This window comes from Camelus bactrianus, chromosome 6 (genome assembly GCF_048773025.1).
Source record: "Camelus bactrianus isolate YW-2024 breed Bactrian camel chromosome 6, ASM4877302v1, whole genome shotgun sequence".
NCBI classification, from domain to species: domain Eukaryota; kingdom Metazoa; phylum Chordata; class Mammalia; order Artiodactyla; family Camelidae; genus Camelus; species Camelus bactrianus.
The window spans coordinates 27,968,646-28,076,837 of NC_133544.1; the positions used below are offsets into that span (position 1 = coordinate 27,968,646).

The 108,192-nt window shown below is 37.3% G+C and overlaps 3 protein-coding genes and 1 pseudogene across 4 annotated transcripts; 3 read left to right on the forward strand and 1 right to left on the reverse strand.

The window, feature by feature from the left end:
* Nucleotides 1-22,814: 22,814 nt before the first annotated feature.
* On the forward strand, nt 22,815-26,713 carry ADAM20 (ADAM metallopeptidase domain 20). The gene has a single exon (XM_074365319.1). The coding sequence runs from the start codon at nt 23,232-23,234 to the stop codon at nt 25,488-25,490; it is 2,259 nt and encodes a 752-aa protein (XP_074221420.1). The 5' UTR covers nt 22,815-23,231; the 3' UTR covers nt 25,491-26,713.
* A 15,877-nt stretch (nt 26,714-42,590) lies between these two features.
* Nucleotides 42,591-46,301, reverse strand: LOC105074753 (disintegrin and metalloproteinase domain-containing protein 21-like). The gene has a single exon (XM_010962381.3). It carries the CDS (start codon nt 45,279-45,281, stop codon nt 43,125-43,127), a length of 2,157 nt encoding a protein of 718 aa, XP_010960683.1. The 5' UTR covers nt 45,282-46,301; the 3' UTR covers nt 42,591-43,124.
* On the forward strand, nt 45,373-97,137 carry LOC105074752 (disintegrin and metalloproteinase domain-containing protein 21-like; annotated as a pseudogene).
* A 169-nt stretch (nt 97,138-97,306) lies between these two features.
* LOC105074719 (disintegrin and metalloproteinase domain-containing protein 20-like) lies at nt 97,307-100,116 on the forward strand. Of its 2 annotated transcripts, none has more exons than XM_010962330.3 (2): nt 97,307-97,449; nt 97,730-100,116. In XM_010962330.3, the coding sequence occupies exon 2, from the start codon at nt 97,741-97,743 to the stop codon at nt 99,964-99,966; it is 2,226 nt and encodes a 741-aa protein (XP_010960632.2). In that variant the 5' UTR covers nt 97,307-97,449; nt 97,730-97,740; the 3' UTR covers nt 99,967-100,116. The 2 variants fall into 2 exon arrangements, with proteins under 2 accessions (XP_010960632.2, XP_010960631.2); XM_010962329.3 differs by having other exon boundaries at nt 97,317-97,449; nt 97,649-100,116.
* Nucleotides 100,117-108,192: the final 8,076 nt, after the last annotated feature.

The following is a 108,192-nucleotide window of genomic DNA, read 5'->3' on the forward strand; positions in this document are numbered from 1 at the left end:
TTCAGTGCTTAGTGTAGAGTCCCAGCAGCAGAATCGCTAGGCTCTGTGTTGGTTTTTTTTTTTTTTTTTTTTTTTTGCTCTTAGTCCATGTTGCCAAGTTGTTTTTCTCAAAAGTTTTGGGCCTGTTACTATTCTGGGAGCAAAATATGAAAATACCAAGTTCCCTAGAATCTCGCTAACACTGAGTATTGTCATTTACATTTGTAGTGCTAATTAAGTAGCAGAAAGATGGTGCTTCATTATTATTATTATTATTATATTATTTAATTATTTTTCATTTTGTGGGGGGAGGTAATTAGGTTTATTTATTTTTAGAGGAGGCACTGGGGATTGAACCCTGGACCTCATGCATGCTATGCATGTGCTCTATCACTTGAGCTATGCCCTCCTGCCCGGTGCCTCATTATGTTAAGTGGTTGAATAATTTCTCATCTTTGATTTTTGCTTTTATGAAATGTCTGATTTCCTGTATTATATAAGATTTTTAGTTTTTTATTTTGGCATAATTTCAGGCTTACAGAGAAGTCAGAATAGTACAAAGAATTCCTCCATATAAACCTTTTGTGCAAATTCCCCATGTGGTAACATTTTCCATATTTTGTTCTTTAATCTCTGTCTCTCTCCTTCTTGCTGTCAGTTGCTGTCCCTGCCCCCATGTGTGTATATATATAATACACACATCTTTTATTTTGAATTGAGAGTCAGTTGCAGTCATGATGCCCATTTCCCCTAAGAACTTTAGTGTGCATTTCCTTAAATCAAGGACATTCTCTTACATAGCCTTGGTACAATTATCAAAATTAAACTGATATGATACCATTAGCTAATCTGTAGGTCTTACTCAGATCTTGCTCACGGTTCCAAGAATGTCATTTACAGCAAAATAATATCCTGAATTATACATTGGATTTAGTTGTCCTGTCTCTTTAGTCTGCTTTAATCTGGAACAGTTCTTTAATCTTCCTTTTTATCGTGAATTGATATTTAAAGAGTTTAGGCCAGTTATTTTGCTGAATGTCTCTTAGTTTAGGTTTGATATACTTTCATGATTAAATTCACCTCATGCACTTTGATCAGGAATACTGCAGGAAAGATGCTTCTGGAGGCACGTGCCGTCAGTTTGCCCCATTTTGGGTTATGTAACTTTGATCACCTGGTTAAGATAGTGTTTGTCAGGTTATTCCACTGTAAAGTTAGTATTTTTCTTTTTGTAATTTATAGGTACCTTGGTCAGGGGGTAGTCTGAGGCTCTATGAATATCCTGTTATCCCTCAAAACTTTTACCCTCTGATAGCATCCACTGATAATTCTTGGCTGAATCATTTATTACTGTTATGATTGCCAAGTAGTGATTTTCTAATTCCATCATTCTTTCGTTTCTTCTATATTTATTAGTTGGCTTTCTGCTATAAAGAAGAGCTTTCCTTTTCCCCCTACTTATTTATTTTTATCATTATGGACTCCTATTCTTATTTTATTAAACAAGTTATATTTCTTACTGTGATTATTTATATTGATGCTCAAATTGTCCTAATTGGGCCACGGGAGCCATTTCAGTGTCCTTTTGACATGACTCTGTCGTTCATTGAGGATTTTCTTTATGTTTTGGCACAGAAAGATATCCCAGGTTCATCCCAGCCCTGGAGTCCACCATTCTGTAAGGATCTCTAGCTCCTTTTGGTGGAGAATGTGTTTGGAGATCAAGATCTGTGTGCTAGGTGTGCTCATTTGCTACTGGGGTGTCATGCCTTCTGGACTCTTTAATCTGATAGAGTTAAGAAATAGATATATATGGAATGGGAGAGGGTATAGCTCAGTGGTAGAGCACATGCTTAGCATGGACAAGGTCCTGGGTTCAATCCCAGTACCTCCATTTAAAAAATACATAAGTAAGCAAGTAAATAAACCTAATTACGTCTTACCCCTAAAAACAAAGATATATACATATATGTCTGTGTGAGTGAATACACATATGTCCACACACATAGCTATCTGTTTATTCTGTATATACTAAAAGCCTTTAATTCACACTGATAACACCAATTCCAGTTTATCATCACAGGGTTCACTCTGTTCTCTTCCACATTTGTAACTTTTCCACGTTGATGAGAATTCTGATTCTTGTTATCTACAATGTTTGTCTTTATTTGCTTAATCTTAGAATAACAAAAAGTCGTGTCAGAATTCCTAACCAATACCTCTGCAAAAAAGAAACCTAATTAGAATTCAGTATTTACTTAGAGTTCTTTTTGTCTTTAGCTTGAGGATATATAGTTCAGATACTGTGTTTAAAGATTACTTGGGTTAATTTTTTTTTTAACTTTTCAGTGTGGTTTCATAACTCATTTATACTCTGGTTTACTTGGTTCTGTTTTGAATTTGACTTTAGTTTTTCCCTTCATTAAAGTATTGATTTCCTTTAGTTTTGTTATTGTTGTATTGTTTTGGAGAGTGAGAGATGTTAACATGGTTCTAAGTGTCAGACTGTCCAAAAGAGATTCTAAGTATCACAACCCTTCCTCACTTCTTCTGTCTGTTCTACCTTATTCCTACCTACCCCTCTAAAAGTAACCAACCTAATTAGTCTCTAGTTTACCTTGACTGTGTTTCTGTTGCAGAAATGAATAGATACTTTCTTTTTTCCCTTTCTTACACAAAAGGCAACATACCATATAAAGTTTTGCATTTTGCTTATTTTCCACTTATTTAAGCATGAACTATGACATAAAGATATTATATTCAACTGTTTTTTGTTCCATCAAAGCTTCTTTTTCTTTCAACTATCTTTTTGTAAAATATCACTTACAGAAAAGTACACAAAATAATAGTACAATTCATTGTAATTGCGTAACTTACCACGCAGGTAAAGAAATTGAACATTGCCAATACCCAAGAAGCTCCTTTATGTCCCCTCCTAGTTACAGTACTTGTCCTGATTAGAGGTCATACTCATCCTCAATTTTATGGTAATCACTTGTTTTCTTCACATTTTTACCATGTAACCATGCATCCTTAAATAAATGTTTAGTTTTGCTTGCCTGTTTTTTATTTTTAATGTGAATAGATTCAGTATGTGTATTTCAGGTATGACTTCTTTTGTTTAGTATTATGTTTGTGACATCAAAGTTGTTTCATGTTATTATAATTTTTAAATTTTCATTTCCATATAGTATTTAATTACATACATATATTACAACTTAAAAAATCCATTCTAATGGTGGTGGACGTTTGGATTGTTTGTAGTTTTGGGCTGTTGTGAAAAATTGCTTTTATGAATATTCTTTTTGGTATATATTATAAGCTGAATTGTGTCATCACACCCACCCCACCCCCCAACAAGATATGTTGAAGTCTTGACTTCCAGTACCTCAGAATTTGATGTTATTTGGAAATAAGATCACTGCAGATGTAATTAGTTAAGATGAGTTCATGCCAGAGTAGGCTGAGACCTTAATCCAATGTGACTGGTGTCATTATAAAAAGAATGCCACGTGAAGAGACAAAGGGAGGCGCCTCTGAAGATAGAGGATTGGAGTGTTGCATCAGCAAGCCCAGAAACACCAAAGATTGCCACCAAAGCAGGTTTTAGGGGAAGCATGGACTGAGTTTGGACTTCTAGCCTTCAGAACTTTGAGACAATAAATTTGTTGTTTTATTTACCAAAGTGGTTGTATCAGTTTATACTCCCAAAAGGATGTGAGTTCCTATGGTCCACACCTTTGTTGACCCTTGATACTGTCAATTAAAGAAAATTTTAGTCATTCTGATGGGTGTACAGTGCTATCTTATTGAGGCTGAAATTTGTATTTCCTGGTGGTTTGATGATGTTAAGCGTCCTTTCCTATGATTGTTGGTTATTTGAATATCCATTTTTATGAAGTGTGTCTTTTGTACATTTTTCTATTTTTTCCATCTATGTTTATCTTACAGAGTCAGAAGAATTCGTATGTTTGGATAGGAGTCCTTTGTAGGTTACATGTATTGTTTAAATGTATTTTCTCCACTCTGGCTTGCCTTTTTTACCCTTTTATGGTGACCTGAAAATGATTAGCACTTCTTAATTGTAATGTAGTTCAGTTTGTCAGTCTTTTTTATTGTTAATGCTTTTTTGTGTCTTCTTTGAGGTTTTTCTCTATATTGAGGTTACAAAGATGTTCTCCTGTGTCATTACCTACAAGCTTCATTTTACATTTCACATTCAGCAGTATAGTCCATTTGTCTGGGATTGACCTATAATCGATTTGGCAAGAACTGACAGTTTAGGAATATTGAGTATTCAGAACCACAAACATGTTATATTTCTCCATTTATTTAGATTTTCTTTAATTTCTGAGTAGAGTTATGATTTTTCAGAGTATAGGTCTTGTACATGTTTTGTTAAATTTATCCTTAAGCATAACATGTTTTTTTTTGACGCTACTGTAAAAGGTTTTTTTAAAATTTTAATTTCCTTTTTTTTGTCTCGAGCATATAGACATATAGTTGCTTTTTGAGTATTTGGCCTTGTATTCTGTTCTTTACTGAATTCAGTAATTAGTTCTGGTAGCTTTTTTGAATGTTGCTTAGGATTTCCTACATACATGATCATGTCATCTGGAAATTAAAAGTTTCATTTTCCATCTGTATACCTTTAAACAAACTGTGGTAAAATATAAATAACATAATATTTACCATTTTAAGCATTTAAAAATATACATTCAGTGGCATTAACTACATTCACATTGTTGTGCATCTATTACTACTATCCGCCTTCTGAAACTCTACTCATTAAACACTAACTCCCTTTTTCCCCTTCCCCCTGCCCCTGGCAATCACCTTTCTACTTTATGTCACAATGAATTTGGCTGCTCTAGGCATCTCATACAAATGGAATTAGACAATATTTGTGTGTGTGTGTGTGTGTGTGAGACTTATTTCGCTTATCATAAAGTCTTCAGGATTTATCTGTATTCTAGCATGTGTCAGAATTTCTTTTTTAAGGTTAAATATTCTGTTGTATATATATACGTATACATACAACAGAATGTTTTGTTTATTCATTAGTCAGTGGACACTTGAGTTGCTTCCACATTTTGGCTCCATTGATTCCAAATAATGCTGCTGTGAACATTGATGTACAAATATCTGGCAGGACATGTGGGCAGGGATGCAGAGCCTCCCTTCCTTTTTTGGGTGCACCACTCTCTTTGAATCTCCACATGTTCACCAACCCAGAAGGTCTCAGAGCCCTGTGCTTTTGGGGTTTTTATGGAGGCTTCATTACACAGGCACAATTGATTAAACTATTGGCTATTGGTGATTGAATTCAATCTTCAGCCCCTTTCACTCCCAAGAGGTGGTGGGGGTGGGATGGGGTTGAAAGTTCCAACCCTCTAATCACAAGGTTGGTGTGACCAGCTCCCATCTTTAGGTGATCTAGGAGCTTTCCAAAATCACCTCATTAACATCACAAAAGACACATTTATGGTTCTCTCTTAGAAAATTCCAAGCATTTTAGGAGTTCTGTGCCAGGAAGAAGACCAATTATATATTATTATAAATCACATCATACCTAACAATTAGTGATGCTGACCATTGTTTCATGTATTTATTAGCCATTTATATATCTTTTTTTTAACAAAATATTTTAGTAAAAGTCATAAAATTAATGCATAAACTTTGTGTATAGTCTTTGGAGAAATATCTATTCAAGTTGTTGGCAAAGTTTTAATTTTTTTAATTAAGGTATAGTCAATTTACAATATTATATAAGTTTCAGATGTACAACACAGTGATGCACAATTTTTTAAGATTATACTCCATTTATAATTTTTATAAAATACTAGCTATATCCCCTTTGCTGTATGATATATCCTTGTAACTTATTTATTTTGTACATAGCAGTTAGTACCTTTTAATAGCCTTCTCCAATCTTGTTCCTCCTCTCTTTCTCCCCACTGGTGATCACTAGTTTGTTCTCTATATCTTTTTTGTTACATTCACTTCTGATTTTTTTGTTTTAGATTTCACATAAAAGTGCTAACGTACAGTGTTTGTCTTTCTCTGTCTTATTTCACTGAGTACCCTCCAGGTCCATCCATGTTGTTGCAAATGGCAACATTTCATTCTTATGGTTGAATAGTATTCCACTGTGTATATATAACACATTGTCTTTATCCATTCATCTACTGGTGGACACTTAGATTGCTTCCATATCTTGGCAATTGTAAATAATGCTGTGAACATTGACATATATTTATCTTTTTGAATTGGGGTTTTTGTTTTCTTTGGATGTATACTGGGGAGTGGAATTGCTGGATCATGTGGTAGTTCTATTTTTAGTTTTTAGAGGAAACTCCATAATGTTTTCCACAGTGGTTGCACCAATTTACATTCCCACCAAGGGTGTATGAGGGTTCCCTTTTTTCCACATCCTCACTAGCATTTGTTATTTGTGATCTTTTTGATGATAACCATTCTGATAGGTTTGAGGTAATATCTCATTGTGGTCTTGACTTGCATTAGTATGATGATTAGCGATATTGAGCATCTTTTCATGTGCCTGTAGGCCATCTGTATGTCTTCTCTGAAAAAAAAAGTCCATTTAGGTCTCTGCCCATTTTTTAATTGGGTTCTTTGTTTTGTTGATGACTGAGTTGTATGAGCTGTTTATATATGTTGGATATTAACGCCTTGTCAGTCAAATCATTTGCAAATATTTCTCCCATTCAATAGAATGTCTTTTTGTTTTGTTGATGGTTTCATTTGCTGTGCAGAAGCCTTTAAGTTTAATTAGGTCCCATTTGTTTATTTTTGCTTTTAATTGTTTTGCCTAAGAAGACAGATCCAGCAATCTGATTTATGTCAAAGAGTGTTCTGCATATTTTTTTCTAAGAGTTTTATTGTTTCTGGTCTTACATTTAGGCCTTTAATCCATTTTGAGTTTATTTTTGTATATGGTGTGAGAAAATGTTCTAATTTCATTCTTTCACATGTAGCTCTACAGTTTTCCCAGCACCACTTATTGAAGAGACTGTCTTTTCTCTCTTGTATATTCTTCCTTTCTTTGTCATTGATTAATTGACTATAAGAGCATGGGTTTATTTCTCTATTCTGTTCAATTGATTTACCTCTGTCTGTTCCAGTATCATACTCTTTTGGGGGTTTTCGACACAGTTGTACTTGATTTGTTTAACATCTAAGTCCTGTATTAGACTTTAACTTCCAGGAGCAGTGTCAGACTTGATCACTGCTATATCCTTAGCATATTTCATAGTGCCCAACATCAGTAAGTATTTGTTGAATGAAAGGATGAATGCATGAATACTCATGTCCATGTGTGCTATGACTAGCACATTTTAGGATGACTTAGAAAACTCCACCCTAAAAATCTTGGCCTGATTCATACTTTGGAACCTGAGCAACACCAAAGCAAAAGTCTGGGTTCTTGCCCTTGGCTTTTGCCTATGGGGAACAGCAAAGGGTGTGGAGGGCAACCTCACCATTCTTAATATGTCTTTACATATGCTGTCTTTAATGTCTGCATCAGCCTTGTAAATTACTGATAGTGGTGCTGCAATCAAGGAAGTAAAAATCTGTAGAGGTTAAAAGTGTGGAGGTATTATTGCTACTAAGTGGCAGAACTTGCATTCTCCAATTTTAAAGTCTGTTTACTGTCTTCTATGCCATGCAGATTTTTAACTCTTACTCTTAGTTTAATGATTAAGAACGCAGCCCAAGTTCAAATACTAATTCATTTTTGCCAGTTATGTCCTTGAGTATGTTATCCAATTCTTCTGTGCCTGGTTTCTCCAACTATAAAATGGGGATAATAGCAATACCTACATGTTGGGATTGTTTTGAAAGTTAAATGAGTTAATTCATACTATTTTAGATTAGAACCTATTACTTGTTCAGTAAGGGTTGGCTGCTTTGATAATTACTTTTCCTTCTGAGGTGAATCAGCTTAGCTGTCACCTCTTGGGAAACAGTCCTGATTGCCTCCCCTCCCCTCCAATAATTGTGCTTGCAAGAACCTGGTGCACACCATCTTAAAGCACTTTCCTACTCTACTGTAATTCTGTAAATTCTCACATCTGTTTACTCTAGTTAGACACTGAGCAGCTTTAGAGGACAGGAGCCTCCACAGCTCTGTACAGTGTACTTGGCGTGCGTGTGCACACATGTGCGTGCGTGCGCGCGCACACACAAACAAAATATTTGAAAGGTAGGTAATTCATCAACACCACTGCCCAGAGACATCTAATTGGCTGCTAAAGCCAACTAGAGTCTCCAGGGTTCCTTTTCAGTAGCCAGGGTAGTGACTATAAGGTTTGGCACCTATTTATCATTTTTATTTCAGGCTGGACTTCTCTTTGCCAGATTCCTTTGTGAAACTAGTTCACTGGCTATCTTTTCAAGCCATTACCTGCTTTTATGAAAACCATAAAAACAAAGCAGATTTTCCTGTGCTTTCTTTTGACTCCATGAATTTTGCCTTTTTATATTTCTTTATAATTTTCTTATTTCTTTTCTGGCTATTTTGTTTATTAGCCTTATTCTTTCTTCTGATTTCCTCTATCATTTCTACTTAAGATGTTACAAAGGGAGCCTATACCTTTTAATGCTCTGTCTCAGTTATTATGCCACACACTTTCCCTTGTACCTGGGTAAAGGGTGTAGACACAGCTAGTATAATGAAAGCAGTGGAACACTTTTCCAGGCTTTCCTGCTGAGACCAATTTTATCTTAAATAGAACTAAATACTAAGGAAAAGCATAAGCACAAGACATTTAATTTTGGAAGTTAAGTGCCTGCTTATCTTTCAGTTAAATGCACAGAACCAAGAATATTTACCTTTAATCAGACTTTCTAAAATAATGAACTGTGGGTCATTGGACAATGATGATGCAATGTCCTCTCTTTCCAAATACATTTTCTTTAAATCAGTGAATATTTTGTAATCCTCTATTTCCTGTTTTATGTTCTAAGGATATTTTCTTGAGTAGGGACTCTGTTCAAAACAGCAATACTCTGATTAAAAAAAAAAAAAAAAAGACAAGACATTGAGGCAAGGAAAAAGGGTGGGACTAGAATTACCATGTAAAGAATTGTTAATGTGAGGGAAGGACTCTGCCACTTGGAGCAGGGCCACTGAGCTTTCTCCATAGCTCGTAAACTCAGCAGAGAAGAGCACACTCATGTTGACAGTGGCAATGTTTTTCTTCTTACGACATTTCCCTAATTTGCAGTCACAGTTGAGGGTCGAATAATTGACACAGCTCCTCATACATATCTTGCCTAGACCACACAAAGTGCTGTTTTTTTACTTTTCCAGTAACAACTATATCCCTCCCAAAGTAGTAGTCAGCTGCCCCATACTTGGTGCCCTTAATAGTGTTATCTGAATTATGGCATTGTGTTATTTTAGATTGGGAATTATTTCTATATATTCACACTGCACTCTTTCACACAAAATATTTGAAGGAAGACATCTTTTGTATATTGAATTTCCACACCACGTTGGCCACAACCATCTCCTTGCATGTTATTTGTTTTGTAGCATCTCGGGGGAAACTCCTTGCTGTTTAGCCAAAAATATATTAACACCATTTATTGTGACTGTTGCACGTTTGTGGTAACAGTAGGCAGTATCACCACAAGGCATCCCCTCCTGCACATGGAAACCTTCAGGGCTTCACCTTGAACTTCCATTGTACCAGTCAGGAAGGTCACATTCACTGATATGTGCCCTACGGAGCATTCCAGGAGAAGCAAACTTAATTTTCATAAAGCAAGGTCCAAAAGCACAGTGTGCCCAAGGTTTCAATTTACATTTAGAGCCGCAGCAAGGGCCCTTTCTGCAATGACATTCTGACCCACAGTCACACTCTTCTTTACCTTCTGCTACCTTGTTACCACATTGTTCCAACAAGATATTTTGAGAAGTTGGTGTATTCCTCAGGCAGACTCCCTTGTGGTTAAATGAGGTTAAAATGCCTTCCATAATGGCAGTTACTGAAAGCACTGCTATTTGTATGATAGGCACTCATGATGCAATGTTTTTTCCTACATAAACAGATTATGACATCTCAAGATTATGACCCAGTGCAAAATGAAAGAAATTAATTTCTCTTTGTGGAATTTATAAACTGCTGGCCCAAAATGAGGGTAGCATATTCCTGAGATCCAAGCCAGCCTAAATATATTAGAAAAATCCTTGTCCACAAACATGTTCAGAATCACATGGCAAGTAGGGATAAATATGAACACTTTTCATTCATTGAAATTGTCAAGAAGTTGACTTACGTCTTGTTGAACATTGGTAAAATTCCCCTGGTTCCAAATCTCGGTTCCAATTAAAGAAACATGAAGGCCTAGCTGTAGACAGATGGAATCTGTTACATCGATCACATTTAACATATTTTCTGTTGCCTTTGAGACATTCTCATTTGAGCAGTTGAAACCATTATTATCCACCATCACAAGCACACTCCACAAAGGGCCAATGGGTCTACCAGCCATGGGAATTTTGTGGCAGTTTTTAATTCTCTGCCTTTAACTCCAGCTTCTGACATTTATTTCCTCTTCTGTTAATCTGCCTGTCATGGGGATTGACCCTTGTTACTGTCTGTCTTATACAGTTGGGGTTCAAATAGGGTAGAGTCCTTAAGGGCTCAATTTCATAAGTGAGGCTATTTATCTGTGGCACCCTGGGAAAGGCCCCCAAATGCTGGACAACCAGGGGTTTAGGCGCCCTTCCACATAACCATGATAGTAGCAGTCATCCTGAAGGAAGGGCTGATTCTCATGGAAGGTGCCCTGCTCCATGTAGGTGTCTGGAAACCAAGAGCTTCCTAGGCTGTAGATGAATGACCTGGGTGGCTACAGGCCAGGCTCCGCGTCAGGGGTCTTTCAGGGAATCATCTTTTGGGCAGGCCCAAATATCAGTTGGGCTGGGTTTGTGAGGAGCCAGCAGAGGCCAGGAGCACGTGGAGCCTGAGCTGCAGGAGAGGGCCTGGCAGCGGGCACCTGGCCCATACCACTTCCACGATGCCGTCTTTTGGAGAGCCCTGGTGCAGCTATGTATCAGTGGTGCTAGGAAGGTGGGTGATGGAGACGAGTCTGAAAATCCTCTTCCGAGCTAAATCCTCTTCCGAGGTGGAAGCCCAGCCTCCTGGGTTCAGCGGCCCGCCGTCCTGGCCCAGAGAAAGGGGGCGGTTCCTCAGTCTCCGTGGGTTGTAAGGACCTGGGGTTGGGGTTTCAGGGTCTGGAAGCTGGCCAGAGAGACTTAAGGGAAAAAGTAGAGTGAGAACAAGAGTGAACTGAGCAGGCATCTAAGCAGTTTGTAAGGGAGGAGTAAGAGGGTTTACAGTAGAGTAGAGACAGCAGCATAAAAGTTCTACTGGGGTGATGGGAATTAAATTCAGAAGCAAGAAATTTAGGGAAACTTAGCAATCTGGAAGAGGCTACGGAAATTGAGAGCCAAAGGCTGGTTCACTTCTTGGTGTTTATCCCCAAACAAAAAGGTGAAACTAAACTTTCGGTAACTTATTTCCACTGCGGGCTGATAAAAGTTTGCTAAAGCCAGCTGCTGGCTGTCCTTAAAAGGGGTATAATGCAAGTGGGTTTCCATGAGGAAGACTAAGAGGGTGTTGTTGCATTTTTGCTTAACTCCTGCATAAATAGGAAATAGGGTGTGTGTGTGTGTGTGTGTGTGTGTGTGTGTGTGTGTATGTGTGTGTGTGAGAGAGCAAGCTAGTGCTAATACTCTAATACAATTTTTTAAACTTTAAAGTTTTACTTTAATAAAACAGCTTTATTACAATTTATATCATCTATAATAAATTGCATGTATTTAAAGTGTGTAGTTAGCAAAGTTTTGACATATGTGTACACCCCTGACACCGTCACCACAATCTGCTTATCCATTTTCCTGTTGATGGACATTTGGTTTGTTTATAGTTTGAGGCTATTAAAAATGAAGCCGCTATGAGCCTTCATGTATAAATCTTTGTATGGACCTGAGCTTTCTTTTCTCTTGGGTAAAAACTTAGGAGTAGAATGGCTGGATATATAGTAGTTGAATGTTTAACTTTTTAAGAACTTGCAGGACTATTTTCCAAAGTGGTTGTACCATTTTGCATTTCCATTGGTAGTGTATAAGAATTCTAATCCGTTTGTATACTAACCATCTGTTAGTATGGTCAGCCTTTTAAATTTTAGCCGTTCTAATGAGTGTGTAGTGATATCACATTGTGGCTTTAATTTTGCATCTTCCTTCGACTAGTGAGGGTGAGCGCCTTTCCTGTGCTTATTAGCCTTCAGTGTACCTTCTTTGGTAAAGCATGTGTTCAGATCGTTTTCCTGTTTCTTGAGGGGTTGTTTCTTTTCTTACTGAGTTTTGAATTTTTTATATATTCTGAGTAGTCCTTTAGCAAACATAGGTTTTGAAAATATTTTATCCCAATCTATGGCTGGTCTCCTCATTCTCTTAATAAAATATTTTAAAGAGAAGTTTGTAACTTTGATGAAGTCCAACTTAATCAATTTGTTCTTTTATGGACTTTGCATTCTCTGCTATATCTCAGAAGTCATTGCTTAAATGTTAAAAAGCTTTCTCCTATGTTTGCTTTCAGAAGTTTTATAGTTTTCAGTTTTACATGTTGGTCTGTGGTCTATTTTGGTCTAATTTTTTTTTAATGTGGTGCAAGATATGAAATTAAGTCCTTTTGTTTTGTTTTGCATTCAGTTGTTCCAGCACTGTATGTAAAAAGACTATCCTTTCTCCAGTGATTTAACTTTGCACATTTGTCAAAATCTGCCGTCCATATTCGTGAGGATCTAGTTCTAGTCTCTTTCTTCTGTTGATCTTTCTGTGTATCATTATACAAATACCCCACTGTTTTGTGTACAATAACTTTATATGTCTTGAAATCAGATAGTGGTAGTCTTCCAACTTTTTCTTCTTTTTCAAAGTGGGTTTGGTTATTCTAGATCCTTTGCATTTCTATGTGAATTTTAGAATCAGTTTGCCAAATTCTACCAGAAAAACCTTGGATTGAACTGATCACTTTGGGAAAAATTGACATCTCAATGATATTAATTATTCAGATCAATGGATAAGATCACTCCACTTATTTAGGTTGATGTCAATTTCTGTCAGTGATGTTTACAGTTTTTAAGTTACGAGTCTCACAACTTTTGTCAGAATTATTAGTAAGTATTTAATTTTTTTGTGCTGGGTAATAGTATTCTTTAAAAAGTTTAATGTCTAATTGTTCATTGCTAGTATATAAAAATAGGATTGATTATTGCATATTCATCTTGAATCCTTTGTACTTGCTAAATTTATTAGTTCTAGTAGCTTTTTTTTTTTGTAGATTCCATCAGGTTTCTACATAGACATCTATAATGCTATCTCTAAATAAAGATAATTTAAAATATTCCTTTCTAATCTTGAATCCTTTTATTTCTTTTTCTTGCCTGATTGCACTGGCCAGAACATCTGGTACAATGTTGAATAGAGGTAGTGTCTACCTTGTCTGGTTTCTGATCTTAGGGGAAGATATTTGGACTTTTACCACTGGCTGTAGATTTTTACATAAATGCCCTTTATCATGTTGAAAGGTTACCTTCTATTGCCAGTTTTCTGAGAGTTATTGTTAGGAATGGATGTCGGATTTTGTCAAATGATTTTTTTGATCTGTTGATGTGATCATACATTACCAGGCTTTCTCCAGATTCTTGGAATACCATAGACATGAATACCATAGACATGAATATTGCTCCTACAAGATTCTTAGTCACGTAGTACTTTTTATTCTCTCCCTTGTGCGCAAGGGAGAGAGCGAAAGAGTGTTAACTCCCTAAGGACTTTTAGGGAAAGGCTTTTAAAGGCAGATTGAGGGAGGGGGCCACAGGGCACCTGATCAGCTTGTGCTCAATTCTCAGATTGGTTGGTATCAAAGTAAAGTTCTGAGCATCATCAGGCTTCTAGTTTCAGTTGGTCTGGGGTCTACCTGCTTGCAGTCTGCAGTTTTCCTCTGATGGGGGTCTGTTTCCTGCAAAAACAATTTAGGAATGTGTGTCAGGCCTTTATCCATATCTTTCAGGGAGCTAGAAGTTCTGTGATTCTGCTCTGTGGTTGATTTATAGCCCAGATTTTGTCCTCTGGAAACTATGTACATACTTCAGTGGAACAGAGAAAGAGTTAAGCTTTTACTCCTGTGAGTCTCTAGTTATTGTGTCAAAGACCCAAGCCTTCAGGCACTTTGTTTTACTGGGCTTCTTAGGCCTGTGTGCTCCAGGCCGTTCCCTCCATCCTTTTCTAAAATGGCTCTACTCCTGTCTTCCTGTCTCAATATGATTATTCATTTTTAGTTTGCTAATATGGTAACATACATTGATAGCTTTTCAGACCAGCCCAGTATCCGTAGGATAAACATCATTTGCTCATGATGTATTAGCCATTTTATATATTGTTGAGTTCATTTGCAAACATTTTGTTTAGGATTTTGCCATCTATGTTCATGAGGGACATTGGTCTGAATTTTTGTATCAATGTAATGTTTATATCTGACTTTCACATCAGGGCTGCAAAGAACTAATTGGGACGTATTTCCTCCTCTTCAGTTTTTTTGGAATGTTTGTATAAAATTGTTTTAATTACTATAGTTTTTGTAGTATGGTCTGAAGTCTGGGAGGGTTATGCCTCCAGCCTTGTTCTTTTTCTTCAGTGTTGCTTTGGCAGTTCTGGGTCTTTTGTGATTTTATGTAAATTTTAGGATTATCTGTTCTATTTCTGTGAAAAATGTCCTGGATAATTTGATAGGGATCGCATTAAATCTGTAGATTGCTTTGGGTAGTATGGCCATTTTTATAGTTCTCTACATGTAAGTCTTTTACCTCCTTGGTCAGGTTTATTCCGAAGTATTTTATTTTACTTTTGATAAGATTTTAAAAGCGATTATGTTTTTACTTTCCTTTTCTGATGTCTCATTGTCAGTGTAAGGAAATGCAACAGGTTTCTGTATGTTAATTGTGTCCTGCTACCTTGCTGGATTTATCAGTTCTAATCGTTTTTTGTGTGGAGTGTTTAGTTTTCTAGATGTAGTACCATGTCATCTACATACAGTGACAGTTGTACCTCTTCCCTTCCAATTGGATTCCTTTTATTATGTTGATACATGTTCCCTCTATACCCACTTAGGTAAGTTTTTATCATGAATGGATGTTGAAGTTTATCAAATGCTTTTTTTCTTCATCTATTGAGATGATCATGTGGTTTTTGTCCTTTCTTTTGCTCATGTGGTGTATCACATTGATTGATTTGCATTTTTCTTTTTCTTTCTTTCTTTCTTTCTTTTTTTTTTTTTTTTTTCTGGAAGATTTTCATCTATTTTTTTTTAACACCTTTATTGTTCCTGTACAGCAAACTACACATATTTAAGATGTACAATTGGATGAATTTTGATAGATGTATACATTCATGAAACAACCACCACAATCAAAATAGCTAACATTTCCATTACTCCCCAAGAGGTGTAATTTTCAAATTTCCAATTTATCCCTTCCTACCTCCTTTCCCTTCTGGTAACCATAAGTTTGTTCCCTATGGCCGTGAGTCTGTTTCTGTTTTGTAGATAAGTTTATTTGTGTTTTGTTTTTGATTTTGTTTTGTTTTTTTAGATTTGACATATAAGCAATATCATACGGAATTTTTCTTTCTCTTTCTCGTTTACTTCACTTAGAATGACAATCTCCAGGCCTGTGCATGTTACTGCAAATGGCATTATGTTATTTTTTTATGGCTGAGTAGTATTCCATTGTATAAATGTACCACAACTTCTTTATCCAGTCATCTGTTGATGGATATTTAGGTTGTTTCCACGTCTTGGCTATTGTAAATAGTGCTATTGTAAACACTGGGGTGCATGTGTCTTTTTGAATTATATTTTTCCTGGATATATGCCAGGAATGGGATTGCTGGATCATACACTTATTCTATTTTTAATTTTTTAAGGGATTTCCATATTGCCCTCCATTGTGGCTGCACCAAATTACATTCCTACCAACACTGTAGGAGGGTTTCATTTTCTCCACACCCTCTCCAGCAATTATTGTTTGTAGACTTTTGAATGATGGACATTCTGCCTGGTGTGAGGTGATATCTCATTGTAGTTTTGATTTGTATTTCTCTGATAAATAGTGATATTGAACATTTTTTCATGTGCCTATTGGCCATTTGTATATCTTCACTGGAGAATTGCTTATTTAGGTCTTAGGTCTTCCACCCATTTTTGGATTGGGTTGTTTGTTGTTGTTATTAAGTTGTATGAGCTGTTTATATATTCTGGAAATGAAACCTTTGTCAGGCACATCATTTGCAAATATATTCTCCCATTCTGTAGGTTGTCTTTTTGTTTTGCTTATGGATTCCTTTGCTGTGCAAAAGCTTTTAAGTTTAATTAGGTCCCATTGTTTATTTTTACTTTTATTTCTATTGCCTGGGTAGACTGCCCTAGGAGAATATTGCTAAGATTTATGTCTGAGAAAGTTTTGCCTATATTTTCTTCCAAGAGGTTTATAGTGTCTTATCCTATATTTAAATCTTTAAACCATTTTAAGTTTATTTTTGTGTATGGTTTGTGGGAGTGTTCTAAGTTCATTGATTTACATGCTGCTGTCCAGTTTTCCCAACACCGCTTGCTGAAGAGACTGTCTTTATATTGTATATTCTTGCCTTCAAGTTGAATAAGGCTCTGGTGAAGTCTTTTCCTTTGCTGGTTAACCTTTGTTTTGAGGACACTCTGCGTGTATTTCAAAATGGTTACTGTTACTCTTGCCATATATCAAAAAAATCACTTTTCTCTTCTTGGTCAAACACATGGTGAATTTTTTCCTGGTGTTTACTATGAGAATTTGGTAGGTTTCCAGGCAGTCAAACTTACAGCAATGTAGGGGCTCCCTTTAGAGTGGGCCCCCAAGTTTTTAACTCTGATGCTAATCTACACTTAAGCTCCAAAAATTTGTTAAAGTCATCGTTTAAGTGTCACTGGCTCCAGCCACTTCTGTTTCAGGTGAGCTTATTTGTATTCTTTGTGTTAGCCTGTCTCTCAAGTTTGCCCTGTGGCCTCATTTCTCTGATGGACCTAAGGACAGTCAGTGATTTTCAGTCTGTTTAGCTTTTTGCTTTTTGTGAGGGTGGGAAAACAAGCTCTTTACACGTCAGAGTGGAAACTGGAAGGGCAATTTGTGCAATTTGTATTCTTTTTGTTTAGGAACAAACAAAAAGAATCTTTAAAAAAAAATCCCCAAAGCAGCATTTATTTACCCATTGAATTCCAAAATATTTAACTTAGAAGTCTGACATTTCATAATCACCCATCTTAATTGACTTGGGCCGACGCACTTGGCGCTGTCAGGATACACAAGGACAATAGCCAGAGTTACAAAAAATAAATCCGTGATTCTTAAACAAATCACAACCAAGAAACATAAGTTACAGGTATCAAAACTTTAGATGCATTGCATTGAAAAGAAAGTTTGTGCACGTCATAATTTAAAGAGGCAAAACAAAGCGCGCCTGAAACCTCACATTAAACAGTTTATTATTAAGCTGGTAGACAAAAGCCAGTGGTCTCTTTGTCTCAGCTTAGCTTAACAGTTTTCCATTAGCTGAAGAAAGAGGTAGGAGGGGGTGAATTTGTTTTCACATGCACAAGATGTACTGCTTAATAAGACACTATCAGCTTGTTTAAATGGACCTTCTGAGGACTGATGGATATGGCTACAGATTTCATCAATTTTGGTAAATGCCCTACATACATTTGAAAATAATGTGTATTCTGTGATTTTTGAGTGTAGTGTTTTATATGTATCAATTAGGTCAGTTTGATTAATGTTTAATTTATTCTCTGTCTTTACTTATTTTTGGCTGCTTGTTTTGAGTAAACATCTTCAAATATCCTAGATTTTTCATTTCTTCTTTTTAATGTCTCAACTCGTGCTTCATATATTTTGAAGCTACGCTATTAGGTGCATACGAAACACTGTGGAATAGCCCTTTTTAACCTATTAAATATGCTTCCCATTACCTTGATTTATACCTCTTTATTTCTGTCAGTACCTTGTCATCTTTTAATATGGTTTGTTTTTGTAATGTTCGCATTGTTTACTTCTTATATCTTAGGGTTCACATGGTTTATCTTTTGCTTTTGACCCTTCATAACTAACTTCATAACAGATTTGGTTATGTTGGGTTGTTTAGTAAAGAAATCAAAACTGAAATAGCCAGTATAATTACAATCACCCTTGCCTAGTTTAGGAAAATCAGTGGTAACTCTTGAAGATCAACCCACTTGTAGATGTGAAACAGGTGAGTTAAATATAGGTGTAACTGATACCATTCCTGTATCATCAAAGGTTTAATCATGGCACAAATGTTTGTAATTCCCCAAAACTCAATCAGCTGCTCTTAGATTACTATTGTTGAAACAATTAAAGCTTTATTAGTCAAGCTTGATAAGGATGTATCTCTGATTTATCATTATTCAGTCATTTTTTATTACCTCAAAAACACTTTGAAGAATCCACTGTACTAGAGGTTTTGTGAAAAGATATATTATTTTTAATTTATAGTTTTACTATAGATCCAATTTCTAATAGATAACCATTTAGTTTTCTTATTAACTTTTGTAAATTTTGTTAGTTTGGTTTTTCAAGGGATTTTCCCATATTGCTAAAATTTTCAAATTTATTGACATAAAGTTGTTTTATGCTCTTTTAAAAATGTCTTTATGAATAGATACTATGTTTTCTCAATTTAGTTCTTGATCAATATTGCTAGGTGTTTGTCAGTTCTTTACAAGGAACCAATTTTTGGCTTTGATTACCTTTTTAATATTTGTTTTTTATGTCATTGTTTTATACTCTCTATTTCTTAATTCTGCTGTTAAATATATTAATTAGTTTTTATATTCCTAGCTTTGTGACCTTATATCTTATGTAAAATACTTTGTCTTTCTCCTTTTCTAATGTATACCCCAAATCCAAAAATTTCCATGTAAGCATTACTTTAACTACATTCTGTAAGTTTAATATATTATATTTTCATTCAGAGCAAAATATTTTCAATTACATATTTTAATCATATCTGGAGCGTGGCTTATTTAGAAGACTGGCTGTTCTTTAACTTTGAAGCAAATGACTATTGTCTAGTTCTTTTTCTTTTATACAATTTTATTTTTTAATTCCACAGGTCAGGAACATACATTATGCAAATTTAATTACCATTTGTTAAGACTTCCCTTATGACCACGGGTATCATCTATTTTGGTAAATATCGTGTGCATTTGAACCTAACGAGTATTCTCCATTTTTGCCTGTAGAGTTTTATATGTGTCAGTGAGGTTAATTTGATTAACTTTGCTTAAATCTTCTACTTCTTCATTTTTTTTTTTGGATCTGATCTATCCATTGCTGAAAGGAGTGTGTTAATACCTACAAGTAGATTCTGAATTTTTCTCTTTCTCGTTTTTGTTCTGTCAACATTTGCTTTCTGTATCTCAAAGCTATTTGTTAAGTAGGTACAAATTCCTGTTGAGTTTTACCATATTAAACATATCTTTATATGTAAGTACTTCATCTTTTCTATAATTAATATAATTTGTTTCCTTTCTTTTGCCAATATAAATTAGTAAACTATTGTCATTGTTTTAGAGTAGAAGTCCTTTCCTCTCCATTCAGATGTTGAACCTGTTCCTCTGGGGCATGTTGAATTAGATTCTGATTTACACTTAGAGCCGATAAAGGGCAGTAGGAGTATGTCTCGAAGACACTAGTCATACACTAGCAGGATAATTTCCTGAGCTAATTACAATCTCTCCAGCTGGAGGTGGCTAGACTTCTCATATAGGAGAGGTCAAGGCTCCCTCCCTGGTAAGGGAGACTCAGAGATGCTTGGGAGGATTTGGATACTCAGAACCAACCCAGTCCACCTGGAATTCCTGTTTTCAAATGTCAAGGTTTTTCCTTTCTCAATCAAATTTCCTACTTCAGTTTTCAACTTATGCTGTGATTCTGTAACTCCACAGTTAAATTTTGATTTCCTTTGAAATTGGCCCTGTGGCTAAAATAAATGAGAGATTGTTTTAGGTCCACCGTTATCAGCGATCTGAGCTGAGAATTTAGAACCTTGAGCCTCATTGTCTCATTGTGCAAAATCTACATTAGAATGCAGTATGGCAATTCCACCTCTCAGTCCTTGAGATGCTTACAGGCATCATCACAGCCCTCCCTTGGTCCCCCACACACTTGGTTCAATAGAGCACTTCACAGTCAACATTAAGTGGTAATTAAATTAATTGTGATACTACTACATGCTTATTCCCCATTCAGCAGGAGTTCAGCAGTGTGTTAAGGCCATGGGCATGTCCAGGTCAATCTGAGAGTCCCATTCTGTCTGTCCCTCTTGACAGCATCTTGGTACCAGGTCCTGTATCTGTCAAGATCTAATCCAGAAAAGAGAAACCCACCAAGAATAATTAATATAGGGAATTCTTGAAATGGTATTAGAGGACTGAAAAGGTAAAAGGGGAACAACGGAGGTACACAGAAGTATGAGTTGCCAGAAGGAGTTCCACCCCTAAGATTGGGGGAACAAAGGGAAGAGGTTGGGGTTGTCATAACCTAGAAGCTCTCATAATGAGCCTCATAGATCTGGACCTGGACTGTAGAAGATAGGGCATTACCAGTCTAGGTGATGCTGGTAATTTAGGAACTGAAAAAAGGGGTAGTGTGGAGTTGATAGCTGTACCTCTTGTAAGGTAATGCTGAGCTTGTGCTGGTTCCTTAGGGACTTGGAAGAAGGTCCTCCAAAACTCGGACTCAGATCTCTGAGAGGTGCTACCTGCATGGGGCTTGTGTCAAGGAACTTTGTGGTATAACCTGGAACATCTGAGGAAGAGGCAGTGGCTAACTGGTGTGGGTTGCCCAGGGTACTATGGGAGGCTCTGTCCGTCTGGTTCTGAGACTTCTGATGAGGGAGCATTGTCCACTGGGTACCTTTGATAGGGCTTGATGGAGCTGGGTCTGGGAATGTAGTACCCAACTCCTGCCACAAGAGCAAGGTGCAGGAGGGTCACTGCAAGTAGCTGCAGGCAAACAGGTAGAGTTCCTTGTCGTCTCCTTTTGTCATTTATTCTCTCTTGTGCCCTTCTTGACAAACTCTTCAGGAAGCCAGCTAGAAATGGGGCAATGTATGGATTCTCATCTCCAGCTGCATAGACAAAGTACATTTTAGTTTTGGGGTTCGGAAAAGAGTTCATAATCAGCATAAGAGGTGTCATCAGAATGCTGCTGTAGCTTCCGTGACGACAGGTACTGTCAGGTGACAGTGATCTGTGCAAAGCTCTCTGGTATTTCTTGTTCTTTCATTTTATTGTGGCTCACTAAATTGCTTTCATGACCCTGTATGGTTTGTGACCTAAGTTTGAGAAACCCTAAATTAGCTGTGACTAAGAGTGAATGGAGACACGGTAAAGTAGAGATTTTGAGGAGTTTGAAATAGCTGCTGGAAATTGAAGAAACAGTTAATTACTGACACAGGAAGATTCTCAGGCTGCTTGAAGTGCTGGTAATGTTAGAAAGGAAGGGCTTTGGAGTGACTCTGGTTTACAAAATCAGTGGTAATGTGGTGTTCCTTCAGGACTTGTCTTTGGAGTAATGCAATAGTGACAAAGACTGGTATGCCTCAAACATTCTCTACCTTGAGCTTTTGTATTATTACCATGTCATATTTCTGATGAAGCTTAATATATTTTCCTCTTTATGATACTTTAATAATCCTCTTCAAACTCACACATTTCCATCTTAATATCCCCAAATCTGTAGGAGATACTAAGAATATCACGAAGAGACTTGGAAAGGAAATCTGGTCATTAGGCTTTTACCTGTGTCAGAGATGCTTTCCCTAAGAGGTTTCGTCTAGTATTCCTGGCTTCTGGTAGTCATCCGTTAGTTCTGGAAAAATATGCAAATGTATACAGGTGTTTTTGACATCATAATGCTGAGGATATTTCTCATGCTCTATACTGCTGATCCCATTTGTGTCCCTATTTAGAATACTGAGGCCACCAGTACATTTTCAAGTGTGTCTCCAAATTTATTTTAACTTTTGTTTTCAGATATTAAGCATTTATTGATACTGAAAGTCAGCAAATGAGCAGAATTAGCTTTTACCTGAGCTAAAATGTATGTTTTCAACAGGAATGAAGTAAGTCCATTTGAATTGTGATCTTTGAACATTTTAATGAAATGACTCTTGTTTTAAATTCCTCAATCTAGCTTTCTCACCAGCCATGTAAAATATAAAATTGAATCTATATTTACACAGCCAAAACAAGTCTTTTATGATTGAGGACATGATGCAGCTGGGCTGACTGGAGAGATGCTTCTGTAATTCGGCTGTTGCCTTGTCCCCAAAAATAGCAGCCTCATTCTCTATTACTCCATCAGAATGGCTGCCTTCCTTTGAATGCCCAGGGGTTTTCTGCAGATAAGAATGCATTATAAAATAAAAATCTGTCTTGATTGGAGGGGCTCTCCCAAAACTAATGAGTCCCTTAAGTGAGGTTTACTTTGACTGCTAACTTCAAATAGGATGGGGACTAGATATCTATGGAAGAAAAGGGGAGATGGAGCAAAATGTCTGAATAAAGGGACAAAAAATGGTGAGTTTTTTTTGTTTTGTTTTGTTTTGTTTTGTTTTTGTGGTGTTCACAAGCTTGCTGAAGATAGCAGGGTACCAGGAAATTTTTGGGTGGAGGAGAAATTGAGAGTCAGATGTCAATCTTTTTTAATATGGAAAATGTCATGTCAGCTTTCATGTTTAGAGAAGAGTATGTAACGAATCCTCATCAAGTAGAGTAATTACCCACTTATGATCAATTTCCTTCATCTTTTTCCCTGGAAACCTGCTCTTCCCTCACTCCTTGCCCTTACATATATATGAGACAGTCTTAGGCATTTTATTGATTCAAGCTTTGTTCCAGTTGAGATCACCTTCTTTTCTCTCTCTCCCATCCTCCCTACCCCAACCACCCCATTCTAGCTTTTTTTTTTTTTTTTTTTTCTATTTTCACTTTCAGCACTGCAGCTCTGATGGTCCAACTCTTCCAGGACACAGATCCATAAAGGTCAGCCCTGCATCCTGAACAGCTCAGAGGGAGGAGCCGGACCAGTAGTGCCTGATGCCCTGTCCTCTTCTGCCCTGGGCAGATGGCTCCATAATGGCAGTGGGTGAGGCCCTGATGCACATCAGAGTCACCCTTCTGCTGCTCTGGCTTGGGGTGTCTCTGTCCATTTCTGGCCACTCTTGGGCCAAGCCTTCCCAGCACTTCTACCAAGAATTGGTGATCCCCTTGAAGGCGCCTGGCAGGGACAGAAATGCAAAGGCTCCAGGCTGGCTCTCCTACAGCATGCGGTTTGGGGGCCAAAGACATATTGTCCACATGAGGGTCAAGAAGTTCTTGGTTTCCAGACACCTCCCAGTGTTCACCTACACAGACCAGCGTGCCCTCCGCCAGGATCAGCCTTATGTTTCTGATGACTGCTACTATCATGGCTATGTGGAAGGGGTTCCTGAGTCCCTGGTTGCTCTCAGTACCTGTTCTGGAGGTTTTCGGGGAATACTACAGATAAATGATCTTGCTTATGAAATTGAGCCAGTTAGGTTTTCTGCTACATTTGAACACCTGGTGTATAAGATAGACAGTGATGATACACAATTCCCACCTATGAGATGTGGGTTAACAGAAGACGAAATAGCACGCCAATTGGAGTCACAAAAGTTGCATAATTTCACTCTGATGCAAAGTTCTTACTTGGGCTGGTGGACCCACTTGCGGTTTCTTGAGTTCGTAGTGGTCGTGGACAATCTTCGATTCGTTCACTCACAAAGTAATGAGTCAGTGGTACAGCGTGAAATAGTCGATGCTGTCAATATAATAGATACCTTGTATGACACTCTTGACATTGATGTAACTTTAACTGGGATTGAAATCTGGACTGAAGGAAACCTAATTGCCATCGATGACATAGATACGATGCTTGAGGATTTTGCTCTTTGGAAGTTTTATGGCCTTGATGACCGACTGCCACATGATGCTGCCCATCTTCTCATAAAAAAATCATTTGGTGTAAAACTTGGAGTTGCCTACGTTGGCGGAATATGTCAGCGTCCTTTTAATAGTGGAGTTGATGTTTTTGAAGATGAGAGTCTGTATAGTTTTGCACTGGTTGTGACCCATGAACTTGGCCATAATTTAGGTATGCAGCATGATGATCAGTGGTGTGTGTGTGGACTTCAGGGGTGCATAATGTTTCCTACCAGACAGGTGACAAACAAATTCAGCAACTGCAGTTATGCCCAGTATTTGGACAATGTTATCAGTAATGGATTATGTCTTTACTCTCCTCCATATCCAGGGAATATCTTTAGGCTGCAGTATTGTGGGAACCTTGTGGTCGAAGAAGGAGAGGAATGTGACTGTGGAACCACAGAGCAGTGCACAAATGATCCCTGCTGTCTATTGAACTGCACTCTGAAGCCTGGGGCCACTTGTGCTTTTGGGCTTTGTTGCAAAGACTGCAAGTTCATGCCATCAGGGGAACTCTGTAGACGTCAGGTCAGTGAATGTGACCTTCCAGAGTGGTGCAGTGGGACATCTCATCAGTGCCCAGAAGATGTATATAGGCAGGATGGGATTCCCTGTAGTGATGACAGTGCCTACTGCTATCAGAAGAGATGTAATAACCGTGATGAACAGTGCAAGAAGATTTTTGGCAAAGATGCAAAGAGTGCATCTCAGAGTTGCTACAAAGAAGTCAACACCCAAGGAAATCGATTTGGTCACTGTGGTATCAAAAACACAGTATATGTAAAATGTAAGGTCCCTGATATCCTATGTGGGAGAGTTCAGTGTGAAAATGTGGGAGTAATTCCTAATCTGGTAGAACATTCCACAGTGCATCAGTTTCACTTGAATAACACCACTTGCTGGGGCACCGATTATCATTTAGGGATGTCCATACCTGATATCGGTCGAGTGAAAGATGGCACAGTGTGTGGTCCAGAAAAGATATGCATCCACAACAAGTGTGTCAGTATGGTTCGTACGTCACAAGCCTGTCAGCCTGAGACCTGCCACATGAAGGGGATCTGCGATAATAAACAGCAGTGCCACTGCAACCCTGGATGGGCACCTCCCGACTGCAAGCACCAAAGCAATGCAAGTAGTAATGACAGCAACCTGCCTTCTAATCCCCAAGCAGAAGAAGCAGAAGGGAAGAGGGGGACCCAGTCATTATTGTGGCTTATTTCTTTGATTTCTTTATTTTTATCTTGCTTCTTTGTGCTTTATAAGAAACTTAAAAAGGAAAAGGAGGAGGAGAAGATGGAAGAAAAAGAAATGGAAGAAGAAGAGATGGAGGAGGAAGAAGATGACTAAGGCTCCTGCTTCATTAAAAAAAAAAGTCTGTAGTTTTTCTTTTAATAGAGAAGCATTAGGGCAAGTCTGGCTGTTTAACAAGAAAAAATTTAAGGATTCCTCATGTCAGGATCATAAGCATTAATATTACACTGAAGGATTCCTAGCATGTTCTTACTTACTCTTCAGTGTTTTAAGCTATATTAAAAGTTCATTTTTTTGCCTGGAAATCATCTCTTTGTGTTTCCTGAGCAAAGTCACATTTTTAAGCTAACATCTATTCGTTGTAAACCTCCTCCCACCTTTGTACTCTTAAAATGTAATACCCAGGGTATGCTGCTACATACCTCACTTCTGTTTTGCTAGCTCTTTTCCAGGTTGCTGTGCCAAAAGGGAGAGCAGTAGTAGCCTGGAATGCTGAATGAAGGGGGAAGGGAATTTACTTTCTTGTGTGCTAAAAGTTACTCTGTCATTTTGCCAGGGACCCTCACTCTGGTAGCCGTGTTTGGTTTTAGATTCCAGTTTTGTTGACTGTTAGAACCGTCCTCGTTCTTCATTAGAATTACCAGCACCAGTTGGCCACTGACACTTTCAGAGAGCTGAACTGCAGCTCTGGGGTTAGCAGGGTGGTCCTTCTCTGAATCAACAGCAGCAGCTGGTCACTTGACCTCCTCAGAGCTCTTGTCCCTTCTCCTTTAATCATCAGTCCTTGAAAGAACCCAGCTTCTTTCCTTTGTTCTCTTGGCCCTACGGCTGCTAGGTGCTTTCAGTAGTTACTTTGTTGTGATAGTTCAAGTTCTCCAGCAGCAGACACTGAATTAGAGTTTAGAGAGAAAGGGTGAGGAAGTCAGTTGTGCAGATGAGAAACAGTACTACATCATAGCCTTGGCCAACCTGGGAGCAAGCTCTGGGATGAATATTGCCTGACAGACTAGTCTTGAATTGGGCCAAAAAGGTCTGGTCTTCATATCCTTCCCCTGCTCATTCACTGGATGTGGAGTGCCCTGGGAAGGGTGAGAGCTTGGTCATGCACCTCCCTGCAACTGAGGCTGACCCCAGAGAGCTAACATCTGGGGGCTCTCTGCTGATCAGAATCCCAGCAGCTGGTCAGCAAGACTTTCCTGGAAGGGAGGATGAAGGTGGCTCATGTGGAAATTCCTCCAGTCTGATTTTTGCATTGCTCTAATCAGCTTTTCCTGGTAAGTTCTGGAAGCTGCTCCTCCAGGATTCTGGCAGGCATCTCTGCCTGTAGGGAACCACAGAAGAGGGGCATTAGTGGGGTGAAGCACAGACCCTACTACTGCATTTGGTACTGGGGCTGAAATTGATACTTATTGTCTCTCTCCTCCACTATCCATTCTAGTTTCCCTCTTCTCTAGATGGCATTCTGATGACTTTGGTTGGATGTTAACCTGAATGTTACCCAGGCCCTTATCTTTAAAGCACCTGTTCCCATGCCTTGCTCAGGCTGGGATTGTGGAATCTATTCATTTATAGTCACAATAGAGCTAGGGAATACAAAGACGTACCTAAGGAGATCACCTGGGTTTCACACATATGTCCTGTGCCCCCATCATATAACAGTAGCCCTACCTCCTCTCAATGACTGGGCTCAGTTATGCCTATCAAGACTTTAACACCTCTGCTTGCTACTACAGGGACACAAGGAACCCAAAACACCCAGGTGGCACCTTATACTTCCACTGGGACTCTACTTTTGTCCTCTGGTGAAAATATGACCCATTTGGCAACCCTGCGGAGCCCAGAGTTGTAGGGGACAGGAAGCATAAAACACCCCAGTGAATCAAAGGGAGTGATGGTAAGTGGTGCCACTCCTACTGCCAGCCCCTGGTTCCCAGACCCACATAAAGATCTCCGGTTTAGTGTGTACAGTCCATCCTGGAATGGTACCTGTATTAGTGTTCCCCAGAGAAACAACCAATAGGATATGGGGATTTATATATTCACCCTTTCCCCAGAAGAGGAAGTAAAGCCCTTGAAAGATGTTTATTCTTCTTGATGTCCTGCTTGGATTGGGCTAGTGTAGTTTTCCATTGACCTTAATCACAGGGTATGGTAACACTAAGAGATACCCTAAGGTATTTCCTGTATTCCAGACATACTCTTCCTTGTCTCTACCAGTTTCCTCCTTGGTAATCAGGATCAGTCACCACAGCCATCACCGTAGCTCCATTCATTGCCTATTGATTCAGAGGTGTGAGGAACCCAGATTGGCCAGGTGGCTGTCCAATTAATGGAATCATTGTTGTGTCTCCTAGTGGAAGCATTCCTCCCTCTAGGAGTAAGTCCTCTAGGCCACCAAAGCATAAAGTCACAGGAACAGGAAGCAAACATTTTGCTAGTGGGAAATGCAGGTTAATAATGAGTGGTGTCACTTCCATTTCCACCTCTTGATTTCTGGATTCATGAATCCTGGGCATGGGAGAAACAGCACCATATATTGGACACTGATTCAGAGCATATACAGCCTTCTGGAGAACCTTGCCTCCACTCTGAAAGGTATTGGCACCTAGCTGGCACTGTAACAGAGTCTTCAAAAGGCCATTCCACCATTCTGTCAAGACAGCTGCTTCAGGGTGGTGGGAAACATGGTAAGACCAGTGAATTCTATGAGCATGGACCCATTGCTGTATTTCTTTTTCTGTGAAGTGATCAGAAACAATGCTGTGTGGAAAACCACGATGGTTGTTAAGGTATTTTTTAAGTCCATGGATAGTATCTTTGGCAGAAGTACTGGGTGCAGGAAAGGCAAATTTTATCCAGACTGTCTATTCCAGTAAGAATAAAATGCTTCCCCTTCTATACTGGAAGCAGTCCAGTGTAATGAACCACCTTCTGACATGCACCTACTGGCTGGCTGATCAGCTGGCTGATCATCCTAGGAAATGTTGCCATATTGAGAGCTCAGCGTTGGTCTATGCCAGTTCAGATCGGGCAGTTAGTAGTGGCTGTTGCCTGGCCATCCTTGGTGAGTGGAAGTCCATGTTGCTGAGCCCATGTATAGCTGCCAACCATTATGGTCACTTTGTTTATGAGCCCATTGGGTAATGATGGGTGGCTGGGAAAAGAGGCTGGCTGGTATCCATAGAATGGGTCATCCTATCCACTTGGTTATTAAAATCTTCTGTTGAGGTGACCCTTTTGTGAACACCCACAAGGGGCACAAATATCTTCATTTTTTTTTGCCCATACAGAGAGATCTATCCACATACCTCTTTCCCATATTTCTTCATCACCAATTTTCAAATCATGTTCCAGCCATGTCCCTGACCATGCAGCCAAACCATTGGCCACAGCCCATTAACTGGTATATAATCACAGATCTGGCCATTTCTCCGTGCAAGCAATGTGCACAACTAGGTGCACTACCCGAAATTCTGTCCATTGGGAGAACTTCCCTTCATCGCTGGCCTTCGGGGACGTCCCAGAGAAGGGCCATAGTGTTGTAGCTGTCCACATTCAGGTGGTGCACGCGTATCACAGAGAACCGTCTGTGAATCAGGCCTGGGTCTTCTCTTCCCCTGTCAGCTGATCACAGGGAACTCTCCATGAGGCTGTACGTGCAGGCCCTTCAAGGCCCTTCAAGGCCCTGCTCGGGCCTGACCTTGTGTGTATCCCTTCGATTTGATGATGCAGTGTTGCTGTGCAGGCCCACTTTATAGCATGGTGGGTCAGATGATACCCACGGTGATGGGCAGCTCAGGTTGTGTGCTAACTTGGTGGCCCGTCATCAGGCATTCAGTATCTGGTATGGTCCAGTAACAGGCCAAGAGCTGCTTCTCAACAGGAGAGCGGTTATTCAAAGCCTCTGATGGCAGAGGCTTGCTCCAAAATCTTAAAGGCCTGCACTGTGACTCCCCTATAGGGGCCTGACAAAGCAGCATCCCTACCAGCCACTGATACCTCAGGCCCCATTGGATCTGAATGGATTGAATCATATGGCCCAAGGAGCAGAGCAGCGTACATAGCAGCCTAAACCTGTGGCAGAGCTTTCTCTTCTTCTGGGTCCCACTCAAAACTAGCAGTTTTTCAGGTCAGGCAAACGTACTGGAGTAACACACCCAAATGAGGAATATGTTGCCCCCCAAAGCCAAACAGGCCCACTAGGTATTGTGCCTCTTTCTTGGTTGTAGGAGAGCCAGACAGAACTTACTCTTTATCTTAGAAGGGATATCTTGTCATGCTCCACACCATAGGGCCCCTAAAAATTCCACTGATGTAGAAGTAAGTTTTAATCAGACTTATTTCCCACCCTCTGACATGCAAATGTCTTACCAAAGAGCCTGGAGTAGTTACTTCTTCTTACTCACTAGGTCTAATCAGCAATAATGCCATCAATACAATGGGCCAGTATGATACCTTTTGGAAGGAAAAGGTGACTGAGATTCTTGCACACTGAATTATGACATAGAACTGGAGGGTTGATATGCCTCTGAGGGAGAACAGTGTGTGTATTGCTGGCCTTGCCAGTTGAGAGCAAACTGCTTCCAGTGGGCATAATGGACAGGTATGGAGAAAAGGCATTTGCCACGTCAATAGCTGCATACAAGGTACCAGGGGATGTGTTAATTTGCTCAGGCAATGAAACCGCATCTGCTACGGCAGCTGCAATTGGAATCACCACCTGGTTAAGCATACAATAAAATAATCCACTGTCATTCTCCAAGATCCATCTGTCTTCTGCATGGGTCAGACTGAGTTGAATGAGGATGTGGTATGAATCACTACTGCATCCTTCAAGTCCTGGATGGTGGCACTGATCTCTGGGATCCCTCCAGGGATGTGGTATTACTTTTGGTTTACTATTTTCCTGAGTAGAGACAGTACTAATGGCTTCCACTTGGCCTTTTCTACCATAGTAGCCCTCACTACACAAATAGGGAACCAATGTAAGGATTTTTCCAGCTGCTAAATATGTCTATTCCAATTATGCATTCTGCAACTGGGGAAATAACCACAGGGTGGATTCAGAGAGCCAGTGGACCTACTGTGAGATGAGCCTGAGCTAAAATTCCACCGATCACCTGACCTCCATAAGTGTCTACTCTGACTGGAGGGCAACAGTGATGTTTTGGGTCTTCTGGAATCAGAGTCAGTTCAGAGGCAGTGTCTGGCAGTCTCTGAAAAGTATGATTATTTCCTTTTCCCCAGTGTACAGTTACCCTGGTAAAAGGCCACAGGCCCCTCTCAGGAAGGCTGGGAGAAAAGTTAACTGTATAAATTTTCATTAGTGTAGTAGAGTCCTTCCTCAGGAGGACCTGTCCTCTCATTCATTCATGTAAACTGGCTCAACTCTGGGAATTGATTAAGTGGCTGTGACTGTTTTTGTGATTTGTGTTAGACTTTTGTGCACTTGACTCAGAGGCTTTCTGCATATGTAGATAAAGAATTTCTATTTCATTTCTAGGAACATCATGAGTAACTAGCAAACACCATAGGTTTGCATGAGCCAGACTATTCTAATGGCTGCTTTGGCTCTGCTGTTCATTACAGTAACCATGCCTACCTTGTCTTTGGTGGTTGAGTGCTGCCGCTTGGGCCCTGCCACCCTAAGATCCATATATTCCCATTGCATCTAGGTTTCCCAGTTGAACAGCTGTGGTTCCCACTCTAAGATCTGTCCTCCAGAGAAGGGCCATCATGGAACCCTTCAGAGATGTTGGACTCCCCTCACAAATTTATTTCTCAAAATATTAGTGAAAGGTATGTCCTCTGGACCCTCCTAGTGTAGGTAAGTGGGCCCTAAATGACAAGTTCACTCTAACATTTCAATCTCCCTAAGCTTCTGGGTCCCTTCCTCTACATTAAACCAAGGGAGGTTGGGCATTTCCAGTTGGCCTTCTTTTGGTCATGTTTCAGTTAAATAACCAACAAATTGTTAGAGCCCTTTCTAACTCCCTGAGCTACAACATTAAATGCAGGATCTTAGCTTAGTGAGCCCATATCAATAAATTCGGCCTGACCTAACTTTACGTCCCTTCACCATTATGTCCTACACCCTTAGAATCCACTCCCACACATGTTCTCTGGATGTCTGCTTGTATAAATTTGAAAACTCAAATAGTTCTTTTGGAATATAGTGCACCTCCTCATGGGTCACACTTTAGGGGTCTGTTGGCCCTTGACTCTTCAGGTCTGGAAGTGGAGAGGGGTGGTGGAGTGGGCCCTGAGGAGAACCAGCATTGTCTTGCATGGCAGCTATCTCAGGAGAGGGCATTACTGTTTTCTTAGGCAATGCAAGGTTAATTCCTCAGATGGAGATAGAAAAGCTGCTGTCACTGTGAGTGGGGAGGCTGTTGCTTCTGGGAGTGGGGAGGCCAATTCTACTGGGAGTGGGGGAGCCCTTCCCCTGGTCAAGAAGACTCATTAGAGAAGGCTGAATGTCTTCAGTTTCATCAGGGTTTTCCTATACATCCCTATCCCAATTTATAGGATCTTGTTCTTTCCTAATCAGTCCCTTCACTCTAACAGTAGACACCCTGTGAGGCTAGGAGTTCAATTTCTGTTGTAATTTAGCTAGTGGCAAAATGAGGTTCTGTATTTGATTTTCACCAATTTCAGCCCTGTGGCTCCAAGAGCTAAGGCTCTCAGGGCATGCATAGGAGCTCTTAGGTCATTTATGGAGCACTTGAGCTGGGAATTGGGATCCCTTGGTTCTTTCACCACTTTGTCCAGCAACATTAGGCAACCAATCAACGTCATTTATCCTTTAGTTTTCAAAAAATGTCCAAAAGTATCATATAAAGAGTCACTTTTCTCTCTGCTTCATATAGTAGTTCATTAGGAGTTTCCAATGCTGATACATTGCATATCTTTAATCGACAGCTCATCATGGACTATCAGTGCTCTCTTTACTACTAGAAAGAGCCATTAGAGTCTTTAATCAGATTAGAGAGCCAATTTTAGAAACCCCAGAACCAAGTCAGAAAACTCATCCTTTAAATTTAGTTCCTCTAAAACCACTCCTGGTATTAAAATCTGTGTTAGTCCAGATTCTTCAGAGAACTATAACTGATAGAGTATGTGCTCGTGTGATTATAGAGGCTGAGAATTTCTGGTCTGCCATCTGCAAGATGGAGAACCAGGAGAGCTGGTGGTGTAATTCTTTCTGAGTCTGGAGACCTAAGAATCAGAGGAGTTGATAGTGTAAGACCCAGTTCAAATTCAAAGCCTCGAGAACCAGGGGCACTGATATCCAAGGGCAGAGAAAATGATGTCTCAGCTCAAGCAGTGAAAGCAAATTTGCCCTTCCTCTGCCTTTTTGTACAATTTAGGCCCTCAGTGATTTGATGATGCACACATGCACTGGTGAGGGTAACCTTTTTTAGTCAGTCTACTGATTCAAATGCTAATCTCTTCCAGAAACACCCTCACAGACATACCCAGAAATCATGTTTTAGCAGCTATCTGGGCATCCATTAGCCCAGTCAAACTGATACACAAAATTAATCATTACAAGGGATGGAGTGTTAAAGAAGTTGCAGCCCTCTTTAATCTATCAAATGTATCACACTCTCTTAGCGAGATTATGGTGAATATAAATTCGTATACAATGCAGGTGGTAATGAGAACTGGTAGAACCTCAATGGAGTGGAATTTGCTGATGTTCAGTGAAAATACGTATGTACTTAACCTTGAACCCAGCAATCTTTCTGGAACTCTATACTAAAGATATACTTCTTAACTTTAAATTACTTTGGTATAAGCTTATTTGTGGCATATATCAGCAAAAGATTGGGAGCCACACCAATGCCTACCCATAGAGGACTACTTGAATAAAATATAGTACTTCCTCACAATGGATACTTGGCAACATTTAAAATGGATAGGCAAGATTTACTTACAGTGATATGACATGATCTCCAGGACTAGTTCTTAAGGGACACAAACTTATCTACATGAGCTTTCCTGGAGGCTGACATCTTGATTGGATCATTAGCTCCAAGAACTAGCCCCACCCAACAGCCTGTACGGAAGCCTCAGGCTAAACAACATCAGTAGACTTTCTAAGCCACAAACAACTCTAGACATGGCCCTACTCACCAGAGGTCCAGGACCAAACTTCACCCAGCAGTGGGCAGGCACTGGCTCCTCCTGCCAGGAAACCTGCATAAGCCTCTAGTCTAGCCTCATCCACTAGGGGCAGATACCAGAAATAAGAAAACAGCAATCCCAAAGGCTGTGGAAGGAATCCACAAACAGGCCAGATTGTACACTGGGACCTGCTGCACCCTGGCCTTTGGGTGACAAGAGAGGAATGTACTGCTGGGACGCATAGGATGTCTCCCACAGAGGGCCACCTCTCCAAGATCAAGAAACATAACTAACCTACCTAAAAATACAAATAGAAAGATAGACAATATAAGGCAGCAGAGGAATATCTCCCAGGCCAAGGCACAAGATAAAATTCCAGAAGAAGAAATAAGGGATGAGGAGATAGGCAATTTATCTGAGAAAGAGTTTAAAGTAATGATGGCCAAGATGTTCAGAGAACTCAAGAGGAATATAGATGCACAGAGTGAAGTTTTTAGCAAAGTTTGAAAATATAAAGAATACCCAAACAGAGTTGAAGAATAAAATCACAGAAATGAATAACACACTAGAAAGAACCAAGAAAAGACTAAATGAGGCAGAAGAACTGATCAATAAGCTAGAAGACAGATTAGTAGAAATCACTACTGCAGAACAGAAAAAAGAAAAAAGAATGAAAAGAAATGAGGATAGTTTAAAAGAACTCTGGGACAACATGAAGTGCACTAATATTTGCATTATAGGGGTCCCAGAAAGAAAAGAGAGAGAGAAAGGACCTGAGAAAACTTTTGGAGAGATAATAACCGAAAACTTCCCCAACTTGGGAAGGGAAACAGTCACCCAAGTCCAGGAAGCTCAGAGAGTTCCACACAGAATCAACCCACAGAGGAACACACCAAGGCACATAGTAATCAAATTGACAACAATTAAGGATAAGGAGAAAATATTAAAACTAGCAGGAGAAAAGCAATGAATAACATACAAGGGAAGTCCCATAAGGTTATCAGCTGATTTTTCAGCAGAAACTCTACAGGCGAGAAGGGAGTGGCATGATATATTTAAAGTGATGCAAGGGGGAAACTTACAACCAAGAATACTCTATCCAGCAAGGCTGTCATTCAGATTTGGTGGAGAAATCAAAAGCTTCACAGATAAACAAAAGATAAAAGATTTCAGGACCACCAAACCAGCTTTACAACAAATGTTAAAGGAACTTCTCTAGTCATCAAACTATAAGAAAAGAGAACAGATAGAAGAAAGAGAGGGAAAAAGAGAGAGAGAGAGACCTACAAAAGATTGTTTTGGCTATTCGGGATCTTTTTATTTTTCCTTATAAATTTTGGGATTGTTTGTTCTTGTTCTGTGAGGAATGTCGCAAGTATTTTGATGGGGGTTGCGTTGGATCTATGGATTGCTTTGGGTAGTGTGGTCATTTTGATAGTGTTGATTCTTCCAGTCCAAGAGCAGAAGATATCTTTCCATTTCTTTATGTCATTTTAGTTTTCAGAGTATGGGTAACCTCCTTGGTTAAGTTTATTTCTAGATATTTTGTTGTTTTTAATGTAACGGAAATGTCTCTGCCGGTTATAAAATTCTGGTTTTTGAAGTTAAAAAAAAAAAAGTGAATGAAGGGCAGCAAATGGCAAAATAGCCTTCTTTTCTATGGGTCAGTTGTTTCATTACATACATACTGCATCTCCATTATCTATTCAACTATTGATGTGCACTTAGGATGCTTTCATATCTTGGCAATTATAAATAATGTTGCTGTTAATAGCAGGGTATATGTATCTCATCTTTTCGAGTTAATTCTTATTTTGTGCTTGGCTCTATTCCTTTGATAATTATGTGAGTTTAAAAAGCTAAAGCTCTAAACATTCTTAGAAACAATGAACAGTACATATGTGTAAATTTAAAAATATATGTGCAGTAAAACAAAAAGATCTATCAAGTCATGAAAGACATGGAAGAAACTTTAAAGACATATTACTAAATGAAAGAAGCCAGTCTGAAAAGGCTATTATAAACTGTACGATTCCAACCAAATGACATTCTGGAAAAGGCACAGCTACAGAAACAATAAGATCATGGTTTCCAGGGGTTTAGGGAGAGGGAGGGAGGGAGGGAGGAATTAATAGATGGAGCACAGGGGATTTTTAGGGCAATGAAATTATTCTGTATGATACTATAGTGCTGGCTACATGTCATTATGCATTTGTGAAAACCCACAGAATGTATATCATCAAGAGTGAACCCTAAAAAAAAAAGTGAACCCTAATGTAAACTATGGACTTTTGGTTGATAATGTGCCCATGTTGGTTCATCGATTGTAACACATATGCCACATGGATGCGGGATGTTGAGGGTAGGGGAGTATATATGTGTGAGTGGGGAGGGCTATGTGTGAACTCTGTATTTTCTGCTTAATTCTGTTGTAAGCCTGAAACTGCTCTAAAAGAATAAAGTATATTTTTTAAAAAAAAGCTTCACATATAAACAAAAGCTAAAAGAATTCAGCACCACCAAATCAGCTTTACAACAAATGCTAAGGGAACATCTCTAGGTGGAAAAGAAAAGGCCACAACCTGAAACAAGAAAACTATGAAATGCAAAAGCTCACGGTTAAAGGCAAACATACAGGACAGAAATAGACTCACAGACAGAGAATACAGACTTGTGGTTACCAGGGGGGTGGAGGGTGGGAAGGGATAGACTGGGATTTCAAAATTGTAGAATAGATAAACAAGATTACACTGTATAGCACAGGGAAATATACACAAAATGTTATGATAACTCACAGAGAAAAAAAATGTGACAATGAGTGTGTATATGTCCATGAATGACTGAACAATTGTGCTGAACCCTCGAATTTGACACAACATTGTAAAATGATTATAAATCAATAAAAAATGTTAAAAAAAATTAAGGCAAACATATAATAAAGGTAGGAAATCATTCACACACAAACTAGGAGGAAAGTTAAAAAACAAAAGTAATAAAATCTGTATCCACAATAAGCAGTTTGGGGAGACACAAAACAATGAAATGTGAAATATGATATCAATAACAGTAATCATGAGGGGATGAGAGTACAAATGCAGGGTATTTAAAATGCATTTGAAAGTAAGAGATCAGCAACTTAAAGCAAACACACACACACACACACACACACACACACACACACACAGACACACACACACACACTGCTATACCAAAACCTCATGGTAATTGTAAACCAAAAATCTATAATAGATATACACACTAAAAGAAAAAAGAATCAAAATATAACACTAAAGACAGCACCAAATCACAAGAAAAGACAACAAAAAAGGGGGGGGGAGGATCTACAAAAACAAATTCAAAATAATTAACAAAATGGCAAAAAGAACATACATAACAATTACCTTAAATGTAAACTGACTAAATGCTCCAACCAAAAGATACAGACTGGATGAATGGATATAAAATCAAGATCCGTATATTTTCTGTCTACAAGAGGCTCATTCACCTCAGGTCTACAGATACAGATACAGAAAGTGATGGGATGGGAAAAAGGTATTCTAAGCAAATGGAAATCAAAAGAAAGCTGGAGTATCAACACTTATATTAGACAAAATGGAGTTTAAAATAAAGACTGTTACAAGAGACAAAGATGAATTACATAATGATCAAGGGATCAATCAAAGAAGATGTAACAATTGTAAATATATATGCACTCAACATAGGAGCACCTCAATATATAAGGAAAATGTTAACATACATAAAGGGAGAAACTGACAGTAACACAATTATAGTGGGGGATTTTAACACCCCACTTGCATTAGTGGACAGATCATCCAGACAGAAAATCAGTAAGGAAACACAGGCCTTAAATGATGCATTAGACCACTGGGCTTATTTGATATTTATAGAGCATTCCATCTGAAAGCAGAATACACATTCTTTACAAGTGCACCTGGAACATTCTCCAGGATAGACCACATTCTGGGTGACAGAATAAGTGTTGGTAAATTTAATGAAATTGAAATCATATCAAGCATATTTTCAGACCACAATGCTATGAGATTAGACATTAACTATGAGAAAAGAACTGTAAAAAAAAAATGCAAACATGTGGAAGCTAAATAATATGCTACTAAACAACCAATGGATCATGGAAGAAATCAAAGCAGAAATGTTAAAATACCTAGAGATAAATCAAATGGCACAAGGTTATGGGTTTGATCCCCAGTACATCAGTTAAATAAAAAATAACAATAAATAAATAAATAAATAAACCTAATTACTCCCCCCCAAAACCAAACAAACAAAAAACCAAAATGAAACATGCAATCCAAAGCCTATGGGACACAGCAAAAGCAGTTCTAAGAGGAAAGTATAGGAATACAAGCTTAATGCTGGAAACAAGAAAAATCTCAAACAACCTAAACTTACACCTAAAATAACTGTAGAAAGAAGAAACAAAACCCAAAGTTAGTATAAGAAAAGAAATCATACAGATGAGAGCAGAAATAAATGCAACAGACTAAAAAAGAGAGAAGATCAATGACACTAAAAGCTGGTTCTTTGAAAAGATAAACAAAATTAAACCTTTAGCCAGATTCATCAAGATAAAAGAAAAAGGGAGAGGGCCCAAATCAATAAAATCAGAAATGAAAAGGAGAAGTTACAAATGACAACACAGAAATACAAAACAAAAAAAAATTGTAAGAGGCTACTAAGAGCAACTGTACACCAATAAAATGGACAACCTAAAGAAGTGGACAAATTCTTAGAAAGGCACAATCTCCCAAGAAATGAATCAGGAAGAAAGAGAAAATATGAACAGACCAATTACCATTACCGAGATTGAAGCAGTAACTAAAAAATTCTCAACAAACAAAAGTCCAGGATTAGATAGCTTAACAGGTAAATTCTATCAACATTTAAAGAAGAGTTAACATCTATTCTTCTGTAACTATTCCAAAAAATTGCAGAGGAAGGAACCCTTCTGAACTAATTCTATGAGGCCACCATCATCCTGATACCAAACCAGACAAAGATATCGCAAAAAAAAAAAAAAAAAAAAAAGAAAGAAAATTACAGGCCAATATCACTGATAAACATAGAGGCAAAATTCCTCAACAAAATATTAGCAAATCAACTCCAACAATACATTAATAGGATCATACACCATGATCAAGTGGGATTCAGCCCAGGGATACAAGGATTTTTCAAAATCTGCAAATCAATCAGTGTGATATACCACATTAACAAATTGAAGAATAAAAACATATGATCATCTCAATAGATGCAGGAAAAGCTTTTGATAAAATTCAACATCTATTTATGATGAAAACTCTCCAGAAAGTGGGCATAGATGGAACACACCTCAACATAATAAAGGCCATACATGACAAACTCACAGCAAACATCATACTCAATGGTGAAAAGCTGAAAGCATTTCCACTAAGATCAGGAACAAGACAAGGAAGCCCACTCTCGCCACTTTTATTCAACATAACTTTGGAAGTCCTAGCCACATCAATCAGAGAAGAAAAGAAATAAAAGGAATCCAAATTGGAAAAGAAGAAGTAAAACTGTCACTGTTTGCAGATGACATGATAATATACACAAAAAATCCTAAAGAAGCTACCAGAAAATTACTAGAGCTCATCAATAAATTTGGTAAAGGTGCAGGAAACAAAGTTAATATACTGAAATCTGTTGCTTTTCTATAGACTAGAAATGAAACATCAGGAAAAGAAATCAAGGAAACGATCCCATTTACCATTGTATCAAAAAGAATAAAATAAGTAGGAATAAACCTATCTATGGAGGCAAAAGACCTATACTCTGAAAAGAATATAGTGTCTACTGATGAAAAAAATTGAAGATGACACATGTGGAAAGATACACCATGTTCTTTGATTGGAAGAATCAATATTGTTACAATGGCTATACTACCAAAGGCAATATACAGATTCAGTGCAATCCTTACCAAATTACCAATGGAATTTTTCACAGAACTGACACGAAAAATTTAAAACATTTTATGGAAACACAAAGACCCCAAATAGCCAAAACAATCTTGAGAAAGAAAAACAGAGCTGGAGGAATCAGGCTCCCTGACTTCAGACTATACTAAAAAGGTACAGTAATCAAAATGGTACTGACACATAAACAGACATATCATCATTGGAACAGGATAGAAAGCCCAGAAATAAACCCACACACTTATGGTCAATTAATCTATGACAAAGGAGGCAAGAGTATACAAAGGAAAAAGACAGTCTCTTCACTAAGTGGTGCTGGGAAAACTGGACAGCTATATGTGAAAGAATGAAATTAGAATATTCTCTAACACCATATACAAAAATAAACTCAAAATAGATTAAAAACCTAAATGTAATACATATACTCTAAAACTCTTAGAGGAAAACATAGACAGAACATACTTTGACATAAATCACAGCAGTATTTTTTTGGATCTGTATCCTACGGTAACAGAAATAACAACAAAAATTAGCAAATGGGACCTAATCCAACTTAAAAGCCTTTGCACAGCAAAGGAAACCATAAATTAAACAAAAAGACAACCAATAGAATGAAAGAAAATATTTGCAAACAATGCAACCAACAAGTTAATTTCCAAAATATACAAACAGCTGATACAGCTCAATATAAAAAAAGCAAACAACCCATTCAAAAAATGTGCAGAGGATCTAAACAGGCTATACTACAAAGAAGACATATAGATGGGCAATAGGCATATGAAAAGATGCTCCATATCACTAATTATTAGAGAAATACAAATTAAAACTACAATGAGGTGTCACCTCACACAGGTCAGAATGGCCATTATCAAAAAGTCTACAAATAATAAATGTAGGAGAGGGTGTAGAGAATTGGGAACCCTCGTACACTGTCGGTGTGAATGTAAATTGGTACAGCCACTATGGAAAACAGAATTGAAGTTCCTTAAAAAACTGAAAATAGAGTTACCATATGATGCAGCAATCCCATTCCTGGGCATATATCTGGAGAAAACTCTAATTTGAAAAGATACATACACCCCAATGTTCATAGCAGCACTATTTACAATAGCCAAGACATAGAAGCAACCTAAATGCCCATCAACAGATGAATGGATAAAGAAGATGTGCAATATATACACACTGGAATATTACTCTGCCATAAAAAGGAATGAAATAATGTCATTGGCAGCAACATGGATGGACCTAGAGATCATGCTGAGTGAAGTAAATCAGACAGAGAAGGACAGATATCATATGATATCACTTATATGTGGAATCCAAAAAAAATGACACAAATGAACTTATTAACAAAACAGCAACAGTCTCAAAAACATAGAAAACAAACTTAAGACTACCAAAGGGAAAGAGGTGGAGGAGGGTTGAATTAGGAGTTTGGGATTAATATATATAAGACAGATAAGCAACAAGGGCACAGGGAACTATATTCAATATATTATAATAACCTATAATGGAACTATATTCAATATCTGGTAATAACCTATAATGGAAAAGAATCTGAAAAGGAATGTATATATACACACACACATATATACACACACATACGTATAGGAATATATATATACACACAATATATATGTGTATATATGTACAAAGGGATATATATATATACACACACAATATATATACATGTATATATATGTGAGTGTGTGTGTATATATATATATATGAATCACTTTGCTGTACACCTAAAACATTGTCAATCAACTATACTTCAATTAAAAAACACATGAATCATTCTCTGATTTACGTTCTAAAATTAATCACACTGTCTTCTTGGTCCATGCTTCCTTATTTCTAAGGTTCCACTAGACACCCTTTTCTTTCTGTCTCTAGGTGATGCATTGTTACCATCTATTCTTAGAGTGCATCAAAGGGATGACCACAGAACGACAGGAGCACACAAGTAGAACACCTAGCATTTTACAAGGAAATGCTTTCCCAAAGATGTGATGTTTAATCTCTTTTGAGAGAAAAAAAGGAGTTTTCCAAGGCAAGAGGGTTAGGGAGGTGGTAAACAGAATTTTGGGAATGGGAATTGATATGCAGAGGCATGATGCAGCCAAGTATATTTAAAACAGAAAATAGCTAGAGGATGCAAAGTATGCAAAGCATAGTGGAAAACTACAGCAAAAAGATTGTTTGATTCAGTTGACAAAGAGTGGCATTTAGAAGTTATCTGGACCATACACCGAGGGCATATGATTAGACATGTTTTCAAGAGACAAGACTTTCTGAAATACTGAGAATAGACTGAGGAGATGGTAAATTGGGGAGAAAAAGCTGGCAATGGACATGTATAAAAGTAGCATTACAAATACATATTCTATTGATTTTTTTTTTCAATTTTTTAAAACAATGGAGGTACTGAGGACTGAACCCAAGACCTCATGTATGCTAAGCATTCACTCTACCACTGAGCTATACCTCACCCCCCTAAATACACATTTTAAATATTCAAAGTTCAATTTTGAACAAGAGCTGAAGTTGTTTTTAAAAGGAGGACTGAAGTATTCTTTTTACATTTCCTAATTAATTTCATGCAATTAATAATCCATTCAAATATTTATTGTATATCAGGCAGGTATTGGGACACAACAGTGAGCAAAATAGTTAAAACAACCCTGCCCTTGTGAAGATTATATTCTGGTGTTAAAGAAAATACTCCCAAGAGGATACCCAAACTGCCAAATTAAGGCAAAGAGAGCAGATAAGCCTGCCTAGGAAGCAAAGGGAACAGGGTCAGGAGTCTTTGTTAAATAACAATTTGTTTATACTTCAACAAGAGGTCATTATGTTCTCTCTTATGGTTACCAAATAAACCCAACATGTTGGGTGGGACAAGCATTATTACTATCCTTTTCAGATTTTAGAGCACAGTGTTACAATATGTAAGTAATTTTGCCAACTTTACTATGTCTGTTGATAGCAGTAAGCACTGTCACTATAGGTAATCCTGTCCTACACATAATCACCTTCTGGACACTGATGAAATGTCCCATTGCACCACTCTGGAAGGTCACATTTATTGACCTAATGTCTACAGAGTTCCCCTGATGGCATGAACTGCATTGCAGTCTTTGCTTGTTCTATGCATTTCATTGGGAAAACATTTCCATGATTCCAAATCCCAGTCTCAGTCAAAATCACATAAATACCCAAATGCTGATAAATGAAATCCACTATGTTGACAACAACAGATATATCCTCTGCACTTTTGAGAAGTTACCTTGGGAATAAATGAAGAGAGGTCAGACTCACCCTTTGGTGCTCAGATGTCTGTCCTCTGCTTTTCCCATGAGTCATATGTGTGCTCAAGAAACACAAAGAGGACTAACTCCAAAGGGAAATGGAGCTTTATTTGCTGCTTACAGTGAACAGTAGATAGGAAGATGTCAGGAATTACCTTTGCTTGACAGCAATGTTCCTGATACCAACAGAAGGGAAGGTCTCTGTATTTCTCTGTAAACTGCCAGAAATGTGCTCAGTGTCAGGCATGGAGTAATATTTCTAATGCCAATAGATTAAAACTTAGTAATGTATATGATATTAAATAACAGGCATGTTCTTAATCTGAAGATTGAGTCTTAGTCTCCTCGGGTCCAAAACGTTTTCGAAGGTACATAAATATAGCAGTCAAAGGTAAAAGCAAAACAGACAAAGCAAGAGTCACAAATAATGGCAAGAAAACTCTTCTGGCAGGTGCTGGGCCACTGTCAACGCTACCTCCGTTGCCTCTGTGTAGGCAGTAGGGCGGGGACCACCCATAGCCACAGTGGCAGTGATGTTGATTATTGCAGATCCCCTTCATGTTGCAGGTCTCAGGCAAGCAGACTCGTGACAGGAGAGACAGACTGACACACTTCTTGTGTAGGCAGATCTTTCCTGGACCACACATGGTGCCATCTTTCACTTCACCAACATCAGGTATATTCATCCCTAGGTGATAGTCAATACTCCAGCAGGTGACACCATTGATGTGAGTGTACTGTAATGTTGAGTGGTCTCTCAGATGGGGAATGCCTCCCACATTCTCACACTGAACTCTCCCACAAAAGATATCTGAAGTACGACATTTGAGGTATGTTGTGCCATTTATACCACAGTGGCCAAAACGGTTTCCCTGGGAATTAATTTCTTTATAGCAAATCTGAGATGCACTCTTTGCACCTTCACCGAAAATCTCCCTGCACTGTTCATCACGGTTATTACATCTCTTTTGATAGCAGTAGGCACTGTCATCACTACAGGGAATCCCGTCCTGCACATATACATCTTCTGGGCACTGATGAGATGTTCCATTGCACCACTCTGGAAGGTCACATTCACTGACCTGACGTCTACAGAGTTCCCCTGCTGGCATGAACTTGCAGTCTTTGCAACAAAGTCCAAAAGCACAAGCAGCCCCAGGCCTCAGAGTGCAGTTCAACAGACAACAGGGATCTTGTTCACACTGCTTTATAGAGCCACAGTCACACTTTTCTTCTGCTTCAACCACACCGTTCCCACAGCGTTTCAGCATAAAGACTGCCCCTGGAATTGGAGGACTGTACAGACATGATCCCTGGTTTAAAGTGGTCTTTGTAAAGTCTGCATAACTACAATTGGTGAATCTCTCTGATGGCACTCTGACAGCATTCATGATGCAAGCACTTTGCCCACACAAACAGAATTCTTCATCATGCTGCATACCCAAAGTGTGACCTAACTCATGAGCTACAGTGAGGGCAAAAACAGACCAGGGATCTCCTTTGAAATTATTAACTCCACAGTCAATAGGAGGATGACATATTCCTGCAACATAGGCTATCCCAAGTACACTTATGAGTGAATTTTTAATGAAAATATGTGCAGCATCATACTGTAGCTGGGAAAGACTGATTTGTTTCCACTGAGAGAAATCCTCCAGAACCTGTTCTATGCTTATCATTGGGAAAACATTTCCATGATTCCAAATCTCAATTCCAGTCAAAATCACATAAGTACCCAACTGCTGATAAATGGAATCCACTATGTTAACAACAACAAATACATTCTCCTGCACATTTGAGAAATTACTTTGGCAGTAAATGAAGAAATTGTGATCTACCACCACAGTCAGCTCCAGAAACCATGAGTGGGTCCACCAGTTATGAGCAGAATTTTGTCTCAGAGTTAATTTTTCGGCCTCTTCAAATTCCATCTGTTGATGTGGTTTATTTGTTAAGCCACATCTCATAAGTGAGACTTGTGTCTCATTAGTGTTTATCTTATAAATCAGGTGTTCAAATGTGGTAGAGTGCCTGATGGGCTCAATTTCATAAGTAATGTCATTTATCTGTAGCATTCCTTGAAAGCCCCCAGAACAAGTACTGAGGGAAACCAGGGACTCCAGGGCCCCCTCCACATAGCCATGATAGTAGCAGTCATCAGGAACAAAAGGCTGATCCTGGCGGAGGGCATGCTGGTCCGTGTAGGTGAACACTGGGAGATGTCTGGAAACCAAGATCTTCTTAGCCCTCATGTGGACAACATGTTGCCAGCCCCCAAACTGCAGGCTGTAGGAGAGCCAGCCTGGAGCCTTTGCACCTCTGCTTCTGTTGGTAACCTTTGAGGGGATCACCACATCTGGGGAGCTGAGGCTTTGGGAACGCCCAGCCTGGGAGAGGCCACAAGGGAACAGAGACACCTCAAGCCAGAGCAGTACAACGACTCCCATGGATACTGCAGCCTCACCAGCCACCATTATGGAGTGGCCATTATGAAACCATCTGTTCAGAGAAAAACAATGTTAGGCACTGCTGATCTGGCTCATCTCTCTGAGTTGACCTTTAAGGATGTGTGTCCTGTCAGAGTTGGACAATCAGAGCTGTAGTGCTGAAAGTGAAAATAAAAAGAAGGGTTTGGATGGCCGGGGGGATTGGGTAAGGAAAGTAGGAAAAAGAAGTTTAATGGGGAAAAAATTACTAATAAATCAAGAAAAAGCTTTGGATTTGTTTTCAATAAATGGGGGGAGGGTGGGAAGTTAGATGGGGTATAGGTAGTACAATATTGGCCATATGTTGATAGTTGTTGGATTTGAGAATAGGTGCTTGGGTTTCAATATACAATTACCTCAATACATATAGGTGGAATAAAAATCTCTCCCATAAAAAGTTAAAGCAAAAGTAAAGGAACTTTAGAGTAGGGTGACTGTATATCTCAATTGGTCCAAGACCACGTTGTTTATACCTGCTGTCCTTGTGTAACTATTGGTACTTTCCCCTGTCAAAACCGGAGAAGTCAGAAATAATCACAGTCCTTACATCAATTTGTATCAGATTGATACAAATCGATTTTCTTTAGAGTTTCTTTATCTCAAGTTATTTACTTGTCTCCTTGATGTATTCTCCTTCACCCATAACTCTGTGGGACTGTAAGGTCATTGAGGGCAGGGTTTATGATTTTAACTCATTTAAGAATTCCCTATAACACCTAGTATCATTCTCTATACAGTGGAAAATGGAAATGGGGGAGGGGTGGTGAAGTACTTGGGTTATAGATGAATGTCACTTAAGATGTATTCTTATTTGAATATAATTTTATAAGAGAAAAAAATCATAAAAAACTGACATCTTCTAAAGGAATGAGGAGAACAGTGTTGTTCTCTTCAGTTACCTACAGGAGAATACCAAAGACAAGAGGAAATGCCTTAAGAAGGGAAAGTGAGAATTCATGACATTTAAAAGCTTAGGGAAAGGAACTCCGTCTTCTGGGCAAAGGCATGAGAGTGCCTGGTATTTTAGGATTGCAAGGGAAAATTCCCAATGTCTGCTTAAATATATTTACCAACAGGTTTTGAAAGTGGGGGAATTTCTATACCTGGCCTACAGTCTCTCTGGCAACACTCGTTCATTTCTTTTCTTAATTCATTAAACAATTATTTATATGTTTGGAGCATACAAAGTACAGGACATTGTGCTACATGTTAGGGAAATAAAGTAAATATACAGAGCATTAAATAAATTATCAATTTAGTACAGAAATGTGTGGCAGGGACCTATAATATTGTATTCAACATTTCATGTATTATGTGCCCTTTTCTTTGGCTGAGTGTCTATAGACATCATCACAGTCTCAGCCTAAGTGCCAAAAAAGTAGCTAAAAAGCACTGATCCTATGGAAAAATAGGTAAGTAATCAGCTTACTATAATAGGATCTAAATAATTAATTAATTTAAATAGATTAATTAATCTAAATAGATCAATTAATCTAAATAGATTAATCTGAGGCTAATAAAGTTAATGATTCAGGGATCCTCACTGTACAGACCTCCATAAACCCCTGGGAGGTGCTTAGTAATGCAGTTTATGAGAGTCATCAATATAACACTGTTCAAAATTAGGCACTACACAAGCAAATTTAAAGTGCCCTGAAATATCAGTTTATACATTAAAGACTTGATAAAGGTTTCCTGAAATTCAACAATAATTTATGTAGTATTTATTGTATTACCAATAACAAGTTGTAAAGCTGATTTTTCTAAACTATAAATAATAAAGAATAAACTTTGATTGAATATCCTAGGGATAGTCAATTATCTTCCTGTTCTCGCCAGAGAAAATGTAACAAAATAATTCTCATAAGAGAGGCAATTAAAGAGGAAGCAATTATAAAACTGTAGGGAAACATATTATAGAAGTGTATCAGGAAGTTAATATAAGTACTGGGCTTTAAAAATTTTGTGATGGTTATCATATTTTCAAACTTTTAAAATTTATAATTCATTGTGATTTCTTCCTCATGTTAAATAAATGTTCATTTTTATCCTTATTGTAGTTTTCTATTCTTTTTCTTAAAGTGGGCTCTCTTGTAGATGCTTCAGGTCCAAAAATCTGATTTCAGCACTGACTGTGATAAACATACTGACAAAGGTAAGTTCAGTTTCTTAATGAGTAAACACAGGAAGAGCAACTAAGCCAAGCTAATTGAGAAGACTTGCATGGGAGATATGAAAATAAAGGTGACTGATCCAGTACCAGTTATCTCCTGGACTCTGAATCATTCCTAGTCAATACTTCCTTTACTCTGATTCAAATTCTTCTATGTCATCCCTCCATAGAACTTCCCCTACTACTTCTGCAGTCTTCATTTAATGAGAAAGGAAGAGAGAGAGAGAGAGCCAAACTCAATCCTCAACCTCTTCACAGAGCTCCCTATACCTCTTTACTTTATTAAACCTGAGCTTCTGTAGAATTTACTGCTTGCCTTAAAGCTCACTCTAGAGAAACTCACGTCACAGAAGTCATATGTGCTTTATGGTCCACAGGCTGGGATCCTGTTGTCCACAGCCCATAAAGTCCATTCAGGACCACTTACCCTGCTACATTTGACTAGACTGATTTTTAACATTTCTTTCTCACTCTTCCATCAACCACTCCCTGCACAAATTTCAAAGACTTTGACATCTGAAAGTGGAAGTCTCTCTCCACCCTAATTGTTAGCAAGTTAGTGTGTGTGCATTTCTCAAGAGAAGAGTCCAGCCTTTCCAACTCTTCTATTTGTCTTAGCAGATTTCCCAGCAGGCAAAGGGGCTCCCCAGGTCGAAGAGTCCACCTGTGTGGACTTTCTCTTCCTTATAAATCCCTCCCATGGGTGCCAGACGTGATGTCTTTTTTTCCATCCTACTTGGTTACACGAATTTCTATTTTGCAGCTTTGGTCGTACAGAAGATCTGCCAGTTTCCAATTCATTTTATGTGAGATTTTTTCCTCATACAGATGTATTTTTGACATGTTTTTTGGGGGAGGTGAGTTCCATGTCCTCTTACTCTGCCATCTTCATCTCCTCCTCACTCTGCCATCTTGATCCCTTCCTCAGGTTGTTCTGATTCAGAATAGCACTTTATAGATACAGAGCATCACAAATTATGTCCTAGAGTAAGAAATGTGGCTTTTTGGGGGTCGGGGTTGGGTTTTTTAAAACCGAAATATAAATTGATTTACAATAGTAGCTTCAAATGTACAACATAGTGATTTAATATTTTTATAGACTAAACCATTTAAAGTTATATAAAAGATTGGCTATGTTCCCTGTGTTGTACAGTATATCCTGGTAGCTTATGTATTTTATACATAGTGGTTTGTATTCTTAATCCTCTACTCCTATTTTCCCCTTCCCTGATCCCTCTCCACCATGGTAACCACTGATTTGTTCTCTATATCTGTAAGTCTGTTTCTGTTTTGTTGTTGTATTCATTTATTTTATTTTTTAGATTCCTCATATAAGTGTCTTTCTTTGTCTGACTTAACTCACTAAGCATAATACCCTCCAGGGCCAACCACGTTGTTGAAAGTGGTAAAAGTTCATTCTTAAATTTCATTAAAATTGGCTGAATAATATTCACGTGTGTGTGTGTGTATCACATCTTTATCTATCATCTGTGGAGGGACACTTGGGTGGCTTCCATGTCTTGGCTATCGTAAATACTGCTGCCATGAACATTGAGGTGCACGAGTCTTTTCCAATTAGTGTTTTCTTTGGGGGAGGTTATATACCCAGCAGTGGAATTGCTGAATCATATGGTAGTTCTATTTTCAAGTTTTTGAGGAACCCCCATACAATATTCCATAGTGGCTGTACCACTTTACATTCCCACAACAGTGTGTGAGGATTCCTTTTTCTCCACGTCTTTGCCAACATTTGTTATTTGTGGTCTTCTTGACAAAAGCCATTCTGACAGGTGTGAGGTGATATCTAATTGTGGTTTTGATTTGTATTTCCCTTACGGTTAGCAGTGTTGAGCATCTTATCATGTGCTTCTTGGCCATGTGTATGTCTTCTTTGGAAAAATGTCAGTTTAGGTCTTTTGCCCATTTTTTGATTGGGTTTTTTTTTTTTAGATACTGAGTTGTATGAGTTATTTATATATTTCTGATATTACACCTTATAGGTCATATCACTTGCAAATATTTTCTCCCATTCAGTTGGTTATCTTTCATTTTGATAATGGTTTCTTTTGCTGTGCAAAACACTTAGTGTAATTGAGTCCTACTTATTTTCACTTTTGCTTCCTTTGCCTGATGAGACAGATGCAAAAAAAGATTGGTATGACTTGTGTCAGAGTGTTCTGCCTGTTTTATTCTACAGGTTTTATGGTTTCAGGTCTTATATTTAGGTCTTTTTTTAAAAATTGAAGTATAAATGATTTACAATATTATGTTATTTTCAGGTATACAGCATAGTGATTCAGTATTTTTGCAGATTATACTCTATTATAGGTTATTATGTGGTAATAACTATAATTTCCTCTGCTATACAATATAGCCTTGTTTCTTATCTTTTTCATACATAATAGTTTGAATCTGTTAATCCTATATCCCTAATTTGTTCCTCCCCCTTCTTCTCCCCTTTGTTAACCACTAGTTTTTTTCCCTATATCTGTGAGTCTGTTTCTGTTTGGCATATACATTTATTTGTATAACTTTTTTAGATTCCATATATAAGTAATATCATACAGTGTATCTTTCTCTGTCTGACTTATTTCCCTTAGCATAATATTCTCTAAGTCCATCCATATTGCTGAAAATGGCAGAATTTCATTCTTTTATATGGCTGAGTTATATTCCATTCTATGTATATATCACATCTTGATTATCCATTAGTCTGTGACTGTACATTTGGGTTCCTTCCAAATCTTGGGTGGCTATTGTAAATATTGCTGTTATGAACATCAGATTGCAGGCATCTTTTTGAATTAGTGTTTTTATTTATTCTGAATATATACCCAGGAGTGGAATTGCTGGGTGACATGCTAGTTTTATTTTTAGTTTTTTAAGGAAACTCCATACTGTTTTCTATAGTGGCTGCATCAATTTATATTCCTACCAACAGTGCATGAGAGTTCCCTTTTCTCCATGCCCTCTCCAGCATTTTTTACTTGTGGTCTTTTTGATGATAAACATTCTGACAGGTGTGAGGTGATATCTCACTGCTGTTTTGATTTGTATTTCCCTGATGGTTAGTGATGTTGAGCATCTTTTCATGTGCCTATTGGCAATCTGTATGTCTTCTTTGGAAACATGTCCATTCAGGTCTTCTGCACATTTTTAGTCAGGTTGTTTGTTTTCTTGATATTGAGTTATATGAGCTGTTTATATATTTTGAATATTAACCACTTGTCAGTCACATCATTGCAAATATTTTCTCTCATTCAGTAGGCTGTCTTTTCATTTTATTGATAGTTTCCTTTGCTGTGCAAAAGCTTTTAAGTTTAATTAGGTCCCATTTTTTTTGCTTTAATCTTTTCCCCTTAGGAATGAATTCAAAAATATATTGCTATGATTTATGTTGAAGAGTGTCCTGCCAGTGTTCTCTTCTAGTTTTATGGTTTCAGGTCTTACATTTATGTCTTTAAACCATTTTGAGTTTGTTTTGTATATGGTGTGTGAGAAAACATTCTAATCTTACTCTTTTACATGTAGCTGTCCAATTTTCCTACCACCACTTGTTGAAGAAACTGTCTTTTCTCCATTGTATATTCTTGCTTCTTTTACTGTAGGTGAATTGACTATAGATTTGTGGATTTATTTCTTGGCTCTCTGTTCTGTTCCATTGATCTATATATCTGTTTTTTGTTCCAGTACCACACTGTTTTGATTAATTTAGCATTGTAGTATTCTCTGAAGTGTGGGAGGGTTATACCTTCAGTTTTGTTCTTTTTCCTGAGGACTGCTTTGGCTATTTGGGGTATTTTTTAGTTCCATTTAATTTTAAGATTATTCCTTCCAGTTCTTGAAAAATGTCATGGGTATGTGAGTAGGGATTACATTAAATCTGTAGATTGCTTTGGGTAGTATGACCATTTTAACAATATCAATTATTCAATTCTAAGAGCATAACATATCTTTCTATTTCTTTGAATCATATTGTTTCCTTTATCACTGTTTTCTTGTTTGTAGAGTATAAGTCTTCTGCCTCTTTGGTTAAGTTTATTCCTAGGTCTTTTATTCTTTCTGTTGAGATATAAAATAGGATAATTTCTCTTTCTGATATTTCATTGTTAGCGCCTAGCAACACAGCAGATTTCTATATACTAATGTTGTATCCTGCTACCTTGATTAATTAATTTATTAGTTCCAGTAGTTTCTTGGTGGAAACTTTAGAGTTTTCTATGTAAGTTATCATGTCATCTGGAAATAGTGACAGTTTTAGCTCTTCTCTTTCAACTTAGATATCTTTCATTTCTTTTTAAAATTGTTTGACTGCTGTGGCTAGGACTTCCAATACTATATTAAGTGGCCAGAGTGGGCATCCTTGCCCTATTCCTAAATTTAGTGGGACGGCTTTCCACTTTTCATCTTTGAGTGTGGTGTGTGAGTTTGTTGTAAACTGCCTTTATTATGTTGAGATATATTCCTTCAGTACCAACTTTGGTGAAAATTTTTTATCATGAATGGACGTTGAATTTTGTCAAATAGTATCTCAGTGTCTATTGAGATTATCATGTGATTTTTATACTAACTTTTGTTAATGTCATGTGTCACATTGATTTATTTGTGAATGTTGAATAATATTTGTGACCCTGGAATAAATCCAATTTGATCATGGTGTATGATCCTCTTTGTATGTTTTTGGATTAGGTTTACTAATATTTTGTTAAGGATTTTTGCATTTATATTCATCAGAGATATTGGCCTATAATTTTCACTTTTTTTGTATCAGGGTAATGGTAGCCTTGTGGATTGAATTTGGGATTTCCCTTCTCTTTAATTTTTGGGAATAATTTGAAAAGGATAGGTATTAGTTCTTTATTTGTTTGGTAGAATTCCTCTGTGAGACCACATGGTCCTGGACTTTTGTTTGCTTGGAGAATTTTAATTACAAAATCAACTTCATTTCTACAGACTAGTCTGTTCAAATTGTCTATTTCTTTTTGATTCAGTCTTGGGAGGTTACATGTTTCTAAAAATTTGTCCATTTCTTCTAGGCTGTCCAATTTGTCAGCATGTAACTATTCATAGTATTCAGTTATGATTTTTTTGTATCTCTGTGGTATCAGCTGTTATTTCTTCTCTTTTATTTCTTATTTTGTTTATTTAGGTCCTTTCTTTGTTTTTTCTTAATGAGCCCAGCTAAAGGCTTATCAATTTTCTCTCTCTTTTCAAAAACCAGCTCTTGGTTTTATTGATCTTTTCCATCATTTTTGTTTGTTTTTTGTTTGTTTTAGTCTCTGTTTCATTTATTTCCTCTCTGATATTTATTTCCTTCCTTTTGTTTTTACTGTAATCTTTGTTCTTCTCTTTTAGATGGTAGGTTAGGTTGGTTATTTGAGGGTTTTTTTTGTTTTTGTTTCTTGTGGTAGGCCTATGTCACTGTAAACTTCCCTTTTTGAACTTCTTTTGCTGAGTCCTATAGATTTTTGGAAGTTGTGATTCTGTTTTCATTTGTCCTGTGGTCTTTTCTGAATTTCTATTTGATTTCTTCATTGATACATTATGTTTTTAGTAATACATTTTTTAGTTTTCATGTGTTTGTGTTTTTCCCTTTTTTTCTTCCTGTAACTGATTTTTAGTTTCATACCATTATGGTTGGGGAAAAAAAAAGCTTCAGTATATTTATCCTCTTAAATTTGTTGAGACTTGCTTTGTGGCCTATCATATGATCTATCCCAGAGAATTTTCTATGCGCACTTGAAAAGAATGTGTATTCTGCTGGTTTTCAATGTAATGTCCTGTAGATGTCTATTAAGTCCAACTGGTCTATTGTGTCATTTAAGACCACTGTTTCCTTATTGATTTTCTTGCTGGATGATCTGTCCCTTGATGTTAGTGGGGTGTTTAGGTACCTTATTATTACTGTATTATTGTCAATTTTTCCATTTATGTCTCAGTATTTGCTTTGTATATTTATGTGCTCCTGTATTGCACGCATATATGTTAATGAGTGTAATATCTTTATCTTGTATTTATCCCTTTATCACTATATAATGCCCTTCTTTGTCTTTTTTATAGCCTAGTTTTAAAGTCTATTTCATCTGTTATGAATATGGCTATTCCCACTTTCTTGTCATATCTGTCTGCATGAAATACCTTTTTCCATTCCCTGACTTTTGGTCTGTGTGTGTTCTTAGCCCTGAAGTACATCTTTTGTAGGCAGCATATTGAAGGGTCATTAAAAAAAATCTAATCACTCACCCTATAGGTCTCATGATAGAAGCATTTCGTACACTGACATTTAAAGTAATTATTGATAGGTATGTACTAATTACCATTTATTACTTGTTTTCCAGTTATTTTTGTAGTTCTTTTCTGTTTACTTCTTTTTGTTTCTACCATTGTGGTTTTATGATTTTCTTTAAATGCAAGCTTTGGTTCCTTTCTTTTTTATTTTTGTGTGTCTACTGTAGATTTCTGATTTGTGGTTACCATGTGGTTCATATATGTTGACCCATAATTATATCTACTTATTTTAAACAGAATAGTCATTCAACTTCAAACACATCCTAAAATATTTACATTTTTTACTTTTATCCTTCACATTTTGGGCTTTTGAAATCATATTTTACATCTTCATGCTTAACCTTTAACTGTTTTATTGTAGTTATGATTGCTTTTTTTTTTTTTATCTTTTAATCTAGGTACTAGCTTATTTAAGAAATCTTTAATCTTTACTATATATCTGCATTTCCTAGAGATATTTTCGCTTTCCTGTAGGTTCTTACTTCTCTTTCCATTTAGAGAAGACCGTTCAACATTTCTTTTAGGATAGGTTAAGTATTGATGAATTTTTAAAGTTTTTGTCTGTCTGAAAATTTCTTTATGTCTCCTTCTATTGGTGGATAGAGTATCCTAGCTTGCAGGTTTTTCTCTTTCAGTACTTTGAATATATCATGTCACTCCCTTGGCCTGCTAAGTTTATGCATAGAAATCATCTGATAACCTCATGAGGGTTCCCTTGTAACTGACTCTTGGTTTTTCTCTTGCTGCTTTTAGAATCGTCTCTTTATCTTCAACTTTTGCCTTTTTAATTATGATATGTCTTGGTGTGGGTCTGTTTGGGTTCATCTTGTTTGTGCTTCCTGTACCTGGATATTTCCTTTCTTCTTTAGGTTTGGAAAATTTTCAGTTTTAATTTCTGAAATACATTTTGGATTCCCTTCTCTCTCTTCTTCTTCTTCTGGAACCATTATAATGTGCATGTTGCTACATTTAATGTTATTCCAAGATCTCATAGATTGCTTTTGTATTTTTTAAAATTTGTCTTTCTATCTGCTGTTCTGATTGGGTGAGTTCCATTATTTTATCTTCCAAATCACTTGTGAATTCTTCTTTGTCACTTAGTCTGGTATTCATTTATTTCAGCTATTGAATTATCTTTTTTTTTTAATTTTAAGAGTTTATTTGAGCAAAAATCAGTTTGAATCAAGCAACATTCAATTTGTATTTTTTATTTTTATACAATGTTTAAAGGTTACTTTTCATTTACAGTGATTACAAAATATTGGCTATATTCCCCAGGTTGTATAATACATCCTTGAGCCTATGTTACATGCAGTAGTTTGTACCTTCTACCTCCCCACCCATATATTATCCTCAACCCTGCACTGGTAAATACTAGTTTGTTCTCTATATCAGTGAGTCTGCTTCTTTTATGTTATATTAACTAGTTTGTTGTGTTTTTAGATTCCACATATAAGCGGTATGATACAGTCTCTATCTGACTTATTTCACTTATTTCACTCCAAGTTCATCCATGTTGCTACAAATGTAAAAATATTGTTTGTTTTTATGGCTTAGTAGTATTCCAGTATGCGTGTGTGTGTGTGTGTGTGTGTGTGTGTGTATCACATATTCCTTATCCATTCATTTGTTGATGGACACTTAGTTTGTTTCCATGTCTTGGCAATTATAAATAATTCTGATATAAACATTGAGGTTCATATATCTTTTCAAATTTTTTTTCATCTATATACCCAGGAGTGGAATTCCTGGATCATATGGCAGTTCCACTGTCAGTTTTTTGAGAAACCTCCTTACTGTTTTCTACAATGACTGCACCAATTTACATTCCTACCAACAGTGTACAAGGATTCTTTTTTCTGTACATCCTTCCCAACATCTGTTACTTGTGTTCTTTTTTTAAAACATTTTTTATTGATTTATTTTCATTTTACAATGTTGTGTCAAATTCCAGTGTAGAGCACAATTTTTCAGTTATACATGAACATATATATATTCATTGTCACATTTTTTTCTCTGTGAGCTAGCATACGATCTTGTATATATTTCCCTGTGCTATACAGTATAATCTTGTTTATCTATTCTACAATTTTGAAATCCTAGTCTATCTCTTCCCACCCCCGCCCCCTTGGCAACCACAAGTTTGTATTCTATGTCTGTGAGTATGTTTCTGTTTTGTATTTATGCTTTGTTTGGTTTTTTCTTTTCTTTTTTTTTTTTAGATTCCACATATGAGCGATCTCATATGGTATTTTTCTTTCTCTTTCCAGCTTACTTCATTTAGAATGACATTCTCCAGGAACATCCATGTTGCTGCAGATGGTATTATGTTGTTGGTTTTTATGGCTGAGTAGTATTCCATTGTATAAATATACCACCTCTTCTTTATCCAGTCATCTGTTGATGGACATTTAGGCTGTTTCCATGTCTTGGCTATTGTAAATAGTGCTGCTATGAACATTGGGGTGCAGGTGTCATCCTGAAGTAGGGTTCCTTCCAGATATATGCCCAGGAGTGGGATTCCTGGGTCATATGGTAAGTCTATTCCTAGTCTTTTGAGGAATCTCCATACTGTTTTCCACAGTGGCTGCACCAAACTGCATTCCCATCAGCAGTGAAGGAGGGTTCCCTTTTCTCCACAGCCTCTCCAGCATTTGTCACTAGTGGACTTTTGAATGATGGCCATTCTGACTGGTGTGAGGTGATACCTCATTTGCATTTCTCTGATAATTAGTGATAATGAGCATTTTTCATGTGCCTATTGATCATTTGTATTTCTTCCTTGGGGAACTGGTTGTTTAGGTCTTTGGCCCGATTTTGGATTGGGTTGTTTATTTTTTTCTTATTGAGTCATATGAGCTGCTTATATATTCTGGAGATCAAGCCTTTGTCGGTTTCACTTGCAAAAAATTTTTCCCATTCCGCAGGTTGTCTTTTTGTTTTACTTATGGTTTCCTTTGCTGTGCAGAAGCTTGTAAGTTTCATTAGGTCCCATTTGTTTATTCTTGCTTTTATTTCTTCTAGGAGAAAATTTTTGAGATGTATGTCACATAACGTTTTGCCTATATTTTCCTCTAGGAGGTTTATTGTATCTTGTCTTATGTTTAAGTCTTTGATCCACTTTGAGTTGATTTTTGTGTATGGTGTAAGGGAATGTTCTAGATTCATTGCTTTACATGCTGATGTCCAGTTTTCCCAACACCATTTGCTGAAGAGACTGTCTTTATTCCATTGTATATTCTTGCCTCCTTTGTCGAAGATTAGTTGACCAGAAGTTTCTGGGTTCATTTCTGGGCTCTCTATTCTGTTCCATGGGTCTGTATGTCTGTTTTTGTACCAATACCATGCTGTCTTGATGACTGTAGCTCTATAGTATCGTCTGAAGTCTGGGAGAGTTATTCCTCCAGCCTCTTTCTTTCTCTTCAGTAATGCTTTGGCAATTCTAGGTCTTTGATGGTTCTATGTAAATTTTATTATGATTTGTTCTAGTTCTGTGAAATATGTCCTGGGTAATTTGATAGGGATTGCATTAAATCTATAGATTGCCTTGGGCAGTGTGACCATTTTAACAATATTGATTCTTCCAATCCAAGAGCATAGGATATCTTTCCATTTTTTAAAGTCTTCTTTAATTTCCTTCATCAATGGTTTATAGTTTTTTGTGTATAATTCTTTCACCTCCTTGGTTAGATTTATTCCTAGGTACTTTATTACTTTGGGTGCTATTTTAAAGGGGATTGTTTCTTTAGTTTCTTTTTCTGTTGATTCATCGTTAGTGTAAAGAAATGCAACTGATTTTTGAACGTTAATCTTGTAACCTGCTACCTTGCTGAATTCTTCAATCAGCTCTAGTAGTTTTTGGGCGGCCCTTTTAGGGTTTTCTATATATAGTAACATGTCATCAGCATATAGTGACACTTTTACCTCTTCTTTTCCAATTTGGATCCCTTTTATTTCTCTCTCTTGTCTAATTGCTGTGGCTTGGACTTCCAAGACTATGTTGAATAGGAGTGGTGATAGTGGGCATCCTTGTCTTGTCCCAGATTTTAGTGGGAAGCTTTTGAGTTTTCCACTGTTGAGTACTATGCTGGCTGTAGGTTTGTCATATATAGCTTTTATTATGTTGAGATATGTTCCCCCTATACCCACTTTGGTGAGAGTTTTTATCATCATAAATGGGTGTTGAATTTTATCAAATGCTTTTTCTGCATCGATTGAGATGATCATGTGTTTTTTGTCCTTTCTCTTGTTGATGTGATGTATTACACTGATTGATTTGCGTATGTTGAACCAGCCTTGTGTCCCTGGGATGAACCCCACTTGGTCATGATGTATAATCCTTTTTATGTGCTGTTGGATTCTATTTGCTAATATTTTGGTGAGGATTTTGGCATCTGTGTTCATCAGTGATATTGGCCTATAATTCTCTTTTTTGTTAGTGTCTTTGCCTGGTTTTGGTATCAGGGTGGTGGTGGCTTTATAGAATGAGTTTGGGAGTACTCCCTTCTTTTCAATCTTCTAGAAGAGTTTGAGAAGGACTGGTATGAGTTCTTCTTTGTATGTTTGGTAGGATTCCCCAGCGAAGCCATCTGGTCCTGGACTTTTATTTGTAGGGAGGTTTTTTATTGCTATTTCGATTTCATTTCTAGTGATCGGTTTGTTCAAGTCATCAGTTTCTTCTTGATTCAGTCTTGGTGGACAGTATGTTTCCAGAAACTTGTCCATCTCCTCTAGGTTGTCCAGTTTGGTTCCATATAGTTTTTCATAATCTCGTATGATATTCTGTATTTCTATTTTATTTGTTGTAGTTTCTCCATTATCCTTTCTTATTTTGCTAATTTGTGCTCTCTCTTTTTTCTTCTTTGTGAGTTTGGCCAGAGGTTTGTCGATTTTATTTACTTTTTCAAAAAAACAGATTTTGGTTTGATTGATTTTTTCTATGGTCTTTTTAATCTGTATTTTATTTATTTCCTCCCTAATCTTTATAATTTCCTTCCTTCTGCTGCCTTTTGGGGTTTTTTGTTCTTCTTTTTCTAGTTCATTCAGCTGGTGGGTTAAATTGTTTATTTGAGATTGTTCTTATTTTTTGAGGAAGGCCTGTATCACTATAAACTTCCCTCTTAGCACTGCCTTTGCTGTGTCCCATAAATTTTGTGTGGTTGTGCTTTCATTTTCATTTGTCTCAAGGTATTTTTTAATTTCAGCTTTGATTTCCTCATTGACCCATTGGTTTTTTAATAACATATTGTTTAATCTCCATGCTTTCCTTTTGTTCTCCTTTGTTTCTCTGTTGTTGATTTCTAGTTTCATGGCATTGTGGTCAGTACAGATGCTTGAGATAATTTCTGTCTTCTTAAAATTGCTGAGGTTTCTTTTGTGCCCAAGTACATGATCAATCCTGGAAAGTGTTCCATGTGTGCTTGAAAACAATGTATATCCTATTTTTTGGGGGGTGTAATGCTCTGAAAGTATCCACCAAATCTAATTTTTCTATTGTATTATTTAATTCTTCTGTTGCTTATTTATTTTCTGTCTGGAAGATCTGTCTAGTGATGTTAATGTGGTGTTAAAATCTCCAACTATGATTGTATTCCCATCAATATCCCCCTTTATCTCTGTTAGTAGTTGTTTTATGTACTTAGGTGCTCCTATATTGGGTGCATATATATTAATGAGTGTAATATCCTCATCTAGTATCACTCCTTTAATCATTATAAAATGTCCTTCTTTTTCTTTCTTTAGGGCCTTTGTTTTAAAGTCTATTTTGTCTGAAATTAGTACTGCAACACCTGATTTTCTGGTTTTTCCATTTGCATGGAATATCCTTTTCCATCCTTTCATTCTCAATCTATACGTGTCCTTCTCCCTAAAGTGGGGCTCTTGTATGCAGCATATTGAAGGTTCTTACTTTATTATCCAGTCTGCCACTCTGTGTCTTTTGACTGGAGCATTTAGTCCATTAACATTTACAGTAATTAATGATAGATGTGTGTTTATTGCCATTTTGAACTTTGCAGTTGATTTGGTATTTCCTCTTTGTTCCTTTCTTCTTCCTTTTGTGGTTTGGTAATTTTCCTTTGTATTATCATGGCTTTTATTTAGTTTTTGTGACTCCCTTGTAAGGTTTTGGCTTGTGGTTACCCTTTTTTGTAAGTCTATTAGCCCATTAGTATAGCTGTTTTTATTAAAGTGATAGTAACATGATCTCAAACCCATCCTACCGAGAACAAAAAATTTAAAAAAGAAAGAAAAAAGAAAAAGAAAAAAAATTCTATATTTTCCTGCCTCCCTCTCCCACTCTCAGTGATTTGTATGTCTTCTTTTATAATTTCGGGTTTATTTTATTTGTAATTCATGAGTTATCACCTTTCCAGTTGTGAGTTTCTCATTTCTGTAGCATCCTGCTGCTTTTCTATTTAGAGTAGACCTTTCAGTATTTCTTTTAGCATGAGTTTAGTGTTGCTAAACTCTTGTAGCTTTTTCTTGTCTGTGAAATTCTTTATGTCTCGTTCTATCCTAAAGGATAGCGTTGCTGGATAAAGTATCCTAGGCTGCATCTTTTTTTCATTCAGGACTTTGAATATATCTTGCCACTCCCTTCTGGCTTGTAGTGTTTGTGTAGAGAAATCAGCTGAGAGCCTTATGGGCGTTCCCTTGTAACTCACTCTTTGCTTTTCTCTTGCTGCCTTTAGGATCACTTCTTTATGCTTGACTCTGGCCATCTTGATTATGATATGTCTTAGTGTGGGTCTATTTGGGTTCTTCCTGTTTGGGACCCTCTGAGCTTCCTGTACTTGGATATCTGATTCCTTCTTTAAATTTGGGAAGTTTTCAGTCATGATTTCTTCAAAAACCTTTTCAATCCCCTTTGATCTTTCTTCCCCTTCTGGGACCCCTATTATGTGAAGATTGGCACGCTTTATATTATCCCATAGGTCCCTTATGGTATTTTCATTTGTTTTTATTTGTTTATCTTGTAGCTGTTCTGATTGGGTGCTTTCTATTGTCCTGTCTTCTAGGTCACTAATTTGTTCCTCTGCATTATCTAGTCTGCTTTGCACAACCTTTAGATCATTCCTCATCTCAGCCAATGAGCTTACCAATTCTACTTGGCTCTTCTTTATAGCTTCAATTTCATTTTTGACATACTTTATATCTCTAAGCACTATCTCTTTTAGTTCCTTCAGTACTTTGATCACTCCTTTTTTGAAATCTTGATCTAGTAGGCTATTGATGTCTATTTCACTGATCTTTCTTTCAGGAGATTTCTCTTGTTCTTTTAATTTGGAATGGTTTCTCTGCTTCTTCATCTTGCTCATACCTCTCTGGCATTGTGGTTTATGGAGTATCAGTTATCTATTGTGGTCCTTAAGGAGTTTATCTATCTAATGCCTATGTAGGAATAAAACTTAGGAAAAAAAAGAGAGGGGGAGAGAGAGAGAGAGAAAGAATTTTAAAAGAAGGGAGAAAAAAGGTTTGAAAACAGTGTATAATGAATAATAGAAGAGCAAGTTGAAGCAGAATTTTTAAAAATAATAAAAAATTTAAAAAAATTTAAAAGGGATTAAAACTGGGGTATATATAATTGTTTAAGAAATAAAAATTAAAAGGGTAATACAAAGTAGAACAAGTAAAAACAGATTTAAAAAATAAAAGGGGGGGGTTGGTGTTCTCCTGGAGACTGTGTGCTTTTAATATGAAGTCTTTCTGTCTTCATCCTGTTTTGGAAGCTCAGCTTGCTGTTTCCAGAGGCCCTCCGTTGGCGCCCTTGTCTATGCTGCTCCCAGTGCCTGTTGGCAAGCAGATGGCGTCTCCTCCCAGCACTGGGTCAGGTGCAGCTCTCCTTTGCTGTGGGCAGGCGGGTCACTGCCCCTCCCGATGCCACAGTCAGATGTTGCAGACTGGCCAGGTAGGAGAGGGGGTCGCGCCCCCTCCCAGCACCATGGTCAGGTGCTGTGTTCCTGTCTGAAAGGTGGGGGGCCGCCCGCCCTCTCCCGGAGCCAGTCACTCCGCTGTTCTCTGCCACTGTGCGCTCCACCTCTGGTTGGTGCTCCGCAGGTGGGCTCGGGGAAGACCGAGGAACAGTCCTGTCCCCACTCTATGCCAAAACCCAGCTCCTTGTTTGTCTTGGCAGAGCAAGTTCTCTGAGGGGCCAGGACAGAAGGATCCTATCTGCCTCGGGCTGTAGACAAGTCTCCATCTGGTCTTTGAGGCTGCTAAGTCCTTAGGTGTGGATGCAGGTTTTGCCCCCACCCCCGCCTGGATGCTAAGCTCCAGAGGATATGGCGGCCATGCCTGAGCCCCGCCTCTCTTCACCTGAAAACTTTCCGTGGGTTTTCAGAGATGGGGGTATGCACCCTTCTCCCCAGGGCACATCAGCCGTGTTGTTTTATGGAGGGCCCAGGTTGTTCTGCCCTGTGCACCCACAGCTATGGCATGCAGCCCCCTGCAGTCCCCTAGGGCTGCCTCAGTGCAGCTGTCCTCATTCTCCACCCGGCTCGGGCAGCCGGGCCCTGCCCCCAGCTGCCAGGCTGCGTCTTGGGCTGGGTATCACAGGGACCCTCTGTGCCAGTTTAACTTAGTTCTGTCGGTCAACGGCTGCTCTATGCAGATCCAAGCCTCAGAGGCTCCCCCTCCATCCTGCTGGCCTCTCAGTTGGAGAGGGGAGACCCAGCGAACAAGTGCCACTCCTTCTTTGCCGCTCCTTCCCTGCGGGACCTGTCCCGCCCTGTTTTGCCTTTTCTTCTTTCTTTTTTCCTTTTCTCCTACCAGATTTTTGGCGTCTCTATCTTTTGAAGAGGACGATGTTCTATCGGAGTTCCGCAGGTGCTCTGGTTGGCTGAGTGGGTCTGTGGATGTGAGTCTTGGTGCATTTGTGGGAGAGGGTGAGCTACGAGTGTCCTTCTACTCCGTCATCTTCCTTTGCCAAGCTTTACTTGTGTTCTTTTTGATGATAACCATTCTGAATGGTATGAGGTGCTATCTCATTGTGGTTTTGGTTTGCATTTCCTTGATGATTAGTGATGTTGAGCATATTTTCATGTCCCTGTTGACCATTTGCTTTTCCTCTCTGGAAAAATGTCTATTCAGTTCTTCTGCCCATTTTTAAATTGGGGTTTTTTGATGTTGAGTTTTATGAATTGTTTATATAATTTGGATATTTATCCCTTATCAGTCATATCATTTGCAAATATTTTCTCCCATTCAGTAGGTTATACAGGAATCTTTCTTTCACTTTCCAGTTAGTGTTCAGTGAAAACTGTTCCAAATGTAGATATATTTTTTGATATGTTCATAGGGGGAGGTGAACTTCACATCTACTTACTCTACCATATTGATCTCTTCTTTTATGTCCTTAATCCATTTTGAGTTTATTTTTATATATGGTGTGAGAAAATGTTCTAATTTCATTCTTTTACTTGTAGCTATCAAGTTTTCCCAGCACCATGTATTAAAGAGATTATTTTTCCTCAATGTACGTTTGTGCTGCCTATGTTATAGATTAATTGTGAGGGTTTACTGCTGGACTTTATTCTGTTCTATTTATCAATATGTCTGTTTTTGTGCTTGCACTATTTTTGATTACTGCTGCTTTGTAGTATAGTCTGAAGCTTGGGCAGGTGATATCTCCAGCTTTGCTCTTTCTTCCCATGACTGCTTTGGCTATTTGGGGTCCTTTGTGGCTCCATATAAGTTAGAGGATTACTTATTCCAGTTCTGTGAATAGATATTTAGATAGGGTATTTAGATAGGGATTGCATTAAATACATAGATTGCATTAAATATGTGGACTCATTTTTAAAATACTAATTTTTCCAACCCAAGAGCATGGGATATCTTTCCATTTCTTGGTATCATCTTCAGTTTCCTTTATCAAGGTTTTGTAATTTTTCACAGTGTAGATTTTCACCTCCTTGCTGAAGTTTATTCCTAGGTATTTTATCCCTTGTTACAGTTTGACTTTATCCTAATTCTCCCATTTTTAATTGAAGTATAGTTGATTTATAATGTTTATATTAGTTTCTGGTATACAGCATGGTGATTCAGTTTTTATATATTTAAATAAGTAAATAAACATTATTTTTCATTACAAGTTACTACAAGTCATTGAATATAGTTCCCTGTGGTATATAGTAGAAACTTGTTGTTTATCTATTCCATACATAGTAGTTTGTATCTGCCAATCCCAAATTCCCAGTTTACCCCTCCCTCCCCTTCTCCCCACCCCTAGTGACTATAAGGTTTTTTTTGTATGTCTGTGAGTCTGTTTTATAAATAAGCTCATTTTTAAAGATTCCACATATAAATGATATCATATATTTGTCTTTCTCTGAGTTACTTAGTATGATCATCTCTAGGTCCATCCATGTTGCTGCCAATGACATTATTTCATTCCTTTTTATGGCTGAGTAGTATTCTATTTTGTGTGTGTGTGTGTGTGTGTGTGTGTGTTTACATTTTCTTTATCCATTCATTTGTCAGTGGACATCTAGGTTGCTTCTATGCCTTGGCTATTATAAACAGTGTTGTCATGAAAATTGAGGTGCGTGTCTCTTTTTGAATTAGAGTTTTCTCTGGATATATGCCCAGGAGTGAGATTGCTGGACTTATGATGCAATTTGAAACAAGATTATTTTCTTGCTTTCTCTGATAGTTCATTATCAGCACATAGAAAGGCAACAATGTTCTATATGTTAAACTTCTATACTACAATTTTACTGAATTCATTTAATAGTTCTAGTAGTTTTTGGTGGCGACTTTAGGGTTTTCTATATTAAGTATCATGTCATCTGCAAATAGTGACAATTTTATCCTTCCTAATTTGGATAACTTTTATTTATTTATTTTTTGCCTGATTGCTATGGCCAGGACTTCTAATCCTATGTTAAACGTAAGTGGCAAGAGTGGGATCCTTGTCTGTTTCCTGATTTTAGAGGAAAGGCTTTCAGTTTCTCACCATTTTGTTTGATGTTAGCTATGTGTTTGTCATAAATGGCCTTTCTAATGTTGAGATATTTTCCCACTATATCCACTTTTTTTGGGAGGGATGTCATCCACTATATCCACTTTGATGAGAGTTTTTTTTTTTTTTAATCATCAATGGATGTTGAATTTTGTCAAATATATTTTTATGTTTATTGAGCTGATCATGTGATATATATTCTTCATTTTGCTAATGTGGTTTATGACACTGCTTGATTTGTAGATATTGAACCATCTTGCATCCCTGAAATAAATCCCACTTGATTATGTTATATGATCCTTTTTATATATTGTTAAATTTGGTTTGCTTATATTTTGTTAAGGATTTTTGCATCTATACTTATCAGAGATATTGGACTGTAATATTTTTTAGTAGTGTCTTTGTCTGTTTTTAGTACCAGGGAAATGGTGGCCTAGTAGAATGAATTAGGGAGTGTTCAGTCCTCTTTCATTTTTTGGAATAGTTTGAGAAGAATAGGTATTCTTTATTTGTTTGGCAGAATTCCCATGTGAAGGCTTCAAGTGCTGGACTTTTGTTTGCTAGAAGTTTTTGGAATAGTAGTTCAATTTCACTACTAGTGATAGTTCTGTTCAGATTATCTTTTTCTTCCTGATTCATTCTTGGAAAACTGTATGTTTCTAGAAATATATCCATTTCTTCTATGTTGTCCAATTTGTTGGCATATACCTATTCATAGTATTCTCTTATGATTGTTTGAATTTCTGTGATATCTGTTATAATAATTTCTCCTCTTTCATTTCTTATTATTTGGGTACTCTCTCTCTTTTTTTTTTCTTAATGAGCCTAGCTAAAGGCTTATCAATTTTCTTTCACTTTTCAGAAAACCAGCTCTTGGTTTCATTGATCTTTTTTATTTTTACCTCTACTTTATTTCCTCTCTGATCTTTATTATTTCCTTCCTCTGCTTCCATTAGGTGATAGGTTAGGTTGTTTATTTGAGGTGACTTCTTTGTCTTTTGTTATAGACTTTGTTTTAAATTCTACTTTTCTGCTATGTGTATTGCTACCCCCAATTTCTTTTCATTTCCATTTGCATGAAATCTCTTTTTATTCCATCACTTTCAGTCTGTATGTTTCTTAGTACTGAACAGTGTCTCTTGTAGGTAGCATACAGATGGGTCATATTTTATTATCCACTCAGCCACTCTACTTCTTTTGACTGATTGAAGCATTTAGTCCATTGACATTTAAAGTAATTATTGATAGGTATGTACTTATTGCCATTTTGTTAACGTTTTCTGGTTGTTTTGTAGTTTTTCTATGTTTTGTTCTTTTCATTTCTTCCCTTGTAGTTTGATGATTTTCTTTAATGGTATGTTTGTGTTTCTTTCTCTCTAGTTTTTATGTAGTGATTTGTGGTTACTATGGAGTTCATGTATGTTGACCAATAACTATATCAGCTTGTTTTACACTGATAGTCATTTAAGTTCAAACACATTCTAAAAGATCTATATTTTTACTCCCCTCCCCCATGTTTTGTATTTTTGATATCACATTTTACACCTGCATATCTATCCCTTAACTGTGTATTATAGTTATCACTGACTTTATAATTTTTGTCTTTTATCTTTGTGCTAACTTATTTAAGTGATTGATCCACAGCCTTTTGTATATGATTGGTTTTACTAGTGGGGTTTTTCCTCCCTTATAAATTCTTACTTCTTGTTGTAATTTTTCCTTTTCTACTCAGAGAAGACACTTTAATATCTCTTGTATGGTTAGTTTAGTATTGATGAACTCTTAGTTTTTGCTTGTCTGAGTAGTTCTTTAATTCTCCTTCAATTCTGAATGATAACTCTGCTGGATAGAGTATCCTAAGTTGTAAGTTTTGGGGGGGTAGGGTATAGCTCAGTGGCGGAGCGCATGCTTAGTAAGCATGAGGTGCTGGGTTCAATCCCCAGGGCCTCCATTAAATTAAATAAACTAATTACCCCCTCCAAAAAAAATAGTAATAAAAGATACTTTAAAAAAGTTTCCTATACCTAAGTTGTAGGTTTTTCCATTCCAGGACTTTAAATATATCATGCCACTCCCTTCTGGCCTGTACATTTTCTTCTGAAAATTCAGTTGATAGCCTTGTGGGGGGTTCCTTGTGTGTTACTCTTTGTTTTTCTCTTGTTGCCTTTAAAATTCTTTATCTTTAATTTTTGTCATTTTAATTATGATATACCTTGCTGTGGCTCTCCTTTGTGTGCATCTTGGTTGGAACTCTCCATGTTTCTTGTACCTGGAAATGTGTTTCTTTCTTCAGCTTTGGGAAGTTTTCAGCCATAATTTCATTAAATACATTTCAACCCTTTTCTCTCTCTCTTCTCCTGCTGGCACCCCTGTTAGGCAAATATTAATACACCTGATGCTGTCTGAGAGGTTCATTAAACTATCTTCATCTTTTAAAATTTGTTTTCCTTTTTCCTATTTTGATTAGGTGATTTCCATTATTCTATCTTCCATATCACTTTTACATTCTTCTGTATCACCTTGTCTGCTGTTAATTCCTTCTAGTGTATTTTTCATTTCAGTAATTATATTCTTTAACTCAGTTTCTTTTTTATATTTCTAGTCTTTTGTTAAAATTCTGTTTTCACCTATTCTTTTCTCATATTCATTTATCACTCTTATTGTTAATCCTTTGAGATCTTTATCTGGTAATTTATGTTTTACTTTAGTTTTTTTTTTTTTCAAGTTTTTTCTTGTTCTTTCATTTGAAACAAATACCTCTGCCTTCTTATTTTGTTTAACTTTCTCTGTCTCTATGAAATTAAGTGTAACATTTACCTATCCTGGTCTTGAAGGCATGTCCTTGTGTAGGAGCATCCCTCTGCAGTCTGCATGTGCCCAGTGGTTTCCCTGGGAGACCTGGATCTGAAGTGAGCACTTGTCTCATTTTCACCATGTTATGCTGGCAGCCACCCCCTTGCTGTGAGGTAGGGCTGGAGATGGAGGGGATAGAGCCAGAGCCAGGTGTGAACTGGGAGTTTTTCTATGCTCAGTGGTTGTCACCACCCTATCAGGGGTGTGGGCAGGTCCTAGGTGCTGGAGTTGAAGTCCTGAGTGTCCAGTCTGAGCTGTTTCTGCTCCCTCTACATGTGTGCTCTCCTCCTGACAACAGCATCTTCACCCCAGTGAGGAGTAGCACTGGAGCAAGACGTGCCAGATGGTGTGGGCCAGGGCAACTGTTAGAATGGTCTCTGCATGCCAGCCATAGCTCCAGGCAGCCTCTGATCTACCACCTCCACTCACACCAACAGTGGCTGCCCTTTCCTTGTTCGTATGCAGTCCTAGGTCTGACTCTGCTAACACACACTGTCCTTGACTATGGCAGCCTTCACCCTAATGCAGAGCTGTGATAGAGCAAGAAGGGCTAGAGCAGGGACCTAGTGCAGGCTGGGGCACATGCTAGAGCGGTCATGAAAACCAACCAGAGCTTTGGGTAGTTTTGGTCTACTTACTCCACCTTATTTTCAAGAGTAAGCAAGCATGTGTGTGTACTCTTCATGACTCAAGTCTCAGTTTCTTATAGTCCTCCACTAAGTCCCACTGATTTTCAAACCAGATAAGGGGGCTTGTCTTCCCAGTGTCAGATCCCGAGTCTGGGGTTCCCAGTATGTGGCTCAAGTCCCTCACTTTCTAGAGAGGATCTTTAAGCCCATGATATCCAACTCATCTTCTGTATATCTTGCTAGGGACTTGAGTCCTGACCTGATCACTTCTCCTCTCTTCCCATCCTGCTCCATGTGGATATTTCTTTACAGCCCTGGTAATAGAAGAGCCTTTCTGCCAGTCTCCCGTTTATTTTCAGCAAGTTGCTCCACGTGTAGATGTACTTTTTTGATGTGCTCATTGTGGGAGGGGAGAGGTGAACTCAGCATCCTCCTACTCCACTGTCTTGATCTCCTTCTTCTAATGTTTTTTTTTAACTTCTTCAATTCATCTTCAATGTGCTTTAGTTTACCTACCTACAGTCATAATCTATAACTTGTCACCAAACAAAATAAAATAAAACAAAACTATTTCCTACATCCTAAGCAATTTACCAATAATTTTCATCCTTCCAGCTCTCCCTTATTCCTACTATACCTATTCCTCAAACTCAGAGAAATCCAAATACTTTTGTCTTTCATTATTTCCCATTTCTTTCAATCTCATGTCCCTGTCTTCTATTCCATTCCAGTTGAACCTAGGCTACCAGTTCCATCACTCCAACCACTTTATGTCAAAATCTTTAACTCTCTAAATCTCTACTATAACACTATTTTGCAAAGCAAACAAACAAATAAAAACGAGATTGATTCTATCACATACTTTCCCCACATCTACATCAAAACTACTATACACTACTGAGGTAAAAATCTCAAAACAATGCATTTGTGAAATTTTCAAAAGGGAACGCACAGTTGGAACTGGAATGTTTGGTCCTGGCTCCCCACCCTAAGGGATGGAGGTAAGAAGTCAGGTAATATTTCAAATTATCCTATGCCTTGTTGCTTTTTTCTTCATTCTCCTGGACATTACATTGACACATCTCTAATATTCTAGTTTCCTCATTTATGTATAGTGTCAGTAGCTAAAAATATATTCTGATTACTTTCCAATCACAGAATTATATAGTTAATCAAGTAGACTTCTTTTTCCTTTCTAATATACAGTATTTAAGTTTATTATTTATCCTAGATTTGCTATGAGGATGCAGATAGATGGGGAGGACTTGTTTCAATCTGAACAGTATCCTTAGCTTTATGTGCCTACAGAGCTTGGATTCATCTGTGCACATTCCATTTCTAATGGATAGGCACTTTATTCCAAGGTGAAAGTTTCCCACAAGAGAAAAACAAAGTTCATAGAGATATACAACTATATAAATAATACTAAGGATAAAGATTTCTGAATTGGGTGAAATCCTAACTTTCATATTTGTTTTCTGTATCTCTCTTGTTATGTCTATTACTCATTATTGGGAATTGTTGTAGATGGGAGGATGGAAAATGAGAAGGGCTAATCAAAATACAGTGTTGTGGAGAAGGCTGATAAGCTATATAAACTATGTCATATTATTCTTTTTCTTAGAGTTCATCTTGAGAGTAGGCAGTAATAGGAAAATGCTTCAAAGGATCTTTGAGCCATACTCTTTGTCCTCATCATGTTATTTCTAGGTCCCCAGGGACCCAAACTCCTAAAGGAACATCATTCTATTTTTCATACTGTGAAGTGGTACCATTAAAAAACATATTCTTTAAAATTATTGGAATCTCAAAGTAGATAACAGCCTTCCTCCATATATTTTAGCAACTGTTTATTCCTTTTCCCACAGCTATTTCTAATTCCTGAACACCTCTACCTACCCAACTCCCCTCTTACTATATAATGCCTCAATGCTCTCTGTCACTAATGCCTGACTCATTAGAGAGTCATGAGGTCAATTCAATGGGTCATGATCTGCAGTTTTTGTCTGGAACGAGACTGAATTAAAATATCAGAGGACATTCTTAGAAATTCCTTAGCAACTGTTACACATATGGTGCCAAAATTTTGTGGGTATTTGTGTATGTGTGGCCACTGGGCCACAATACAAAATGAATTTCTTACTCCAGGACAGAGTGAAAAAAATATATCTATAGTGATGCCAAATTCAAGGCAAAATGGATTCTGGGATTTTCACCATTACAAACCTATCTGAATCCATGCCCATTAATACCTCACCTCTACCTCACTCCATATTCCAGTCTCAGTGGAGAAGTGATCCTGCCCCACATATAGGTAGTAGCCCCTCACCTTCTGTTCCAGATCATATCTTCTATCTACTGAAGGACTGGTTCTATAAATTTTCCTACTCTCAACTCTGTTTCCTTCTATTTTACCTGTTCTTTACTGGCAGTTAGGGTAATCTATTTATCCTGCTTTGCCCAGGACTGTCCTGGTTTTATAACTGAAAATCACACATGACAGCAACTCCCTCATTCTTAGGCAAACAGGAATGGCTGGTTCCCCCAGCTGCAACATAATTCCCATCATTAAAAAGGAAAAACACTCAAAAGTTAAGTTCAGTGTTTTACAGTGGAATTTGATACAGCATTGTAGGATGACTGTAACTCAATTTAAAAAAATGTTAAAAAAAAAAAAAGAACTACCTTTTTAAGAAAATAAATGCAGAAGGAAAAAAAAGTTAAGAAACTTCACATTGTTCAATATACTACTCTGATTACCAAATTATGCATAGAGCCATACTTTACAAATGACTTACCAATAGAAGTAACAGTAGTTTCCATGTCTTCTTCCTTCTAGATGGTTTGTACTACACTTATCAATGAACAATTATTGGTAGTTGAGACTTCACATAACAAAGGGAAATGCAAACTCTCTCTCCTGTCTCTCAGGCGACTAAGTTCTAGATTTAGCTGCTTAGCAACAAGGATCTTTCACTTCTTCAGAAACAACTGGCTCTCAAGGATGTCTTGCTCTAGCTCCACCACAAACACTGCTGGCCAGAAGGGAGTGTGGCAAGATATAGTCTAATTCCTGAATGAGAAAAAGCTGCAACCTAGGATAATCTGTCCAGCAGACTATCCTTTAGAATAGAAGGAGGGATAAAGAATTTCACAGACAAGCAAAAGCTAAAAGATTCAGCAATACTAAACCTATCCTAAAAGAAAGGTTGAAAGGTCTACTCTAAATAGAAAAGAAGGGAACCCTCCTACACTGCTGGTGGGAATGCAGTTTGTTGCAGCCATTATGGAAAACTGTATGGAGATTCCTCAAAAGACTAGGAATAGACTTACCATATAACCCAGTAATACTGTTCCTGGGTGTATAACCAGAAGGAACCCTACTTCAAAAAGACACACGCACCCCAATTTTCATAGCAGCACTATTTACAATAGCCAAGACATGGAAACAGACAAAATGTCCATCAACAGATGACTGGATAAAGAAGATGTGGTATATTTATACAATGGAATACTATTCAGCCATAAAAATGACAATGCAGCAACATGGATGTCCCTGGAGAATGTCATTCTAAGTGAAGTAAGCCAGAAAGAGAAAGAAAAATACCATATGAGATTGCTCATATGTGGACTTAAAAAAAAAAAAAAGAACATAAATACAAAACAGAAACGGACTCATAGACATAGAATACAAACTTGTGGTTGCCAAGGGGGAGGGGAGTGGGAAGGGATAGACTGGCAGTTCAAAATTTGTAGATACTGACAGGCATATGTAGAATACACAAAAAAAGTTTATAAAGTTTATAGCACAGGGAAATATATATGAGATCTTGTGGTAGCTCACAGTGAAAAAAAAAGTGACAATGAATATATGTATGTTTATGTATAACTGAAAAATTGTGCTCTACACTGGAATTTGACACAACATGGTAAAATGACTATAACTCAATAAAAATGCTTAAAAAATAAAAAAATTTTAAAAATAAATAGAAAAGAAGTAGGAAGCTATAGAAATGTGAAAATCATAATTGGAAATGTGATAACTACAATGAGTTGCAAGAGAATAAACATGAAAATGCTAAAAAAAAAAAAAAAAAAAAAAAGCACATCCAAATCATAAAAGGCGGGAGAGGGGAGCAACAAAATATAGACTTTTTTCCTCTATTTTTTTTTCTTTGTTCTTTCTAGGATGTGTTTGAGCCTACATGACTACCAATCTAAACCAAACAGATATAGTAATGGGTTAATATACTTGAAAAACAAGGTAACCACAAATCAAAAGCATACACTAGAGTCAGAAAAACCAAAAAGAAACCAAGATAATACAAAAGAAAATTATCAAACCATAAAAGGAAAAGAAATGAACAAAGGAGAAATACCAAATCAACTGGAAAACAAAGTTCAAAATGACAATAAACACACATATATCAGTAATTACTGTAAATGTCAGTGGACTAAATGCTCCAATCAGAAGACACAGAATGGCAGATTGGATAGCCTACATTATGCTGCATATAAGAGACCTACTTCAGGGTGAAGGGCACACATAGATTGAAAGTGAGAGGATGGAAAAAGATATTTCATGCACATGGAAATGACAAAAAATCAGGAGTAGCAATATCCATATCAGACAAAATAAACTTTAAAACAAAGGCCATAAATAAAAAGGACACCATATAATGACCAAAGGAGCAACACAAGATGAGAATATTACACTTGTTAACATATATGCACCCAATATAAGAGCACCAAAATATATAAAATAAATACTAAGAGGCATAAAAGGAGAAATTGATGGGAATACGATAATAGTAGGAGACTTTATCACCCCACTAACATCACTGGACAGGTATGCCAGACAGAAAATCAGTAAGGCAATGGAGATAATAAGTGACACAATAGAACAGTTAAAACTTGGTAGATATTTTCAGGAAATTGCATCACCCCAAACAGAATATACATTCTTTTCAGGTGCTCATGGGACAGTCTCTAGGAAGACCACATACTCAGGCATAAAAGAAGCCTCAACAAATTTAAAAGTAAAGAAATTATTTCAAGCATCTTTTCTGACCACAATGGCATGAAACTAGAAAACAACCACAGAAAAACAAATGAGAAAAAAAAAAAGAACTGCATGGAGACTAAACAACAAGCTACTAAAGGAAAAAAAAAATGGGTCACCAATGAAATCAAAGGCGAAATTAAAAAATAATTTTATTTGAGATAAACAACGGTGAAAACACAACCACATAAAATCCTATTGGATTTCCAGTCAAGATGACAGAGTACTAGGACCAAGAGCTCACCTCTCCTCGTGACTACAACAAAACCACAACTGACTGCTAAACAACCATCGGAAAAAAAAAAAAAAAAAAAAGACTGGAACCAAGCAAAACAGATCTTCTTCAACTGGAAACATAAACAGGGAACCACAGCAGGACAGTAGGAGGGGCATGCCTGTGATAAAATGGGGCCCCACAACCCCTGGGTGGGTGACCCACAAGCTGAAGAATAGGTCATAGAGGCCCTCCAAAGGAGTGAGTTACAAGCCCCACATCAAGCTCCACAGCCCGGGGTTCAGGCATTGGGAGGAGGAGGAGACCCCAGGACATCTGTTTTTGAAGACCAGTGGGGCTTACAGAGCCCCATGGGACTGGGGTAAATGGAGACTTCATTCTCTTGTAAAGTGTACACAGAATGTCATGTGCACCAGATCCAAGGGCAGAGGCAGTGATTTCATAGGAACCTGGGCCAGACCTGCCTGCTGGTTTTGGAAAGTCTCTTGGGGACATAGGGGATGGCTTACCCAAGGGACAGAAAAGCTGGTGGCAGACATTCCAGGAGTGTTCATCTACATGAGCTTTCCTGGAGGCTCATTGGGTCATTAGCACCAAGACCTAGCCCCACCCAACAGTCTGTAGGCTTAAGGGTTAGGAAGCCTCAGGCCAAACAACAGACTGAGTGGGAATGCGGCCCCACCCATCAGCAGACTTCCTGAACCACAAATGCCTCTAGACATGGCCCTACCCACCAGAGGTCCAGGACCTAGCTTCACCCAGCAGGGGACAGGCAATGGTTCCTCCTACCAGGAAACTTGCATAAGCCTCTAGTCCAGTCTCACCCACCAGGGGAAGATACCAGAAATAAGAAAACAACAATCCCAAAGGCTGTGGAAGGAATCCACAAACACAAGCCAGACTGCACTGAGACCAGCTTGACCCTGGCCCTTGGGTGACAAGAGAGGAGTGTACTGCTGGGACGCATAGGATGTCTCCCACAAAGGGCCATCTCTCCAAGGTCAAGAAACATAACTAACCTACCTAAAAATACAAATAGAAAGATGCACAATATAAGGCAGCAGAAGAATAATATCTCCCAGACCAAGGCACAAGATAAAATCCCAGAAGAAGAAATAAGGGATGAGGAGATAGGCAATTTATCTGAGAAAGAGTTTAAAGTAATGATGACCAAGATGTTCAAAGAATTCAAGAGGAGTATAGATGCACGGAATGAAGTTTTTAGCACAGAGTTTGAAAATATAAAGACTATCAAGAGTTGAAGAGTAAAATCACTGAAATTAATAATACACTAGAAGGAACCAAGAAAAGACTAAATGAGGCAGAAGAACGGATCAATAAGCTAGAAAACAGATTAGTGGAAATCACTACTGCAGAACAAGAAAAAGAAAAAAGAATGAAAAGAAATGAGGATAGTTTAAGAGAACTCTGGGACAACATGAAGTGCACTAATATTCACATTATAGGGGTCCCAGAAAGAGAAGAGAGAGAGAAAGGACCTGAGAAAATTTTTGGAGAGATCATAACCAAAAACTTCCCCAACTTGGGAAAAGAAACAGTCATCCATGTCCAGGAAGTGCGAAGAGTTCCATACAGGATCAACCCAAAGAGGAACACACCAAGACATATAGTAATCAAACTGACAAAAATTAAGGATAAGGAGAAAATATTAAAATCAGCAAGAGAAAAGCAACAGATAACGTAAAAGGGAACGCCCATAAGGTTATCAGCTGATTTTACAGCAGAAACTCTACAGGCCAAAAGGGAGTGGCCCCATATATTTAAAGTGATGAAAGGAAAAAACTTACAACCAAGAATCTCTGTCCAGCAAGGTTCTTGCTCAGATTTGGTGGGGAAATCAAAAGCTTCGTAGATGAACAAAAGCTAAAAGATTTCAGCACCATCAAACCAGCTTTGCAACAAATGTTAAAGGACCTTCTCTAGTCATCAAACCACAAGAAAAGAGATCAAAAAAGAAGAAAAAGGAAAAAAAAAAAAGACCTACAAAAGATTGCTTTTTCAATTTGGGGTCTTTTATGGTTCCATATAAATTTTGGAATTGTTTGTTCTAGTTCTGTGAAAAATGTAGTGAATATTTTGACAGAGGTTGGGCTGTACCTGTAGATTGCTTGGGGTAGTACAGCCATTTTGATAATGTTCATTCTTCCAATCCAAGAGCACAAGATATCTTTCCATTTCTTTGTATTATCTCAAATTTCCTTCATTAATGTTCTACAGTGAGCTTTCATAGTATAGGTAACCTCCTTGATTAAGTTTATTTCTAAGTACTTTGTTGTTTTTGATGCAAAGGAAATGTTTATGCCAGTTATAAAATTCTGCTTTTTGAAGTGAAAAAAAAAGTGAATGAAGGGCTGCAAATGGCAAAATATCCCTCTTTCTTATGGGTGAGTTGTATCTCTTTACATATATATCCTGCATCTTCTTTATTCATTCAGCTATTGATGTGGCCTTAGGATGCTTGGTAATTATAAATAATGTTGCTATTAATAGTGGAGTGTATGTATCTTTTTAAATTAATTCTTATTTTGTGATTGGCTTTATTCCTTTGATAACTATGTAAGTTTAAGAAGCTAAAGCTCTAAACATTCTTGGAAACAATGAAGAGTACATATGTGTAAATTTAAAAATATGTGCAGTATATTGTATACATGTATTTACATGCAATATATTGTATATATGGAGTCAAATTGTAACAATTCTACCTAATAAAACTGAAAAATGAAAGAACAAAAGCCACAACCACACAAAATCTATGGGATGAAGCAAAAGCAGTCCTGAGAGGGAAGTTCATAGCAATACAGGCCTTCCTTAAAAAATAAAAACAATCTCAAATAAACAACCTAACCTACCACCTAAAAGAATTAGGAAAAGAAGAACAAACAAAACCTAAATTCAGCAGAAGGAAAAAATTAATAAAAAACAGGGAGGAAATACATAACATAGAGATTAAAAAAAATAGAAAAAATCAAACAAAGAGCTTTTTTTTTTTTTTTTTCAAAAGAATGAGCAAAATAGACAACTCTGGCTAGGATCATCAAAAAGAAAAGAGAAGACATAAACAAATAAAATAAGAAATGAAAATGGAGCCATTACAACCAATACCACAGAAATATAAAAAATCATAAGAGAATACTATGAACAACTATATGGCAATAAATTGGACAACCTGGAGGAAATGGACAAGTTTCTAGAAATGTACAGTCCACCAAAACTGAATCAAGAAGAAATAGATCATTTGACCAGATAAATCACTAGAAATAGAATCAGCAATTTAAAAGAAAAACTCCCTACAAACAGAAATCCAGGACCAGATGGCTTCACAGGGAAATTCTATCAAGCATACAAAGAAGAACTCATACCGATCCTTCTCAAACTCTTCCAAAAGACTGAAGAGGAAGTAATACTCCTAAATTCATTCTATGAAGCCACCATCACCCTGATACCAAAGCCAAACAAAGACACTACGAAAAAAGAAAATTACAGGCCAATATCTTTGATGAACACAGATGCAACCATCCTCAACAAAATATTAGCAAACAGAATCCAACGAACACATAAAAAAGATTAGACACCATGATTATGTTGGGATCATCCCAGGGACACAAGGATGGTTCAACATACACAAATCAACCAATGTGATACACCACATCAACAAAAGAAAGGACATGATCATTTCAATAGATGTAGAAAAAGCATTTGCTAAAATTCAACACCCATTTATGCTAAAAACTCTAACCAAAGTGGATATATAGGGAACATATCTCAACATAATAAAAGTTATTTATGACAAACACACAGCCAGCATAATACTCAATGGTGAAAAGTTGAAAGCCTTCCCACTAAAATCTGGAACAAGACAAGGATGCCCACTCTCACCACTTCTATTCAACATAGTATTGGAAGTCCTAGCTATAGCAATTAGACAAGAAAAAGAAATAAAAGGGATCCAAATTGGAAGAGAAGAGGTAAAATTGTCACTATATGTGGATGACATAATACTCTATATAGAAAACCCTAAAGATGCCACACAAAAACTACTTGAGCTGATAAAAGAATTTGGCAAGGTAGCAGGATACAATATTAATATACAGAAATCAGTTGCATTTCTTTACACTAAAAATGAAATACCAGAAAAAGAAAGAAAAGAAACAATCCCTTTTAAAAATGCATCCAAAAAATTGAAATACTTAGGAATAAATCTGACCAAGGAAGTGACCAAAGACTTACATGTGGAAAACAACAAAACATAGATTAAGGAAATTAAGATGACTTAAAGAAATGGGAAGATAATCCATGTTCTTGGATAGAAGACTTAATGTTGTTAGAATGGCCATACTACCCAAAGCAATCTACAGGTTTAATGCAATCCCGATCAAATTGCCCTTGACATTTTTCACAGAACTAGAACAAATAATCCTAAAATTTATATGGAATCACAAAAGATCCAGAATTGCCAAAGCAATACAGAAGAAAAAGAATGAAGCTGGAGGACTAATGCTCCCAGACTTTACATAATACTACAGAGCCACAGTAATCAAAATAACATGCTATTGGTACAAAAACAGACATATGGATTGATGGAACAGAATAGAGAGCCCAGAAATAAACCCACAGACTTTTGGTCAATTAATCTTTGACAAAGGAGGCAAGAATACACAATGGAGTAAAGACAGTCTCTTCAGCAAATGGTATTGGGAAAACTGGACAGCTGCATATAAATCAGTGAAGTTAGAATATTCCCTCACACTATACACAAAAATAAACTCAAAATGGCTTAAAGACTTAAACATAAGACAAGACTCTAAAAACCTCTTAGAAGAAAACATAGGCAAAACATTCTCTGGCATAAATATCAGCAGTGTTCTCCTAGGGCAGTCTACCCAGGCAATTGAAATAAAAGCAAAAATAAACAAATGGGACCTAATTAAACTCATAAGCTATTGCACAACACAGGAAACCATAAGCAAAACAAAAAGACAACCTATGGAATGGGAGAAAATATTTGCAAAAAAAAAGAGACTGATAAGGGCTTAATTTCCAGAATATATAAACAGCTCATACAACTTAAAGAAGAAAACAAACAACCCAATCCAAAAATGGGTGGAAGACCTAAATAAGCAATTCTCCAATGAAGACATACAAATGGCCAATAGGCACTTGAAAAAAAAATGCTCAATATAGCTAATTATCAGAGAAATGCAAATCAAAACTACAATGAGGTATCTATCACCTCACACCAGTCAGAATGGCCATCATTCAAAAGTCCATGAACGATAAATGCTAGAGAGGGTGTGGAGAAAAGGGAACCCTTCTACACTGCTGATGAAAATGTAGTTTGGTGCAGCCATTAAAGAAAACAGTATGGAGAGTCCTCCAAAAAAACAAAAATAGACTTACCATATGATCCAGTAATCCCACTCCTGGGCATATATCCAGAGAGAACTCTAATTTGAAAAGATACATGCACTCCAGTGCTTATAGGAGCACTATTTAAATAGCCAAGACACGAAAACAACCTAAATGTCTGTCAACAGATGACTGGATAAAGAAGTTGTGGTATATTTAAACAATGGAATACTACTCAGTGATAAAACAGAATAAAATAATGCCATTTACAGCAACACAGATGAACCTGGACATCATCATTCTAAGTGAAGTAATCCAGAAAGGGAAAGAGCAATACCATATGATATTACTTATAAGTGATTTTTTTAAAAAGACACAAAGGAACTTATTTACAAAACAGAAACAGACTCACAGACATAGAAAATAAACTTATGGTTACCAGAAGTGGGAGTGGGTGGGAAGGGATAAATTGGGAGTTTGAGATTTGCAGATACTAACTACTCTATATATAATAGGTAAACAATAGTTTATACTGTATAGCACTGTATAGGTAATTATATTCAATATCTTATAGTAACCTATAATGAAAAACAATATGAAAGCAAGTATATATATGTATAAGTATGACTGAACTATTATGCTTATTACCAGAAATTGACACAACACTGTAAACTGACTTTACTTCAATTTAAAAAATAATTTAAAAAACAAATATTGCATATAATTAAAACTGAGTCAATAAAATATTAACTGTAAATCTGGATAGATTCTGTTTTAAGGGGAGTCTTGGCCAGTGAGTCTTGCCACCTCCTAATTAACTGGATTCAGGGCTCTATGAGATAAGTATCAATTAGAAGCATTTTTAATGACAGGCCCCTTCTACGTACTCCCAAGAAAAGGTTTTTTTAATCCAAGCTGGTTTCCTCAGTAACTTGCTTGAGAGGTTCCTTTTCATAAACTGTTTCATTTACTCAGACAGAACTAGAGACATCCCTTTCTTAGGAGAGGTAGATTAAAAAAAGAAGACTGTCTGCAGCTGAACTCAGTGGATAAAATCTGCTCCTATACATGACATAATTAACAATGAAGAAAACATACCCGAGAAATGAGAGTAGGAAACCAGAGAAGCTGAATCATGGTAAAGTTTTAGTATAGCAAACCAGTAGTACCAGTAAGTAGAGCAAGAAAATTCAATCAAGGAAAGGAAGACTAGACCACCTGCTTCAGACAGACAGAAAATATCTTGGGAGATTGAGTGGTGGGAAAGATTTGAAAGCTTCCAAAGTAGTTTTGGTTTGATCTCCCTTGCTTTAAAAAGGAGTAATGTGATTTAAAATCACATTAAGGACTTTCAGTTCCAGAAGAAGTAAACACTTATCTCCCTGTTGGTTATGCTCAGTACCAGTTAAAATACCTTATTTTATATATAAAACAAACATAAGAAGGTTCAGAAAGGTGGAGCAAAGAATACAGACCAGTTAGGGACATTAGGACCTAAGGAGCAACATCGTGGTGATTTCCCTTCATTTTCTTTTACCCTGATTGCAGTTTGTAGAAGGCAGCAACCCTGAAATGCAATAGACAAAAACAAACAAAAGCCCCAAGACAAATTTGTTCTTTCTAGCCAAAGGAATAAGAAATTAGCAGCTGGCAAGACAGAAAACTTTGAGAAAATAACCATCCTACTCCAGCCAAATGTCATGGGAAAAATTGTAACTCCACGTGCATCCTCATCAGCAAAGACCATGTGGGGAGCTTAGACTTCCAAACTCACCCTGCTCATGAGATGCCTCAGCACCCCTCACTGGGGTAGTGTCAGAGAAGGTCAAATAGACTTCTGGGACTTTCATTCTCATCATGTAGAAACGAGGTCCCCATTCCACATGTTACTGGAGGCCACATGGGCAGCAGTAATGAGGCATTCTTGAATCTCCCAGCCAGGGAGGTGTCAGCAGAGGCCAAGAAGGGAAATGAATGTACTCTGTAATTTAACAATATAAGATGTCCATTTTCCTTGGTGTGTCATCAGAAAGAAAGTGGATACCTGGACATCTACCACCACCTAGCCATAATGCAACACTTCTCTTCCTCTGCTAGTGCACTGTCAGAGGGGACCTGACATTTATATAAAATCTAGAACCTTACAGTATAACACCCAAAGTGTTCAGAATACAATGGAAATTTACCTGTCATATAAAGAATTAGAAAAGTTTCAGCTTGAATGAGAAAAGACAATATATGCCAACTCAAGAGATGATGCAGATGGTGGAATTATCTGAGAAGAATTTTGAAGTAGCCAACATAAAATGCTTCAATGAGCAAAGACAAATATGATTGAAACAATTGGAGAAATAGAAAGTTGTAGAAAAATTAAGTCCCACTAAAGAAGCATAAGATATAAAAAAAGAAAATAATGGAAATTTTATAACTAAAAAAACACAAAACATGAAGCCAAAAGTCAACGGATGGGCTCAATAATAAAATAGAACAGAGGAAATAATTAGTGCAATTGAACACAGAGAAAGAATTATTACCTAATTTGAAAAGCAGAGAGAAAACAGAGTGGAAAAAAATATGAAGAGCCTCTGGGACCTGAAGGACTATCACAAACGATCTAACAATCATGTTATCACAGTCACAGAAGGATAGATGACTAGTGCAGGCATGCAAAGTACTCAAAGAAATAATGACTGAAGATTTCTCAAATTTGGCAAAAGTTATAGATTTAAGAAGCTGAGAGAATTACAAATAGAATATACCCAAGAAATCCATGTCAAGACACATCATAATCACAATTTTGAAAACTAAAGACAAAGAAAAAAATCTTGAAAGTACTTGAAGAGAAACAATATCTTGCATAATCTTAACCATAGGGGGAAAACAATTTGAAAAGCAGCAGATTTCCCATTAGAAACCACAGTGTGAGAAGGAAGTAGCAAAATATTTCACAAGAATTAAAAGACAATGTCAATCCAGAATTTTACATCCAGTGAAAATATCTATCAGGAATGCAGAGGAAACCAGGAAATTCTCAAGGAAAGGAAAACTAAGAAAATTTGTCACCAGCAGACCTACTGGAAACAACGGCTTAAGAAAATTCTTGAAACAAAATTATAAAATGAGGAGTTTTTCAATAGCAGGAAGGAAGGACAATGGAAGATTAAAAATATGGATAGTGCAATGCATTTTCTTTTTCCTGTTGAATTTTAAAAGTATGTTTAATAGCTGAAGTAAAACTAATATTGTCTAATGTAGTTCTCAGTGTATATAGATGAAATATTTAAGACAATTATACTGTAAATGGAATGGAAAGGGGCTTAAGGGAACTAAGTTTTATAGGCTTCATTTGAATGAGAAAACTTTTTAGTATTAAAACCACAGAGGGCAAAAAAAAAAAGAGTAGAAGATAAAGAAACAGAACAAGAGCAGTGAAAAGAAAACATTTACAAATATGGTAGATATTAACCAACTACATCAATAATCACTTTAAATGTGAATGGTCTAAATACACATATAAGAAGACAGAAACTATCAGAGTATAAAATACAAGACGCAGGTATATTTTGTATACAAGAAACCTACTTTTAATATAAAGAGTATAGAGTAAAAGGATGAAAAATGATACTATATTAACACTAATCAAAAGTATGCTGGAATAGCTATCTATGTTAATTTCAGACAAAGCAGAATTCAGAGCAAGGAAAATGATCAAGTATACAAAAGAGCATTAAATAATGATAAAGTGGTCAATTCTCCAAAAAGACATAACAATCCTTAATATGTATATTCCTAACAAAAGAGTGGCAAAATATTTAAGGTGAAAAATGATAAACCTGCAAGGAGAAACTGACAAATGCACTATTATGTTTGGAGATGTCAACAACTCTCTATCAGTAGTTGATAGAGCCAGCAAGCAGAAAATCAGTAAGGAAGGATATAGCTGAACACAACTGCACCATCAATCAACTGGATATAATTGACATTTATAGAACAGTTTATTCAACAACAGCAGAACACAAATTCTTCGGAAACTCACATGGAACATTTACCAAATAGGACACATTCTGGAACATGACAAATTTCAAATATTGGAAATCCTACAGCTTATCAAAATTAATGGGATGCAATGAAAGCAGTGTTTGGAAAATTTATAACACTAATTACACATATTAGAAAAGGAGATCTGAATTAATCTACTATATAACTTAATCCAAAGTAAGCAGAAGAGAAGAAATAATAAAAATTAAAGCAGAAAATAATGAAATTGAAAACTGGAAATTAATAAAGTAAAATCAACTAAACCAAATGTTAGTTCTTTGAAAATATCACTACAATTTATAAGCCTTTACCCACACTTTAAAAAAAATGACAGGACATAAAATACTAATAAAATAGAGGATTTCTCTCGGTGGAAACAAATCAGTCTTTTCCAGCTACAATATGATACTGCACATATTTTCATTAAAAATTCACTTGTAAGTGTACTTGGGATAGCCTATGTTGCAGGAATATGTCATCCTCCTATTGATTGTGGAGTTAATCATTTCAAAGGAGACCACTGGTCTGTTTTTGCCCTCATTGTAGCTCACGAGTTAGGTCATATTTTGGGTATGCAGCATGATGAATACTCTTTATGTGGGCAAAGTGCTTGCATCATGAATGCTGTCAGAGTGCCATCAGAGAGATTCCCTAATTGTAGTTATGTAGACATTACAAAGACTACTTTAAACCAGGGATCATGTCTGTACAATCCTCCAATTCCAGGGGCAGTCTTTATGCTGAAGTGCTGTGGGAACGGTGTGGTTGAAGGAGAAGAGAAGTGTGACTGTGGTGGCTCTATAAAGCAGTGGGAACAAGATCCTTGTTGCCTCAAACTGCACTCTGAGGCCTGGGGCTGCTTGTGCTTTTGGACTTTGTTGCAAAGGCTGCAAGTTCATCCATCAACGGAACTCTGTAGACATCAGGTCAATGAATGTGACCTTCTAGAGTGGTGGAATGGGACATGTCATCAGTGCCCAGAAGATGGATATATGCAAGGTTCCCTGCAGTGACGGTGCCTACTGCTATCAAAACAGGGTGAAGAGTGCAGAGGAATTTTTGGTGAAGGTGCAAAGAGTGCATCTCAGAATTGCTATAAGCAATCAACTCCTTGGGGGAAAAAAAATCAACACAAGTGGCCCTTATCTCCTAGAGGGGAGGAGAAATTGTAGCTGTGGAGCAAACAGATACAGATAGAATCAAAACTTTTACATGCTCATCCAGAGCAAGTCTGTTACACTGTCATGGCTCAGGTGGGAAAGCCCAGGACCATTATACATGAGATGGTGATACCTACATGGATGCCCCTGAAGATACTGGCCCTGCAGATCAATGTGAACCCTCAAAAAAGCTGTCCCCATTTCTCTTCCTGGCTGCCCTACCTTGTATCCTGGGCATATGTCCATTGTATAGCACATGGAACTATATTCAGTATCTTGTAGTAACATATAATGAAAAAGAATATGAAAACAAATATACGTATGTGTATATATGACTGAAACATTACATTGCACACCAGAAATTGACACAACGTTGTAAACTGACTATACTTTAATTAAAAAAAAAAAAAGAATGCACTGATGCAATGACCAGCAGCATCTCAAAGGAGTTCAATTGTGTCTCTTCTGCAGGGCAGTTTGTTGATAGGACAGCTTGTCATAGGTCAGTGTTTGTTAACAGCCATTGGGAAAGAGATCCCTTGAAGTTATAGAAGCCAGGAGGCTGTGCTTAACAGCCAGAAACTAGAGGACCACAATTACTATAAAAATTTCCAAGGTTGGAGAGTCAGCTAAACGAATTTATATGTATGGAATTTTGAGGTGGCAACAAATCATGGTATCTCAAGTGGCAATCTATGAGTAAATAAAGAGGATGTTGCTTAACATCTGTAATCAGAAGAAGGCAAACATGGAAGAGCAAGAAGCTGAGAATGATTGTGCCAATAAAAATTCATGATCCCTGTTGAGTTCCTAGAACAAAGCTGATTTTCAGGTACAGAATTTGTTGACTAAAGAAATCACTAGGTTCCTAGGAGGAAGGACATATCAACATCATGTATGTATATAATGTAATGGTTCTCCCAGTCCTTTCCCCCACACCTATAGTCATTTGTTTGGGAATCTGTATTGCCACGGATAAAGAAATACCTAGACCTTGAAAGGGTTACTGGACAAAATGTCTGCCCTGATACTGATACTCAGCACTGCAGAGTATCACCACGGACCATCTTATAGTGGCAGCTTATGGACATCAGGCAATAAGTGGAGTTTAGACTAAAGTCCAGTTTACAGTGGGTTCAGTGGTCTGCAGTCCCACCCAGTGGTCACTTCCCCAGGTCCCAAGGACTAAAATCGGGATTGATATCTTTGGCAGTTAAAATAACCTCTTAATAGGGTTTTTGGCCTGTGGAATAAGGACTATCATCATACTACAGGTGGAAGACTCTTATATGTCCCTCTACACATGGCAGCATACTGAATCAAAGACAATAATGTCTTTTGGGTGGAAAGATGGATGTAAGTGCCACCATTGAAGATTAAAGGATGCAGCAGTTATTGTTTCTATCAGATCTCCATTTTTTTTATTGAAGTGTAGTTGATTTATATTATGTTAGTTTCAGGGGTTCATCATAGTGGTTGAGTATTTTTATAGATTATATACTCCATTAAAAGTTATTAACAGGTAATGGCTATAATTCCCTGTTATAAAATATATCCTTATTGCTTATCTATTTTATACATAGTAGTTTGTATATCTTAATCCCATACTCCTATTTGCCTCTATCCACTTCTCTCTACCCACTGGTAACAACTAGTTTGTTTCCTGTGAGTCTGTATCTGTTTTGCTATACACATTCATTTGTATTATTTTTTAGGTTCCACATGTAAGTGATATCACACAGTATTTATCTTTCTTTGTCTGACATTTCACTAAGCACAATATTCTCTAGGTCCATCCATGTTGCTGCAAATGGCAGAGTTTCATTATTTTTTTGACTAATATTCCATTCTTCATTTATAACACATCTTCATCAACTCATCCATTGATGGACACTTGGGTTGCTTCCATACCTTAGCTATTGTTAAATAGTACTGCTATAAACATTGGGGTGCATGTACCTTTTTGAATTAGTGTTTTCATTATTTTCTGGATATATACCCAGGAGAGGAATTGCTATGTGGTAGTTCTATTTTTAGTTTTTTGAGGAACTTCCATACTGTTTCCGTAGTGGTTACACCAATTTACATTCCCACCAAGAGTGTACAAGCATTCCCTTTTCTCCACATGCTTTCCAATATTTGTTATTTATAGACTTTTTGATGAACCCCATTCTGATTAGGCATGAGGTGATATCTCGTTGCTTTGATACGCATTTCTCTAATAATTAGCAATGTTGAGCATCTTTTCATTTGTTTGTTACCCATCTGTATGTCTGTTGGAAAAATGTCCATTCATGTCTTCTGCCCATTTTTAATTCAGGTTGTTTGTTTTTTTGATGTTGAATTATATGAGCTGTTTACATATCTTGGATATTAATAACTTGTTGGTCATAACATTTGCAAATATTTTCTCCAATTCAGTATGTTGTCTTTTCATTTTGTCAGTGGTTTCCTTTGCTGTACAACAGCTTTTAAGTTTAATTAGGTCCCATTTGTTTTTTCTCTTTTTTTGTAGTCTCTTGTGTCAAGGGATGACTTTCAATACGACGCAGTGAGGGAGCTGCTCTGCTACTGACAAAACCCCAACCCAGAAGAAGGTTGACTACAAATGGTTTAGCAGCAGGTCCCCCACGTGCAGTGTGTGACAGGCTAGGGGATCGCTGCCTTTTCGGACATGCTCTGTGTCCCAGGGTGAAGGTCCCTCCTCACTGGATTCCTGGCACATGCCTAGCAACTTGCAGGCAAGGGACAGCAGTGGGGGTCTGGCTATCCAAGGTCAACCAAGGCTTCCGAGGCCAACTGAGTTTTCCACAGTGCAGCCTTATCATTTGGCCTGGGTTGGATTCTAACTTAGAGGCATTCAGTCATAATCCTACCGATGGTAGCTTCACACCATTGGCTCCTCAGCCAAGCACCTACACCAGACCATTTGTTTCTTTTTACATTCATTTATTTGCCTTAGGAGGTAGATCCAAAAGAATCTTGCCATGATTTATGTCAGAGTATTCTGCTAATGTTCACTTCTAGGAGTTTTAGGGTTTCAGGTCTCATATTTAGGTCTTTCATCCATTTTGAGTTTCTTTTTGTACTTGGTGTGAAAAAAAAAATGTTCTAAGCTCATTCTTTTACATGGAACTGTCCTGTTTTCCCAGCACCACTTATTGAAGAGACTGTCTTTTCTCCATTGTATATTCTTGCCTCCTTCATCATAGAAAAATTGACCATAGATGTGTGAATTTATTTCTGGGCTCTCTATTCTGCTCCATTAAACTATGTATCTGTATTAGTGCAAGTACTATGCTGTTTTGATTATGGTAGCTTTGTAGTATAGTATAAAATCAGGAATGTGATACCACCAGCTTTGTTCTTTTTTCTCAAGATTGCTTTGGCTATTCAGGGTCTTTTTTTTTTTTTTTTTTAATAGACTTTATTCTTTTAGAGCACTTACAAGTTCACAACAAAATTGAGCAGAAGATACAGTTCGCATATAGCCTTCCCCACTCACACATATATACTCCCCTACCTTCAACATCCTTCATCAGTGTGGCATATTTGTTACAATCGATGAACCAACATGGACACATTATTATCAACCAAAGTCCATAGTTTACATTAGGGTTCGCTCTTGATGTTGTACATTCCATGGGTTTTGACAAATGCATAATGACATATAGCCACCACTATGGTATCATATAGAATAATTTCATTGCCCTAAAAATCCCTTGTGCTCCATCTATTCATTCCTCCCTCCCTCCCTCTACCCAAACCCCTGGAAACCGTGATCTTTTTATTGTTTCTGTAGTTTTGCCTTTTCCAGAATGTCATTTGGTTGGAATTGTAAAGTCTGTAGCCTTTTCAGACTGGCTTCTTTCATTTAGTAATACATCTTTTAAGTTTCTCCTATGTCTTTCAATGGCTTGATAGATCACTATTTTTACTGCACATATATTTTTTAATTTACACATATGTACTGTTCATTGTTTCTAAGAATGTTTAGAGCTTTAGCTTTTTAAACTTACATAGTTATCAAAGGAATAAAGCCAACCACAAAATAAGATATATACACCCTGCTATTAACAGCAACATTATTAATAATTACCAAGATATGGAAGCATCCTAAGTACACATCAATAGTTGAATAGATAATGGAGATGCAGTGTGTGTGTGTGTGTGTATATATATACACACACACACATATATATGAATACAATTCACCCATAAAAAAGAATATTTTGCCATTTGCAGCCAGTAGTTCACTTTTTTTTCACTTCAAAAACCAGAATTTTATAACTAGCAGAGACATTGCCATAACATCAAGAAAAACAAAATACCTAGAAATAAACTTAACCAAGGAGGTTACTCATACTCTGAAAACCGAAATGACACAAAGAAATTGAAAGATTTGTGCTCTTGCATTGGAAGAATCAACACTATCAAACTGGCCACACTATCCAAAGCAATCCACAGATCCAATGCAACCCCCAACAAAATACTAGCGACATTCCTCATGGAACTAGAACAAACAATCCCAAAATTTATAAGGAACCATAAAAAGACCCCAAATTGAAAAAGCAATCTTTTGGAGGTCTCTTTTTTTCTCTCTCTCTCTCTTTCTTCTTTTTGTTCTCTTTTCTCATGGTTTGATGACTAGAGAAGGTCCTTTAACGTTTGTTGTAAAGCTGGTTTGGTGGTGCTGAAATCTTTTAGCTTTTGTTTATCTATGAAGCTTTTGATTTCTCCATCAAGTCTGAACGAGAGCCTTGTGGGATAGAGTATTCTTGGTTGTAAGTTTCCCCCTTGCATCACTTTAAATATACTGTGACACTCCTTTCTGGCCTGTAAAGTTTCTGCTGAAAAATCAGCTGATAACCTTATGAGCGTTCCCTTGTGTGTTATTCATTGCTCTTCTCTTGCTAGTTTTAACATTTCCTCCTTATCCTTAATTGTTGTCAATTTGATGACTATGTGCCTTGGTGTGTTCCTCTATGGGATGATTCTGTGTGGTACTCTCTGTGCTTCCAGAACTTGGGTGATTGTTTCCCTTCCCAAGTCGGGGAAGTTTTCTGTTATTATCTCTCCAAAAATTTTCTCAGGTCCTTTCTCTCTCTCTTCTCTTTCTGGGACCCCTGTAATTTGAATATTAGAGTACTTCATGTTGTCCCAGAATTCTCTTAAACTATCCTAATTCCTTGTTATTCTTTTTTCTGTTCTGAAGTAGTGATTTCCACTAATCTGCCTTCTAGCTCACTGATCCGTTCTTCTGCCTCATTTAGTCTGTTCTTGGTTCCTTCCAGTGTGTTATTCATTTCAGTGATTTTATGCTTCAACTCTGGATATTCTTTATATTTTCCAACTCTTTGCTAAAACTTCACTCTCTGCATCTATACTTCTCTTTAGTTCTCTGAACATCTTGGCCATCATTACTTTAAACTCTTTCTCAGATAAATTGCCTATCTCTTCATCACTTATCTCTTCTGGGATTTTATCTTGTGCCTTGGCCTGGGAGGTATTCCTTTGCCTCCTCATATTGTCTATCTTTCTATGAGTTTGTGGGTTCCTGCCACAGGCTTTGGTATTGTTTTCTTATTTCTAGTATCTGCCCCTGGTGGATAAGGCTGGACTAGAGGCTTATGCAGGTTTCCTGGCAGGAGGAGCCAGTGCCTGCCCACTGCTGGGTGAAGCTTGGTCCTGGACCTCTGGTGCGTAGGGCTGTGTCTAGAGGCCTTTGTGGCTTAGGAAGTCTGCTGATGGGTGTAGCTATGTTCCCATGCTGTCTGTTCTTTGGCCTGAGGCTTCCCTACAGACTGTTGGGTGAGGCTATGTCTTGGTGATAATTATCCAATCAAGATGTCAGCCTCCAGGAAAGCTCATGTAGATTAACACTCCTGGAATTCCACCACCAGCTTTTATGTCCCTTGAGTGAGCTACAGCCGTCCCCCACATCCTCAGGAAACCCTCCAAATCCAGCAGGCAGGTCTGGCCCAGGTTCCTATGAAACCACTGCCTGTGCCCTTGGACCTGGTGCATGTGAGTTTCTGTGTACACTTCTGAAGTGAATAGAGTCTCCGTTTCCCCCAGTTCTGTGAGGCTACCAGAGCCAAGCTCCCCTGCCTTCAAAACCAGACGTCCTGGGGTCTCTCTCTTCACAATGCCAGGACGTGAGCTGGGGAGCCTGACGTGGGGCTTAGAGCTCTCACTCCTGTGGGAGGGCTTCTGTGACTTTACAAGTCTTCAACTGTGAGTCACCCACCCAGGAGTTATGGGGACCAATTATATTGTGAGCACACACCCCCCAACCACCATCCTGTTGTGGTTCCCTCTTTATGTTTCCAGTTGCAGAAGATCTGTTTTGCTAGGTTCCAGTCTTTTTGATGGTTGTTTAGCATTCAGTGGTGGTTTTGTTGTAGTTGTAAGGAGAGGTGAGCTTCGTGGTCCTACCACTCTGCCATCTTGACCAGAACTCCTATTCAGGGTCTTTTTTTTGTTCCATATGGATTTTAAGATTACTTGTTCTACTTCTGTGAAAAATGTCCTGGGTATTTTGATAGGAATTGCATTAAATCTGTAGATTGCTTTGGGTAGTATGACCATTTTAACAATATCAATTCTTCCAACCCAGAAGCATGGGATACCTTTCCATTTATTTTCATAATCCTTAATTTCCTTCATCGATCTTTTACAGTTTTCAGAGTATAGGTCTTTCACCTCTTTGGCTAAGTTATTCCTAAGTATTTTATTCTTTATGATGCAACTTTAAACAGGATGGTTTGGTTTTCTTGCTTTCTCTTTCTGATAGTTCATTATTAGGGTAAAGAAAAGTAACAGATTTCTGTATCTTAATCTTCTATCCTGCAGCTTTACTGAATTCATCATTCTAATCATTTTTGGTGGAGACTAGGATCATGTCATCTGCAAATAGTGAGAATTTTACTACTTCCCTTCCAGTTTGGATAAATTTTACTTCCTCTTCTTGTCTAATTGCTGGGTCTAGGTCTTCCAATACTATCTTAAATAGAAGTGGTGAGAGTGGACTTCCTTATCATGTTCCTGATTTTCAAAGAAAGGCTTTCAGCTTTCCATCATTGAGTACGATGTTAACTATGGGGATGCTGCAAATTGCTTTTATTATGTTGAGATATATTCACTCTATACCCACTTTGATGAGAGTTTTTATCATGAAATTTTTTTACCATTTTAATATATTTTTTATTGAAGTATAGTCAGTTTAATGAATGCATGTTAAATTTTGTCAAATGTTTTCTTCATCTATTGCAGTGATAATGTGATATTTATCCCTCATTTTGTTAAGATTGTTTATGACATCAATTGCTTTGTAGATACTGAACTATATTTGCATCCCTGGAATAAATACAACTTGATCATGCTGCATGATCCTTTTTATATATTCTTGAATTTTATTTGCTAATATTTTGTTGAGATTTGGCACCTAAATTCATCAAAGCTACTGAAGTATATTTTTTTGTAGTGTCACTCTGGTTTTGATATCAGAATAATGGTGGCCTTGTAGAATGAATTTGGAAGTGTTCAGTACTCTTCAATTTTTTGGATTAGTTTGTGAATGATAGGTATTAGTTTTTATATGTTTGGTAGAATTCCCCTGTGAAGCCATATGGCCCAGGACTTCTGTTTGCTGGGAGGTTTTTGGGGTTTTTTTGAGGCAACAACTAGAAACAAACAAACTACAAAATGCAAAAGCTCACTAGTAAAGGCAAGAGCAAACATATAGTAAAGGTAGGAAATTATTCACAAACTATCAGGAAGGTTAAAAAATAAAAGCAGTAAAATCATCTGTAACCACAGTAAGCAGTTAAGAAATACACATGACAGTTAGATGTAAAATATGATATCAAAACAGTAATCATTAGGGGATGAGAGTACAAATGAAGGGTATTTAAAATGCATTTGAAATTAAGAGATCAGCAACTTAAAGCAACTATATATATATATAGAGAGAGAGAGAGAGAGAGAGACAGAGACAGAGAGAGACAGAGAGTGTTTGTGCATGCACGAGCAAGACTGCTATACAAAACCTCATGGTAATCACAAGCCAAAAATCTATAATAGATACACATACAGAAAAGAAAAAAGAATCCAAACATAACACTAAAGATAGTCATCAAATTACAAGAAAAGACAACAAAAGAAAAAAAGGGAAAAAATATCTACAAAAACAAATCTAAAACAATTAACAAAATGGCAACAAGAATACCATGTTAATAATTGCCTTAAATGTAAACAGACTAAATGCTCCAACCAAAAGATACAGACTGGCTGAATGGATATAAGAACAAAATCCATATATTTGCTGCCTACAAGAGGCTCACTTCAGGTCAACAGACACATACAGACTGAAAGTAATGGAATGGAAAAAGGTATTCCAAGTAAACGGAAAGCTTTTAAAAAGAAAGCTGCAGTAGCAATACTTATATTAGACAAAATAGAGTTTAATATAAAGACTGTTGCAAGAGACAAAGAAGAGCACTACATAATGATCAAGGGATCAAGCCAAGAAGAAGATAAAACAATTGTAAATATATATGCACTAAACATAGGAGCACCTCAATATATAAGGAAAATGTTAACATACATAAAGGGAGAAACTGACAGTAACACAGTAATAGTGGGGGATTTTATCACCCCACTTACATCAATGGACAGATCATCCAGACAGAAAATCAAAGGAAATATAGGCCTTAAATGACACATTAGGCAAATGGGCTTAACTGATATTTATAGAGTATTCCATTTGAAAACAGCAGAATACACTTTCTTTTGAAGTGCACCTGGAACATTCTCTAGGATAGATCACATGCTGGGCCACACAGCAAGCCTCAGTAAATTTAAGAAAACTGAAATCATATCAAGCATATTTTCCAACCACAATGCTAGGAGATTAGAAATCAACTACAATATACTGTATAGCACAGGGAAATATACACAAGATCTTACGGTACCTCACAGAGGAAAAAATGTGACAATGAATATATATATATTCTACTGTAGAGCACTATATATATATATATATATATATATATATATGTTCATGTATAACTGAAAAATTGTGTTCTACAGTAGAATTTGACACAACATTGTAAAATGATTATAAATCAATAAAAAATGTTTAAAAAAAAAAGAAATCAACTACAAGAAAAGAACTACAAAAAACACAAACACAGGGAGGCTATATAACATACTACTAAACAACCAACAGATCACTGAAGAAATCAAAGAGGAAGATGATCCAAAACCTATGGGATGCAGCAAAAGCAGTTATAAGAGGGAAGTTTATAGCAATACAAGCCTACCTCAGGAAACAAGAAAAACCTCAAATAAACAACCTAACCTTACACCTAAAGCAGCTAGAGAGAGAAGAACAAACAAAACCCAAGGTTAGTATAAGAAAAGAAATCATAAAAATTAGAGCAGAAATAAATGAAGTAGAGACTTAAAAAGAATAGAAAAGATCAATGAAACTAAAAGCTGGTTCTTTGAAAAAATAAATGAAATTGATAGACCTTTAGGCAGACTCATTAAGAGAAAAGGGAAAGGGCACAAAATCAATGAAATCAGAAGTGAAGGACAAGTTACAACTGACACCACAGAAATATAAAGGATCATAAGTGGCTACTATGAACAAGCATACACCAATAAAGCAGACAACCTAGAGGAAATGGACAAATTCTTAGAACGGTACAATCACCCAAGACTGAACCACAAACAGACTGATTACTAGTACTGAAATTGAATCAGTAATTTTAAAATGCCCAACAAACAAAATTCCAGGACCAGATGACTTAACAGGTGAGTTCTACCAAACATTTAGAAAAGAGTTAATGCCTATGTTCTGAAATTGTTCCCAAAAATTGCAGAGGAAGGAACACTTCCAAACTATTCTGAGGCCAGCATCACACTGATACAAAAACCAGACAAAGATATCACACAAAAAAAATTACAAGCCAAAAATTACTGATAACCATAGGTGCTAAAATCCTCAACAAAATACTAGCAAATCGACTCCAACAATACATTAGAAGGATCATACACCATGATCAAGTGGGATTTATCCCAGGGATGCAAGAATTTTTCAAGGTCTGGAAATCAATCAGTGTGATATACCACATTAACAAATTGAAGAATAAAAATCATATGATCATCTCAATAGATGCAGAAAAAGCTTTTGATAAAATTCAACATCCATTTACAATAAAAAGTCTCCAGAAAGTGGGCACAGATGGAACATACCTCAACATAATAAAGGCCATAATGACAAACCCACAGCAAATGTCATACTCAATGTTGAAAATCTGAATGCATTTCCTCTAAGATCAGGAACAAAACAAGGATATCTACTCTCACCACTTTTGTTTAACATAATTTTGGAAGTCCTAGTCACATCAATCAGAGAAGAAAAAAATAAAAGGGATCTAAATTGGAAAAGAAGTAGTAAAACTGTCACTGTTTGCAGATGACATGATACTATACACAAAAAAATCCTAAAGAAACTACCAAAAACTTACTATAGCTCATCAATGAATTTGGTAAAGTCCAGGATACCAAAGTATATACAGAAATCTGTTGCATATCTATACACTAACAACAGAATATTAGAAAAAGAAATTAAGGAAACGATCCCATTTACCATCACAACAAAGAGAATAGAATATCTAGGAATAAACCTACCTAAGGAGGCAAAAGACCTGTACTCTGAAAACTATAAGACACTGGTGAAAGAAATTGAAGATGACACAAACAGATGGAAAGAAACACTGTGTTCTTGGACTGGAAGAATCAATATTGTTAAAATGGCCATACTACCCAAGGCAATATACAGATTCAATGCATTCCCTGTCAAATTACCAATGCCATTTTTCACAGAACTGGAGGAAAAAAATTTTTAATTTGTATGGAAGCACGAAAGACCCCAAATAGCCAAAACCTTCCCAAGAAAGAAGAATGGAGCTGGAGGAATCACCCTCCCTAACTTCAGACTATACGATAAAGACAGAGTAATCAAAATAGTATGGTACTGGCACAAAAACAGACACACAGAACACTGTAACAGGACAGAAAGCCCAAAAATAAACCCACATGCTTATGATCAATTAATCTATGACAAAGGAGGCAAGAGTATACAATGGAGAAAAGACAGTCTCTTCACTATGTCATGCTGGGAAAACAGGACAGCTACAAGTAAAAGAATGAAAGTAGAATATTCTATAACACAATATAGAAAAATAAACTCAAAATAGATTGAAGACCTAAATGTAAGACCAGATACTCTAAAACTCCTAGAGGAAAACATAGGCAGAACACTCTTTGACATATATCACAGCAATATTTTTTGGATCTGTCTTCTAAAGCAAAGGAAATAAAAGCAAAAATAAGCAAATAGGACCTAATTTAACTTAAAACCTTTTGCACAACAAAAGAAACCATATACAAAAAGAAAAGACAACCTACAGAATGGGAGAAAATATTTGCAAATGATTAAGAGTGACAAGGGGTAATATCCAAACTATACAAACACCTAATACAGGTTAATATAAAAAAAAAAATGCCCCCCCCAATGGACAGAAGACCTGAATAGACATTTCTCCAAAGACATACAGATGGCAAACAGGCACATGAAAACATGCTCAACATTATTAATAATCAGAGAAATGCAAATCAAAACTACAGTGAGATATCACCTCACAACAGCCAGAATAGACATCATTAGACAGTCCTCAAACAATAAATGATGGAAAGGGTATGAAGAAAAGGGAACCCTCCTACACTGTTTGGAGGAGTATAAATTGTTGCAGCCACTATGAAGGACAGTATGGACGTTCCTTAAAAAACTGAAAATAGAATTACCATATGATGCAGCAATCCCACTCCTGGGCTTATATCCAGAGAAAACTCTAATTTGAAAAGATACATGCACCTCAATGTTCACAGCAGCGCTGTTTACAATAGTCAAGGCATGGAAGTGACCTAAATGTCCTTTGACAGATGAATGGATAAAGAAGGTGCGGTATATACATACAATGGAATTTTACTCAGCCATAGAAAAGAACAAAATTTTGTCACTTGCAGTAACATGGATGGATCTAGAGATCATCATACTGAGTGAAGTAAGTCCAACAGAGAAGGACAAATATCATATGATATCACTTATATGTGGAAATTAAAAGAATGATACAAATGAACTTATTTACAAACCAGAAATAGACTCACAGACATAGAAAACAAACTGTGGATACCAAAGCAGGAAGGAGTTGTGGGAGGATAAATTAAGAGTCTGGGATTAATAAATACACACTGCTACACATAAAACAGATAAACAACAAGGACCTACTGTATAACACAGAGAACTATATTCAATTATCTTGTAATAACCTATAATTAAAAGAGTCTGAAACAGAATATACATGTATATGTATAACCAAACTGCTTTACTGTAGACCTGAAACTAACATCACATTGTAAATCAGTAATACTTCAAAAAACATTTTGAAAAAGACACTAATACCAATTATGAAGACTCTTCCCTGATGACCTACTCAACTCAGAAAGTCCCCACATACTACTGCCATCCCCTTGGGGGTTAGGATTTCAATCTGTGAATTTTGGAGGGAAACAAAAATTTATCTAGAGCACACCCCAATCAAGATTCAGAAGTCTCCCATCGCTCCAGAAGGTTCCCTCCATCCCTCCTTTCCCTCACATCAGGAAAACACTGATTTAAAGTCTATTCCTATATATTATTTTGGACTATGCCAGAACTTCATACAAATAAAATCCTACATGAAGTTCCTTCAGTCTGACTTCTTTCTATCATCATAATACCAATGAGATACATTCATGTTCTTAAGTGTACCTGAAACTTGTTCTAATTTATTGAAGATTATTCCACTGAATGTATGTACCGGTTTCTTTGCCATTTATCTATTCAGGTTGTTTGTTTCCAGTCAGTGGAATAAATTTATGAATAATGCTGCTCTGAATATCCATGTACAAATTGTGGGGAACTTCCTATGGCCAGAACCACTGGGACATAGAGTAGGTATAAGTTTAATTATAGGAAATTATTATTATCCACCATAACTTTTCTACTCATGACACTGTTTATTCTTTTGTCCCATTAATTGCCCCTAACACAATTCAACTTCTATAAAGTATGAGAGAATCTAATTCTCTCCTCAAAATCCTTACAAGGAGAAACTTCCACTCTCCTCTCCATTCTGTATTTTAATTACAAATTGATGCCTTCTCTCATTTTGGTTTGAAGGGAAAAGAAGTCAGTAACTATCTTAAAATTGCATCAGACCCACTTAATCTTCTCCTGTGACTTCTGCAAGAGACCACGGGACCTCTCAGCCCAGGTATACACTCTTATTATTCCTAATTTCTCCCATGTTTTGTCTTCTCTAAGACCCCTGTGCCAGGATCCCCAGGATCCACTTAGCACAGCGCCCCTCCCCCTCATGAGTACACCATTGTTAGGTAACAGCCTCCCCCCCCCCCCGCCCCCCACACCTGTCTGGGGATGCCAAGCCTTCAGCCTCTCTCCACTCTCCTCAGGACTATACTGCTGTTTAAGAGATGCTGTTCCAGGGATAGGCTTGCCTGCCTCCCACTTGACTGCGTTTGCTTTGGTCACAGGCTCCTCACTCATGGGGCCTGCCTGGGCCCAGGCCCACCTGACAGGTGATCTCCGGCTGCCTCTGCTCTGGCTGCTACTGTTGCCAATCTGCTGCTCCCACGCCCCACCAGGATGGCGCTTCACTTCCTCTGAAGTTGTGATCCCCAGGAAGGTGTCCCACAGAGTGGGAGGAACTGGGATGCAAGGCCAGCTTTCCTACAAGATTCGCCTCAGCGGCCAAAGACATGTGGTTCACATGAGAGTCAAGAAGAACTTGCTGCCCAGACACTTTCCCGTTATCACCAGTAACGACCAAGGCGCCACGCAGGAGGACTACCCTTTTATTCCCCGAGACTGTTACTACTACACCTACCTGGAAGGGGTTCCTGGGTCCATGGGCACACTGGACACCTGCTATGGAGGTCTGCGTGGCATGCTGCAGGTGGATGACTTCACTTACGAAATCAAACCACTGGAGGCTTCTTCCAAATTTGAGCATGTGATTTCTCTGCTTGTGTCACAAAAAACACCAGGAGAGGATGAAAAATGTAAGATTAAAGAGGAAGAAACAAATCAAGCATATGAGGAGGCAATGCTTGCTGAAACTCCTAGAGCTGCCCCTGTATATTTGTGGTGGCCACACAGGAAAAACTTAAAACTTCACTACACAGTTACTAACTCATTAGTGGTTCAGAACAGAAATATCACACGTATCATAGAGAACGTAGTGATTCTTAACAACATAATGCATAGCATTTACTACCAGGGTGAACTTCAGGTTTTCATACGTATGCTGTGCATATGGGACGGTAACGACGAGGTGAAAGTAGAAGAATCTCATAATGCTCTAGATGCATTAAATTCATTTGGTTTATGGAAATACTGGAGATGGTATGCAAAATTTCCTCATGATACCTCATTGATTCTTACAGGAAAAAAAATCGGTGGAGCTTCATATTATAGCAATCATGAAGGAATATGCAACCCCAATTGGGGAGCATCGTTTGTATGGGTAGCAAGGTATCACTTATTTTTAGCTGCAACTCTTGGAGCACATGCAATAGGTCATGTTCTTGGCTGTACACATGATGGTCCTGGTTGCCATTGTTTTCGAAGACACTACTGTGTCATGGCTGCTGAGCCTGGTCTTCTAGATATGATGAGCAACTGTACTTATGCCCAACTGCACAGACGAGTTTCTATGTGGGATCCTTGTCTGAGTACTCCAAATACACCATACAATAATTTTCCTTATAAAGCTGCTCGCTGTGGTGACAAGATCAAAGATCAAAGGGAAGAATGTGACTGTGGCACCATAAAAGACTGCTCTCAGGATAAGTGTTGCAATTCCAATTGTGCCCTCACCCTTGGTAGTGTCTGCAGTGAAGGAGATTGCTGCAGGAGGTGTAATTATGCTCAACCTGGAAGTGTTTGCAGAGACACTCTTGGCATTTGTGATCTACCAGAATACTGCAGTGGGAAGACGCACGTTTGTCCAACAGACACTTATATCCAGGATGGAACCCCCTGTTCACCATTAGCCGTGTGTGTGAAAGGAAACTGTAGTGACCGTGATCTGCAGTGTCAATCCCTCTTTGGCTTCGAAATAAAAGATGCTGGGTCAGCATGCTATGAAAAATTGAATGTAAGAGGTGACCGATTTGGAAATTGTGGGGTGCGAGTGACTCGAGGAGGAGGAAAGTCTGTACCATGTGAAGAAGATGATGTGCTGTGTGGAATGCTGCACTGTAGTAATGTGGAGGAAATTCCTGGCGGGGGTGAGCACACTACATTTCGTCATATAGTAGTAAAAGATGTTAAAGTAGAAAGATGCTTTGGGTACGATGCACACTTTGGGACACACACACCATATATGGGGCTTGTGGTGGATGGGGCAACATGTGGTGCAGGAAGATACTGTATGAACCAAAACTGTACTTTTTTCCAAGACTTCCATTTTGACTGTGATGTCAAGAAATGTAATTACAGAGGGGTATGCAACAACTTGAAACACTGTCATTGTCAGCGAGGCTGGAAACCACCAACGTGTCAAGAGAGAGGACCAGGTGGCAGTACCGACAGTGGCCCTCCACCTGACAAAGAAATCGGTATTCGAGCCAAAATAGTATTTAATGTAAACATTTCAGTAGCTCTACTGCTTCTCCATTTTAGCCTTCTTTTGCTTGCAGGGGTTTTTGGTTCCTTTTTCCATTTAGAAGCAATTGAGGATAAAAAAACAACTGGTGAAAAAAAGTAATCCCTTGAACCTGAACTGGAACACACAAAATGGAGACAATCACATTGGAACTTACGGGTAGAAATGATCAGTAATCACTCCGATAATTACATAGTCCTACAGCAGTTATGACGTTGTCATCTTGAAATAAATGACTTGGCAGTTTTAAAAGGGTCTGTGTGGTTAAATGCGTTTGATATTTTACATCTGGTCATAGTCTTACTATTCCTATAGATGACAGTGAGAACTATTGGATTCACCAACAAGAGGGCCTGTACTTAATTTATGTTGTGGATACTAATGTTTTACAGGTGTGTCTGTAGCACATCTTGTTTGAACTGGTATGCACTTGTTTAATAACTTACTAGACTCTTTCTTACTTGGTTATGTACTAGATTTTTGTTATTGGTTTTCTTTTTTGCTAGTTTAAAAAAGCATAACATAAAATGTAGCATAAAAGACACCTTGAAAAATACAGTAGGAAGATGAAAAATTTTGAGTCATAGGCACATGAATATCAACAGTAGTTCAACAACCTGCTAAGTATGTGATCTTGCCTAAAGTCATAGGCTCTCAGAGAATCAAGGTCACATCTGACGTGCTACACAGAGAGATGAAATGCACGTTTTTCTGGGGTTTTGTGATGGTCAAAAGATCTAAGAAGGGCCTGGAATATGTTAGGCACTTAATAAATGTGGACTCTATCATTCTCATTATTCTCATCATCTTGAGTTGTGCTAAAACTGAAGTGTTCCAAGTATAATGACTTTCGCATCGTATTTGTTATTGTAAAACCATCACAGAAGGAGCCATGGATCACTGATATGTCACTTCTTAATGCCTCTAGTTATTAATGTCATACCATCTCACATTTACTCTTTACTTCATAAAATGAATGGAAGTATAATGTTAATAAAGTAAAAAACAGTGATTTCAGTATACAGTTCTGAGTTTTGAAAAAAAAAAAGTATACCCATGGAACAACCACCCCAATTGAGATAAAGAATATGTCCATCACCCCAGAAATCCCTCATGCTCATTTTCAAGCAATCTCTCCCCACCCCTGACCACATGACTACTGATCTCATTTATTTCATGAAAAGATTAGTTTAACATGCTCTAGTAGTTCATATGAACACAATAATACCATACTATATGTAATCATTTGTGTCTGGTTTCTTGCCTACAACATAATGTCTATGACATTCATCCATGTTGTTGTGTGTTTCCACGTCTGTTCATTGTTACTGCTGTATGGTATTCCATTTTATGGATATACAATGTTTTGCCTACCATTTGATGAACTGTTGGATTGATTCTAGTGTTCGTCTATTAGGAATGAAGCTGCGATGGAGAGTTTTACATAAGACATATTTGGACATAAGTTTCTAGGAGAGGAACTGCTGGGCCATAGTGGTGGTATAAGTTTAACTTAAAAAAAAAAACCTGCCAAACTCTTTCCAAAGTGGTTATATCATACTACAGTCCCACCAGAAGTGTACTTGAGTTTCAGTTGCTCCACATCCTCACCCAAACCAACTAATCTTAGGCATCCCAGGGGAAGGGAAGCAGTATCTCATTCTGGTTGTAATGGCATTTCCCTAATAGCCAAAGATATTATGCATCACTATTATTTATTTATTGGAAGGCTCTATGTTTTCCCTTATGAAGTAATAGTTGAAGTCTTTTTTGCTCATTTTTGTATTGGGCCATCTTAGTGTCACTGAGTTATGAGAGTTCTTCATATATTTTGGATACACATTTCTTTGTTCTTATGTATTTTGCAAATATTTTCTCCCCATTTGTGGCTTGCCTATTCATTTTAAGAGGCATCTTCTGAAGATCTGACACTTGTTTCCTTGTCTTACTGGCTTCAAGAAGTGACCCACATTCCTTGGCTTATGGCCGTCTTCCTCCATTATCATAGCCAGCAACACTGCATCTCTCCCACTATTCCTTTGTAGTCCCGCTTTGACCATAGCCAGGAAAGGATCTCCTCTTTTAAGAATGCATGTTTAGATTGGGCTGACCTGTATAATCCAGGCTCATCACCCCATCTCAAGGCCCTTAATCTTTAATCATATCTGCAAAATCCCTTTTGCCATTAAAAGTTACATAGTCAAGAGTTACAGAAATTAGGACACTGCCATCTTGGTGGAGGGGGGCATTAATCTGCCTGCCTTTTCAAAAATCAATTGATTTTTTTTGTGTGTATTGGTTTATTGCTGAACACTATTTCTTTCAGTTGACCTATCTAACCATTCTTATAACACTATACATTATCTTGATTACTGTGGATTCATAGTAAGTCTGAGTAAATGTCTTAGGATTTCCTAAATAAACAATCATGTTCTCAGTGAACAACAATTTTACATCTTCTTTCCAAACTTTACATTACTTTTATTTATTTTTCTTGCTGCTTTATACTAGCAATTATCCCAGTGAAATGTTCAATAGATGTTCAGAGATAACATCCCTCACTGTTCTCAGTCTTAGAGAGGAAACATTTAATACATTACCACTTAGTATGAAGACAGCTGAATGTTTGCTTATTTTTTGTGGATGCCCTTCATCAAACTGAGGAAGCTCTCTTTTATTCTTAGTTTGCCAAGTCCTTTTTAAACCATGAATGGTGCTGAAATTTGTCAAACACTTTTAATAATTTAAGAGTTCCAAATGATATTTCTTCACCTTTATGAATTCTATCTTTTCACAGCATTAGTACTGAATCACTCCATGCCAAATGTCCTAAAATTACATCAATATGCTTTCTTTTAACCATTCACATCATTTGTGGGGTTGTGGCCATATATTTTACTTCTTCAATACTTCAACCCTATAATATGTTATTAGTATTTCTTGGAATAATTAGATGTTTTCAAAGAATAATTAAACACAGAATAGTAGTTAGTCCTATATATTTACCCTTGTGATACAGTATTCCTTCCTAGTATAATTTCATTTCCTACTATAGAAATTCCTTTATCACATCTTGTAGTACAGATTTTCAAGTAACACATTTTCAGCATTTATTTATATAATTATCTACTTATATCTTATTTTTCCTTGGTTTTACTGAGGCAAAACAAAGATAAAACAAAATTCACTCATTTACAATACACACTTCAACGAATCTGGATAACATATCCAATCATCATCACAGTCAAGATATACAATTATTTTTTTCACCGCAAGAGGCCTGCAGTGCCCCTTTATAGTTAATGCCCCCATCCACCCATGCAGAAAGCACTGATCTGCTTTCAGTCACTATAGGTTAGTTTTGCCATTCTAGAATTTCACATAAATAGAATGCCACAGAATTTATCATTTTGTGTCTGGCATCCTTCACTCAGTATACAGATTTCTTATGCAAACATCTGTAGCTTATTCACTTATTTTTTCAAGGTTTTCTCTATAAATTTCATGAGAGATTGTGCTCATCAGAACTCAATAAAAGAAGAGAACAATTGTTATTATCCATTTTTACAAAAAGCAGAGAAGTCAAACTTAAATTTGTTTGACTTCTAGAAGCCAAGCCCTAACTACTACTGACAATTCTATGCACACTAATGAGTTTTTTTCTTAGGATAAATTCCTAGAATTGGAATGAGCTGTGTATTTTAAGGCTTTTGATCTGTGTTATCAGGTTGATATGTATGGCCAAGTCATATTTCTTGAGTCATACATATAACACCTTTATGAATCCTAACACCCTTCCCTATAATGAAGACTCTTCTTTTCTGATGTAGGGTAAATATACAAAATATAAAAGGACTCATACAATACAACATCAAAAAATAAAACAAACAACTGATTAAAAATGGGCAGAAAACTTGAAGAGACATTTTTCCAAATAAGACAAACAGATGGCCAACAGACACATTAAAAGCTCACTAATCATCAGGGAAATGCAAATCAAAACCACAATGAGATATGACCTCACATCTATTCAAATGGCTAGCATCAAAAAGACAAAGAATCACAAGTGTTGGTGAGGACGTGGAGAAAAGGGAAGCCTTAGGCACTGTCAGTGGGAAGATAAATTGCTACAGTCACTATGGAAAACAACACAGAAGTTTCTCAAAAAATTAATACCATACAACCCAGGAATTCCATCTCTGGGTATCTTTCCAAAGAAAATAGAAACACTAATTCAAAAAGATATATGCACCCCTATGTTCATTGCAGCAGTATTTACAATAGCCAAGATATGGAGACAACCTAAGTGTCCATCAATATATGAAAGGATAAAAAGTTATGTGAGGTAGGTGTGTGTGTGTGTGTGTGTGTCTGTCTGTCTGTCTGTCTGTCTCCCATTTAACCGAAGGAAAGAATGAAATCCTGCCATCTTTGACAGCATAGATGAACCTAGAGTATATTATGCTATGTGAAATAAGTCAGAAACAGAACAACAAATACCATATGATTTCACTTATGTATGGAATCTAAAAAACAAAACAAATGAACAAAATAACAAAACACAAACAGACTTACGGATTCAGAGAACAAACTGGTGATTGCAGACAGGAGTAGCCTAGGGGATGATTAGAATAGGTGAGGGAGATTAAGAGGTACAAACTTTTGTTATAAAAAATAAGTTATGGGGACATACAGCATAGGGAATATAGTCAATAATATTGTCATAACTTTGTTTGCTGACAGATGGTAGTTATCCTTATTGTGATCATTTTGTAATATATATAAAAACATCGAATCACTATGTTGTACACCTGAAATGAATATAATATTGTAAATCACTTGCATTTCAATTAAAATATTAAAAATAAATAAATACCAGAAGCTGGGGGAAATAAAAGAATGATTCTGAAGATTTTTATCTGAATTGGACAAATCCAGTTACCCAGGAAGGGGAAAGACTAAAGGGGGTATAGGTTTGCGGGTATGGGGATTAGGAATTCTATTTTCATCATGATAATCTGAGATACCTATTACGCATCTAGATTTTGAGATGACAGGTAGACAGTGGGTTGCACAAGACTGGTGCTCACTGAAGAGGTGAGGTTTGGCATATTAGTGGCAATTACAGCCAGGGGACTAAATTAGATTTCTTGTGGACAGAGTATATACATAGAAGAATGGAGGGTACCAACCAGAAAGGCTGCTAGAAGATGCTTTGCTGATACTTGCTATTATCAATAGTGGAGGACTGCAGGGCAATTTTTCCCAAGAACTTGGTCAGTAGAGAAATAATACTCCTATGAGGGTTAAACTGTAAAACCAATATGTAAAGAGTCAGAGGAGAGATATACTATGCCAACTTAAAGATACAGAACAGCTCCAAAATCTGGAAGACTTCACTGTAATATGTATCAGGAGATGAACTGTGTCCCCACAAAATTCATATGTTGAAGCTGGAATCCCTAGAACGTCAGAATGTAACCATCTTTAGAGATAAGGTCTTAAAAAAAGGTAATTTAGTTAAAATGAGGTCTTTAGGATGATCCCTAAACCAGGATGACCAGTGTCCTTACAAGAAGAGGAAATTTGTATACAGACATGTGCCCCTATAGAGGAAAGATGGTGTGAAGACAGAGAGAAAAGATGGACATCTACAAGCCATGGAGAGAGGCCTAGGAAGGCACCAACACCTTGATCTTGGACTTCTAGCCTCCAGAACTGTGAAAAAATATATTTCTGTTGTTTAAAGTCACATAATCTGTGGTATTTGTATTTGTTATGGCAGCCCTAAGAAACTAATACAATCTGATTAAATGCAATTACACAACAAAGTAAAAGAATCTGTCAATCAGAAAGGGGCTTGAACACCTAAAGAAGCATAGAAAAATAAAATATGCAAGAGTTTGAAACCAAAGAAGTCAGTGACAGGGCAGTAAGTTGGAACAGATTCCATATCAAAGGACAAGTGGCTAAGTCCTAAATGAAAACTCATCCATAAGCTGGTCATAGGAGAGGCTGATACAATAAAATACTGAAGTAGGAGCAGGGCAGGAGCAGACAGGAAACTGGAAAAACAAAGTGAAGGTATGACATGAAATATGCAAAAGTAGTGCAAGGTATGAGTAGAGTACCTAAAGGTGTGAGGCAAAGTTTCCACTGATCTTGTAAAGAGTACGTTGAGGCCACCGAGTCTCATAATTTTTACGTACTTCAAGGTCATAAGGCATTAAATAGGCTAGACAAAAAGTGTCACTTCTTGTGTCACAGACTACCAATGGCCTCCCAATACCCATTCTCAGCTCTTAAAATAATACCCCTGATTTTTCAGTTGGCATAATTACATCCCACTAAAATACAGCAAACCCTAAACCTCCCTTATATGTAAGTATAATTCTGTCACCAGGTTTCTAGCCAATGAGAGATAAGAAGTGTAGGAAACTTCCAAGAGGTCTGCATAAAGGTATGGGGTGAAACTTTCTTTGCCTTTTCTTCCCTCCTTTCTTGGAATGTGAATATAGATGGTTGAAGTTCCAAAACCCATATTAACCATCTTGGACCATGAAGAAAAGGCCATATACTCCAGGCCTACTGGGGGCTGGACAAGAACAGAAAGCTGGAAGGAAACAGGGCCATGGAGACTGAGAAGCCTCAATAGCAGTCCTGTGCCATCTATTTCCAGACTTTAATGTGAGAGAAATAAATTTTCCTAGCCTGTTGCTTACAGAATTAAGCACCTGTCTCTGCACTACTGTTCTTTCATGGTCTGTTTCTAACCTATATTTTGTCTCATCACCTACCAACATATTCTGCTTTTCCATTCTTAGACTATGCTTCATATTCTTTTCCCCAAGTGCTCCCCATCACTACCTTGATTCCATAATTATTCTCAATTGTTGTCTCTGTGTGGAAACTCCTATTTCCTCTGTTTTCTGCCTTACTAGATACTTATTACCAGCACTGCCTAAACTTCTTTGATGGTCCTTTTTCTTTTCCTGCCCTTTGTGTTTCTTTTGAAGCTGAGTGCTCAGGTGAAAGGGTAATCTTTCCAGGTACACAGTGGTGATTTCTCCCTCAGTAGTCTACAAGAAACTAGTTTCTTTTTTTCTTCAAAATGTCTTCATTGATGACTTTCTTGATTTTCTTTTCCCATTTCTATTTGATCTCTTCTCTCTTGGCATTCCAATGTCACGTTACTTTTTTTTTTCACCGATCATACTTTATTTTGCATTATGATCATTTTATTCGCTCACACAACCAACATATGTTGAGGAGGCTTAGAAGTTGAGGGTGGCATGAACCTGAGTTTGAAGTTGAGAAATAATTTTTAAAATTTGAATCTCATTTAATCTTCTCAACAACAATTTAAAGATCTATTATCACGCCCTTTTCAAGATGGGGAAACACAGTTGGGAGATGTTAGATTACCTGATCAAAGCCAGACAACTGGAAGAAGTTGGAGATGAAACTTGAGATCAGGTCTTCTGACATCATCTGTGCTCTTTCCACTATTCCTTATTAACTTCTCTCAGGAGTAGCAAATAAGAGGTCTTCCTGCTGAATCTGCCTCTTTCGTGCTTTGTCTGGTAAACACAGTAGCTTCTGGTTTGAGAAACAACCTGGAGTTAGACCACAGGAATTGGCAGAAGATCGAAAAGTGCAGTTCTAATTAAAGCATTCAAATTCATAAATAAGTAATCAAATCAGAAGCTACTGTGTTACTAGTCTTACTGTAGGGACTTTTAAAAAAAGGGAAAAAAAAAAGATTGAACTTTCCGTTACCTCTCTCCTTTCTTAGCGGATTTTCTCGCATAATCTTGTAATTATAAATCTTTTTTCAGTTCCTTTTGTATGTATACAAATCTTTTAAAAAGCAAAACAAGCCTCTTGTCAGGTACAGGTCGGAAAAGGTTTTCTTAAGCTCCTGAGAGCCAAGTCTTTGAAATCTAAATATTAAAGAAGATAGTGCTCCATCTCTCCTCACCACAGGAATTAGCCTAGTCTCCTTGCTCCAAGCTGTAAGTACCCGCTTGTCACAGAAATAGAGGTTTATTTTTCCCTTGGATAATGGCAATTAACTAACACAAATGAGCACCCCAAGAGTGACCTACCAAAGAATGTACAGCAAACGGTGTTGTTAAGCCCTCTTACATGAGAACGTGCGTGTAATGGATTGTATTTGCTCGTCTGCATGTAAGGGTGAGATTTCTGTCTTTGCATTAGCAGACTGCCTGTGACGCCCATCCCAGTCTGGTTCAATGCTTACCGAATACTAGAACTCGTTTTTTTGTTTGTTTGTTTTTTTTTTTTTTTTTAACATTGATGGAGATT

What these genes read in the sequence shown, in the direction of transcription:
- LOC105074753 (XM_010962381.3), bottom strand. Translation starts at nt 45,281, where the DNA reads ATGGTGGCTGGTGAGGCTGCAGTATCCATGGGAGTCGTTGTACTGCTC.
- LOC105074719 (XM_010962330.3), top strand. Translation starts at nt 97,741, where the DNA reads ATGGGGCCTGCCTGGGCCCAGGCCCACCTGACAGGTGATCTCCGGCTG.
- ADAM20 (XM_074365319.1), top strand. Translation starts at nt 23,232, where the DNA reads ATGCCCTGTCCTCTTCTGCCCTGGGCAGATGGCTCCATAATGGCAGTG.